Here is a 144,179-nt window from a genome sequence, read left to right as displayed (position 1 = left end):
TTATTACTTTCAATTCCGCCTACTTTTCGCTGATATTGTAACATACTCGAAAATCACAGAGCCTCGGAGGCTGAAACAGAGCTAAACACCACGTTTACTCGCACTGACATGTGCACTAAATGTATAAAAAATTAAAAATAAATTAAAAAATCAAATAAACATCTATGTACTGCCACAGAAATTAACACAACCACAGTTTGAAACTCCGTACTCCCCATAGAGCCCTATGGGAACCCGTCAATCAACGTCCAGGCTGATGAATGGCGCTCGGGCGGGTAGGGTACAAGGGTGTGGACTTCCATAATCCAGCCGCAGTGAGTTGCTCCTCTAAAACCAGGGATCAGACATACTACGTTACCTGCCGTTGCTAGTACTGTGGTATAGCAGATAGGAGTTTGTAACGGAGGCTTGTCTCCTCTGATGAAAAAAAAAACTCTCTGGGCTACTCCAATTAAAACCTGTGCTCAGATCACGTGATCTGCTATTGCTTGTACTGTAGTCTTCGGCTGAAGCCCGCGGCAGACAGGCTTGGCGCGGCACGCGAGGCATTTTGCCGCCTTTATCGCTGGAATTGCTTTCATATGGTTCTGGACAGATTAGCGCGGGACGGTACCGCTAGTCTCAACTTTGAAAAACAAACCAGTGTTTTTATTTAGTGGATTATATGGGGGGCATTTCAGCTATGGCCAAAAGTTTGGCATCACACCCTATAGAATTAATAATGTTACGTTATCATATATAAATTACATATTTCCAAAAATTGAAAAATGTGACATTTCAAAATCTATCAGGAAATACTGTACTACTATTGTAGACTTTTGAGATACCATTTTGTAGTTTCTTAGATTGCACGATGTTAAATAAAACATCAAAATTATGTTCATATATATTTTTTATATTATGTCTGCATCCTAATATTTTACTAGGTGATGCAAAACTTTTGGCCATATATGTAAATTATATTCGAATACATAGCCTACGGTGTGGTACTGACCACTCCTGTGTCCGGGTGCAGACTAGCGGTACTGCACTGTGAAAATGCCCAGTGGTGCCACACCACGCCTGTCTGTCTCGGGTTTAAGAGAACGCCCCTCGGGAAGCAAGCAAAGTGTTCTTATAGCTGAAGTGTTCTGTAAGATGGAGTTAGCCACCAGACACAATATGAATCAATAAATAAATAAATACATATGTATTACTTATCATGACACACGTGCATCAACATATGAAATGAACTGAATAAGTAAAAAAAAAAAAAAAGCAAGTCTATGTTAATAAACTATAATAATAATAAAGTAACAAACAAACTAACGTTAATAAACTAACTGTCAAACTAAATTAACACACTAGAGCGCTCTGCAGTGTGGAGAGTGGAGTTCTCTTTCCTATACTACTAGAGCGCTCTGCAGTGTTGAGAGTGGAGTTCTCTTTCCTATACTACTAGAGCGCTCTGCAATGTTGAGAGTGGAGTTCTCTTTCCTATACTACTAGAGCGCTCTGCAGTGTGGAGTGGAGTTCTCTTTCCTATACTACTAGAGCGCTCTGCAGTGTGGAGTGGAGTTCTCTTTCCTATACTACTAGAGTGCTCTGCAGTGTGGAGAGTGGAGTTCTCTTTCCTATACTACTAGAGTGCTCTGCAGTGTGGAGAGTGGAGTTCTCTTTCCTATACTACTAGAGCGCTCTGCAGTGTGGAGAGTGGAGTTCTCTTTCCTATACTACTAGAGCGCTCTGCAGTGTGGAGAGTGGAGTTCTCTTTCCTATACTACTAGAGCGCTCTGCAGTGTGGAGAGTGGAGTTCTCTTTCCTATACTACTAGAGCGCTCTGCAGTGTGGAGAGTGGAGTTCTCTTTCCTATACTACTAGAGTGCTCTGCAGTGTGAGAGTGGAGTTCTCTTTCCTAGACTACTAGAGCGCAGTGTGTAGTAATTAACTGGCTCTCAGATCCCCAGTACAGTAAGTAATTAAATGAATGCACACAAAGTGCCCAATATTATTTTTTTTTATCAGATAAACTTTTATCTAGGGATGGCTGAATTCATGCATGTACAAGGTCTATGCTGGTTCAATACAATCACCATCAACATAGTTTCCCTTTTCATCTATGGACCAATGCAAAAATTCACTGTTAAAGTTGATCGTAAAATCGTGATACAATAATTTTTGGTTGTATTAAAACCAAAGTTACTCTGTATAGCCATTAAGTATAAAAACATAATTTCTACTATTTAATTACATAGATTTCTGCATTAAAGACACAGGGGTCTATTTTAATGATGTAAAAAGCTGCAGATCTCTTTAACTCTGTATTAATCTCACTGTGTTTCCCCCCAGTGAGGATTTATAGACCCACTTAAAAATATACCATAAAAATACAGTTTGACATCAGCTGTATTAAAACCTGTTTAGATCGTTACAATAGACAGGTTTATTTATTTTTTTTTTTTTTTTTTTTTTTGGGACAATTGAAATATTGTTTGGTTTGTGCAGTACTGGAGAAATGAAAAGGAGAAGCACTCTTAACGTTGATACTATTTATTGGATTGATTTAAAAGTAAAATAATTGCACGCTTTCTTTCCATACTCGGAGGGGGTTTCACTAAAAAGCGCTCTACAAGTCCATTTGGTATTGTATTGTTGAACAGCTATGCTCCAGTCAATAAGCTCTGAATAATGACCACAAGCAACCGTGTAATAAATGGCCCTGCAAGACAATTATACTGGTGCTCAGAGACACACAGTATCCTTCACACTGTCAATATGCTGCTCCGCACCAAGTGAAATGAATGAAGAAATAAATGAATGGCTGGATTGCAGGCTACACTGTACATTAATAGAGATGGATGTGCAAAATGCTTTGGAGATAATTGCCCGGGTGCAGGTAATGTATTCCACACAGGCAGTTTTATGAGGTGAGGGGGTTTTCTTTATTGCATCTGGAATTTGCAATGGTATAAGAGGGTCAGGGAGCGAGCAAGGCAATTTGGGGTTTAAAATGAGGAATGTCTCTTTTCATTTGGGACAACGGCGAGACACGTTTTCAAAAGTCAACTTCTTTTAAATATTATTGCGTGTGCCGTACATGTTATTCATTTTTTGTTTTTTCTTACCGCGGTGTTAAGGAAAGCATGCATCAGCGTAGGTTAATGCACTTGCCTTTACTAACAGAGGCCCGGGTTTGAATACGGCTCAGGTCACAAGCGGAATGCATTTAGGGGTTCTAGGTTAGCCCTCAGCAGACTTTAGTGGTCTCATTAAACACATTCCTGTCCACTCTGCAGACATTAGAAATCCCATTGACAAGAAGACCAGAATTGTTAACCCAGTTAATTCCACAGGCCTAGGAAACAGAATCCTGATTAATATTAATCAACGTTATCCTGATTAATATTAATCTGTCCCTTCACACAGCTCTCTTAATAAATCAACATGCTTTCCTTATTGAGTTAATAAAGGTCCTGAACATGTGGTAATTTGTCTGTTTATACACCTACCTTCTTATATAATGTAGCCTTAGCAGGCCTTGTTGACAGACCAGTTTAAATGCATTTCCCAGTCAAAACCTGCCTGCCACAACGTCACTGCTGTTGATCAAACAGAGTCAGATGAAGTCTGTTTGCTGCCTCACTATAATCTCACTTCCTGTGTTACAGGTAATAGGGCCCGCCTACTTTGAGCAGCTTAGAATGTCAGGCAAACAAGCCTTCTGTCACTCATCTGGTCTGACCTGTCTTAATGCAGTCCTCTATTACAAAGCATTGTGCCCTCCAGTGAGGTGTACTGTAGAAGTCATCATCTGCTAACCAGTGATAAGGTTAAAAAGGCATTTTCTATCAGCCATAAATTGAATGTCTTCAATGAGGAATGGAAACCAGTTTCTGCAACGGCGAGACATGGAGTTTCAGGTACTTTCGACCCCTGCTTTTCATGAACGCTGTTTCTGTTGTTTTTTAATTTCAGCTGTGCGTTGCAGCCCCTTCTCCCCCAGGGGAACGGCTCGCTTCGTGTTCTAGTGATCAGTGAGCAGCGGCCCCGGACCCACAGCACTAGAAGTGATTTATCGACCCCTTTCACTCAAGCTGCGGATTAAAGAATAAAGGGCCGGTCAATAAACTATTCATCCAGGGTGAAGTAAAACAGTTCCCTCAAGGGGCTGGGAGATTTCACCATCTGCAAGAGGAGGGGAAAACATGCAGCTGTTAAAGTGTTACATGTGCTGGCTGTCACATCGCCAATACAGCACTGGATTCTCTATACTAGACTGTATTGAGTTAGCTGGCTCTCACATCCCCAGTACAGCACTGAGTTCTCTATACTAGTCTGTATTGAAGCTGGCTCTCAGATCCCCAGTACAGCACTGCGTTCTCTATAATAGACTGTATTGAATTAGCTGGCTCTCAGATCCCCAGCACTGAGCTGCATTCTCTATACTAGACTGTATTGAATTAGCTGGCTCTCACATCCCCAGTACAGCACTGGGTTCTCTATACTAGACTATTGAATTAGCTGGCTGTCACATCTCCAGTACAGCACTGCATTCTTTATACTAGACTGTATTGAATTAGCTGGCTCTCAGGTCCCCAGTACAGTACTGTTTTTTTTTTTTTTTTTATACTAGACTGTATTGAATTAGCTGGCTCTCAGATCCCCAGTACAGCACTGAGTTCTCTATACTAGACTGTATTGAATTAGCTGGCTCTCAGATCCCCAGTACAGCACTGAGTTCTCTATACTAGACTGTATTGAATTAGCTGGCTCTCAGATCCCCAGTACAGCACTGAGTTCTCTATACTAGACTGTATTGAATTAGCTGGCTCTCAGATCCCCAGTACAGCACTGAGTTCTCTATACTAGACTGTATTGAATTAGCTGGCTCTCAGATCCCCAGTACCCATATGGCCTAATTTACTAAAGGAAACTCAATTTAGAGTTAGCCAGCAGTCCAGGCGTATCTTTTGGTCAGTAGCTTATTGTGAAGATGGAGGTGGCTTACACTGACTGAAAATGAGCGCTCAACAGACAGTCGTAAATTGCAGGTTATTAAATAGGTTGCAGTTAAAGCTGAATGACATAGTTTAAATAAACAGTGAATACTCTAAAGCAGGGGTGTCAAACATACAATTTTTGGCGGCCTGCCCATTAGTTTCTAAAATTGTACAGTATCGTTTTGGAATTCTTCTTTAAGACAACCCGCCTCTTAATATAACACGTGTATTCAACATGTGCAGTCTGCATTGTATGAGTGACATTCCCATAAGCCAATCACAGCTCACAGTTTAAGTTTAAGCATGAACATCACAACCACAGGAAAGTGCAGAATTACCTTAGAAGAAACTAACTGGGATTACAACAGATGGTGCCCCATTTAAATACATTATCATGCATTACCATACAAATCACATATTAATTCTGATTACCATCGTGTGGCACAATAAAATTAGTGTGCGCCATAATATGCCCACTATTTTGCACGATAATGAATAAAATTGCAATATTAAATACGTAAATCATTAACGTGCACAGAAATCATTAACATAACGTTTAGTGGCCTTTCGTAAATGAGGTCCATAGAACCATGTGACAGTGTGACCTTTCAAATCTGCCTAGCCTCAGCTACCCCACATATACTTAGATAGAGTTGAAAGGTAACATTGTAACATGATTTGAAACATTTATAATATTATAGTTACAGCCACAGAATGGATTTAACGCACTTGCAAGCCAATGTAGTTATTGCTAAATTTAAAATGAACCCCCTTATATATTTTTAATTTTCAAATAAACACTCTTTGTTCTTCCCGTTGCAATTTAAATATGGATCCTTCATGTTTACCTGTTCAGGGTCTTTTAGTATTCATGAAGAAAGTTTATTTAGGGTACATTTCTTTTAAAAAAATTAAAAAAAAAAAAAAAAACACATCATTTTCTCCTGTGCTGAACAGTCCACAAAAGTGTATTTTTATTATTTAAAATCAAAATTGAAAATGCAGTAAAAAGGAAAGCTATTTAATATTTTTTTTCACATTACACAGTAGAAACCACCCTTAATTAGTTCATTAGTAATTGACTGAATACTCTAGAGTGCTGTCTATGATTTATTTCATTTTGTTGATTAGTGTAACAGGTCATTGTTTCCTATAGTTAGGGCTGTATTTTCTTCACAGTAAACAATTGCTTATTTCACAGTCTAGGTATTTCAAGATATTTCACGATTAAACGTAATATTCAAAGTAGATCATTTTCTCTAGAGTTATTATGAATTATTATTATTATTATTATTATTATTTATTTCTTAGCAGACGCCCTTATCCAGGGCGACTTACAATTGTTACAAGATATCACATTATTTCACATTATACAGATATCACATTATTTTACATACAATTACCCATTTATACAGTTGGGTTTTTACTAGAGCAATCTAGGTAAAGTACCTTGCTCAAGGGTACAACAGCAGTGTCCCCCACTGGGGATTGAACCCACAACCCTCCGGTCAAGAGTCCAGAACCCTAACCACTACTCCACACTGCTGTTTTACTCCACAATTATTATAACAAATGTTCCTAAATATTAAATGCTTATCAGAAAAACAGTACATGTTACATTGCAGAATATTGAGGGTTTTTTTTTTAAGCAAATGATCTAACAAAATAAATACATAAATAAATGTAAAAATAAAAATGTGACACGTGAAATGTCCCCCTCTTGTACTGGACAGATGGATCTTTAGCAGAAATATTTCCGATCTTTGATGCAGCTGGTGTCTTTTTCGTTGAAGACATTTTAAAGAAACTCTATGCAGTGTGTGTTCAAACTAAACTAAACTGACTGCCAGGTTCCTAAATGCAGTGCACCACGTAATGCATCAGTAAGGCAAACATTTGCTGTATTTATTGTTAAGTGATAAAAATATTTATACTACTCTTTCACAAATGGGAATTTTGTCAGGGAAATGCATATTACACGACAATTGGTACATTTGAAAAACAGTGTGGTGTGTCAATGGGGTAGATCTGCACAGATGGGCAGTGTGGCATGTCAATGGAGTAGATCTTCACAGATGGGCAATGTGGTGTGTCAATGGAGTAGATCTGCACAGATGGGCAGTGTGGCATGTCAATGCTAGTTTTAGTGGTCAGGGGAAGTCCAAGTTCTCATACAGTTTTTTTTTATTATTATTATTTACTATGTTACATTTGATGAATTCTGATCTACATTTCTTAAAAACGACACCATTTGACAAACACCTGTGAGCTATTTTCTCTATTTACTCCAAACTGTAATGTATTGAATTCTTGTCTGACAAGTTCCAATTGCAAAATGAATGTAAAAGAAACAACTTGACTGCTCACAAGCCCATGCTCGAGTTGTTTAAGTCTGGTATGGTAACTGTTTCTGGGTGGGGTTTTGCTATCTGGACAAAACATGCCAATGACGGTTTGGAGTAAATACAGTAGCTCTGAAAATGTAGCCCACGCAGTCTTGGCAACATTATTAGAGAACCTGTCGAAATGGAGCTCTGCCCCTAACCTGGCACATGGTCATCTCAGTCTACACAGGACATGCTGTGTGGCTGGGCTGGGGTCTGTCTGGATAATCTACACAGGACATGCTGTGCGGCTTAATGGAAGCCTGGTCCGTTAACAAAAAATCTAGTAGAGGAAATGAAACCTCTGGGAATCCGTGGCTAAACGGACTGCCCTTCCTCCAGACGGCTAGCTAAAGGTCTTATTATGGTCACAGAGAGGGTTATAGGCATCCAGTCTATTCTTGAAGTCCCTGCTTCAACAACTCTGCCTGTTCTAATGGTTCACCACCCTTTCTGTGAAAAAGCTCTTTCTCCCCTCGGTTCTGAATATGCCCTTCTTCAGCTTCCACCTGTGGCCCCTGGTTCTGTTCTCTGTGACCTGTGAAAAATAATTCTCAGCAGTTACTGTGTTAAATCCCTTAATAATTTTAAATACCTCTATTAAGTCGCCTCTGGCTGTCCTTCTTTCTAGGCTCTACAGATTCAGCTCTTTCAGTCTATTTTCATGTGACATACTCTTCAATGCTGGAATTAATCGTGTTGCTCTCCTCTGTACTCTCTCCAATGCCTCAATGTCTTTCTTATGATATGGGGGACCAGAACTGGACTCAATATTCTAGGCATGGTCGTACCAGTGCATTGGATAATTTTAATATAACTTCTCTTGATTTGAATTCAACTGTCTTGGCTATAGAGTCTAACTTCATTATAACGAACCCCCCTGGGACCTGGAGAAATGTTTGTTATATCAGGGTGTTCACTATAATAGGGTTTGGCAATTTGCTGAGTCAGAATAATGAAGAAACGCCCCAAATTTAATTGAACATCTTTTATACAATATACGGTAGTTCTTTCAAGACAAGTTCACATGATCATCATTTAAACAGTATATATAAAAGAAAACAGTAAAGAAATGAAAAAAATAAAAAAGTACACTTACATGCTGAACACAGTAATTACGTGCCCAGCATAGATTGCTTCATATATTTCGTGCTTTTCTCAATGCACGCTGTTTCAATCTTGTTACCTCCTCACGCCTGTTGCCATGGTTGCAGTTTGTGTGAAGATGGCAATGGTTGCATACGTCACACATGGTTCGCACTACAATAGGTTATCAATGAATCAGCCTTATCTTCGAATTAGCCTACCAAGGTCTTTGTTTTCACTGAGAGAACAACACATTCACACTGGAGAAAGTTCAGTGTCAGCACTACTGAGATCTGTAAAAGTGATCGTTCTAATAGGGCTAATTTCCATTGAAAAACAGTTCTTGCTGCTTGGATCATTAAAAAAGGGGGTTCATTATAAGAAGGTAGTGAAGTTAGACAGTATAACCTAACATTCTAGTTGCCTTTTTTTTTCAGCTTCTCTGCACTACTACCCTTAAATCACTTTCATACATAGCCTCCTCTATTTAGTTACTGTTCATGCTGTACCCTTTTGGATTAAGTTGACTATCTGCTGCTACTTGTCTCTCTAATTCCCTTTTCACTCTCCTAGTCTGCTTTTTTAAGGCCTCTACAGGCCTCTCTGTATTCCATTTGTGAGGCTGCTCCCTTTGATTTAGTAGAAAGATATCATTTTTCTTTCATTTTTAATACCCGGCTTAATTGATCAATTTACCCATCGTGGCTTCTTTTTCTTGAGTTTACCTTTTCTCATTTTTTGGGATAAATTTATCCTGCATTTCTAACATTATATCCCTAAATTTAATCCAATTGTTTTCAACTTCATTATCTATTACTATTCATCCCAGTCTATGTTTATAAGCTCCTGCTGCATTCTGACATGATGGAGAAAAACACTTTGTGCACATGTCTGTAGAGATTAGATCTATTATAGGTGTTACTAGAAGTCAAATTCGTATAATAATTCTTGTTTAAGAAACTCAATATTTTAGTGGCGTTCCGGTACCTTCAGATTCAGGACTACACCCCTGCCCATACTTCATTATGGTTAACCATGTTTTTAAATGTGCTTTACCATACCTCTCTGTGCTTTACTATGCTTTCACTAGGCTTTATTACGCTTTGCTATGCCTTTACTTTAGTAAGGTGGCAATATAGCCCTATAGCTATGGGAGCAAATAACTGTGATGAGCTGCTTCTGAGATTGTCCTTCCTGCGCAGTGTCTTCTACAGGGGGTGTTTCCTGGTGCAGTATCACTTGCACTCAGATCTGCATCAGTGCTGCTTCAGTGTAAAGAAAATGTGAGCATATTACCTCAGACATTACTAAAGAAAAGTAACTCTCCCAGATAGAGCAGACTTTTCTGAAGGAAGGTAGAATTGGAAAGCAAGCAGATTAACTCAATTCCAGTCTGGAATCAGTGGTGTTGGTTTCATCGTACTGCAACCTGACTACACTGCAGTATTTGGCTGTCCTAGCTGATGGTTATGTCAAACTTTTCATATCAACATGCAATTGTGCATTTTTTTTTATCGACAATCATTAATTTATAAAAGGAGTTAATTATCTAAAAAATAATTTAACCCTTGAACGTGACCCATTCAAACTTGGGATGCACAGCACAGAATAACACTTTGGCATGCTCCTGCACACCAGGACAAAATTAAAAGAAAAAAGAACAAAAATGCGAAACAACAATCTTCAGGGAAATGAAAAAAAAAGTTAGCTTTAAGTACATCATCCGTAACGTTCAAACACTCAATGAAAAACCTGAAAAACTAATCAAGTGGACAAATGTTTTGACTGTCGTAGCTTGAAACTAGCCCTGCACCCAGTCTTGGGTTTCAATCAAATATATTATTTATCGGATTCTGCTGAGTCAATGCCCAGGAGGCGTAAAGTTGTCATTAAGGCAAAAGTGTGTGTGTGTGTGTGTGTGGGGGGGGGGGGGGGGTGTTGACTCAGCAGGGGCGGAATTACAGGCATTATTGCAGAGGGAGTATTTTTAACATTAGGAAGATAGTTTATGTTTAAAATTAAACATGCTTAAAATTCAAAATGTAGAGCACAGTCACGCTAAAGTATCAAGATGTGCAGTTAACATATTTAATGACTGGTGAAATACAATTCAAAGCTACTGCAGTATGGCAACTGTTTTGTCATTTCAAATATTTTCACAAAACACACATTAACTCTTAAAGCTACAGTGTGCAGTGCAAAAGCACATCATGAAAAGCATTAGGTTATTATCATAACCCTGGTTCATTGAAATAGAAATGTAACAGTTACTGAATGGGTATTTACCTCTTAAAGACCCAAATCCTGAATACTTTATCCCAGCCCCCAAGGGATCAAAAGTACTGCAGTCAAAGACGTGTCATTTTTCCTTTAAGCCTGCTGCGAATAATGGATGCAGTGACCTTGAAGGTTAATGGTTACATTTCTATTTCAGGGAACCAGGGTTATGATAATAACCTAACGTTCCCTTTCAAGTACAAAATGTAACCATTACTGAATGGGTGAGTATACCTAAGCCGTCACAAGGGCATGATTGTAGAAAGACCAGAATGCTACATGGCTAAGCCGAGAGGCTGCCTTGTGTATCTCCATTTGGTACCCCATGGTTGACATGGAAAGCCGAGATAGTCTTCGGCAAGAAGGCAAGATTGGTACCAAGCGTGACCTTTGTCCTTGCCATGTAAAAAACAAGCAGTGCTTTCGCGACAGAGAATGCCTGCATCTCACTCACCCGCTTTGCGGAGGTGATAGCAAGCAAGAAAGCCACTTTAAACGATAGTAATTCCAGCTCAGCTGAATGCATGGGTTCAAATGGAGGTTCCATGAGTCTAGTAAGCACCATGTTTAGCCTCCAGGGATGAACAATATACTTTGTAGGCGGACTAAGACGTCAAGCCCCTTTCAAAAATTGCCCCGCCAGGAAGTGAGCTCCTGGGGAGACCGAGTCAATCTTAACATGATTAGCTGAAACAGCTGCCAGATAGACCTTTAACACAGAGGGGGATTTCTCCTCATCAAAAAGGTCCTGCAAAAATTGCAGTATTACTGACACGGGACAAGTCGTGGGGTCGAACCCACGAGGCAGTCTGGAAGACGCCCCACTTGTACCCATACTAGAAATACGTGTACACTGCCCTGGAATTCTGTATTATGTCAGTAACCCTGTTGGAAAGTCCCAGCTGGCTCAAATGCAGCCGTTCAGGTGCTAGACCCAGAGCTGCGGGATGCCATACAGTCCCCCGTCCCTGACTGAGCAGGTCAGAGCGCATCGGTAGTCTCCACGGCTGGCCGCTCAGGAGCTGCAGGGTTAAAAACCAGATCCTCCTGGGCCAATATGGGACTACTAGGCGCACCTTGGCCCGGTCCTGCCTGATTTTCTCCAGGCACAGCGGGAGCAGGGCGAGCAGTGGGAAGGCGTATAACAGATGCCTCGGTCACTGGTGTGCCAAGGCATTTATTCCCAGCGGTTCCCTGCCTCCTATTATGGAGAACCAGAGGGAACAGTGGGTTGAATCCTGGGAGGCAAAGCGGTATATCTCTGCTCTCCTGAACCTCTCCCAGATGAGGCTTACCAACTCGGGGTGAAGCCTCCACTACGAGCTGCTGGGGACTCCTCTTGAGAGGAGCACTGCTGCCCAGTTTGACACCCCGGGCAGATGAACTGCTGGCAGTGAGAGGAGGTTCTCGTGTGCCCACAGCAAAACCTTGCAGCCACCCGATAAAGACCGGACGACCGCCGGCTGCCTGGTGGTTGATGTAGGCCACCACTATTGTGTTGAATGTGCGTATAAGCACATGTCTCCCTTGAACCAGGATGGTCCCACATCAATCACAATGATCAAACCAACTAAAGCCAGCGGTCCACGAGTGGCTCACCTGGTAAAAGATCAGCCGCATGGTGTGCAGGGTGAGTCATGCTGTCCAGGAGCGCAGGTCAAACTGTGCCAAGTTGCAGTTCTTTGGTCAGGATTCCAGAGGGAAAATCGCAGTCTCAGTTGCCTTGGTTGTGGGATTGGAGGATGCCCGCTGAGCTTCCGTTCACCTGAGCTGTTGTGGGTAACTACTGCGATGAGGGAACATATTAGGGAGAAAAAATCGGGGGTAAATAAAAAAAAAAAAAAAAGATTTTCACTTAAGCCCCTTTCACACTGGCACTCCTACCCCGATCCTGGCTACCCAGATCACCACATAATGTGGAACCACGTACATGGGTCTGACCCGGGTCCCAGTGACCCACCTCAGGATGTGGGTTGACACGCTTTGACCCGGGTTGCTTGATGGCTGTTCGTGAGCCGACGCAATAACAAACAGCCAATTCTGCGTGAAGGTTTCACTTCCGCAACAAACGTTTCTCTTTATTCTGTTAATCACATTTTTGTTGATTGAGACACAGCATGAGCCAGATGAAGAAACATTTGCTCTGATCAACATTTGGGCCGATGGTTCAATCCAGAGAAGCTTGGATGGAAGCGTCCATAACAAGCTGCTTCCGGGACATTGATCCGCGCATTGTGTACTTGAGTCTGTCACCCAGGTCAACCCTGCTTTATCAAAAGCAGTGTGAAATCGCGTACCCGACCCACATGACACCCGGTCCTGCCTGGGTAGGTTCTGACCCAGGTAGATCATACCAGTGTGAAAGGGGCTTTAGATTGTTAGAAATGTGTCACTCTCCCAATGTACGCAACATCTCTGCAGTGAATTGTGGGATTGTAGTCCTGGGCAAAATGTAACCTCTGATTAAACAAATACATCTCCCAGTTTACAACAACTGATTTGACAAACCATTCCACCTTGAATCACTCAGTGCTGAAGATTGCCATTGATTGGACCACAATGGTATAAATGAGGGAAAATTAGGGGAAGGCAGCTTTTCTTGTTGTGAAATGAACACATTTTAACAGGTTCGGTTTCATTCAATACCTGCTAAAAAAAAGAAAAACAAAAAACATGTTTAAGGGAATTACTTGGAGAATCTGAGTATCTGCACACCCTTATTGTCGATATGACCTGCTCTGTGTATTTTAAACATTATCAACAGACCCTTATTAGTACTAATCTTGGACTACCTAACCACCAGTGCTCCGGCTTGGTATTAGTTCAGTGTAAGGGGCCATGCTCAAGTAGCTGTGTCCCCTTTGTACTACTAGAACTCCCTGCGATCAGCCCGTCGCCATGGTTGGTCCAATCGGTGTCTGCCTCGCAGCTGATCACAATGGAGTCACTCAGTAAGATGGCCGTTTCCACCTACCGTCGAGTTAGCCCGTCTAGGGGAAAACTTACCACCAACCTTACACAGCGCCCTTTCTGGTCGGGAGGGAGATTTACAGTTCATATTCCTTCTCTCTCTGTCACAAATATAGATTTATTCAGGGGGGAAAAACATGATAATTTTGTCAGTTTCTAGAAAGCACAGGCCAACTAATGAGCTCCCAGTAGGGGATTGTCTGTTGACCTCCCGATACAAGGACACCCACAGCTACCACTTGACCATCTGTCTGGTCCAGTCGGTTTTTCCATTAATGCCATTAGTGATCTGCTGAACTAGCCATATTTAATTCAAGGAGTGTGGCTATTGTGGTAGCTCAGGCTCGCAGGGAGCACAGAAGACTTGTAACCTGCTGACTGTACCGTCTGCTGCAGAGATTTGATTCTGAGCTCGCCAGACAGGGGGAAAGAAAGAGTGCTACCTCTGAACACAAACAAACTTTCTCAAACTTCTTCAGTTTTATTGAATGCAGAAAACAGCCATGTACCCCTCAGCTCCTGAAATGAATGGATACTGAAAACCCCATTGGGATCCCATTATATTCCCTGAAGAAACCCTTAAAGTGGTAGCTACTAAAAAAAAATAATACATACACCTGTTGCTTTCAGCTAGGAACATTTCCTGAGAGCAAGGCATGGAAATTGAGAAATTTCTTTAACCCTTGTAGTCAGATGTTTTATATGTGCTTCTTTCAAAACTGCACATTTTAGTTATACTAAAAGAAACTCAATAAATGCAATGGCAAAAGCTTCGACTAGAAGTCATTTTCAATGTCTATTGAGAGAAATACCTTGGTTACTAAGCAATATCTATTAATATGATGAGTATTTAGTACTATTGAAATCTAAAAAAACAAAATCCCCATTCCAATGAAATTTAAAACAATTCAATTTTGCGCACAACCTCTATGGACAAAAGAGATTGCAACCGTCTGAGGGATTTGAGTTTAGTTTAGTGAGACAAGCTTGCAGCAAGGATTCTACAGTGCTACTGCAGTCTACAAGATCCCTCCTCTGTACAACAGAGAGGGTGTATGTGTCTGTGTGTGTGTGTGATCACATGCTCGTAATATCTCCTTTTAAGCCCTGGTAGTTAAAGCAGGCAGCTGTTAAAAATCGAGAAAACTGTTTCATAATTAGCTGCTTTATAGTTGCTTGTTGTAGGAAAACAGATGGCTCTCTAATTCAATTAGTGTCTCAGATTACTGACCAGTAAAACGCTCGCTGAAAAACACGACCTTCACGGCTCTATTGTCACATACACACTTTCTTCTGTCTGTTTTTTCCCCTTTTTCCAAGAGTAGACAAAGTAGCCAGTGAAAGGCTAATTGGAACATCACACAATCATCAAGGGCTGAAGCAGAGGAATTGTGCTTAATACTGCAAAGGACAAGGATGGGGATTTGGTCTACAAGCAATGGCCAAAAATGTAATATTTACTATGGAAGTTGTTTCACCTTTAATGGAATTTCCATAGGTTATGTTATGTTGTGTAGCACTATGAGATATGCATGCATTGATAATATTGTTCAAATTATAAAAATGACCTTGACATGAGCACAATTCCGCAAGTGGACCTACTCAAAATTCATATTTCTGCAAATCTGCTCCATCATAATTCCATTAAAGGTAAAATAACTTGCTAATATTTCATTTTCAGTTGTCACTGATTGACCAATTCCCATCTTATAGACCCTTGATCATTGCACTCACTGCCCATTGAAGGCATTTGTTGCTGATCAAGTTCATCTCACAATGCTGTGCTGATACTGTCTGTGATTGGCCTGGATGAGACAGACTTCAGTCATCTTCCTTGGCCAGCTCAGTCCCCTGCTCTCAACCCAGAAAAGCATCTGTGAGATAAACTTGAATGTTGAATTCTGGCCGCAGTCAGACTTGGGTTTCGTATTGTCTTATAAAACAATAGAATACAACACCTCTTCATACTTCACCAACATGGCTAAAAAACTACAAAACACCCTAGGTCTAACACCACCCAAGTACCTAAAATATTGCAAACACACACACTGTTTGCAGTCTGTCGTCCAAGTTTCTTTATACCTCAATTCCTTGGATTGACAGCTTTGATTTGTGAGAGGGACAGGGAAGGAAAGAGATGTTTTGAATCAATATGAGTAGTCATCTCCAGTCCACATCGTCACTGTACTGCAGTGATCACACTTCCAGGAATAGGGCTGCTCCAATCCTCTGGTCAGATGGAAAGGGGCATGCTCAATTACTCCAGTTCAATTTACCAACGACAGAGAACAAAACAGCAGTGATTTTACCTGTGTCAGTAAACACCTCCCTAATGCCCCATTCCCTTCTGCTTCCTCCAATATTTTCATAAATCTGACCTGTTTTGCACTTTCGTTAGCTAAACAGGTCTCAAATGCGCAGTTTGTTTTAAGAAACACCTAACAGCAAACATTTTATCTGGTACATTAGGTTTTCCATGCCTTCCTCTCAGGAAATCGGTTACCCTTGCACTGTACACCTCTTCAGGGTCAAAGGATTATCTTGTTCCACCAAAACTATTGAAACATCCTGTTACAACCTACAGAATGATAAAAAAAAAGTATAAGCGCTTTTAACCCTGCTGAGAAAGCATTCGCCATTGCCCTCCTCTTCGTAAATAATTTCTCTCAGACTGGAGGAGTGTAAAGACAAAAACAGCCCTGCAAGCGGTTTAAACATGCGTGATCACTCAGCTCATTAGCTATCGAGTGCGAGCTGTGACTGAGTCTCTGCCTTCGGGAGCTCAGAGGCTCACACGGTGCTGTGAAGTGCATTTAAGAATCACAGGGGTTTTAATCTCATTAGAAAGCAATGTACATTATTCTATATCTGCACAGTATGGGGTCTTTTCATGGGATTCAAGTTCAAAGCAGCTTGACAGCAGAGCAGAATGATGGCTTTAGATTGAGGCCTGGGGGTCCAACAACACAGAAAGAGCAGAACTGAAATTAATCAATTAAGCAAAAGCAGTGGTTCAGGCAGGGAACTCACTTTAACCTCAGATCAAATCACTTAAATATCGCTGGGGACTCCACAGGGAGCGTCGCATTGGCTGTGCCACTCCCGTGGGTTAGGGTGGCAAAACGACTGGGACGGTTTCTCCTCATCGCGCTACAGCGAACCTAGCTGGCCAGGCACCCAGTGAACTCAAAGGGCAGGGGCTGGCCTGCCCATGGCTTCCCTATGGTCAGGCCAAAGAATGTAGTGTACAATGTTTATAATGTAGTAGTGTAGTCCAGTCTATGTTTGAATAAATAATCTATCACAAGTTTCCTGACTCAACGTTTGTTCACCCTACACTCAAAAGCTGTATACTGAAATAGTCAATTTTTTTCATCAGCGTTTATAAAATCATTTAATATGTGTTTTCCCCTGTTTTATCTACCCAAAAGATACATATAAACACCTACAGTAATACTGTCACCAAGGAGAAGGCAGGTGTGACATCCATCATGCTCTTTTGTGTATTAGAATTCACGCATGAGAAATCAAGCCCTTACTGTTGGGGGTTTGTCAAAACTCCAGCACAGCCTATCCTGTGCCTAGAACACCCAATTCTAAAGTTAAGAAACACTCTTTTCTGTTAAGTAGCAGCACAGTCTTTGTGTTGTGATTTATAAAAAATTGCATTATGATTTCTGTGACTGTGTTATCATGTATCGTATTATACCAGCTACGGTGATGCAAAACGTTTGGCCATATCTGTAGAGGTCTCTGTAGTGCATTCTGGTTAACAGACTTTCCTGCAGATGTCCAACCGTAATACAAACCCCCCAGCAGGAATTCGAGGAGCGATCATTGAAGAATGGTCACGATCCCCTCCATAATAATCCTAGCATGGCCTCAGTCCCAGTTTATGCTCTCTGGAGTTGTCCTAGTGCAGCTGTGCATTCAGGATTGTGGTTTGGCTTTTATGAATCCCACACTAACAGTGCATCAGCCTTTGAGAACAGGTTTACTATTAGGTACATGTCTGTGTCTTATCTAACACCTAATCTGGGTTTGAAATACTAAAACAAAAGCAGTACAGACTACTGGCTTCAAACGGCTTATTTTAAAAGCCATGTTTGTCAATACGTTCTGATTTCTTGCTTTTGAACGGATGGTGTAAATATAAACGGGCATATAAATGTTCTTTGTGCCTTTGGGGTAGGTTTAACATTTAATTTCAAGGTGACTAAAATAAATATACGGCATTTCTAACCAGGAAGGTCAGTGAGGGACATTTGGCTCCATTTAGTGGGAATAAAAAGGACAAAGTGTAAAAGCTGAAACCCCTGCATAAGCCCCACGGCATGCTAACCAGATACAGCAACATGCCGGTATGTCTATTGTCAGATGTTCAGCCAAGGAGTCAAAGATGTTTAGTAGAAATAACATATACCATACAGTGGCACCACAAATGCTATATTTTTCTTTGATCGAAGGGTATTAAATATTTCATATAATATCTGGATTTACCAGGTTTTGTTTGGTATTTTTCACTCTTCAGACTGAAGTGAGGTTCCTCAAACACAGAATATCCCACCTTCTGACCTTAAATCAATGCAATAATAGTATTGCCTCCTATTGGAGCCAAGAATTGCACTGCTATGAGACTGAAAATCATTTTACACATTACTTTTTGTTTGTTTGTTTGTTTCTGAGTTCACAATTGGATAAGTGGTTGTCAGGACAAATGTGACACATGGCCAGATTCCACATAGCAACAGACTTTAACACTAACTATGTCCTTAGTGTCCCAGATATATGCTTGACAAACTCATCTGTAACATACATATACTGTATAGGTACAGGCATAGAGGTATAGGATAACATTCACTTTACATATCCTGCAATTCACAGATCTCTTTCCACTATCCCTCAAAAAATGTGACTTCGGTCCCTTAACAATTACATTTCTTCTCCTAGGCTTCCTAGGTCGCTCTATCTGAAGACACCAAATCAAAAAACACAAAGACACAAAGACGATTTGTTTGGGGATTTCAACCAGCAACATAAAGAGTGTTTGTCAATTCCAAGCAAAGCTGAGGTTTGCATTTTAATCAGCCGGGCACACATTGAGCCGTGCATCATGTTCAACGAGACGGAAAGGGAATGTTTTCATTTTGTTACCTGCGAATCGCAAGTGGACCAGCGCATCTCCAATGAGGACCTGCTTCATGTGTTAAGAGTGCAAAGAATTCAATCTGATCATTTGATACCATTAAAGCATTCATTGGGGGATAGGGGGGAGTGTGACTTGGTTCTCCCAGCTAGATTATTAGAACATTGTTACCGACTCTCATTTCCCATATAAACTGAGAGTGGTGTCTTCAAATGCCCGTTACAGGCTTGAGAACACTGCCTTGAAATGTTTACGCTTTCACATAACAGAAGCAGCAGTGTGGAGTAGTGGTTAGGACTCTGGACTCTTGACCGGAGGATCATGGGTTCAGTCCCAGGTGGGGAACACAGCTGCTATACCCTTGAGTAAGGTACTTTACCTAGATTGCTCCAGTAAAAACCCAACTGTATAAATGGGTAATTGTATGTAAAAATAATGTGATATCCTGTAACAATTGTAAGTCACTCTGGATAAGGGTGTCTGCTAAGAAATAAATATTAATAACAATATTAATAGGACTGCTTAGAGCTGCAGCCCCTTCTCAGTCATGATCACTTTGAATATAAGACACGGTACCTTGGTGTCTGTTTACTGTCGTTTTGTGAAAGTTCAGTTTCTCTGGACTCTACTTCGTTAAGAAAGCACACCTTATTGATTGTGAGTTTTTAGCTTAAGGGAAAAAAAGCTTCCGCTGTTTCTCAGACAGCAGAGTAGGGAATGGCCTTTTCCACATGCTGTTTTCTTTATTATGAATTAATAACAAAGTTTTACAGGGAAATGCCAATGGATCTTACACGTTCATCTGGGGGATCATAAAGAGACATCATCCTTAAAGATGTAAATAGATATTGTTAAGATAGCAGTTTTTTGTTAATCCTAAAGTACCCACTATTGATAACTGCGCTTGTAGAACTTGATTAAGACGACCCAGTATTTCACACAAGTGTGATTCATTGTGTAGTGATGAATCTGAATACTTTGCTACATGAAATGAGTAGCGATACATGACCAAAAAAACTACATAGCTATTCCCAATAGCTATGTGGGCAAGCCCAAGACTTTTTGATGATCAACCTTCTGTTTATTAGGATAGAACCATTAGCTCAGGTAGCCATTAATCTGAAATCAGTGACTTATCAATGTAAAAAGAGACTATTTTCATGGAATGGCACATGAAATAATAATACCCCAATTTAAGTTTTGTCTTTTAAAATAAGATAAATGTGATTTTACCGTATTACACTGCATGCAGCCCCCAAAACATACTAGGGTGAAACTAGGGTACTGAAACTCTAAACCCCAAAAGCACATCATCGAACACTGCCACCTCGGACCTAAGCCGACTCAGGTCAACTGATCGCAGAGATTCTTATCATTTTTCACGTAGCGTTTACGGTTCAGCCCTGAGCCGGCTTAGGTCCGAATGCGCATGCACACCAAAATTACAACACGTGCTCGGTGACATCATAATGACCACTGAAGGGATGATGAGTTTTCCCCTCCCCAAATCACAAAGGCGGAAAGGCAGAGTGGTATTACAAACAAACAATACAGTGTCGTGTTCATATTGCGGGGACTCATCTTAAAAAATATATACTTGCAGTCTAAGAGAAAAATTGTTCTTCATTTAGACAGTGTTTGACACAACATAGCGGTTCCTGATAAATTTGTTATGTGAAGGATTTCACCTTGAGTAAGATAAGTAAATGTGCTGTTTATTACTGTAATATTATTATTATTTATTTCTTAATAATACCCTTTTGTTTTCAAAATAACTGTATTGTTTCTTCACCAAAATTATCTCACCTTATATATATACATAACTGTATGATGCATAAGGCCTGATAGCATTTTTTAAAAATAATTCTCACCGATATACTCAAATATTACACTTTTGTTTCTTTGATGTCCAACGGCGTCTGCACCTGTTTAACAAAGCAAAGAAGTTTGGGGTATTTGGGGTATGTACACTTTTGACGACAACTTAATAATAAAACGTAGATATTTACAAATACTCCCCAATATAAAGAGTTAATAAATTCAAATATTCAGGACGCTTATGTCTCAAGTCGTTCTTCTCTTTTTGTGACGCTGCAAGGGCACTGCAGCTTCTTCCTGTTTAGATTACGTGGGGGAGGAGCTGAGCGGAACTCACATCATGCGTGAACCGTCCTGAAGTCGGGTGAGTTTACACTGCCTTTCCGACTGACCCATGCTGGCACTGAGCCACGGGTTGGCCGTTTTTAAGACAGCTGAGAGTAGGCCTGTGCGTTTACACTGCAGAAAAAAGACCTGAGACTGCCCAAAGCCACCCTAAAAACAACCAGTGTAAACGCACCATTAGTGACTCTAAAACTGAGGATTGCAAAGCTTGGTGGTTTATTTTTATTTTGTTAGAACCTGCTCAGTTGCTTGCTGTGAATATTTTGTAACAAGGTGTTATAGTCTGTAGGATTGTTTCCGCAGTGTTTAAAATCTACATATAGATGTATTTCTGTAATGTACTCATCAGAGAGACCCAACTTACTGCAAGAGCGCCCCAGTTAGAAGAAATTTGAGAATCACTGGACTAGATTTTAGAAGGCAAGTATGGCTTACCCTGGTCAGTAATTGAGACGGGTGACCTCCAAATGCTTCTACAACCAGAACACAAGCAGTACCCCAGTAAGGTGTTAGTGCAGAGGGCACTTTGCTATCGGCTTCTCTCTACTCTGTGCACATAAAGGACCCCACAACATATTTTGAAGAGAACTATCATATCACAGCTGAGTTCCAACACACATGATACTGGCCAGTTCTCAAACAATTCTTCATGTCCTTTGTTAAGTACATCTGGATCTTTCCTGCCCTAACATCTTTGAATTGATAAACCAGATATACTGGTGCACTCCACTTATAACCTATGCTGTTAGAACACTATTCTGTTACAATGTATTCAAGAGGAATTCCCCTGCTAAAGAACATATGGTTCAATGGGATCTTCTGATTAAAAAAGGCTCTGTTATAAAGTAAACACTTTCCTGGTCCATAGACAGATTAGTTCTGCAAAAAACATACTGTACCTTAAATTCAGGGCAGCAAACAAAAGAAAACCATACATGCACATCTAACATGCAAATCTAGTTTCTCGTATCTCTGTTTCCAGGTTCACTGCACTGGCCATTATAGACTAGTTCAAAAAGCATGGGTTTCACAGATTTCATACAAGCAATGCAAAAGGATAACAAAAAGAAAGTAGAGCAGATATAATAACGTCATTAACTCCAGACCGTAGCAGAGAGTAAACTCTCACAAAGTTTATTTCGAAGTGTTCAAAAAAAACAAAAAACAGCTGTAATGAAAACAAGGACCACTTCACCAGTAAGACTATGAGAACAGTTTGGAAAGGTGAAAAGGCCATTCAGCCCATCAAGACCCCTCCCTTGTTAGCACACCAATCGCTCCTACTAGAGATAATTTAACAGAACAGAAAAAAAGCTTCCTAACTTCTGCTGACTTTTACTCAGCTTCCATGTATACCCTCTTGTTCTTCTCTCTGTGCTAAATTTGAAGTTGTGTCTGGGTTAACTTTATCTAGACCATTTAGTAATTTACAGACTTCAATCAAGTCTACTTTCCCATCTTTTTCTAGGCTGAAGAGATTTAATTATTTTAACCTTTCCTCACAGCTCAGAGTCTTGGGATCAGCCTAGCTGCCCTTCTCTGTACCTTCTCAAGTGCAATGATGTATTTTTTGTAGTGAGGTAACCAAACCTGCACATAATATTCTCAGTGGGGTCTAACTAGGGCATTGTATAATCACCTCTCTAGATTTGTATTCCACACTTTTTGAAATATAGATTAACATTCGATTGTCCTTATTGCCTCACAACATTGGCCACCACTTGTATTAAGTCCACTACAAGCCCTTTTCAAAGTCTTTGTTCTGTTTCCATCCCATTCATTTAATACTTATTTATAACCTGGATTTTTACACCCAATATGCAATACTTTACATTTCTTAACATTAACATTCATTTGCCACAAGTATGCCTATCTACAGAGAAATCCCTTTGAATTAACTGGGCTGCGGATTCAGAGTCCACTACTCCTCCAAGATTGGTATCATCTGCAAATGTAACAATCCTGCAGTGTGCCTCTTGGTCCAAGTCATTTATATAAATGGGAACAGTAAAGGTTGAAGTGCAAGCTCTTGCTGTACTTCGCAATTGTTCTATGTGCTTGTGTGTGCTCAGCCAGTGATGATGCATATAAAACATATCATTTAAAAATAAACACACAGATCTTCAGGCTTCAAGACATCACAAATAGTTTGGCAGGTTTCTGGAGCGAAAGCCCCATGGTCTGTCCGGACACTCGATACACAGCTATGGTCCTATATAATTAACTAATTTTACTACTTAAAGTCAAATGAAACCTGCTGAATAATGTTATGTTAATATGTTGAATTACAGTACATATCGCTTTGTAGCTTTTGTAGTACAAATTGAAAAATGTGACATTTCAAAATCTAACATGGAATACTATACTGCTAGTATGGCTTCCGGTAGACTTTTGCGATATCATTTTGTAGTTTCTTTGACTACATGATGTTAAATAAAAGATCAAAATTATGTTCATATACATATATATATGTAAACATAATTTTTAGAGATATAATATATATATATATATATATATATATATATATATATATATATATATATATATATATATATATATATATATATATATATATATATATATGTGTCTCAATCCTAAAATTCTAGGTGATGCAAAACCAATTTCCTAGTGCGCGCGTCACACAATTTAGCAACAGCAATTCAGATGTACATTTTTTGTTGTGAACTAGAATTTTTTGTTGAGAATTTTCAATCTGTTCGCTATTATTTTTACCATGCATACTGTGTTGTACCTTGACAATCATTATTTACAAAGCACTTATTTCATACAGTGCTGATTTACACCATTATAAGTGGAGTCCTCCTGCACCAGCAATAGCCCTGCCAAGGTTTTACACACAAGAACAGCACAAATCACAGGTGTTACAGTGAGCTACATTTTCCATATTCCTCTTGTAACAAACTGATTACTGCTGCAGTATGTTCCAAATACTGGTACCCGACTCATCCAAAGCTACACCTTACTAGCGTCATCAAAATACAATGTTTAGTAGTGCTGGGACGAACACAGGACTTTCATGTTTGGATATTCGCTCATAACTTAAATATTCCTTAGGATATTTGTTTGTTTTTCAAAAAGTAATAAAAACCATTATATTGCTCTGAACACAGGCAGAGACAGCATAGCAGCAGGGGGCGTAGCTGTAGCCCCTGTGTGTGTGCCTTTATTTTACAGCACGTTAAAATAGAAAAATATCCCAGGAGTAAAGAATACGTTGTGTAGGACTTGCTTTACCCCAGTGAATTAACTACAAAACAAAGGATGCCAAACAGTAGTTCAAATTAAACGTTGTTTTGTTTATTCCCAAAATAAATAGTACATAAAGTTGACACCGCATTTACATGAGGTTTACTTGTGCCTTTTTGTAGCTGAACAAGCAAACGAAAACTGAAATTGAACTTTAAACACTTCAAATAAAACAAACGTGGAAATGGCGTTGTAAAGTGAAGGGGTGAAAAACTCACCGTTTTGATTCTCATTTATTACTTTCCACATGACAGAAAGTCGCAACAAAAAATATATAATATATACAGTCTGTATAATAATCACTACACATTTTCTGGAAGCTGGGTACTGTTTAAGCAAAGCATTTCAGGATGACGTGCTTGCCTTTTTTCTGTCCCATGAGATTCTGACTTGGTCTAAAGCAGCACAACGCTTTTTTGATCCAGATGGCCTTCCATAGAGATCACTATGCGTGTGCGCATAATCTGGTTTGTTTACTTTTTGCTGTCTAAAACTTTTAAATAGAGGCTCGAGAGCTGCTGTGTTGATTCTTTTTATATATATATATATATATATATATATATATATATATATATATTAATCTCACATATCACACAGAGCTCTTTTTCATTTGCCATTTTTTTAAAACTTATCGCGTTCTAGCGAATACGAACATCAGATTTTTGTATTCGAATACACGTCAAAAAATATTCGTTCGAATATTTGTCCCAGCACTAATGTTTAGGGTTACGTTTAGGGGCATTATAGGGTTACACATTGTGGCATTCTGAAGATACAGCCTTCATTAACTCAACGTATAGGCCAGTACACCTGTAAGAATTCTGCAACGATTGCCCATACCAAGATTGTGCAAGACTGAATGCACAGTTCTCAAGATAGTAGAGTAAGTGTACCACACCTATCTTCACTATATGCCACCACAGGGCTACTCGTCACTTAAAATGAATACACACACCAAGAAGGTCTTATAGATCAGGTCAGGACTTTCTAAAAAAACAACTTCCACCTTCATAGTTACCCCATGACACTGTGTGAAGCAGATTCATTTGTTTAAAAATAAAAAAATAAATAACGCACAAAAGGACACAAATGCTATACAATACAAAATAGTTGTAATTTATATCTTCAAAAACAAACAAAAATGTTACAACTATTTAAATGTATTCCACTTTTGAACAGCAACTAATATGCATGTAGAAACAGCTTGTAAGTGTTTTTTTTCTTACCGAAATAGCTTGCACATCCTGAACAATAAAACGTGTTCATTCTTTTTTTTCTTTAAATAAAAAAAAGAAATCTTTTTAATGGAGATAAAAGTAAAATACTTTTTTTTGCTCAAAATCTGTACAAATTGCTGGGGAAAAACTTCATTCTGTGAGTGTGTTTTTTTTTAAAACAATAAAAAATGTAGTTGAAAAGTCTGGGCCGAGCTGTTCTGATTGTTGCTTTTCAATTTTTAAGCTTTTGTTTTCATTGCCATTTAATACACAAGTACTACTTGAGGAAAATCGCAATACAAAGATATCACAAAATGAATTTACACTATTTTTTTTTTTTTTTAGTTTTTCTGTTTTTTCAAAGGAAACAAAACTAAAAACAAATCGAGATACATTTTGGAATCGTTGTGTCAGCATCCTGGCTTATCCATTTTTCTTTTTTTTTGCAATCGACAAAAAGGGACAAGTTCAGAAAAAGGGAAAAGTAGTGCAAAGTTTAAAACAGCGCAACGCTTTTGTTTTTGCTTCAAAGCCTCTGGTTGATTTGTATTATTATACTTCTTGTTATTTTTAAATGCTTTTCTCCTTGTTAAAAACAGTCTTTATCCTTAATCGTCATCCTCTGCCACTCTAGTTTAAGAAACAAACAGCAGGGTGTTCCATACAGCTGACGTCTAAAAGGAAACACACTATGGGAAGCAGCGGGTCACTATGAGAATCCAGGTCCAGTCCCCCTCTCCCGTCTCCGTGTGGATTTCTAAACTCAGCAAAGTCTTTTTCTCCACACTGCAAAGGCACCTTGTACAGACCCAGCACTTTTGTTTCTGATCAAATTCACAAGAATCAAATCACGATAGTTCTCACACGGAAAAGGGGTTCAGGTGGGTGAGGGGGGTTCGGAGGATCTGGTAGACGGGGTGCAGGAGGAGGGAGAGGATTGATGGGGGGTGGAGGGGGTGGTAGGCATTAGGACTGCTTCAGGCGCTTGCGGGGAGGGCCCAGGAAGGGACACTGTGCGGACGCCAGGGAGCGGTAAGCCTCTGCCACCAGGTGAGGGTGAGACACCACCATGGACTTCCAGCCAGATGTCTCCATCACGTCCGCCGCGTGGCTGAGAGAGAGAGAGAGAGAGAGAGAGAGAGAGAGAGAGAGAGAGAGCTTATTAATCAATAGATTTGTGCAAATCATTATAGTTCAATTGAGTACAAAAGTAAAGTAGGCTTTCTTGTTGTATTCTGCAGAACAGGGCTGTCCAGCAGGTGGCCACTGAACCACATGTTACTCGCTGAGCACTCCAAAAGGACTATGCCATTCAAGGCTCTTAGGGTTTGAAAAGACTACAAGGACTATCAGTAGTCTTTAGCAGAAGCAAGTTCAATAAGCACAAACATACTGAAATTAAAAATGTTGTTGCTAATATTCAGTCATCTATTTAGTTATAGTTACATTGGTATAAACCATGACGGGCCGTGTGGTTCCCATGAAATACGCGCACACCTGGGTGGTGATATATATATAATCCTGGCCTGTGATTGAGCAAAAATAGATTGAACTATTGCTCTAACATCCATAAACCACTGGGCAATGGTCTCCCTCTCTTGTGATTGGCTCACTTCACTGTCGGTCCAACCCCTTTTCAAAGGAATGCCCTTCTCCCCTGCACTCCTCACAACAAGAGAAAATGGCTGAATGTGAAAAAACTGCTGAAAAGCGATTCTGTGAGTTAACAGAAAATTAATTACAAAACATACTACAAAAGAAAGATGCTCCAAACACTAAAATGGTGATTAAAACATCTTACTTCATTAATGAATTAACTTATTGTAAAAACTTGCCATGTCGAGGTAACGAGCATTACCAGCAGCACTTCAGTACGTAGTCTCAGATGCTGACTGTACAACAAATACGGTGTGCAGCGGTGTGAACATATTATTTTGGGGGTTGTCTACATGCTCATTGGTTCTTAATTTTTGCATGTTGTTTTACCAACTTGGAGCAAAGCCTTTTACTTTCTTATCCCAAGTTCGATCGGGATAGGACACACATTCTGCAAGGTGTGCAGAATTGATTTCAGTGTAGAGCATGGTGGCCGGGGCAATGTAGTCTAACATGAGAAACCCCAGAAGCACAAAAAGGCAATTGAGGTGCAGAAAACAAGTGGAACCATCACAACTGGCAGCTCTTGATGTATTGCTCCGGTTTTTAATACAGCATGTTTTAGATTCTTACATATTGCTGTGGAAGAAAGCACTGGGGAGCACTTTGCTAATTTAATGAATACATTTCTTGAATGCCTACAGTAGGAGAATGCAGTTTACACAATTCTGCATGGTTCTCCTAATGTTGGCATTTAACAAAGTAATTTGAGAAGATTGAATATGTTTTACTATTTTGTGAGTTTTGTCGAGTTCGGCAAGATTTTGGTGTCTGACCAAAATTACTACCAGAACTTCAGTTTCTCACACTGTCCATGTAGTTAAGGATTACTGGATTCACAAGGAAAATGTATTTGAATTTATTGCAGATGACACCTCATAAATTTTATTGTTATATCCAGTCAAACCATGTTAAATACACAAAAAGCCAGATTTAACAAATAGATAAGCTATTACCATTTAAACATATGGTATACACATAATCAGAATGGTTAAACAAATAATCCATAAGATTGTTTGTTTTATTTTTGAATGCCGCTAACACACAACCTAATACATCACTCTGCTATTAACTTGCCGAGTACGGTGATAACAGTTTTGTACTACTTATTGGGCCAGTTAAAATTGTATCCGGGCCAGTAAAAACACTACCTCAGTGGCCCAAGGGGCCAGTAGTAAAAAATCTAAATGTAGAGCCCTGGAGGGCAACATGCAGTCCTGCTGAAACCCTGTCCCGCAGAAGGGGTGGAGAGCCAGTGTTACGATGTGCAAAGCTGAGGCTTGACAATTGGGTTGGACATTCATTTCGAAATATCTCTATTGATTTTTTTATTACTTTATAGAAAGAGAATGCTAGAGGAAGCATAACATATTGGAATTCAGGTAGCCTGATCTTATTGCTGCTTTAATCCTCTAATAGATGTATTTTTATTTTAACCATGTGCAACACAGTATTGCCCTAAGGCATTAAACCTGTTTTAAATGCATTACAACAAATAAATTACTTTTTTTCCCTCTAAAAATAGGCATGCAGTGTAAGCTTAACCTTTATCCTCGTGCATCTCAATATAGTTTCATGCACAGCCAGTAATAATAGATATTGATGGGGTGTGTGGTATGCTGAAAAGCATGTTTTACTTACTTAAAGGGATGTATAAACTGTTTAATATCCTGTTTTATACAACAAGCATTGAGATATCTAGCATCAAAAAACTTCTTCATATTCGGTGGTCCTGAGTGAATAATTTCATCTTGCATTCATTCAAATCCAATGACGAATCGCACTGTTCCAAATTAAAGGACGTTGCTAAGCAGATGCAGAGCTTGATTTAATTAACTTGTTTAAAAGGTTTTAAAAAATACTTTCTATTCTATAATTATCCTTCTTATACAGTATAAATAGAATACTCAATTAATGTTCAGAAAGTGCTGTGGTTATTTCACTTATGAGGATAGCTGTAAACAATTTATTCAGCTATCCTCATTGGTGGAATAACCTTGCTACTGCATGAACATGCATGATGTACCCACTGTATCACCTGATCAATATTAGGAGCATACAACAGTGTTGATGCTCCAGTTGAAGTCCTTTAGGGAGCTGGTTTTAGAAATTATCCTTCGGGTTGTGCAGCTGTAATTTCTGTCCCTTCCGCAACTGTGATTTTACAGGATTTTGCTACAGTTGCAGAGGTGGGAAACATTACAGTTACACATCTCTGCTGGTAAATTCAAAGACCCCTTCTCTCAGATTTAAACCCTAGACACATAAAGCAGGTGAACTAAGAAAATAAAACAACTCAGTTATAATGATGGAAAGCATTGGCAGTAACAGTATGATGGAAAGCACTGGCAGTAACTACAATTGTAATTATTTATTGCATTCAGGGTAAAACGAAGAGAAAATGTGATACCCAGCCATTCAGCATTGGTAGTAAGTGGATCATATTTGGGGGACAACAGCACTTGTGGGAGAAACTGTTCATTAACATTAAGTAGCGCATTTTTAAATGGAGACGATTATCTATTCAGGGATACCAACATATTTAGTAAGTAAAGGGTCTACGTGAGGAAAAATGGACATTACAATCCCCAACCCTAGTTTTGCTGTAAATCTTGTCGTTTCCATAATTTGTGCCGGTACTGTATATCTGTATAACGTCCTTAAATAGATAATGTTGCAATCATTAAAACCTTACATAGAAGTTATATTTACTAAAAAGCTGAATAAATAGTAGCAACTACACTAAGAAACACTTCAGTAGTTTTCTGCTCATTAAACACTAATATTGCTTTTGTTGACGTACTTGACTCGACCTAAGGCTATAGACTGCCCTTTACAGTCTTTCCCAACTAAAAACCTTAAAACAGGAAACTTCACATAAGAGATCATGTTGATATCAATAAGCCACATATGACTTAAGAGCCATCTGCTGGTCTTGTTAAAAACAAAAACAACAAACAGGTAAACAGGTTATCCAGTGACACATCTGGGTTCAAAAGCTGCAACGCCAACATCCCTGCTCCAGCCATCATCTAAGCAGACACAGGGGCATTCACACTACTGCCTTGTCTTTCTGCGAGCTGCAATTATAAAATACATCATAATGAAGGAACAGTAGACTTAATTGGCTACCGAGACCCTGCCTGGTAATAGCATCTGCGTTTAGTTGCATCATGCGAGTGATCTGGTAAGCTCTCCCCTCAGGCAAACAAACAAATTTCCAGGGTGCACAGGAGCCGAACTTCGGAAGGCAGAACGGGTCTCCATTCCACCCACTTGATGAAGCGGCTGCTTATCACATCTCGGCACACAGGAGGAGACAGGCAATACAGGCACATGCAGAATAACATGGCTGCCACATTGTCAGGCGAAATTATTATTTTTAAGCCGCCTCGGGCCGGGTTTCAGTGCAGTGCCACATTCTGTATCAGCCTGGGGTTTGGAGAATATTGAAAGATCAATATCCATTATTTTTTCTTTAGCACCCGTTAGGTGCTTCTATATTTGAGAGAAACTGAAATGCTTGGAACAAGCAGGCCCCAGGGGTTTTGTCACATCATCAGAATGCCAGGACTAATGACTGCGGATCCTACAGCTGACACAAAGGGGACAAAGGGTACTGATCCATCTTCCCTCTTACCCCAGACCTTTCACTTAATCAGGATGCAATCATTACTTCTGGCGTTTGACAGCACCCAGCTGGACACAATGTATCTGACTTTTATTCACAACACTTCTATAGCTCTCAAAGATCAGAGCTATTAGAGTTTTTCAAGGAGGGGAAAGAGGGGTTCTTTTTTGAAAAGTTTCTTTTTATAATTTTCTTTATTGATTTTAAATACACACACACAAAATAAAATAAAATAAAATAAAAACTATGTGAGGTCTGAGTAGACTGATGCACTAGCCTTCCCCATCTCTAGAGGCCAATTCAACAAAGCCACGATATAGCACTGAATTAAACTGTCATAACGTAATTTACAATTATTGAGCTGAAGCTAACAAAATAATTGAATTCTAAAAGTGCCGGTATTTTTCATTTACTTTTCACAGAGGTTTCCAAACATCAAAGGAACACAGCAGATTTGTTTTCCCCTTGTAAAAATGAATTAATTAAGTTTTCAGATCATATTACAGAAAAAACTATTTCCCCTTGACCTCCTCTAAGAGGCAGTTATAAGAGGCATATCAGCATGGTTCTGTTCAATTCGGTATCAGGTCTAGACTGCTAATGATATTCAGGGGACTGTTCGAGCAAGGGAGACTTACTGCTGCTAAAACTGCCATTTTCTAAAGCTAGGATTTTTCTTTTAATGCAGACTTCTGTCCACTGATGATTAAGACGATGCCACCAGATTCGTGTGATCTTCTTTTTCTCCAGACTTTATATCAACTCTGATTCAGGTCAAACCAATACTAATGGTAACATTTCTCAGGACTGCAAATGCCAGTCATTCTCTTATCCACATGGCCTTCACATTATTGTTTTTTTTTTTTTAACATAGCAAGGGCACCTACATCACCAGTACAACCCTAACTGCTGACACACGGTTCGAGTGAATTGTTTTTATTAGTATTATTACTGAAAAGCCATAACTGTTAGGTTTTTCTCTTTATTATTACGTATTTAGTGCAGTGTGCTGGTACTGCATCACAAAGGATGCTCTTGAAAATCGGTTTTGTTTTAACGTGGCTGGTTAAATATTTACACAAAATAAATAATATTGTTACTCAACAGCTATATATATATATATATAACAAAAAAACAAAACAAAAAAGAAACACAGCAAAAAGAAATATCTAAATTCCAGAAATGAATTGTTATCAAACTGAATAGTTTATCGATCCACACTCACTAGTTAATGAAGTCCACGGCTTGGTTCTTCAGCTGGTCTGCACTGTGAAGATCTGCCAGGATTAAAATCTCTGCGGCATTATCCACCGACAGGTTACTGCAGAGTGCATCCTCACACATCACTTTCAAACGCTCCAGAGCGTACTGGGACAGGGGACACAAGAGAGAGCAAGTCAGACTTGGGGCTCCCCAAATCAAGAGCAAGAGCAGAAAAACAGAGCAGCTCACAGTCAGGGGTACAACGATTCACCATATCTCAGTTAAACAGAGGTACAATCAGCTTTAGCCAATATCAGACAGGTAATAACCCAAGGTTAATATCATAACCCTGGTTCCCTGAAATAGAAATGTAAACATTACCGAATGGGTATTTACCTCCTAAAGACACGAATCCTGCAAATTGTATACAAAAGCTGCTCTTTGAGCCTGTGACATGCTGAACCAGTCAGAGTTGGGGTCAATTCCATTTTTTCAATTCCAATTCCTGTTCCGTTTTAAGGAATAGTCTTTACTGAGGTTTATGCCACAGGCTTTTTCAGGTTGTCTGACAAGTTCATTAAGTTGTTTGCTCAATAAAGCCTTTGTTGTAAAATGATTGGAGTAGGACTTTGAATTGATTAAAAGGGAATTGGGATTAGAAATGGAATTGGAATGGAAAAATGTAATTGACCCCAACTCTGGAACCAGTCGCCTGGCCTGATTTACTGCAACAGCTGTTGCATTGTCAATATTTTGAACATCCTTCGGCTTTGGTACCAGGACGTACCTGGAGCAGAACCCTTCCTCCAACTGGTGGGGGGTCTATCATGCGAATAGCCCATTTTTGCAGCAGAGCTGCTACCTCCGGAGACACCACAGCAGCGTCCAGTGGGTCAGTGACTGATGTTGTAGTCACGCCCCGAAAGGGAGAGGCACCGTGCTTGAACTGCAGTGAGTAGCCGGGCTGAACGGTAGTAAGCACTGATGCCAATAGTCCAGATGGCTCCCTGACAAGGGGCCCTGGGCCTGTGGCAGCAAATTCCTAGGGCTGCTGCTCAGCCCATGGCTTGTCCCGAACATCACCTCTGGCAGCGGGCGCAGCCGGTTGTGCCGGTCTTTGAGGCTGCTGGGGCCTAGGCGCCACTCTGCAGTTGGTTTACTTACTGGAGGTGGTCGCTTGGGAAGCAAGCGAACCAGCTCCTTAGTGGATTCCCGTGAACAGTGAGAGCGCTCCAGCATCTCGTCCACCGCGGGACCGAACGCATGCCCTGGAGTGATCAGGGTGGCCAACGGCAGTGGCCCTCTTTATTAGCGATATAAGCTCTGCCGACAGGGAGCGCTTAACCGCAGAGGACGTGCTGTCGGACTCCACGTCCTCAGGCAGGAATGCCAGTTCCTCCTAAGAGGCGGTGATGGACAGTATGTCCTCCTGTGGCCAATCTGCGCTCGCAGCCCCAAGGGAAGTAATTCAGCGAGAACAGTTCCTTGGTTGGAAACAGCTGACCAGATCTTTTCCATCTGCTTCGAGTCTGCCGATCACCGACTCTTCTTCCTCTTCCGGGGGGAGGGGAAGGATAGGCAGAGCTCAAGGAGGATGAGGAAGACCACGAAGACCGTTTCCTTTCTGGGCAGAGCCATGGGGTGAAGACGCAGCCACCTCTCTAAGAAAGGGTGATGGGGTAGAGCGCTGAGCAGGAGTAAGGGATGCAAAGCGCCCCTTAGAGCTGCAGAATTACTGTTTATCAAGCTTGCGCTTGGAGAAAGGGGCACAACACTTGCAGAAGCTACGATTAGCCAGTGCCTCCTTGGCGTGCTCTGGCCCCAGGCAGGAAGAGCATCTGCCGTGCTTGTCCTCAATAGGCAGATTTGCCTTGCATGTCTCACAGGGAAAGAACCCAGGCATGATGCAAGGAGCAAGCAACACAGTGTACAGTATACAGATGTACAGTTGCTGCTTCAATTTTCTTATAGATATTGACCGGGCAGTCAAGACCTGAGAGGGACCAGTGATCTTGGCACCGGTCGGTAGCAGGCTGGAACCAGGTCAGTACCGGTTTGATGTATTTAACACCGGGTCGGTACTGGTTCAGGACCGGTTCAGAACCTGGTCAGCACCAGGCCAGTCCACTGGCTTTGGCACCATGTAGGACCGGGTTGATACCTGTTGGTGACTTTAGCACCAGGTAAGTACCGGGTCTGCACTTAGTCGGTTCAGTGACACTTAGCACCAGTTTGGTACAGGTACGGTAATGGGTCAGTACCAGGATGGTTCGGTGACTTTAGCACCGGGTTGGTACAGGGATAGCACCAGGTCGGTACTGGTACTGGTGTGGTACCCTTGGTACCGGGTCGGGAGCGGAGCGGGTCACCGCAGGTGGTAACGTACAGGGATGCCCACCTGTAAAAGCCACTGGCGAAACCACTCAGTCAGTACCCACACAAGACTGAGAGAAGCCTGCTTGGTATAATGTACTAATAGCCGTCGTAATGGTGATGCTAAAAAGCTGTCACCAAAACAGCATCAAGATAGGGATGTGGTAGGGATTGCAAGCAACAACAACCGAAGCAAGTATCTCGGTCCTGCGCAGTGCTGCTGAGCCCAGCAGCTGCTCTTACTGTACGTGTGCCAAGCACTACGCTGCAGACAGGCCTGCGTGTAGTATCTGTAAAAAATACTTTCTCAACAAAAAACAGTAATTAAACAATTACATAAATAATAGAAAATGTCTCGTATGCTGCTAAACAGAAAAAAACGAGAAATAAAATAAGCTCCAGCCGGAGCTATGCAGCCTGGGGGGGGGGGGGGGGAGCACAAAGTCAGCCAGCTTATGTTGCTGGATCCCTGGAAAGGAGCGACTGGAGCCACTGGCTTCACGCAAGACTGCAGCGGGACATACCAAGCAACAGGCACACAAATACGTGTAATTAGTTAAAAACGATTACAGCGGTTAGTTTAAATATCACATAAAAAATTGTGATAAACAAAAAATGCAAATACAGATAGAAGCAACAATGTACTTCTCTGAACAAGGCTCTCTGATCAGGTCAGTCTTGAAAGGAAAAATGGCGCTGAGATCTGTGAGCGCAGTCTTTTTGATCCCTCGGGGGTGGGGTCACGACTGTGTCACAGGCTCAAAGAGCAGCTTTGATATACAATTTTCAGGATTCAGGTCTTTAGGAGGTAAATACTTTTTCGGTAATGGTTACATTTCGTACTTGAAAGTGAACCAACAATAATGCATTCAAAACAGTCATTTAAAACACTTATTTAAAAAATAAATAAATAAATAAAAAATCACAAGCCCTAACACAACTGAAAATATGCATTAAACAAAGTAATATAATATAGCCATTGATGAAACCGTTATTTTTTTTTATTCAGTAGGTTCTGCCATTTCTCATCATGAAACAGAAGTGCTTTAATCTGGCAAGCAAAGCAAATGTTTTTAAGAAGCCAGCTATGTGAGTCTCCAAATAGGGCACCAATCAATTAACACATTTTAAATTGAGACTCCCTAAATTAAAGCCACGCCAATCAATTCATTATGGTATGTCTACGTGTACGTGTGGCTCACCATTGCTAATGCTGCGGTACTGGTGACTCAGAAGGACACGCAGAGCAGCCTCAGTTTCACGACTCACCTTGTCCGCAGCCGCCAGCAGGTCGTCTGCCATCTTGTCAAGGTTGGGGGCCTTGCCCGTATATATAAAACACATCATCTCCTTAAAAACCTCGGGCTCCACGTCGTTTATTTCAACACGGTTCTGGAAAGAGGAAAAAGACGGTTAAACATTGCAATTTTAATAGTCGGGTTCTCTTTTTGAAATTATCAAAAGCAGCTCTTAGACACACCTAATGGGTGTCAAGGGATTGATATTGATCTTTTCACATATACTGTTTCTTTTTCAAATTGGTAGGATATCAGATTTTGGTTTATTTATTATGCAAAGTGTGGGTTTTGGTGTATTTGTATAATGCTGATGAAATGCTAAATAGATGTGGACATTTGTGCTGCTTAGGTAAAGCAAAATGTGTGCGATGACCTGTTTTGTTCTAGCGAATTAAAATTACATTGTATGTAGGGCCCATTGGTAATAGTAGAAAACAGAGGTCATTAGACATTGTACTGTAGGCTGTCATACTGAAATATTTGGTTCATTTGCACGAGAACTAAAGCACGACCAGTTTACAAAATGTACTGAGATTTTTTGCAAACATTTTGATTGGTTTTGAGCAGATCAGGAAAGTTATAAAAATGTCACAGGCGCATGCAAATGAATGTATTTCAAACCGCACCAAATATGGAAACAAACTATAAGTGAAAGCATTCAATAGCATAGCCTACAGTTCAATAACACAGACAAAAAAATACTCTACACAACCGAGACCCTTGTGTAAGATAAATAATTAAGTGCTGGTTATTTGGAGGGAGAAATAGGGCATTTTACAGCCTTTGAAATAAAAGAAAACCTTGTATATTGAGACACTGAGCCTGCTGTCCTGGTTGACATATTGTTTGACCGGCACAACAGACCGTGGCTTTATATATAAAAGAATTGTAAAGGATTAAAGACAAAGGTCTGTTGTGAGAATTTTAATTTGACTAGGCTCCCCTGAAGCAGTAAACACAGACACAGAGCATTAATGTACAAAGCACAGAACAGAACAATAACACCTCACTAGCCAGTAACTCAACAAACCAGAGATATGCTCACCTTTTTACTCTCCTCCATTTCATGTTCAAACATCGCACTGAAAACTGGTGAACGAGCTGGAAAACAAGAGTACAAACTTAGAATTCACGTGACAAATTGCCCTCTAGAGACTTTGCACCTGCTTAAGTTTTCAAATTAGTCTTCCATTCAAGATCATATTTGTCCCATACTTTTCTGGCATTGATCTGCTAGTCAGTCCCTCTGTGTGAGAGGAGCTCAGGCCTGAATGGCAGGGGGTGTCCAGGTCTCATGATGCCTGCTGGCAGTACCATTGTCCTTCACCTTTTATGAGCAATAAAGTCACCAAAGTGGAAGTGGACGTAACTTCAAATGACTTTTTATTTGTTTCAATCATTCCGAGTGCTTCTGTGTTCTGATTCCATCTGGAATTATTTTAACCTGCAGAATCTTGGTTGCCACCTTCTTTTAAGTTCATTCAGGACTCGCATGGTGCGCTGACCTGATGCTGACCCCAATGTCTAAATCTTGAAAAGAGGCTCATCTTTCTGATATCCTGTATAATTTTAATGCTGCACACTGCAAAAACCATATCAGCAAAATAAAAGACCTGGTGAGACAGTCAAAACCACAACAAATGGAAAACACCCTCTTGAACCCAATACAGGATTGCAATGTACTGTGAAATGTGAGGGTATGGTAATAGACGAGGTTAAGAAATAAGAAGTGAGTGTGTTGCGTGCTGCAGCCAGGGTTAATCACTGCGCACAGGGTTCCTGCAGTAAAGCTGTACGCTCAATACATACCGGGGGAACCGGCTGCTTCAGATCCCTGCTAGTAGATGCTAGAACTGTCAGCCTGTGCAGAATGTTCTTTGTTTTTTTTCTCTCCCCTGATTCAATTCAATTTCTTTATATACAATTAAATCAGGACCCGTCCTGTGATTAAACATTACTTAACCACTGGATCATTTTATAATCCCAGTATGAGTTACAAAACAATGACCGGATTATTTTTAGGTAGTTCTGCTACTAATCTGTATTCCACACTTTTTACAATTTTACTCTTTATTATTATTATATTTTTATTTATTTATTAATGAATTAATTTTTTTACACAGTGCCTACACAATTTGGTGATAACATCAATTCTGTGTTTACCAAGACAAACCTGGTTTTGTTACTTTATTATTTTGTCAATGATGCCAGGAATCAAAAGGCCAATGCTCCACTTATTAGATGGATGCACTCCAGGTTTCACTAGGATGCCTTTGCATGTGAGCGCCACAGTTTACCTATTAGAGCTCAGGTGTGACTAATCAAGCTCAAAGTACAAAATCTGGAATGGTTCAATCTGCAGTACGATGTGAGGCTTTATTTAAAATTACATCCCCGGATCGTTTCTCTCCTACACTGGAGCCAAACACAACACCTAAAAAAAAAAAAACTGACTATTTGTGTATTTGTTAAACTGGTAGAGGAGAATCCCAAAAAAAAACAGGACTACCTAAATATTTCCTCCTCCAGGATTAAAAGCATATTTTCAAAGTGTTTTCTCCAGTTTTTTAAAATGTTCTGAGAGCAGAACATTCCACAGTAATGTTACTAAATGATTAGTGCTTCGGGGACTTTGAATGATATTACTGGTTCTAGATTGAAGATATTAGAAAGTGGTCTCTGTTCAAAAAACAGAAGTTTAAATGAAAGGAAAGGAGTAATCTCTTTGTGCCCAACTATTACACAGTAATCTGGCAGAAAGCAACGACATACAGGGTGCTTATGAAGTGCCATAGGGCTCATAGTTTGCCTCAAAATTAAAGAACTGCTTAGTTAACCGACAGGTCCATTCTGCCTCGGAAAATTCAACGGCATCCTTAAGCATTTAGTGCAACCCTATTGGTAAATATTTCAGTTTCGCCTATGTAAACACAGAATTCCTGAAAGTTAATGTATTGAATCAGAACACATCCCAGATCTGTTGGCCCTGTTCAGTTCATCCAGACATGTTCCTGTTTTGCTGGATTGTGTGCAATGATTAAAGATTTACAGTTTAACTGGGACTGTCGTGCTCCTGGAAGCCCAGTCTAGTCCTCACACCCTCACCTGCGAGTATGGCTTTGTGTGCCTGGAACTCCTGTCCTGCCACGCACAGGGAGCAGTCTGTGAAGCGAGAGTTCTCCCACAACCCCCCCAGCTCATCTGCCAGCCGGCACTCCGGCACCTTCACCATGTTCATGGTGTTCTGTCCCGAGATGTTGACTGAGTCCTGCACCACGCTCACCTGCAACACACAGGGAGGAGAGACAGCACGGGCATGACTGCTGTGACTCTACACACAGGATCTCAAAACATGGAGGGGAACGGCAAGCTAAAGAGCAAGTAGCTTCAAATGACATTCTGCATTGCTATGATGTTTGAAATCAGTCCCAGGGCTATTATTGCTATTTCTCAAATAATGCATCTTCCTAGAAGTCAGAGCCGGCGTCATCTTTTAATTTACTTACCTGTATGAGTTTACTTTGGCTGATCTACAATACACAGCAGTATACGAGATAGTGCTGGTTCTTAATTCTATAAAGAGACTATGGCAGGCGACTGTAACCGAACAGCAGCTCCAAAACTCGGAGGAAAGCACCTTTACACAGACACAGGTATATATAAAAATAAACAGTATTTGAGTAACTGCACATGCTCAGAATGACTGCAATCATTGTAAAAAGGTAAGGAGACAGAAAAAAAAAAGTAATTTTAAACTGCTTACTAAATGGGGGGCGCTGTTTTATACCACACCTTAACTGAGGTAAACTATTTTTTGCAGCCATCTTAGTTGTATAGGTGATCATTGTATTCTTAATTTTAGTGCATTTGAAATGCGTTATTGTTTTTAGTTGAATCCTCTACTCTGACCATCACAGGTCACGTAGTTTAGTAAAGAGCTGTTCCCAATATCCTCAGATTGAAAGAGTTTGACAGACAGTGGTCTGAGTGATAAGCTAGTCTTCATATCAACCTGGTCACACTGCAATCACCTGCCTACCTCTCTGCACCAATTCCCTAAAATATGAATTACTGAATCGATTAACATCCCTCCAGTCACCTTTCAGTACCCTCTGAAGTCTATGTCAGGTCTAGTTAAAGCTGTGATCAGGGCAACCGGCACCCCAACCCAATACAGACCACCCAAGTGACCTTCATTTCACGGGTCATTGTACAAACTAGCCCTATCCAATACAGACCACTCAAGTGACCTGCATTTCACGGGTCACTCCACAAACCACAAAATAAAACTTACATACAAAGTTTGTCATTATCAACATATGCTTGTATGTACTCCAGATGGGTTCTTAATTCAAGTTGCAAATTATATCATTTTAAATTAACCAATGATGTTGTTTTCTTTTTTTTTCATTCATTCGAAATGTCACTTTAATAATTTAGGTCCGATTAATCATTGTCCATTTTTTTCTTTATAAAACATGACCTACCGAAGTGTAGCTCAAGTGATTTTTTATGACTGGGCTTGGAACTAAAACAGATGCTATATTTACTAATAAGACAGATTTCACAGGAGAAAAAAAGCTGGCATCAAAAACAAAGACAGACGCAGAAACACACTGCCAGAGCCAAGGTTCCAAACTCCTGACTTGCATCTGTACTTGTAAATGTTCTGTCCGTCTTTCTGTATTTTTGTGTGTACATAATTGACTTAAATTAAGTGTAATCTGAATAGCAGTTGTTTACCTGCTGCTGCACAATCTCCCTCCAGACTCGACAGAATATGAGATGAGCTGCTTTCAGGAAGCCTGTCCTGATTAAAGTTTTTCAATTAAAAACATAATAAATGCAAGTGTGTTTGCAGCCGAATGCACGCCTGCCTGTCTGCAAACATTTACAGATTCAGATACGCATGTCTTGTGAATAAGCCAGGTCAGCATTTGCTGTTCCATCTGAAAATGTGCACGCATTTGTCAGTAAATAAATCTAGCCAGTTCATTACTTGTAATGGCAAGCTGTTTTTAACAATGAAGAGCTGGGTGACCTTCTCAAAATGTCACCCCATGCCCACAATGAGGAGGAAGGGATGTCTCTCTCCGCGTATGGACGACTTTGTCAAATGTGATGCCCATTTATCTGTGTGTGTACATGAACATAATATAAGACACTTAATTAGTTTTTTTTTTCGTTTTTTTTTGTGAGCCTAATTAGGTCTTATATACAGACCACTTACAATTCACAGAAAAACCTGGACCAGCTAAAACCTGTATGCAACTGGATGTGAGAAGGACAGGGGAGCCTTTATTTGATGTAAGGCAAAAAAACCCCACACATTGTACCTATGTAGCAAGACACTACTTCTAATGGCCACTGTATTTAAGTGACAATGTTCCTTTAAAGAAGGAGCGAGCGTTGTAGCTCTGATGATGTACAGGTTGCCATATATACTAGAAGGATGCAGATTCTCACAGTTACCAGTGCAGTACAGTCCAGTAGCTTGTGTGCTTCTAGTTACCCTGGAGCAGTGTCATGTTTACTTGCTCCAGACCAAAGTAGTGACAAGTGGAAAGAGCTGTAACCTGCAAGCGAATTAACCTACTTGCAATCCGTGTGCCTCTGCCAGCTCCATCTCAAATTCCTGAATCAAGATGTTCGCATACAACAATATTACAATACCTCACATTACCCTAATCAGTGGTGCTCGAGATCAATTCCAGTCTGCGCTTGTGATCCAATCAGGTCCTAAATGAGTTAACCCTCATCAGGTTCAATGAGCTCATTTAGGACCTGCTTGGATTATGACCTGGACTGGAATGGATTTCAGGGGCCAGTTTTACACCTATCATTCAGGGCAGTGGTTTTCAAACCAAATGTTTTTGTAGCCTCAAGTGCGGCCACCAACGTTGACTGGTAGCCACTGCTAATGTTTCCTAAAAATATAGTATATGGTATGAAAAATAAAGAAAACATTGACATAGGCACTTCAATATTTTTTCATTTATTTCTGTAATAAAATTATATGTAAAATTCCATTAACAAGTCGGTCAATTTGACCATCTGGAGTTTTAAAATTTAAATTACTCTGCGTTCCAGAATGTAATGCGCATGCCCTTTCGTGACTTTTCCTAAATATATGTATTAGATATACTGACGGCGTTTGAGACGAATATTCGCAAGACATTGATAATTATAAGCATGTTTATCTAAAAGTGCCAAAGCCGGTCATTTTGACATGTTATTTAACTAAGTTTAATTAATCATTTTTGTAATCTACCAGCGGCTTCTGTTGCATACACATCACTGATAATAGTGCAGACTGTGGGTCAAACCAATGTTTGTGTTTATTTTTTTATTTATTTATTTATTTTTTAATCAATTTCGTCTTTCTGGAGTCCTCTGAATGCCTTTTATTTTGTTTGTTTTTTAAACCATTTAAATGTAAAACATGTATACAGGCTTTTTATTTATTATTTGTCCTGCGGTTGCCTTTAATTAATTTCTCTGCACATACAGTGGCAATCAATTATTTTCTGTTTTGTATTTGTAATTAATTTAGAACAATTTGTAGATTTTATTTTTCACTTTGACATTATGGACTTTTTTTGTGTTCAGTGGCAAAAACTCCTAATTAAATCCATTTTGATTCCATGTTGTAACACAATAAAATGTGGAAAAGTCCATGGGGGTGAATACTTTTGAGAGCCACAGTACTACTACTTTGTATATGATGTAGAATACGTGAATGTAAACATCTAACACCAGTACGTACAATACTCTTTCAAATAAACGTGTTATGATTTTGAATGTGCGTTTCTTACGGCGGTATTATTGTCATTGCTTGCGCCCTGGCACCTCTTTCTTTACAAATAAAGCACTGGCTAGCGGTAAACTGTGTACGTTTCAAACTAAAATCTTATTCAGGGATATATTTCCATTCAGTAATAAAAAATACTATGAACTAAAAGGCTCAAAACTATAGACTCTGCACGTCCCTTGTTAGTAGCTGTCAGTCTGTTTTTCATTCAACAGTTTCCTTCAGATTTCTTGACAATTTTTGTAGGATTTGGTATTCGGTTCGGTATTCAGCCAAATCTTTTGAGATGGATTCAGTATTCGACCGAATCCCAAAAACTTGGATTCAGTGCATCCCTAGTTATTTCAGTACATATTTATTTACCAAACATAAATCTATAATCCTGCCTGTCCTTTTCAATACAAAAGCCTGAGACAGTGGTGTGGGAACATATTATTTAGATATAAATGAATTATTGGTCTGATTAAATTCCTAGTTAGACAGTAAGTTGATCTTTCTGGTCACTTTTGTCCATGCTAGGACAAGGCTCCAAGACAATCTGAAATAGGTGTTGGCCTCTCCTTTGATGCCCAGTTCTAACAAGAAAGACATTTGCCATTTAGGGTGGATCACTGTTTTTGTGTTAGAGGTACCATTGTTAAACATATTTAAAGACTAGATATAAAACAGGTTTTCTTAGGAGAGTTATAAAAACTAGCTACTTCAAAGAGAAACTGGATTGAACCAGATGCTTGGAAGCTAGGGTTAGGACAATGGACAATTAACCAAGTGATGAGAGATTTGTGTCTTTGTCTGACTGGTTTAAAGAAAAACCACGATGTCACTGAAAGACTGCATTTAAACTGAGAATACGGAAATGTTCTTTGTATTGCTCTGATCTGTGCTTGGTATATAACTGGAAACTGTTGTCACCATGCAACCTTTAACCCTTAGCGGTCCTATGTCGGACCTGGTCCGACATTGCAATTATTCCTATCCGGTCCAATGTCGGACCCTGTCCGACATCATCAAAAAGACGCAAAAAACAGGTCTCTAGTCGTTTTTTCTCCGGAAAAAGACGAAATAACCATTCCATGGCCGAGTGGTAGCGACAGGAGCCGAGAACAGCCGGAAAAAAAAGGGTGTATCATGAATAGTCATACTTGCCCCTGGCATCAGATAACGGCGGCCATAAGGAAACAAGCTGACTGTTGCTGCATCAGCGCTCAGAGAATATCACTGACATTTGCAGAGCTTTTTTGAGATGCTATAGTAATAAAATAATGACCTGGATCGCATTATTGAGGCGTTTGGTGATAAAACGAGTGATCAGGAGATGATTGATCGGTATGTACGACTATTATTATTATTATTATTATTATTATTATATTTATTATTTATTTATTAGCATATGTGAAAGCTATAGCGAACGAAAGGGTGGGGCGGGGCTGGAGATGCCTAGTGAGTGCTTTGTTGATATGCAGGGCCTTTTAAACCCGTTTGACTGTGGAAAAAAAGTACTTTTAAACAGCGCGTCTAAAATTAACTGCGTGTGTGAAAATAAATTGGACCTGACGTGCCTGACACGTACTTAATAAATGGACTGCAAAGGGTTAAGATGTCTGGTTGTAACTTTGCAACTCAGAACTTTTATCTTCAATAAACTACACTTATCTGGACTTGGAAAGAAGCCTGCAACTTCTCTTTCGCTGCTTCTTTTATTGCTGATTCACAACAAGTGGAACACTACAATGCCACATGTTGGGTGTGGATGTGCTGGACCAGATGGCACGACAGCATTCAGTCAAAGGCGGATCTCATCGGTGGCCTGTGGCTGTATACTCGAGTACTCTAACCCACCCCTAATACATAGAATGATCATTTTGACTGAAACTCCTAGCGCAAAAACTCAAATCAGATATTGTAAATACAGGTTTGACATCATTTTCTATGTTGATAACTAATAACCAACTGTAAAAAATAAAGTTTTTGCATTAACAGTTTATTTAACTGTTTAATAATAAAGGGAGGGTTAGGTCGGCCAGGGTGTCCTCGGCTCACCGTGCACCAGCGACCCCTGTAGTCTGGCCGGGCGCCTGCGGGCTTGCCTGTAAGCTGCCTGAGAGCTGCGTTGTCCTCTGACGCTGTAGCTCTTGGGTGGCTGCATGGTGAGCCTGCAGTATGAAAAAAAGCGGTGGGCTGACGGCACACGCTTCGGAGGACAGTGTGTGTTCGTCTTCGCCCTCCCGAGTCAGCACAGGGGTGGTAGTTGTGAGCTGAGCTTAAAAAATAATTGGCCATTCCAAATTGGGAGAAAATAATAAAAATAATTGGCAACGACTAAATTTATAAAAAATAAATAAATAAATAAATAATAACACAAGTCAGTTTTGGTATCTATAGGTGAGTTTCATTCTAAAAGCTGCACAACAATTCAGTGTTTTAATCAATGTCAGAAGCAATGGTCAAAGAATTTTGTGTCAATCATAGGCGCCTAACTTTGTTAAACAGTAGGGGGTAAAACTGAAGGACTAACTGCTGAGCGTAGAGAAGCAAATGTTTATTTGTTTTACTTAATTTTTTACAATTAAGAAGCTCTAAGAAACCAAGCAAACCTTGCTGTTGTGAAGTTAAGGTTTCAGTAATTGCAAACCTACAAAATTGGGCAGATGTTTCAGCATAAAATGTACAGTATTTACTTACTGAGCACGCATTAAATGCAAGTCTCTGTACAGTGCTACACCTAATTCCCACATGTAGTTTATTAAAGGAAAGTGTTAAACAAAGAAAAGCAAGTACTGTTCTTTAGAAGGTAATTATTCCCCAAGTAACGCAGTTCAAAATACTTGACATGTCAAAAGCACTGTTTTACTATATATAAAAAAAGACTTCACTCTGAAGCAAATGCAAAGGCTTTTTTTTTTTTTTTTTTTGCTGAATAAAACAATTTCAACAGTATGAACTTAGTTGCAGGAAGGACCAGTCAAGAGTTGTTTCTTGTTTTATACCATTAAAATGGTCTTATTGCTCTAAGAAATTGTGTCTTTGCCTTTGTGCTTGCTTCTAAATATGGTCCATAGGGCAAAACAATAACGTAACTGCTGCTAGTGCAACAAGTCATTTCTTGCTAGTTTTAAAATATTCATATTTTTTTTACTTTAATATTTAGGCAAGTTTTACACTTGCTTCGGATCGGGTACATTATTTATATCTTTAAATAGGGCTGACAGTGCGCAGGACGGCAGGGACAGTATAAGCAAACAGTTTAATTACCTTACGATTCAGGTGCGTGCCTTTAAAGTAAGATTCAACTATTGTAATACACAAATAAGCTTACTTGACTTGAAAAACGTCTCAAGCAAATTCCTACTTTGGTTTATTTGAATGAGTTGTACACAACAAGCTTCAATATGAAAGCTGAAAATTAATTAATAAAGAATGACAAGTTTAATGAAAAAAAAAAAAAAAACATTTCTAAAGTAAAAATTGGATTCTGTTATTTTGCAATACCACTGCTTCAGATTATTACCAGTGCTTAACAGCAGTAACATTTTATTTAGAGTTGCTGTTGAACTTAAACTCGTTCATGGCCCAGCAGCAACACGAACCTACTAACATCCTTGTTTAAAAAACATACATAAACAACCGTCTGAATAGAATTTAATCAATAGAGAATAAAACAAACTAAACTAACAATTACCTATTTAATTAATCATTTTTTGTACTATCCAAACTGCCAAGCATCTTCTGTTGCAGCCACACCGCTGCTAATGTTAGCTGTTGTAAATAGTGCAGAGCGGACTATGGTGGGTCAAACCAATGTTCGTGTAGGGGCTATTTTATTGTGGGTTTTTATTTATTTCTTTTTAATTTTGGACTTATGGCGTCTTATGAATTTTTACATTTTAAACATTTTATAGGCAAAATCATAAAACACAGAATAATAGCAAAAGATATAGGGTTCGGTGCCTATGGTCTCAATCAAGTTACAGTTCAACAGGAGAAAAATATACCAAAAGGTCACAAGTCATCAAGTAAGTGTGAAAACATTACAGTTTTCCTCCACCCTCCCAGATGTTTTTGGCATTTCTACAAAAAACAGAGGAATGGACCTGGGAGGAAATGACAACATAATGACAGAAATGATAGAGGCAACTGGGGAGTTTGGAATTGAGAAAGTCACACAATTAGCAAACAAGATATACAACACAGGGTATATACCGGAAGAAATGTGCAAGTCAACATTCATAGCCATTCCAAAGAAGCCTGGGACAGCAGAATGCAGTCAACATAGAACAATTAGTTTAATGAGCGAAGAATAATCATGGCTAGGGTAAGAGGTAAAATAAGAGAAGAAGTTTCAGAAGAACAGTATGGCTTTGTGGAAGGAAAGGGGACAAGAAATGCAATTTTCATTACAAGAATGCTGACAGAAAGAGCTATAGAAGCTCAAAAAGATTTATTTCTAGGTTTCATAGCCTATGAAAAAGCGTTTGATAAAGTACGACATACAAATACATTTCTGGTTGTAAACTGAGAATTACAAAATGTACATTAAAATATTAGAAGGATCGTTCTGCATCAACACTGTTGACCGGTTGAACACCTCAGGGGAACGGCTGCAAGAGCTGCAATTCAGGGGTTCATGCTTCTCCAGAACTGCAAACCATCCTCAAATTAGGTTTTGCATTATCAAGTGTATGCAGAGGTATATTTCCTGAACAAAAGGCTTCGGTTAATTTGAAGTTTGTTTCTCATTAAAGCTGCTCCCCTTGCTTTCATGAAATTGTTTGGGATAGCTAAAGTATTCACCTTTACTTGAAGTTTGCTAACCGCTTTAACTTTGCACTGAAACCAATTCAAAAGACAGAAGTGCTCCTTTCCTATTTTCATGGAAACAATTGTAAAAATTCACGGGTTCCGTGACCGCCGTGAGAAAAATCACATCCCTAACTATAAGTAACATTTACCTTGCAAGTTGGGCAGTGTTTGGAAAGTGTGAAGCATTTTCAAGTGACATACCTGCATCTGTATCCCTCGATTCTGACTTGCTTACCAAATCTGAAGCTGCACTTTGTTGATCCTGTTTTTATATATGTATGTTAATCCCACACATCAGGCAGAGAGTTTTTTTGTACTCGTCATTACAGAATTGTCTGCAAATTCTGACTAGGTGGTAAATCGGTGCAAGGCAAAACATTCTGGGATATGTATTTCTCATTTCTATCAAATATATAATTTATGGCGGACATGTCTTCGACACATGTCTTCGATGCTCATTTGAATATTCAGATATTTTTTTCCCAGCGCTAAAGAGCATAATATTATTCCATACACCTACTTTCACGTTGCACTGTCTCTGGTTGATTAACCTATGAGCACCGACACAAACTGAAATGGGAGATTTGTGACAAATGACAAAGTGAACAGAAAAAACCTAATCAACATGCAGCGATTATATTGACGTTAATGCTGGCCAACTGCAGTGAACAGCTACAGAAGCAGTATGAGGAATGTGAATGCAAACAGCATGAACTGAGTTGAATGAAAGCTGTATAGCGTCACCGATTACGATAAAGGGTGATTAACACAGGAGTTGCTGGGGGGCTGCTGTGGTTGCACAAAATCCTGCTGGTGGCCACATTTGTGAAACACTGATCTAGGGTAACGTGGGGTATTATATTATTGATGTATGCTAACTTCATGATCCAGGAGTGCACCACTATCCTAAACAGAAGCAGCTAAACTAAAGGAAGTCTTACATACTCAAAGATCAATAAGGCAACTGCAACTATGCGGTTTATTGCTAGTTTTGGACTGTTGCAACTGCTTTATTCCTCTGTGAAAACTTGCCTTTGCCTCCAAGTAGAGTCTGGGGTGTGTTCAAAGCAGTACCGTGTTGATCTGGCCTTTTAGTCTGCAGTACCATTTGATGGCTAATTGACAGCTAGCCACAAAAGTCTACCATTTAAAGCTCAGAAATCAGCCCCAAAACACAAACTCTCAACTCCAGCAGCATACATCACAGCCTGGGAAGTGCGGAACTGGTGCAGTGGCTGGGCCATCAGTCTTCTTTCCTGACAGGAATTAATCACTCACTCATTAGCAGCTGTGATAACCACTCCATCAGCACTGACATAAAGGGGGGAGAGCCAGTGGGCTGGGATCTCTGCTGAGAATTATTAGCAACACTGACAAGAGTGGGGAAAAAAAAAAAAATTCACAGCAGGTAAAGGTTGGACTAAAGGAAAAAGACTGACGGGCAGGTAAAGCACTGGACTAAAGGTCTGCTGAAGCAGGTTGTCTGGGCCGATTGACTGATTGATTGATTGATTGATTGATTGATTGACAGACAGATTTTTTGGCAATGGAGAAATGCATTAGGCATTCAGCTCCACACACAGTTCAAACCCCTGCCGCTACCCCCAGAAACACAATTAAAAAGATCACTGAGAGGGTGATAGTTAGGATTCTTAGGCCACGCAGAGAATGCAGAGTCCATATTCTCCAAGGGGAGTTCTGAGCAAAAGAACACATCTTTAACTAATATTACACACAGGTATTTGTGTGTATTTTACATTTATTTCAAAGTGGTTTCGTCAGCAACAGACCCTGGAGATCTACTGATGTCTTTCAAAGCAATGCAATGCTAGTTCCATGTTATCCATGACTGAAACCACACTCACAAGAATTCCTGATTCACCAATACGGTGGTTTTACCAATGGTATTCTTCATTTCTCACCTTTCTGGTAGGTGGATTTAATTCCTCTTAGTTGCATATTTATTTTGAACACAAAATAGTACATTTCACATTTCAGTGCACCACAAGTTTTTGATTTTTTGTTTTTCAAAAACAAAGCATCCCCCGGAGCCTAACGGGGAAAGTCGTCTCTGATTACATACATGCTTTGTTAAAGTCAATTTGATGTGGAAAACATCTGTAATATGGCCAAAGGTTCATATTTACTAGACAACACCCTTAGAATTGTATTAAGAGAATCGTAGAATACAGCTTTACATCATTTGTAAAGACACTGCTTCAAAGAGTGATCTTTGATGTGGACTACAGGGTTAAATACCTGCAACGGTACATTATTTAGAGAACCATACAAACAAAGAAATTTAAAAAAATCAATCCTTATGATAAATAAATGACACAAAGTGAATTTAAAGTATCATTGGGGCTTTGTAAGATGAATTATAAATGTACAACACATGTGTTTGCAATTGCAAATAAAACCTCTGAAACGTGTGCTTGCCTATGCTCGTTCTAGCTGTCCGTATGCTGTCAGTGCTGCAGGACTCCGACATGTTGGGCAGCTGGGCTTCCACGCTGCATGCAGAATGATGTTGCAGTGCGACTGAAACCTGGAAGGCTTCACTGAAAAGTCAGCATCAAGATTTTTCTTTTGTTCCTAAAACCTGTGTGGTTGAACTGTGATCAAAACATCTCGTTTTATCTAACTGAGGACACTTCTTATGAAATCAGCCAGTGTCAAGCCCCGAATCTGATTCTTTTAAATGTTTGCGTTGCAACTAGGTAGAGATCGAATGCTTTCCAATGGGCCACTTCAGCTTTTGGGATGTGATGCTGTTTTCACATCTAAAGCTCTGAAATGGAGATCAATCTGACTTGTTTCATCTAGTTTAACATCCCTCACTCCAATTCAGCTCGTGGTCAGTTGAGGTTTGGGTAACAGATTGTATTATGCACATGTTCAGGAGGTGAACTCTGCGTCATTTTCCAGTAGGACTCTTGGAAGGAGAACTGCAAGCTCATGCACATGGCTCATTACGGCTGTACAGACCAGGTGAAAAGGCAAGGGCAAAAGATAGAGAAAATGTGCCTTGTCAAACAGGGGAGCAGCATTCAGGTAATAAAAACACAATTTGAAAGTGACTTCCCCTTTAAGATAACTGATATTTCACGTCTGTAAGTTTTTCGTTAACGCATCCAGTTTCATACGGAGACCTGCAGCTCAAAACCTGACGATCTCACCCCGAAAACTGTGAATGCATCGATGAAACTCCAGTTGCTGCTTTTGCTATCTGAATGCCAATTAAACTGTACATTCTAACATGGTTTCATTCGCAAGAGTGGTGTGCAAATCAGTGGTATTGTGCTGAATTGATTTTCAAATGTCACTGATGCAACACATGTCAATGTGTCCTTTGCTAAATTCCCCCTATCAGTTTAGTGCATCGGCCAAGGCTCTGAATACACAAATCCCAAAATAAAGAAACTCTCTGCCAAGGCATTCCCTTGCTCTAAGTGTTCTAGAAGCCAATAGAAAGGCGTATTTCATGTAGCCTTACTTGAAAAAAAAAAAAAAAAAAAAAACCCTTCAACTGTCAGCCCAAGGGACATTTTACTACTGCACCGTAATCAGCAAAATACTTTAACTAAAGTAATAAACAGCTACTTCCACAAGATAAAGAGAACAGAGTCATGAAATCAAGAGAATAACAGACACCAGGCATTCTGGTAATAAGGAAGACAAATCCTGTATAAAAAAAAAAAAATAGCAACTTCCTCAAATTAAATGGCAACTCTTTTCTAAATGAGCTCCGAGACAAATAAACCTATCCCTGAAGATCATTAACAATGTGACCAGTGGTGCTTACTCTGCTACCAGCCCTATTAAAAACATTAGTCACTGAAAAGTTGCAACACATAATTGTTGAAGTTGGTGTTATTTCACAGAAGTGCACACTACAAATAAAACTAAATAAAAACATTGACGTGTCTCATTACCTAAAACAACATGATAAATATTAATATCAAGTGTTTGCATCTTTAATACAGGAAACTGTGAGACCTAAGAAATAATGCCAGTATATATAATATATATATATATATATATATATATATATATATATATATATATATATATATATATATATATAGCTGAGGGAATTAAAATGTTTGAGATATTGTAGATGCAGTGCTTTCTACCTTAGCCACCTCAACTAGACAGTGCAAATTCCACCCAAACGCTTTCAAATGTCAATATCCCTATTATTAATCATTGGCAGGCTGGCCCTTAGTTGTAAAGAGCAGCCATTGGGGATCGCAATTAGTCTCCAAAATCCATCGATTAAGCAGGACAGGAAATGGGCACCCTGAGCAGAGTAAAAGCCATTGTGAACCCAGGGTTTGTTCACTGGCGTGATGCCAGTGTGAAGCTAGCACCAGCTGTGCCTGCCATCGAGATACTTGCTTGGCATATGGTAGCCACGCATAAAGGATGTGCGCTGTCATGAGCAAAGTGTTTTAAAAGAAGAGAAAAGAAAAAAAATCTCAAACATCAGCAAAGAAAATAGAAAGCAGGAAGCTTTTTTATCCCACAAGATCCGTTTCCCCGCTGGGTAAGAGAAGGAGAGAAGGAAGTGAGGAGTTATTTTATAATACGAAACCAGGGTAAACTGTGTCACAACTTTAATAAGCAAAATCCCCAACAAAACAAGCTGTTTCATGCGTTATTTTCTAACAGGAGTGGTCTGGGATTTCAACATCAATCTCCTGAGCATAAAAGGACAATAAAAGAATACAAATAAAAACACACTCAATATCTTTAAGGCAATCAATCTCTTCCCTAAATGTCTATGTACCCCAGACAGCAGACGTTCTCCCTGGGTTACCATGTCCAATTTGTATGGCAACTCATCATAACATATCATACGGCATGCTGAAGCATCAGACAACTTTGTCAGCAAAAATGATGGCTTACTCAATTACGTGTTGGAGATGAGAGTCATAGACAGAGCAATACCTGTTTAGAAGATGATAGAATATCCCCTTTGATCCCTGCATGAATTTTTGTACCATGATAAGGTTACTGTTATGTATCATGATTCATATATACTTTTTCAAAATCTTGGCAGCTCAACTTCTCGTACCCCACAGAGTTCACAAAAACGTGACAAAAAAAAAGAAAATCATGTGCCATTTGATTTCATTCCGCAGCAGTGCCCATTTGTTTAAAGTTTTAGTTTATTTTTGTTTCACCTGATAGTTACAGAGAACACTTTATTTTAGTGTCATGTGTTTCTGAATAGCTGAGCATGTCATTTGGACTGTTCTAATTGATGGACTTGATAGATAGTTTAGTTATCGAAATTTGGAGATCTAGGGGTTCGCGTTATTCACATATCTTCAGTAGGTAGAGTAGCGCGTAGATGTAATAGAACACCCCACTGCTTCTGACCTTGAGCAACTCATGCTTGCATATAGTATTCGTCTGTGACAGTGTAATTCAAGTTAGGACTGCAGGACACCTCAATATCTGAATACACTGAGTGTCAATACAGACAATAGTGTGCATGTACTGGCTGGAGCTGAGGCTTGCGGTGCAGAACTGTAGCCCTTAGGGTTGAAAGAGGGACCGATAGAGTGCAATGATGCCCAAAGCTGAAGGCTTTATTGATTACTAGATTTCACTATTTCAATCCAATGGGAACAGTTTTAAAAAAAAATAGTGATTATGTATACCGTACTGTACTCTCTATACTAAGAGGATTCAAATATTAAAGGAGTCTTGTACTAGCCCAGTGTTTAGCCACCAGACACAATATGAATCAATAAATACATAAAGTGCCTATAGAAAGTCTACACCCCCTTGAACTTTTTTCACATTTTGTTGTGTCAGTGCCTCAGAGTTTCATGCATTTAAATGAAGATTTTTTTCCACTTATCTACACACCATACTCCACACTGTTAAGGGGAAAAAAGTTTTTATTGAGAAAAAAATTATATATTAAAAATACAAAAAACTGAAATATCATAATTGGATAAGTCTCCACCCTCCTGAGTTAATACTTGGTGGAAGCACCTTTGGCAGCAATTACAGCTGTGAGATTGTTAGGATAGGGCTCTACCAACTTTGCACACCTAGATTTGGCAATATTTGACCATTCTTCTTTACAAAACTGTTCAAGCTCTGTCAAGTTCATTGGGGAGCGTTGATGGACAGCAATCTTCAAGTCATGCCACCAATTTTCGATTGGATTTAGGTCGGGGCTCTGACTGGGCCAGTCAAGGACATTTACCTTTTTGTTCCTTAGCCACTCTAGTGTAGATTTGGCTGTGTGCTTTGGGTCATTGTCATGCTGAAAGGTGAACTTCCGTCCCAGTTTCATCTTTCTTGCAGAGGGCAGCAGGTTTTCCTCAAGGACTTCTCTGTACTTTGCTCCATTCATTTTCCCTTCTATCCTGACAAGTGCCCCACTCCCTGCCGATGAGAAACATCCCCATAAAATGATGCTACCACCACCTATGCTTCACAGTAGGGATGGTGTTCTTTGGGTGATGCGCTGTGTTGGGTTTGCGCCAAACATAACGCTTTGCATTTAGGCCAAAAAGTTCAATTTTAGTTTTGTCAGACCACAAAACTTTTTGCCACATGGCTACAGAATCTCCTGAGTGTTTTTCTGCATACTTCAAACGGGATTCAAGATGGTCTTTCTTGAGAAATGGCTTCCTTCTTGCCACTCTACCATACAGGCCAGATCTGTGGAGTGCTTGGGATATTGTTGTCACATGCACACTTTGACCAGTCTTGGCCATAAAAGCCTGTAGCTCTTGCAAAGTTGCCATTGGCCTCTTGGTAGCCTCTCTGATCAGTCTCCTTCTTGCTCGGTCATCCAGTTTGGAGGGACGGCCTGATCTAGGCAGGGTCTTGGTGGTGCCATACACCTTCCACTTCTTAATAATCATCTTGACCGTGCTTCAAGGGATATTCAAGTCCTTTGATATTTTTGTATACCCATCCACTGATCTGTGCCTTTCAACAACTTTGTCCCGGAGTTCTTTTGAAAGCGCCTTGGTGCTCATGGTTGAGTCTTTGCTTTGAAATGCACTACCCAGCAGAGGGAACCTACGGGAACGGCTGAATTTATCCTGAAATCATGTGAATCACGACAATTTAACACAGATGGAGGCCACTTAACTTGGTGTGTGATTTTGAAGGCGATTGGTTACACCTGAGCTAATTTAGGATTGCTATTACAAGGGGGGTGGACACTTATCCAACCAAGCTATTTCAGATTTTATTTTTAATTAATTTTCTGCAGATTTCTAGAATATTTTTTTCACTTGGAAGTTGTGGGGTAGATGTGTAGATAAATGAAAAAATATATATATTTTAATGCATTTAAATTTCAGGCTATAAGGCAACAAAAGGTGAACATTTTGAAAGGGGGTATAGACTTTCTATAGGCACTGTATATCAAATGTATATCACATAATTTCCTTTCATACTATGTAAGTTGCAACAGGATCAGGCATACTATATGTGGTAGAGATGAGAATATATGTTTAAAAAAAAAAAAAAAACATGTTTGGTCACTGCTATATATATACTGAAGAGAACTATTTACAATTTTACATGCTCAGGCCATGTCCCATTACTTTCTGTGCCACTCTGTAAAGCAGTTCCTGTCTGACACAAGACACAATGGATAAAACTCTCTCTCTCTCGCTCTCACTCTGTCTGTCTCTCTGGTCTGCAGCTTCTCTAGCTCTCTCTCTCTCTCTCTCTCTGAACTACGTATGCGATCGTAGCTCTGGCTAGGAGTACCAATCATTGGAAAGCGCCGGGTTTGTACTTTTGAACCATGCAGGTGTCTTTAACGGTGCCTGAGTAATATGCATGTAAAGTTTGGTGCGCCGCCGCACCGAAAGGAATGGGGCTGAGTGTAAAGAGCATAAAGTTCCTGTTCCTTTAGCCGGAGCATTTACAATGGGAAAAATCCGTTTCACCACAAGGGTGTTCCCTTAGGCGAAGTGTTCTCTTAGGAGGTGGTCCTATACATGGAGACTACTGTAATATACATTGCATTATTCCTTACTTCAGAAACAGCAGGCCAAATGTTTTTTTTAAATACATTAGCTTTACTTCCCCATTGAAACTTTCAGAGGTGCAGTATGTATGTATTTTGAATAAAGGACTATCGAATGTTAACAGTAGGCTTGAGCATTTGTTAACACAATGGTGGAGGACTGACTGAATTCCAAAGCAGTGCTGTATTATTATTTCCAATAATTTAGCAAACTTGTATATCCTTTTATCCTTTGCCGTGACTGGCAGGTTGCAGTAAGAAAGTCAGCACTTTTTTTTTTTTTTTTTTTAATTAAAAAAAAATAATTCACACATTTGAGTTATTCTTCACCCATTCGACAACTTGGAATAATTTTCAAGAAGCTTTCCCAAGCCTTCAACTATCCACCAATTTCAAGAGACCTGCTTGTGGTACCCTCAGGGTTCATTAGAACGGTTTTAAATAGCAACTACATTTTTATAGATTTATGCATGTATTCATTAATATATGCAGATTATTAAAATGCAATTACTCATGGTAGCAGCAGGTCTGAAAATCAGCGCATAAATAGTACAGAGCCTTGTGAATTCACAGGTTAAATAACCAAAATAACTACACAGTACTTGTATATTTTTTTACAAAGATGGAACCTCTGTTCACCTGGGATGTCATTCTTATGGGAGGGTTAACCAGGATAGACAGGGCTTAATCAGGCCAGAATTCTGACCCATGTTAGAATTCCTTTTCAAAATGATCTTTGTTTGAACATGCCTTAATCCTGGAGAAACTCCTCCATTGTCTCCGACTGTAAGCTCGACTACAGGCTTTGTTTTAACAACATAAAAACATCAGCAAATATATAGAGAATATAACATAAGCGTTCATGTAGTGCTGTAGTTACTCCATGAATGAGGAGGGATATATAACACTATGTAACACAATTTTTGTTCCTGGGTAGTAAGTGTTATTTCCTAATTGCTTATGCCTCAAAAGTATAGAAAATGGCTATTATTCCCCACAAACTTTGCTTTTGTGACCAGGAGTGATATTTTGAAATTTACCTATTTCCAATGAGAAAACGGGCGGATTTGTGTCTTTTCGTTCACATAAAGTCAGAAAAAAACAACATATGAATCCAAATTAACACGTATTTATACTAAAGTAATACAAAAATGACTACAAAAGATTTAGAAGTGAGTAGTTTTTTGAGATTTACGATTATACTGTAAATCACTTTCACGAATCAGCCCCCAAATGTAGTCTCCCATCATGTTCTCGTTATACTTTCCTTCATTGACAGCTCATCCAGGAGCCTCAAAGTCGTGCTGCTCCATAATGGTAACAAGTACCCGTCTCTTCCCCTGGCTCACTCGGTGCACCTCAAAGAGGATTACAACAGCATCAAGACCTTGCTGGACGCCTTGAAGTATGATGAGTACGGCTGGGACCCCCGGAAGGTGCTGATGCCACCACTGCACATCAAATTGGGCCTTATGAAACAATTTGTCAGAGCTCTAGATAAGGAGTCGGGAGCCTTCAAGTACCTTCAAGACTTCTTCCCTAAGCTGTCTGAGGCAAAGGTCAAAGCCGGTGTCTTCGTCGGACCACAGATAAAGATGATCCTGGAGTGCAATGAATTCCCCAAGAAGCTCACTAGTAAGGAGAAAGCGGCTTGGAACAGCTTTGTCGCAGTGGTTCGGGGCTTCCTGGGCAATCACAAGGCCGAAAACTATGTGGAGCTGGTTGAGACTCTGGTGAAGAACTACGGCACAATGGGCTGTAGGATGTCCCTCAAAGTCCATATCCTTGATGCTCATCTTGATAAATTCAAGGAGAACATGGGAGCGTACTCGGAGGAGCAAGGCGAGCGCTTCCACCAGGATATACTGGACTTTGAACGCCGCTACCAAGGACAGTATAACGAGAACATGATGGGAGACTACATTTGGGGGCTGATTCGTGAAAGTGATTTACAGTATAATCGTAAATCTCAAAAAACTACTCACTTCTAAATCTTTTGTAGTCATTTTTGTATTACTTTAGTATAAATACATGTTAATTTGGATTCATATGTTGTTTTTTTCTGACTTTATGTGAACGAAAAGACACAAATTCGCCCGTTTTCTCATTGGAAATAGGTACATTTCAAAATATCACTGTCCTGGTCACAAAAGCAAAGTTTGTGGGGAATAATAGCCATTTTCTATACTTCTGAGCCATAAGCAATTAGGAAATAACACTTACTACCCAGGAACCAAAAAAAAAAAATAATTTGTTACACAGTGTAATCCAAGAGGTAAAGCAATGCAGCAGTGAAAGGGTTAATTTGTTATGGAACCTGTATATAAATTCAAACAGCACAGCTCTGTACCAAGTACAGACAATAGCTCATAGTGTACAGTCTCTATACTTCAAGTCACATGACCTCAGAGGTTAGAAACACATTTGGCATGCAGGGTTTCTATTACCCTGGAAAAATGAACGGATACATTTTGTGAACAAATTCTGCATCATAGAATACAGCCGTGTACAGAGTATTTTGCCAATATCTCAAACGGTTAGCATGTGTAAAGCAAAAGGTCACAATATGGCAGGCATCTTAGGTCACAGGTCAAAGTGAAGAGTGCTGTTAAGATGTTGATTGAGAAGTTTCCACAGTAGTAGGTAGGTGTGATGGTGGATTTGCAAACCCATACAAGCTGCCTTCACAGGGATGCTTAATTAACTAGTAACAGTACATTCAGACAGCTTTATGATCGAGCATCTGAAACCGAAGGGTGCTGACTTTTATGGATACCACTGTTAGTATAGCCTCCATGTATATAATTCAAATACAGGTTATACACACCAAGATAAAAATCCACAAGTAAGTGAGAGAGAGAGAGAGAGAGAGAGAGAGAGAGAGAGAGAGAAAGACTACAGGGTTTCATAACCGTGAAACATCAAATTAATGATTTAAAACGATGACCTTATTTGGATCCGGCACCGTTTATGAGATTACTAAAATAAAGTTGTTTGAATGAGCTGCTGCTTCTTTACCCCAAAACAGGAGTAGGAACTGCAGGGCTCGAGAGTCTCAATTTAGTGCCATCTGCTCAGCGATAGACTTCAAAAGACTGCCAGACTCATTTGCCCTTGAGCAGGCCAGCGCAAACCCAAGTCTGATTTTACTAAAGCTGGATGATATTCAAGTTGCTTGTTTAGCAACTTGACTACTATTACCCTGTTACGTCCTCCAAAACGCTTGCTCAGGGCTGCCGGACGAACCAGGTACTTCCTAATCAAAAAAGTGTTTTTTAAAAAAGCTGGATTGTCATTATTTCACTCACGATCGAGAATTTCTTACAAATCATATTTGGTCAGTGGTTACAATTTCAATATGTTCGTGTGATAAAAACAACTTTGATGTGACACAGTTGTGAAACGTAATTTCAGCCTGTTCCAATGCCAGCACTGGCTACGGCTGTGTGATACACCGAGAGTGAATTTAAAGCAATCTGCGTGTCACTTTTGTTTCTCTGCAATAAGGATCGATAATAAAAAAAAAAAAATAGTCCTTTGATTAGAAGGTGTATTACCATCTCGCATTTCATGAAAGTAGCTTTGAAGTGACACATCTGATCATTTTCTGCGTTTAGTTTTGTTGATGTTACAGTACGAGAAACTTGCCTCCTACTTCTGAGGCTATCATGTCGACACATGTCTTATTTCTTTCTCTCTTCAGTGCTGTGTGAGTCAGCAATCAGAGGCTAAAATAAACATTTGGAACCAGATGACTTTGTTTTATTCCAGTTGCTGTACTTGAACCCTCCTATCTCAGACCGTGTTGTGTCTGGTTGAATTGGTGTTGGAGAGAAAGTTAGGTAGCAGTCTTCAGAAAAATATATTTTTTCTATTATCTTTTTTTGTTATCCCTGTATTACATTATTTTTCTTGCTTTATAATTTTATATAGATCTCATTTCATTTGTTTACAGTCCCCAATTTAAAATAATTGAGAAACATATTCATAATTATATATTTCATCTGATTGTTTCCAAAAAGAATTTGATTAATACTTATTGATTTATCCCCCCCCCACCCCTGCAACTTTTCAGGCTATATTTCTTTTCTCTATCTAATAAATAATTGTAATTATTGATTTCAATTTTGTTGTTTTGTTTCCTGTTGTGCTTGGTTAAAAAAAAGAAAAAACGCACACACAACATGACTGATTTATACTATATTGATTTGTTTTTTTCTCTCCTTTCCCCATATCCCCTTGACTGTAATTATTGGTTTGATTTTTTCTTCAACACAACATTGTATAGGATCTAATTGTATTATAGCATTTTATTTATTTTTTTAAATAAATGCAATTGTACTGGTCACTGGATGTTATTTAGGGGAGAAAATGGTTAGGTAGCAACTGTTGCTAACCTCTAATGGAGTCTGGCTCAGAGAGTGATATTGTGGCAGTGAATGAGCCAAGTGACACTTTTATTTATTTTTGTATTATTTGTTTATTACCAGACACCTTTATCCAAGGTGACTTACAGAGACTATGGTGTGTGAACTATGCATCAGCTGCAGAATCACTTACAACTACGTCTCACCCGAAAGACGGAGCACAAGGAGGTAAGTCACTTGTTCAGAATCACACGAGTCAGTGGCTGAGCCAGGATTTGAACCGGGGACCTCCTGGTTACAGGCCCCAAGGAAGACCACGGCATAGCATAAGAAGCTTGCCATGTACATGGTCGAGATTTATTTGCACAACGCCTATGTTGTGTACCTAAGTATGACACCAGAAAATTGTCTCAGATTTCTGGAAATTCAGACCTCTGTGATCTCCAGCCTTATGTTTGGTACACAAAAATACCAGAGATGGAAAGAGTATGTTCCCGCAAGGGCATACGGAGAGATACAGGGTACTACTGTCCACGTTGTCCCTCTCAGCCAGGTCTCTGTTTGGAGGAATGTTTTGAAAAGGTACCACAAAGTAAATGAGTACTGGAAGGACTAAATAAACCCCAGAAAAAACTACCATGCCACATGTTGTACCAGTACCTGAGGTAACCAAAGGCCATAAAAATCACTTGCTTTTAGACAGCATTACCTGGGGCTCCTTATGGGTACCAAAGCACTGCAGATTTGTGCCGATTAAAAAAAAAAGTATACTTATGCCGGGGTATCTCATTCTTTGGTGGCGTACTGGGCACATGAAATTGGGGTGGTGGCAGACAAAACACAAAGATCATTTAGAAAAATAAGGGTTAGGGGGCTCCCGAGTGGCACATGCAGTAAAGGCGCTCCGCGTGGAGTACAGAATGCGCCCTATAGCCTTGAGATTGCAGGTTCAAATACAGGCTATATCACTGCCGACCATGACCGGGAGCTCCTAGGGGGCGGTGCGCAATTGGCCGAGCACCATCCGGGTACGGAGGGCTTAGGTCGATAGGGGAATCCAGGGTTCACCTGGTCGATAGGATGCCTGCGGTTCTGCAGTAGAGCCATCAGATCTGTGTGGTCCTCCGGCACTGGTGGCCTCGCTGTGGATCCGCAGTGCGAAAAATGACGGATTGGCAGGAACACGTTTGGGGTAAAAATTTGTGGTTGATGAAAGGGAAGGGTAAGGATTTTTTCCTCCTTTTGAGAAATGTTTAGCAAAAAAAAAAGAAAAAGTTATCTTCAGATTAGCTGAAATGTAAGTATGAATTGTGCTGTCCCAGATTCTGGTTTCAGATGATTGCGCCGAGCCCCCGGGCCCAAACCAACCCCCCTACAAAGAACAGGATTAATTTCTATTGACTTTCCTTCTCTCTCTTTGTTTTATTACATTGTATTTCTTCTTCTTATTTTTTTTAAATCAGGTTTATACATGGTCTCTTAGGATTGACTGGTCAGTAGAGTAGGTTTTTGCAGACATAAATAAATACTGTCCCATGCCTTTTTTCCATTACCCTGAGCTCAAGCATGCATTCCTGCAGACAGGGAGTGACGCTGGTATATAGGGAAGAGGAGAAAGAAATATTGCACCCAAAATGTTCTGTTTGATTGATGTAGAGGGTTTGGGAGGCTGTCTGGACAATAAAAGCTCCAATCACTAACTATTGTTGAACTTTTTAAGTTTGATAAGTGCAATTATTTTTTTGCCATCTTGATCACTTTGTGACTGTGCCTGCTTGAAGTACATGTTCTTGATTTGAATGTGTTGACCAACTGGGAGGCATCTGAGATTGTGGCTACACAGCGTGGGCAGTTTGACACTGCACAGGATAATTTACACCTCACAGCTGTTGAAAAAGAAACCCACAGAATAGCTTCACACTCAAGTTACATTAAATTCTCTCACGTAGTTCTTAAGATAGCCTTCAACAGTTCAGACATCAGAACTGTGATCTGCATTTACTGCATGTGCACTAACCACAGCAACAAAATGCCCATGCAGTTACATGATGTTGGTGAGCAGCTCACTTCAATAGTTCAGGAGGACTGCACTCATGCACAAGTACGTTCCCAAGGAGTTGATGCATTTTTGACGCAGTAACCCAAACCTTCATTGCTGAAGATATTTTCTACACATACTCGTCATACAAAAGTATGAAAAGTTACTGCAATGTGCCCTGAATCATGATACATTCTTTACATGACATATGCTGGATTTGTGGGGGGTCTCGAGGGAAGTGTTATATTGGAAACACTTGAGCAGTGGTGCTAATCCAAGCATATGAAAACACAAGTGTGAAACTAATACCTCACAGAACAGGGTGAGCTTATCGTCTGGCAGGAGTCCATTGGCCTCGTCCAAAAGGAAATCCCTTCGAATGAACTTCTTGAAGCCCCAGTCCTTCCCTTGCACAAACCGGTATGCCCGCTGGCTCTCTGAAGAACAAAAAAAGAAGAAAAAGTCAGCAACGATTCTTTTTAAAGAATTAAATTATATTTTTTAGAGCAGAGGTGCGAACACATTTTTGTTTGGTGGTCCTCCTTTTAAAAACCGGGACTGAGAAATAAGCAAACCATGAACAAGAAAGAAACTGCAGTGAATGTAGATGTTTTATGTATATTATTTGAAGACTTCTCTCTCACAAGAACAGCAAAAGTATACACTGTAATGTTCAAAAGTTTGGAAACAACAAATGATTTAAAAGCAAGACCAGGGGTGGGGACTCTATTTTCCCCTCACTCTGACCCCTTACTAAATAGCCATTCAACATTGTTAGTAAATTAATCATATTATAGTACCACTGAACTTGTGAGACGAATTGCTCATTAAAATCCCTAGCATATTTTTAAAGAGGAGACAATGATCTATTCAGAGATACCAAGATATTTAGTGAGCAAGTAGTCTGTTGAATAAACTCTGCATCCCCAGTTGTACTGCTTTATTAGAAAAAGGAGAATATTTCGGGGTGCCATTGTACCTGCGAGATGTCTTGCTCATTAAAATATTGAGGGATACTAATATATTTAGTAAGTAAAGGGTCTGAGAGGAAACATGGGCAATACAATCCCCATCCCTAGGCTTGCTGTAAATCATTTGTTGTTTCCAAACTTCTTTTTTGTTGTTATTATTATTATTATTTTAAAAAAGAGGAGTACATGTGAAGGATCCACCACCCCATATAACACGTTTAAACAATAACTACAGGAAGAACAATTTCAATGGGAATAACACATTTTCTATTTTTGTGTCACTCATAAGCAAGCTTGGAAACACAGTAATGCAAATTTCCTATTTGGTCATTTCTGCATGAATGGTCAATGTTGGATTCATCACTCTAGTCACTCACTCTAGTTTTTTGATGCCAACAAATATTTAGTCCATGGAGGACCATCTGCATCTGCCAGTGCCGGGCTTGTGCAGCGTTCCCCCAGCGGAGCAGAACGTCCTCCCTGTCAGGCAAAACAAATGCTGAAAATGCAACTGTCTCCAAATGAAACATGTACTGCACAGACCAGCCTGCTTTCCTTAATTATAATAAATGATGCAGTAATTGTTTTAATATTGCTTAAACCAGACATCTCTTGCATACTGTTGTCAGTTATTGTTGTCGGTCTGGAACCACTTGCTTGATGAAAGCATTTGTTTATTGTTATTTAATTACTTTCATTCATAGCTCATTGCGATAGGTTGATTATAAAAAGAAATGTCTGCCCTCCAAACACAATGACAATCAATGATTTTAATAGGCTAATATGGTGGAGGCATAATGATGTTTGGGTTTCTTTTCTAACACAGAGCTGGCTTATTGAGCTCCACAATATGGATCTTTTCATTGAAAGGTGAAGGACGGTGTAAGGATATTAATCGGATTGAATAAACTGCACTTTCTCTTTGGTGGCGGTCAAAATGCAACAGAACTGTGTTTAAACATGTTTAATGAGCAGAATAATTATCTTTATTTTTCATTCAATTATTTAAGGGCTATTCACATTATATAGTGTTTATTTGCTGTTAAAAAAAAACAAAAAAAACGAACCTATGGACTTAAATAGTACCTTTCACACTTGAGCGTAAATCGCTGCAAAAAAAAATGCAAAATTCACTGCAAAAACAAAAATCAAAACAGGGGTGCCAATAAAAAAGGAGCATGAGTGAGTGACTGGGAGACTGTCGGAGTGTCAGATCAGCCGCTGTATTGGTAACAAATAATCTCAAACAATGTTACTGGCAACAAAACAAAATTTGACGTACAGACAGGGATTACCAAACGCAATCATTTTTTTAAATTTGTTTTATTTCTCACAGATACCTTGTTACCGGCGACTCCTTCACAACCACAGAATACAGCTATAGGATGGGTATCTCAACTGTGCGTGGAATATATATAATGGCCCACGGTATCTCATGGCACTTTCTAGAAGCTACACCCAGACATTTAACGAAAACCTGTAGTCAAAACAGTATGTTTATTTTAACATACCAATAGTGCTTACTTTTCGATTTCCTCATATTTTCCCATCATTTCTGTTTGTATTCTTTATCGAGATATTTCTTGTGCTTCTTATCATAAAGAACAGGATATTCTGCACTGCTATAATCAGCCGTTCCCCCATCTTGCCTGTGATATTTGACACGCAAGTCTGAATACAAATATAGCAGCAAAACATTGGGCCACTATGGTATTCTGCTCTGTGGAGTTCTCGGCGGACCGTTTTTGATGAAACTGGCTGCTCGCGCCCCAGGTTGAAATTTGCAGTCAATTGATCTGCAGTTGCTCGCCTCTTTTGCCTTGCACTTCGAATTAATACACAGATATCACAATCCTGGAGTATGCGCTTCTGACCACTGTTGCCCTTTGCTGATGATGTCTTTCCCTCGGAGTTCCATGCCGACATCACCTTAGACACCATTGCGCGTGAAACATCAGCAAGTTTAGCTGTCTTGGTCACGGAAGTTCCTGCCAAACGCGCCCCAACAATCACCCCTCTTTCAAAGTCACGGAGGTCTCCTCTTGCAGCCATGCTAGCCATAATTATAGGCAACCGGGCCTGTCCAGCACTTTTATACATGACCCTAAGCATGCTGGGATGTTATTTGCTTAATTAACGTATGAGCCACACCTGTGTGGAAGCCCTTGCTTTCAATATACTTGGTGTCCCTCATTTACCCACTACCTGTGTATATTTTACAGATAGATAGATAGATACATAGATACATAGATAGATTTTTTTTTTTTGAATGGCTATTTCAGCCAAACAAGCTGGACAGCTGTAGTCTAATACACAGGTCAGAAAATACTACTGAGCTGTGCCACAAATCACACCATTGCAATTCACTGTGGGTATTTATTAGCTTGGTTTGCCATGGGGTCTGCTTGTAGAGTAAGAGAGAGCAGCCTGTTACAATACTTCTTGCACATCTTGTCTTCTATTTCAACAGGGAGCTTAATCATTGCCTGGCAAGCATTTCCACTGACTGGGATAAGCAAGAGAAAAAAAGCAACTTGTCTACTTCTTGCAGCAGTCAGCGGGTCAAGCGACCAGCTGAAAAGGACCCAAATGAAGTTTGCTTTCCTCTCTGGTAGGGTTGGACAATAAGGACATTTTCAATTACAGATTATTGGATACAAATTATCAAGACAATCATGATGATCTTAAATCATGTTTCAACTCCCACTAGGTCGCTCTGACATTTTTTTTTTTTCTTGGTCTGCTTTTTGCTTCTTGGCTTTTTAAAATAAATAATAATAATAAAAAAACCCTGTTCTTTCCCCCAAAAGTGTTTGGAATGTACTAGTCATTTTCTGATGCCGTTTCGTGGCAGTGATGATGAACACAACATCTCGGTGGCAGTGGCATTGCTCCTTTGTAGCTTTAGAGGACTGTCAGGAGTGTGATTATTGCAGATAATACGATTAGAGTAAAATCTTTTCAGAACAACAAAATTAAATTCATAATATCACAATAATCTATTACTGTGACAACCCTAGGCTGATCTACTTGGATCAGCATTTCATAACTTTTTACTGGCCAAAGGAAAACATACCAGCAATGTTACATTTATGATACAAATCTAGTGGAATTCAATTACAGTCCTAAAATTAACCTTATAAGTTGTTTTTTAAGTCACATTGGCAGTTTTATTTTCCATCCACAAAAGAAAATGGTGTAAATTGCATTCTGGAGGAGTAAACAGCTTTGATAGATAGGCACCGCGGTCTCAATGCTGCTATACTTTTAATCAATTTCAATAAATCCTGTAAATCAATATTCTTGTTCTCCAAGCTGTCAGATAGTTCTCCCAGGACTGATTCTTCCAGTCTGCTGGGAAATAGGATGACAAAGACCCAAGGGATGCTGCTAAAATACCCTGGAAGAAAAATGTGTTGAACTGAACACTAGAATAAGGTTCAGTCTGCAATGTCTGTCTCATTCTGTCAGTATATCTGTCTCCATTATAGGAGACAAATGGCCTCTAGTCTATCAACTGGGTCGGAAAACTCTGCATCAGCGTTTCACTCTTCAACAATTCAGATACCGTAGCAGTTTATAGAAGTCAGTGAAGAGGCATGGGGCACAGTGGTTAGAGATCAGAACTGGGAGCCAGGAGAAAAATAGTAGTTATTAACGCTGAAATGGGAGCCAGATGATGTGCTTTGGGTCTAATGATACTCAACACGATATGTATCACAATATGCAGGTCGCGATACAATATGCACCACAATACAAGCGATGGTCCTGATGGTATACTTGTACGATGCAGAATAAGATCAAGTGATTATTTAATGGTGGACTATTTTGTTAAAAGACAAAGATTAATTCCAGAGGGAGCATTGCATTGGCTCTGGCGCTCCTGCAGGTTAGGGGGGCAAAACCATTCTCCTCATCGTGCTACAGCAGACCCTATTAACCAGAAGCCTGGTGAGCTCAGGGGGACACCGGCAGGACTGAACTTTCTCCTCCAGAGGCCAAAGCATAAAAAAAAAATGATTAAATGAGATAGTATTCATACCGTCTAAAAAGCACATGTATTCTTCATTCAAGAACCATTTGATAAACTACAATACAAACAATACATACCTCTATTATAATACAATATATCATGCAGTATCATGATTCATCAATACACAATGAAGAGTCACACCCCTAGTGCACATTACTGTCTCAACTTCCATCGAGGCTAATAGGAGACACTAAACTCCCCTTATTTCATAAAGTTGAGGTAATTTTCATCTTCGCTGTATAAAAGGAAGCTCTTAGATTCCAACACAGACCATTTTTGCTAGCCATCAAACCGCACATAAACCTTGTACAGCTTATTTATGCAAACAAGAGAAATGCAGCTTTAAAAGCGTATTGCCAGGAATGGAGTCTGTCATTGAAGCAAATGGAAATCCAATTGAAGAGCAATTGGAAAACCGCACAGTGATGGAAAACAGTTGTCTCTATGGTGTTTGGAACCCAGGCTGGAAAACTGGGATTGACTTGAAATCAATTTGAAACCAGGCTTGTTCACTTCCATCAGCACCAGACTGAGATCAAATGTATTTCAATTAGGATTCGGACTGACAGAACTCAACCTCTTCAACTGACGCTGATGGGGGAAGCTAACGTCCATTGCACTGGAGTGTTATGGGTAAGGGTTTAATTCCCTGACTGCAGAAAATAAACACGTAGGGGGCTGTGAATATATTATACTGTCAAACATTGGAGGTTGGCAATTTATAAATAGTAGAAATACAAAAACGTGAAACATAAAGGTGATCTTTGACTTGTGTGTAATGTCAGGTTGCAGATGGAACCCCAGTTTGATAGTGGAACGAGTTGATATTTCACAGCATAGGTTTCATAGTGATGATGGGAACGTGGCATAGGACAGAGGAACTAGGTTAGAGGGATCCAAGATTTCTTACGTCCTTACCTTTAGGAAACTATGTTAAAACAACATCAACTGCAAATCATGTTGCAATGTTGTGTACACATTTGACTACAGTAGCTTAGGCCAGCAATTTAAATAATTATGCACAATTATTACAGACATCCTAACAAACCCTTACCCATTCCTCCTGATCCGATCCAGGCATGAATCTGTGCAGAAGCAGCACCCCCTTCATTTGGAAAGCAGTGGCGTCTTCCCTGCTGAGCTTTCTCCAGGAAACAGGGCTCAGATATCAGAGCAGACACGTTTACTGCATTTCAATGTTACCATCAGATTGGTATTGCAAATTGATACTTGCATGTAATATTCCTTTTTCATTTTTATTGCTGCTTTTAAATTGGTGTTTGTAGATATCATTTTTCACATTTTAGCTTTATAATGCTGTGAAGGCCATATTGAAACAGTTATTCCAGTATGTACCATATAACTGTCTTCGCAATGAAGAGTTAGGACTAAATTCAGGCAGGCGCTATGCAAGCGAGCTTCCCTACAAAAAAAACTTGACAACCTGCCACTCACAGCCTCTCCCGAGAAGAGATTTAAACATAATTTTGGTGACGGCTGTGAAATATGAACGGCTGTAGTCCTTAAAATAAAATAAAAAATCACTTTCTCCATCCACTGCAGCACTGTTCAGTTAAACTTTTCATTTCTAACACGCACTTTTCTAGATTTAAGTAAAAATTTACGAGACACACGCAAACACTGACAGAGCCTCTATTTAGATCCACATCCATCCTTAGCAGGATTTATTACACTAGGACAAATGTTACATTCTTATTCAACTAGTCTTACTCATTGTCTTCAGTTGAAAATTATTTTTTCAAAACATGTGTCAAAGCATTTCAGAAGTTTAACCATAACTTGCCGACCAACATAGAAGAGAGCTAAACTATTGTGATGTTTTAAAGAGAGGAGAATGAATAATTAATGAACAGATTAACCAAACTAAATGGGACCAGGGGGTGTTTGGATAGCTAAATTACAACTGGGAAATTGTTTATATGAGTTTCCACAAATCTAGAAACCTCAAAAATACAATCCAACCCCTTTACACTTAAGAATGTATACAGTAAGGCACTGTATTGTAAATAACAAAGATTGAGAGAGTTTCCATTGCAACAGAGCACAAGAGTACTACACACAACCGGCCAGTTTACCAGAGAATCAACGTTTTAGTGTATGTTATACAGTGCACAACATTTGCAGCTGTCTCTATGTTTTTATTTTATTCACGTTTCGGAGGACGCGTGTTTCAGCCTCCGCTTCCCGGGGGGTTGCAGCGATGAACTGGGATAAAAATAATAATTGGACATTCCAGATTGGGGAGTAAACCGGGGTAAAAACCATTGGCGATGACTATATATATATATATATATATATATATATACACACAGTACTGTGCAAAAGTTTTAGGCTGGTGTGAAAAAATGCTGTAAAAATGCTGTAAAGTAAGAATGCTTTCAAAAATAGAAAATAGTTTATATTTATCAATTAACAAAATGCAAAGTGAGTGAACAGAAGAAAAATCTACATCAAATCAATATTTGGTGTGACCACCCTTTGCCTTCAAAACAGCATCAATTCTTCTAGGTACACTTGCACACAGTTTTTGAAGGAACTCGGCAGGTAGGTTGGCCCAAACATCTTGGAGAACTAACCACAGTTCTTCTGTGGATTTAGGCAGCCTCAGTTGCTTCTCTCTCTTCATGTAATCCCAGTCAGACTCAATGATGTTGAGATCAGGGCTCTGTGGGGGCCATACCATCACTTCCAGGACTCCTTGTTCTTCTTTACGCTGAAGATAGTTCTTAATGACTTTCGCTGTATGTTTGGGGTCGTTGTCATGCTGCAGAATAAATTTGGGGCCAATCACATGCCTCCCTGATGGTATGGCATGAGGGATAAGTATCTGCCTGTACTTCTCAGCATTGAGGAGACCATTAATTCTGACCAAATCCCCAACTCCATTTGCAGAAATGCAGCCCCAAACTTGCAAGGAACCTCCACCATGCTTCACTGTTGCCTGCAGACACTCATTCGTGTACCGCTCTCCAGCCCTTCGGCGAACAAACTGCCTTCTGCTACAGCCAAATATTTCAAATTTTGACTCATCAGTCCAGAGCACCTGCTGCCATTTTTCTGCACCCCAGTTCCTGTGTTTTCGTGCATAGTTGAGTGGCTTGGCCTTGTTTCCACATCGGAGGTATGGCTTTTTGGCCGCAAGTCTTCCATGAAGGCCACTTCTGACCAGACTTCTCCGGACAGTAGATGGGTGTACCAGGGTCCCACTGTTTTCTGCCAATTCTGAGCTGATGGCACTGCTGGACATCTTCCGATTGCGAAGGGAACTAAGCATGATGTGTCTTTCATCTGCTGCAGTAAGTTTCCTTGGCCGACCACTGAGTCTACGGTCCTCAACGTTGCCTGTTTCTTTGTGCTTCTTCAAAAGAGCTTGGACAGCACATCTGGAAACCCCTGTCTGCCTTGAAATTTCTGCCTGGGAGAGACCTTGCTGATGCAGTACAACTACCTTGTGTCTTGTTGCTGTGCTCAATCTTGCCATGGTATATGACTTTTGACAGTAAACTGTCTTCAGCAACCTCACCTTGTTAGCTGAGTTTGGCTGTTCCTCACCCAGTTTTATTCCTCCTACACAGCTGTTTCTGCTTCAGTTAATGATTGTGTTTCAACCTACATATTGAATTGATGATCATTAGCACCTGTTTGGTATAATTGTTTAATCATACACCTGACTATATGCCTACAAAATCCCTGACTTTGTGCAAGTGTACCTAGAAGAATTGATGCTGTTTTGAAGGCAAAGGGTGGTCACACCAAATATGGATTTGATTTAGATTTTTCTTCTGTTCACTCACTTTGCATTTAGTTAATTGATAAATATAATCTATTAACATGTCTATTTTTGAAAGCATTCTTACTTTACAGCATTTTTTCACACCTGCCTAAAACTTTTGCACAGTACTGTATATATATAAAATAAAAACCTATCAGGACTAAAATAAGACCTAAACCTCTGCATTAATCCACCATGCTCCCCAGCCCCTCTATCATTTCTGCGTTGAAGCTGATGCCAATACAAGTCCTTGAAACACTCAATTCTTTTGCTTTTATGGCAATTCATTTGCTACTTGAGGTGCCATAAAACATAGGTAATGGAATGTAATCTGACAGCATGGAGAATAAAAAGGTCACAGGAATCCGGTTTACTTGCTGCTTCTAGACAACAAATGAACAAACTAGTCATACAGCATTCAACTACAATCCATCAAAGCTACCTCAAATCATCTGACAGCAACCCATACATTACACGCCCAACAAACATTCAGATACTAGTGCTGGGATACACATGCATTTTCCTCAAATACTATTTAATTTCTAATTAGCTGGAAAACAAAAGTATTATGTATACTGTATTACAGTAAAATAAAAAAAATAATAAAAAAAATCTCAGGTAAAACCAGGTACCCCATCAAATGCCCTGCTAAAGAAAAGAAAGAAACACTCTTCTGTGCAATGGAAGGTGGTATTTTTTTTACACGTCATTTAGGCGTTGCTTTCCTTTGCATGGCATCTTTTTGAAAATCATTTATAAATTCTGTTGTGTGAACGATGACGCACATGGTCATTTTGGCCACCGAAAGCATTTGCTTGTTGAATATTCGTCGCTGCATTATACAAACCCCACTGAGGCTTGAGCTAACATATCTCTTCTTGTGATCAGACTGCCACTCTCAGCTCAACAGAGAATGACATCATTCTTTCAAACATGGCCCTGGTAAACAATACAAAATGAAAGCCACCTTTTGAGACAGGCCACTGAATGATACAAGTTCATTCACTCACCAAAACAAAACATCAGCATTTTACTGTTAACAAAACTCATCTTTGTTTTTTCATCGGATTGATTTAATTAATTGTCACTTCACTCAATGAACCACTGTATGTGATCAAAATAAATGAGTACACAAGAACTAAACAGGACAAATAAGACAAAGACTATAAAATTATTATTTTTTAAAATATTTTATATTTTATATACAGTGCCTTGCGAAAGTATTCGGCCCCCTTGAACTTTGCGACCTTTTGCCACATTTCAGGCTTCAAACATAAAGATATGAAACTGTAATTTTTTGTGAAGAATCAACAACAAGTGGGACACAATCATGAAGTGGAACGAAATTTATTGGATATTTCAAACTTTTTTAACAAATAAAAAACTGAAAAATTGGGCGTGCAAAATTATTCAGCCCCCTTAAGTTAATACTTTGTAGCGCCACCTTTTGCTGCGATTACAGCTGTAAGTCGCTTGGGGTATGTCTCTATCAGTTTTGCACATCGAGAGACTGAAATTTTTGCCCATTCCTCCTTGCAAAACAGCTCGAGCTCAGTGAGGTTGGATGGAGAGCATTTGTAAACAGCAGTTTTCAGTTCTTTCCACAGATTCTCGATTGGATTCAGGTCTGGACTTTGACTTGGCCATTCTAACACCTGGATATGTTTATTTGTGAACCATTCCATTGTAGATTTTGCTTTATGTTTTGGATCATTGTCTTGTTGGAAGACAAATCTCCGTCCCAGTCTCAGGTCTTTTGCAGACTCCATCAGGTTTTCTTCCAGAATGGTCCTGTATTTGGCTCCATCCATCTTCCCATCAATTTTAACCATCTTCCCTGTCCCTGCTGAAGAAAAGCAGGCCCAAACCATGATGCTGCCACCACCATGTTTGACAGTGGGGATGGTGTGTTCAGGGTGATGAGCTGTGTTGCTTTTACGCCAAACATAACGTTTTGCATTGTTGCCAAAAAGTTCGATTTTGGTTTCATCTGACCAGAGCACCTTCTTCCACATGTTTGGTGTGTCTCCCAGGTGGCTTGTGGCAAACTGTAAACGACACTTTTTATGGATATCTTTAAGAAATGGCTTTCTTCTTGCCACTCTTCCATAAAGGCCAGATTTGTGCAGTATACGACTGATTGTTGTCCTATGGACAGAGTCTCCCACCTCAGCTGTAGATCTCTGCAGTTCATCCAGAGTGATCATGGGCCTCTTGGCTGCATCTCTGATCAGTCTTCTCCTTGTATGAGCTGAAAGTTTAGAGGGACGGCCAGGTCTTGGTAGATTTGCAGTGGTCTGATACTCCTTCCATTTCAATATTATCGCTTGCACAGTGCTCCTTGGGATGTTTAAAGCTTGGGAAATCTTTTTGTATCCAAATCCGGCTTTAAACTTCTCCACAACAGTATCTCGGACCTGCCTGGTGTGTTCCTTGTTCTTCATGATGCTCTCTGCGCTTTAAACGGACCTCTGAGACTATCACAGTGCAGGTGCATTTATACGGAGACTTGATTACACACAGGTGGATTCTATTTATCATCATTAGTCATTTAGGTCAACATTGGATCATTCAGAGATCCTCACTGAACTTCTGGAGAGAGTTTGCTGCACTGAAAGTAAAGGGGCTGAATAATTTTGCACGCCCAATTTTTCAGTTTTTTATTTGTTAAAAAAGTTTGAAATATCCAATAAATTTCGTTCCACTTCATCATTGTGTCCCACTTGTTGTTGATTCTTCACAAAAAATTACAGTTTCATATCTTTATGTTTGAAGCCTGAAATGTGGCAAAAGGTCGCAAAGTTCAAGGGGGCTGAATACTTTCGCAAGGCACTGTATACACACAGTGATCCCTCGCTACAAGACTCTCGATTATAACATGTGCCTTGGATACAACGCTCCTACAGCATGTTCCCCAATTCCCTATACTAGTGATTCATGCAATATCTCTACAGTAAATACAGTACCTGTGTTGTTCAAACTGTAAACAACTTCTCAGTCTAACTTCTGTTTCTGTCTCTATTTTGATAACTTAATAAATATTAGGCCTATTACGTGGTTATCTTTCCTAATGTATTTATTTTTTTGCTACAAGAGGAGCTGTAGCTTTCTCCGGGAGACGAGACGCTTCAGCTTCGCTTCAGCCCTGCTCTGGTAGCCAAACCTGGGGTGATCCCATGGCTTCTTCCCCTCTCCCAACCTGTACTTGGTTTGCTAGTCTGTCGCTTCGAACTGAACTCGCGACTGCCTCTTAGCCAGGCTACTTATAGTTTAAAAACTGCTAATTAAAATGATCCACAAGTGGGAGTGCTACCTTTTTTTTTTTTTGTAAAAAATATAGCGTCGCTTACTGGTACTTTATGCATGCTTAATTCACGGAAAGTTAAATTTTTGCTTCACTATATATGTGCATTATAGAGAGGGTGTTACCGTATTTTGTATTTTAGTCAGATGTGTATTGTTGTGTGTCCCGTGGCACCCCCCACCCCCTCCCCCTGTTTATAACGCTCTTCGGTTAGAACGCTAATATCGTGTGTCCCCCCCAAGACCTGCGTTATAGCGAGGGAGCACTGTAGATATATTATTGTGTGGTCCAGTGGTTAAAGAAATGGGCTTGTAACCAGGAGGTCCCCGGTTCAAATCCCACCTCAGCCACTGACTCATGGTGTGACCCTGAGCAAGTCACTTCACCCCCTTGTGCTCCGTCTTTTGGGTGAGACGTAGTTGTAAGTGACTCTGCAGTTGATGCACAGTTCACACACCCTAGTCTCTAAGTCGCCTTGGATAAAGGCGTCTGCTAAATAAACAAATAATAATAATAATACACACACACAGTAATCAGTTGCGTATCTGACTGCGGTGGGACCAAAGAAAGGGCAGATATGTAAAAAGTCAGAAAATGAATCCTGTTTTAAATGCCTTTATACACAGCTGTAACAATTACTATATTCACACAATTATTGTTTTGAGATTCAGCTTCTATTAGCTCCTCTAAATCCCTTGTTTAAAAAGATACAGGGTATTAATGCTTGTGACAGAGTAGCCGATATCGTTCTCTTTGATTACGTGATGTTAAATAAAACATCTAAATTACGTTAATTTAGTTTAGTTATTTTTATTTTTTTTATTGTCTCAATCCAAAATGTAGGTGATGCAAATGTTGTGGCCATAGCTGTACCATCTCTCACAGCAAAATGTAATAGCTGATAGTTTTAAAGAGAGGACGTTTAATTTTAGTACAGCCATTACAATATTGAATATATAAAATGTAACACACTGTTAGCATTTTGGATGTTCGCACTCATGAGCACAAAACTATTAAATTATGTTAGTATAAAAGTATAATTAATATTAAAAAAATAAATAAATAAATTCAATCTACCTATCATTGACGTGCAAGCCAAACGCCCTAACCACTACACTATAGTGACGTAATCACCTCACACACAGAACTGACAGACAGGGAAGCGGACCGTCATCATTCAATTGAATTCAATTAAACTGAGTACAGTATAGTTCAAGCCAACGGGCAGTGCTGTATTGTAGTTCCTGAAACCAGTGACACCTAAGCGAGCAGAAAGCAGACTTAGCCTGGCAGTCTTAATATGAAGAGCAGTTACGACATTTAAAGACAGAGCAAGACCAGTGACTTTTTTAAACCAGCTCTCTCTGCCTCTGAACAACGCTGATTATGTACAGTACATATTTTGACCATTGTTGGGACATTGTATTCTGTTTGTATCATTGAATTTTTCGAGTTTTCAATTAATAGCCCAGGGATTTCCCAAACAGTAAACTCAATTTCAGCTAATGTTTTTCAGTAATTCAAGATCAAATCAGTCCCAATCTGCACAGATTAACAGGGGTCTACTGTATATACAGTATGATTTCAGTTATGGATTGCTGCTTTTTAATTATTTTTGAAATACTGTAATACAGCACTTTACTTTTAGAGTAACATATTTATTCATTGAAATTGGTCATTGCGCAACAGTGAAGGCGAAGGTTTTGCTGCTCCATGCAATAATATGAAATGTAGTTGTTGTCTTTAACCAGTTGAAACACACAGAGTGTAGCATAGTACTGATCATGTCTAACACCAGCGCTCGACTAATTAGCTTTCCTGTTTACCATTGCTTCTGTTTTGATTTGCTGTGCATATGAAATCAAACCACTGCAACGGTGTTATCGAAACAGGCAAATTAATGATCGACTTATTTAATTCATGGCTTTAATAGACCACGCATGCAATTAATTTAAAATAGTACGAGAAAAGGAACACAGCCAAAATTGTTAAATGCATGAGACTTTTTAGATGCCTAATTAAAGATGCCTAATTAAAACACAACGTGGTCTAACATTTTCACACATGAGTTGTCTTTTGTTTCTATATCACTGATTACTGACCGGAAATTGAAATTCTCACAACCAGAGTTTTTCATGCAAGTAGGTATATAAAGAATATCAATTACAAATCTTGGTGTTCTAATAAATGTGCACACCACTGTATGCCTGTTACCGCATTAAGTGGCAAAACCTGACAATAAAAAAAAACAATGAAAACAAAGAACCTCAGCAATTAAATCACTTAATAATACCACTCTGAATATATGAGCTGAGGCTTCAAAACATACAGCTTTATCGCTGCTCATCTTAATATATAAAGAAGAAAGTTTGTCTGTCTGTCTGTTGCTTTAAGCATTCGGACCCCGCAGGAGCCAGTGCAACCAAACTTTGCATGACCTCCTCTTTCATCCAGGGGGAGGTCAAAGGCTATGTTTGCATTCCAAATTTTGACCCACGGGGTACTTTACTTAGTAACCCCATTGCTGGATCACTACAGTAGCCATGTATCTCAAATTAAAGAAACACACAAAACCAAAAAAATTATAATAAAAAGAACACATTAAAAACAAATTAAAAATGGCAAAAACCAAAAAAAAATAGTTAAGAAAAGGAAAGGGGTCCGAGCGCATTGTGCGACACCCAAGATTTGTAACTTATAGCAAACCATAAGGCTACCGTTCCCCAGTTTGTCACGCATGAAATATTAAAATATTGAATTTCCCCGGGCAACGCTGGGTACTTCAGCCAGTAGTTAATAAACCAAGTGATGAGCACATATGGGCTTCAACAACACCCCATATTGGCATTATTTTCTTTAAAGCATAAATGTTTTCCTATGGCCTCTTGTGTGCCAGTACTAAAAATCAGCACTCCACATCAGCATGTGTGGATATCCCCTAAGCTAAGTGACACTAAAAAAAATGGCAAGAATCGAGGGCGCTATCTCACTGGCTAACAAGTGTTTCAATCTGCTTCACCGTACCAGCACAGCTTGGAACTTTTAGAACCATTCTGCCCGATTCACTTGACAACCCATTCACTTTGGTAGGGCTGGGGCAGGGAGAGGGGGCAAGCATGGAAACACGCTCCGCAGGCCTAGGCTGCTTACAGATACTCTGCTTCTTCTCGTGATGAACTGCACCCTTAGGCGTGCGGATATTGGACCATATCTGAACACCCTGTTACTGCTTTCATACTCCAGGGCAACTTACCCATGGCTTTGGTCTCCTCCCCTTTGGCGTTGAGAATGGAGAACTTGAACTTGGCTCGCACTTCGCTCTTGGGACAGCTGACGAGCAGCAGGTACAGAGACAGGTAGTCTTTACTCTCCTCGTCCAGCCCTTTGGGGTTCACTCGCAGACACCTGTTGGCAGAGCATCGAGTCAGCAAGTCTGAAAGCTTCACAGCAGATGGCTTGTAAAACAGCCTTCATCAACAAAAGAGACGTCTTCAAACCGCTCAACATTAAATGAACAAAAGACAGATTGGCTTCCCTGCTGTACGTTTTCAGAAGGTTCTGGGATTCTCGTGCAATGAAAGTATTTTCTTTTTAAACCAAATCTAATTTTGTAATCTACCTTGCATATATTTAAATCCAATGACAGAACCACTGAGTTGTTCTAAAAAGTGTTTCTCCTTTTCTGTGGTTTTTGTTATCTGTACTAAACAGGTTGAGTCTTAGACTATTTCCCTTTTTTTTTTTTTTATGTAAGCCAAGTGTGTGCGTGCACATTTCATTTCATGTATGACATGTACCTGCAACCTTTATAGTTAAAATAGTTATAGGCACAGATCTAACAGTAAAAAAAAAATAATAATAAATAAATAACAGGCAAAAATAGCTAAAGAGTTAATTTAGGATTAAACATTTTTCTACACACTGTACTTGTTTTATAAAACAGAAGACTCCATGAACGTAGACTAGGAGTAACTTCCTATGCCTGGCAAGCGCAAACAGTCATTGTCCCCATTACTGATACTAATACTGGAGGTTAAACGAACAACATGGCAAATGCGCGCTCATGCCTTCAGCCCCTTCCTAAAGCACAAGCCCCTTCACGTACCATTTCAACTTGTCGTTAGCTCCAGAGGAGAATGTTGAACTCTTGATGACCTCCCCCATCTCCTCCCTGCAGAAGCTGAAGTTGTTGATGGTCCACATGTAGGAAAACTTTACCACTTTAATCTGTGCAGGCAGACAGGGAACAAGGCACTGAGTAACATCAAAATAGCATTAATCTCTTCAGAAGCCAACCACAGACAACACGTTTTTACAAAAAACAAACACAAAAGTAACATTTTATTATTATAAATGCGATTTCCTTCCTCAATTTCCTTGTTATTTTTTTAATTCATGGCTAATATCTACATTGTTCTGATGTCAGAATTGCTTCTAATTAACTGTCTGTGAACTGTGGCCACCAAACCCACCTTTTGCATTTGGTTTTGTCAATTTAAGCAAAAACAAGAAATGGAAGCTTTAGTGAACAAAGCATCCCGGTAGCATAAAGCGGTATATCATATCAGATCAAATATTAATATATTAATATGTGAAAAAATATATTTTTCATTCATATGTCCTGTGATTAAAAGTAGTGAAAAGATACACTTCTACTGGACATCTATACATTTATAGACAATCACAGAATACAGCTTGTAAAGACGAGTGGTGCGTTTCAATGTTAATGTCAACAGGTAATATCTGATACAAGCCATCTGATTCAAAGACATTTTAGATGACTGCATCACATCACACACACACACACATATATATGTCTACAACTAGAACTGAAGAAATGCTTCTGAACTCTGGGCAAAAACACAACCCAGATGGTCCTTATAATCACAGAATAGGTCGTACTAAATACAAAAGGTTGAGAAAATGAAGAGTTTCTCGGATTATAGCCAACTGCAATCCGAAACGTCTACAGGAGACTAGAAGTGTATGATAAAAGCTCGGTGAAGACTTATGAAAGAGGTGCAAAATTGGGAAATACAAACATGAAAGGTATTTTGAACTATCCCTAATAATAAAAGCCTTGCTGCTCTGTGCAGGCAGAGACACAGAGCCGCAGTTACCTGCGTGTAACACCAGCTCTCCGCCACAGGCCCGCTTGACATTTCCGCGGGAGGAGGGGGACTCGACACTCTTGACATCGCCAGCTTGGAGTGTGAATGGGAGCTTCCGAATCACCAAAATAAAAAAACACAAAACACAAAACTGAAAAACACATGCAGCAGTCTTCCCTCTGTGGATGGAAAAAAAAACATTTAATTAGATTCACACAACATGCTTATTTAAGAGTCTAAACACACACACACACACACTGCGGCTTTGAAGGAAGATCAGCTCCTTCTTTTCTCATGTGCCGAGTCTCATTTAATGCGGCATTCATTTTGAAAGGGCGCATAGGACAATAGTTCAATTTTTTAATGAGCTGCTTTTAGCGTGATCCTTTCAGAATTAAAACACAACCTTTTCTGGAGCCTAAGCTAGCAGCTGCAGCAGGTGAGAATGTATTTTGCTTGACATGGATACACATACATGCGGGGCTGCCAGCCTTCCAAACGGGAAATTAGTAGATAAACCTCCAGATTGTGTTTGTATAGACAAGCCCCACTGTGTCCCTGCTACCATTTCCATCTTTATTATATAATAAAGAATAGATGAGGTACTCCACGAGCAGTCATCCAGTTTGTTGTTTATAGAACAAAAGACTGTACATCACGGCAATACAACATTTTCATTTAAACTGTTCAATATGGATTATTAAGTCGGATCGTAATCTTTCCGTATTTATTTTATTTATTTATTTTTTTAATAATTCAAATTCTGCAGGAAAATATTCAGTTGATTCATCTTTATTTATATTAAGTTGCGTCAGCACAGTATAATGTCGAACCCTTTTGTCAAATGGAATACTTGTAGTCCCGAAACACAAAAAAAGAAATGTAGTAAATTCAAAAACAAACTCCTCAACTGGAAGTCTTTCTTGATGTCTTCGATGTTATCACTGTTTCGGTTTCTGTTGGTATTTTTAAATTCAGCACTACCGAGGGTTAAATAAAGCATGGATTTTGTCTGTCTGTATATTGCAGTTACAGTAACTCCAGCATGTTGCACAAGAACAGGAAACAAGCGATGCTTAGGCTAGATTCCCTTCCATTGTTCTTCAAAAACACTCATCATAAATATAAGGAAATTCAAGTAGACAAACTTTCGCCTAGTGCCTGCAACTTCCCAACAATTGTAAGCGTGGCATGTGTTCCTATACCTATCCCGCCCTTCATCATGCTAATGTTCTTTCTGGCTGACCAGTCCTCTGTATTAGAGATGAACACCAAGGTATACATGTATTCAGGTAATTGATTACAAATCTTATAGAACATTCAGAAAATTAGGACTTGCATGCTTGGTAGAAAATGAAATACAGTACCCTGATGTTGCTACAGTAATAAAGAAATCGGATAGGTGACCTGAATAAACAGGGGACTCTAGGGCCACTCTCTCTTCCCTCCAAACCAGAGCTCAACCAAAGCATGGTGTTAGAGCTACAGCAATAGAAATCATTTAATTGGTTATTGATTGCCATGGTTTTATTCTGCCAGCCTCAAATTAACCTTTGCTAATCGACTAATTATCCTGGTGCCCTATTTGGAGCCTCACGTAGCTAGCTACCCAGAAGCACGTGCTTTCCTTGACATTTCTACACACGTTCTTATTTTGTACTTTTTTTTTTTATTTGTGATGAGAAATGTTAGGAAAGAATAAAAAATAATAAAATGTTTAACAACAACATTTTCTGTTGTATTCGTGTCAACACATTTTTGCTTCTTTCTTTTGAATGCTAGTGTTCTCACACTGCATTGTTTATTGTCCATTACTAACGGTCGGATATTGGATTAGGAAATGTGTTTCTGCTTGCACCTCGAGTGGTGGTATGGTGGACACTATAAGAGGTGTGGTCCCTTGTACAAGACTGCATCACAGTCAGGTCCAACTATCAGGCAATGAAGATCTTAATGATATCTTCGTAGAGCACACGTGAATTTCAAATTTGAAGTATCCCATGCGATCCCAAAGAAAAGTTATTGCAGAAAATAAAGTTTCAAACTCGTCGCCACATAGAGTTGCCATTGGCAATCCGACAGTCCCGACCCCTATTGACAGTGTTGTGGCAGGTATTTGAAAGTGTTTTGTATGACCCCAGAGGATTACCTGTACAGTTCCAGAGTAGGGAATGCAAAAATATACATTTCTCATGGCACTGCCGACTCAAGAGTTTCTTCAGCATTTCCCCTCACATAACCCTCACTTTGTCTGTTTATCCAACTCGAAAATCAATTCCTGTGTTTTTCAAAATAGTCTTTTCTGCTTAAATGTCACAGGTTAGGCCTACAACAAAAACACTGGCCGGTGGACTGGGAACGTTTCGATTTCCCATTTAAACTCCACTCATCCAGTGATTTTCTTAAGAGCTGACCATCGATTTTTGGAAAATACATTTTCTCAGAAACACCCAGATGCAATAACAGACATTAATAAACACAAACATGAAACAAAAAATAATAATTTTATTGTTTGCTTCTGTCTAAATAGATGTGCTGCCTTCTCCAAAAGGCATTACCTATCTATCTATCTCTGTATCTATGTAAATGAAGGGTCTACTATATAAACTATATATATACTATTTTCCCATTTAACTCAGTACCAAGTAACTTTACCCCAAGCTATTAAACAGTTTAGCATCTTAAGTTTTCTTTCCTAGACCTTTATAGGGCTCTAGTGTGGAGTTAAACTAATATGTTAAGTATTTTGCCATTTTTCTTTTGTATTATTTTTTTCAAAATTCCACAAAATTTATAATACAGTAGTCTCCGCATATAGGAACACCTCCTAAGAGAACACTTCGGCTAAGAGAACACCCTTGTGGTGAAACTGATTTTCCCCATTGTAAATGCTCTGCCTAAAGGGACAGGAACTTCACTTAAAAGAACACCTTCTTGGCACAACAGCGATTCATTCACAACTGATACAGTACTGCTGTGAAACCTGATAACTCATCATCATCAGACTTAAAATAGTTTAGTCAATCTTTTCAAAACTGACTTGTCATTGCAAGTGTTTGAGGAACTCTTGTAACTTTTTTTCATCATCCACAAAAGCTTTTTCCTATAATTATTTGTTTTTGAGAAATTTGTAGAAATTATAAATTTCCACTGGGGTATGTAAACTTTTGACTACAACTATATATATATATATATATATATATATATATATATATATATATATATATATATATATATATATATATATATTTAAACACAATAACACACTTTCAGGAAAACATGCTGTTTTTGATTTTCAATTACCATTAAATATTTAAATTTAGGCTTACTTTAAACTTAAATAAATGTATCATATTCATACACAAATTCAGAGGGATCTGGTTAAATGTATTCTTTGTATATAATATCAACTGGAAAGGAGTCCTTTTTTAAGAAACAGTTATTGAGGTTAAAACAAAAATTGCTCTTGGAACTCTACAGACAATTTCAAAAACAAAATCTCTCCTAGATGAACTGTAAACAAACACATTTGCCTTCCTTTCCAGCACGATGAATTCTCATGTACATTTCAGAACCTGTCCCCATGAAGTGACATCACCAGATTCGGATTGTCAAACCCTCAAAATGAAGACAAGGTTCTGGTAACCATGACAACAGAGCGCTGATGACACCACTGAAGCCACTGACCTCATAAGGAAAGCCAGCTTTCGTTCATTAGAGAGTTTTAGCAGGGTGTTTTCAATATAGAGAGAAGACACAATAAGCAGGAATGGAGTGTAGGATACAGAGGGGTGACAGGAAAACATCAAACCAAATTAATACTCAGTGCTGGAAGGGGAGTTGTTTTAAATATGAAACACACACAACATTAGAAGTTAGTATTCCAAGACAGGAAGCACAGAACAAAACTGATGGATTTTAAAAAGGCAGAAACGGTTAAATTGTGTATCTATGTAATTATCTTCAAGTCTGAAGAGATGGTTCTTTAAAAGACATCACTTCCTATCCCGTTCTAATAAACTGCAATATTATTGGCTGAAGCAGTTTTGAGTGAGGCTGGATTTTCATTGGTTAAAATATTAGTGTGTGCTCCCATTGGCTAGAAAGGTTGCAGTGTTTTCGGCACAGTGCGAGATTGACAGTTGGAAGTTTGTCTGTTTGTTGGGAAGTTTGCAGAGAAGTTTGTCTGGTTGATTGGAAACTTGCAGGTCCGTACAGCCTTTCATATTAATGAATTGACAAATTAATTAATTAATTATTAGATCAATTAACAAATACGTTTATGAATTACAGTATGAATTGACGAATTTATGCACGAATTGCTGGACAAATTGACCAATTCATGAATTGACAAATTAATGGCTGGATAGTTTTGGCACAAATGGCGCTCCATATTTTAAAAAAAGAAATCTTGCAACCACGACAGTTGTGTTACGTCTTGACGCAACATTTAATCATTCAGAGAGTTCAAAGGTCGGGTTTTCTGTGTTAAGCACTTCGGGAGGCTAAAACGTTACAAATGTTTGCTAAAAAAATAACCAATTATTTTCAAAGCAAAAATACTGACAATGAATGCAGGGGGTCAAAATAAGCCGGTGATCGACGCAATCCACCGCCTAATACTTCAGTATTCAGTATTTTTTGTCGTATTATTGTGCTGTAAGGTGATATATAGTACATAATAGCTATACATGTGCACCAAAAAAAAAAAAAAACGTATTCCTTTTGTTGTGATATCGTAAGATTATGTAGCCAGGTGCTTGTAAGTGATATTGGAGGTTCATTTATAGAGGCTGTATGCCTTTAAGAAGAAATGCGTGGTGGGATATCACCTGTTGTCAGCTGACATACAAATGCTTAAGTGCAGAGGTGCTGGATTATTACACTGCGGTTTCATGCAACAGTTATGATGGTGACCAAACGTGTGTGAGTACTGTTGTGTAAAAAAAAAAAAAAAAAATGGTTAAAATGAACAGTTGCATTAAAAAAATGTAGAACAGCGAAAAACAAAAACAGACGTGCATTAACAAAATGCCCTGGCAACTTAATATAAAGAAAACCATTTTAAATGAAGCTCAATAATTAAGCTAAAAAGGAAGTGAAAAGATACTGTTTTTTGTGTGAACTCCAATAACCCTACGTTATCTTTCCCCAGCCAAATCGCAGTGTCTAAACAAGCACGGTAATTTACCATAATAAAAAACAGTAATGAAAAAGAAAATGTATAACATTGAAAAGTGCAACCAGATATAGTCAACAAAAGACAACACCTTATTCAAATTCTTCGTCGTAATATATATTTAAGGTAAGGCAAGTTTATTTTTCCGTTAAAAGTGCTCCAGGCTATAATGTTCTGCCGCCCAGCTGTACAGAATTCCTGGGGAGAACCCTGTACTGTTACCACATACACACGCATTGCATAATGATACAAAGCAAATTAAATATCTGCTTGCTGAAGCGGTTTTTATTTTAGCTGACGAGTTATTCAATAGCAGCCAGGTAGCAATGTTGTAAACGGCACAGGGCAGTGAAGTCACCTCCCTAGCAACAAGCCTGACTCCTATGTTGGGAATGGGTTCTTTCAATGCAGCGGGTTTGTGCATTTGAGAAAGGAGAGGAAGACTCATGAAATTAGTTGTAGACTTAAGCTGATGAGAAGTAATTACACTCTGCTGTACGACTTAAAACGGTGTGCTGCTTTTTATGTGAAAAATGAGAAAAAGCAAGTTAACGAAGTTACAAAAAATATTTACGATATATTCATAAGTGAAATGGAATAAATCCATCGGGCCGCAGTCAGACAATAAACGGGCCGTGGGTTGCATGTCCCTGATATACAAAGATTACACAACTCATATTCAGAATCTGTAAACCGCACAGAATTTCTTTTTTTAAATTCCCTAAATGTTTTTTCTTCATTTACTTCTGCAGCATGAACCATTGATCTGGCTATTGGTGTCTGGGTTGGCATACTCTTTGCAATAACGTAGTCCCTAGCACTTCTGTGTTTTCTGCTTTCACCGCGCTTCTTCACAGACTCTTTCTTAAAATGGTTAGTTCCAGAAATAAAATCAGTTTTCCCTGCAACAACTGGCCCTGCTTTGGTGCAAAACTCACAATACATGTTGTAATGTAACCAGGGAAATTCTTGAAGCACTTGCTTCTTTTTTTCTTGCCGCGAAGGGGCACTTTCTGTCGGTTCACCGACTGAATCCGTCCATAAGCTGCCGCGCAACAGCATCAACAACAACAAATTCTCGTCTCTCACACATGCAAAGACGTTAAAAGTGTTGGTGTGTTTACATATTATGGATGAGCGTAATGGCTGAAAAAAAAAACAAAAAAAAACACAGGTCTGCTTGTTGGTGTTTTAAAGTTTTTTTTTTTTTTTAAAGGAGACGGTCAATGCTGGTTTTAAGTTGCATTGGCGACTATTTCAGTCGTAGTCTGGAGCCCTGACATGTACTCATTTCTGCATGTTTATAGTAGTATGCAATAATAGGTGAACTTCATACAATGCATGGAAACCAATGCAACTGAGCCATAGGTGTTGCACAGGGGGGGCGAATTCAGTGACTGAAAATATACAGTATATGAAACATGCTAAACAAGACACTTTAATATGAATATTTAAATCTTAAAATAATGTTTATCTCTGTACAACTTTCCCAAAAGAATAGATATCATTATTGATTGTATTAATATTACATAGTTGCAGCCCTAATCCAAATAATCTGACAAATTTCAGAATACAAAAAGGTTGTAGTAGATTTGCATACAGTACTAAACCAGTAGCACAAACAATCACTCACACAACCTGGTCTCATATTTCTAAAGAGCGAACTATTAAAGAAAACAAAGCATGTTCATGTTTTCAATGCAAGTAGCTTTATTCTCCAAGCTCCCCCACAATCCCCAAGCAATGGCACTGCAGTTATTTGTATGAAATACAAAAAATTCCTCAGCATTATTACACAAACAGCTCGTCATCAGAAAACCACTAACCCTCAGACATGTAAATACGTGCATCAAGATCATAACTGAATATAAATCAATTCATTTTCCCTTGAACACAAGTCTGAAATTTGTGCTCCTCCAAAAGAGTCAGTTCCATTTGGGAGGGAGGCGGGAAGGGGGGGGGAGGGGCCCTCGCATGTAATCATGCCTTTTGCCATTTAAAATGCAAATGCACTCTTCAAAAGGACCGCGTGGAAAGATTTAGCATTTTTACAAAGCTGACTGGCCCGCAGGGAAATGCTCCACTGTTTGCTGTTAGCGATTCACATAACTACAGCTTTCCACAAGGTGTGTCATTTAACTGCCTCAGCTACAGAATGGGTATGTACAATGCTGGGTATCCAGTTTTGTGAAGTCTGGAGTAGCATTGTTTTGGAATGCTGTTTATCACTATCAGTTACGGTATTTGAAAGGGCTAACAAGTGTACCAATCGATTACAAGTTCAGACAATCAGATATTGAGGAATTATTGTAACGCAACTAGACTTCCAGCTCTTTATATTAAAGATAAATAAATACACAAATACTGTACATATTTTCACAACCAGTTTCATACACTAATACACACATGATTAAAGCGCCTACATTATTATTTTTAATACTATGCGTAACACTCCCCCTTTTCATATATTGAATGGTTTGGTCCAGAATCAGCTCGTCTCACTGTCCTATTGGAGTAGCAACAGAAGTGCATCCGTTTGCAAAAAAAGATGTGCAAGGCCACAGATACCCTTCATTTGCTTGTTCCGATTGAGTTTTATCTTTTAAGTAAATGTTTAGCTTATTTTATCTACGTTATTTCTTATATATGGGTCTAAAAATAAGAACTGTTCCAATTATTACATCTAACTGTAAAACGCTGACACCTCAGCACAGCGTTGATACAGGTCCCCTTCACCTCTCTACATTATTCACACCTGTCGTTCCAGACCAGGCACGCTATATTCAAACATTTTTCATTATTTATCTCTCAAAGGCTTCTTACGGTTATTGTATTCTTTGCTTATTTGTATGGGTTATACACATGTATATCTATCTCCATATATTAATAGGAGCAAAACAGTTCAGTATTCTACACGTGAAGTACGAAAGCGGTGCTCTCCCTGCCCAGGAAGTGGGGGGGGGGGGGCGACCCCCCATCACTACACCCCTGGCCACACAGAAACCAGGACTTGAGTACAGTTACAAATGAAAATGCGACTTAGGATAGAGGGTGAAAGACACTACTTTAAACAGAGCATGGTGAAGGTATGGAATGGGTAGCCTAGCCATGCTCTTTAAGAAGCGACTTTGAGATCAACCAGCTACTAGGAACCAGACGAGCACTGAAGGTTGAACGGCCTCGTCTCTTTCGTGAATTGTTTTTTCCATTCTTAAGTAATCTGTATTGCAGTAAATTAAAACTTGGGATCCACACTAAGCAGACAAGGTACTGGGTGAAAATATACTATATACCACATTCATTACCCTCCAGCTAAGATAGTACTTCCTATCATTCAAATTCATTGTCACAAATATGTGGTATGTGGATAATCCATGTTACTGACTGTGCATGAATAAAAAATAAAAAAAAAAACACCACATCGTACAAGGGATTTAAAAAGGGACCCAGAGCAAATGATGAACCCGCTGTAGCTACTGAGGATTGTAAGGCAAGGAGACGCTGTTTAATTCCAGTCAGAAAATAAAGTAATCCCTCAGGAAATGGGGAATTTGAGATACAGTAAGAGCACGCAGCTTGTATGCTGCTGCCCTCATTGCTAAGCAGCTAATCAGCAGAATCGGCAGTTTGCACAGTCCACTACTGGGTGCCTAATGAGGAGAAGCAGCAGCACTTGGGTGAAATATCTAGCACAGACACAATATCCTAACAGTGTTGCACAAGGAAGACGGAATAAATCTGAAATATCTAGCAGAGACACAATATCCCGACAGTGTAACACAAGGAGGATGGAATAAATCTGAAATATCTAGCAGAGACACAATATCCCGACAGTGTAACACAAGGAGGATGGAATAAATCTGAAATATCTAGCAGAGACACAATATCCCGACAGTGTAACACAAGGAGGATGGAATAAATCTGAAATATCTAGCACAGACACAATATCCCGATAGTGTAACACAAGGAGGATGGAATAAATCTGAAATATCTAGCACAGACACAATATCCTAACAGTGTAACACAAGGAGGATGGAATAAATCTGAAATATCTAGCACAGACGCAATATCCCGACAGTGTAACACAAGGAGGATGGAATAAATCTGAAATATCTAGCAGAGACACAATATCCCGATAGTGTAACACAAGGAGGATGGAATAAATCTGAAATATCTAGCACAGACGCAATATCCTAACAGTGTAACACAAGGAGGATGGAATAAATCTGAAATATCTAGCAGAGACACAATATCCTGACAGTGTAACACAAGGAGGATGGAATAAATCTGAAATATCTAGCAGAGACACAATATCCCGACAGTGTAACACAAGGAGGATGGAATAAATCTGAAATATCTAGCAGAGACGCAGATAATCCTGACAGTGTAACACAAGGAAGATGGAATAAATCTGTCTCAAGTAATTTGTTTCATATTGTTAAACACAGGTAGTTTAGATATTAGAGTGGTAGCAGTTTTTGTTAGTCCGTTTACATTTATTTCCCTGCACACCGAGATAAGAATTTTCGATTTCCAATTCTATCTTGTTAAATTTACAAAATAAGCTGGAGAAAATGTGCAGACATCCGTTTATATTGCAGATAACACGCTGACTTATTTTTATTTTTTTATTGCTTCATGCTTTTTTCATCTCAATGAAGAAAACAATGACAGGCCAATCAAATACCTTAACACCTCGATAAGTATTTAAATTGCAACAAATTCACTTTAAGATTATAAACAAACAGAAACGTAATAAAGGGGACATGTACAAGGGAACCAAATGTTCTGCTGCAGAGTTGCCATGACAACAGAAATTAGAACGTTACATAAAACTATGGTAACCACACAACCGTTAAGATTATTATTATTATTATTATTATTATTATTTGCTTATTTAGCAGACACCTTTATCCAAGGCGACTTACAGAGACTAGGGTGTGTGAACTATGCATCAGCTGCAGAGTCACTTACAACTACGTCTCACCCGAAAGACGGAGCACAAGGAGGTTCAGTGACTTGCTCAGGGTCACACAATGAGTCAGTGGTTGAGGTGGGATTTGAACCGGGGTCCTCCTGGTTATATACATATTTTTGGTGGTTCGTTCCATGGTTTTGCTGCAATTTAAAATGGCTAGCAAGTATCTGAGGTAAATGAACACTGTTAGCTACTTCATTCAAATCATGCCACTGGAGACCAAGAATAGCTTGCAACCCCAGATATTACCCTAAAGTAATTAGGGTGAAACAAGCCAGCTTCAACTTTCACAGTTTCTACAGATTTAAGGAGTTGCTAAGCAACCTGTGACAGTGCGGAAAGTTTAATCCAATCTCAAAGAGCTGTTTTTCTTTCAACTTGTCTGTTTGCCATCCAGTCTACCCTCGGTGACAGGTCTTTTCAGATGATCTCTAATTAACTCGTTTTTATTATTAAAAGCTTTTATAGTGACATTGGAAGGTAGTTCTTGGTATTAAACTATCCCCCCACCCCACCCCACCCCACCCCACCCAAAGCCTGACAAGCACTGGCACCCACATAACAGATATTATGTGAACTACACAGGGTGTGGCCACTTGATAGAGCTCCAGCCGGAGGCAGGCACAGCACCCAGTTCAACTGGCTTCCTCTGTCTTCATTCTAAGTTTGGGTTATTGTTTCCACAGAAATGTACCCACTTGTGAAATGGTGATGAACCCAAAACAACTCATTTTCACTTGAACCAAGGTCTCCAGAGGTGAAGAAAGTAAATTACAGACCTGCCAACCTTGACATTTTTTTTAGCACTCTTTCTCGCGGACATCTCGGAGAGGGGGGGGTCCGGGGGTTATTTTAAGGTATAAAACAGCTAAATGCTACACTGAGTTTTGAGTGAATTTTTCAGTAAAAAGAATAATGAGATTAGCTATGATTGATTCAATGTAAATTTAATTTTGTTTACCTTAGTATAGATGAAACCTTTTTAATTTATACCAATTGAAAATTATTTCAAGTACAGAATATAGCCACTTCTGTAGTATGTTTGTATTTTATTTACTGTCAAAACATAACAAATTGAAATGTATAAGCTTCTAAAACAGAGAAACAAAGCACTTTCAAAAAAGGAAAAAAAAAACTTGGAACAGAAAGGAATCCAACAGGTTAAACTGCACTTTCAGATGTTGAATGTTTAGCTTCATAGGTGGCTGACTATATATATATATATATATATATTAGCTCAAAGAGCCAGCTGCCCAACGTTTCAATATGCTGTACATATCTTTCTCAATATTCAATGGCAAAAACTTTGTTAAAGTAACGTTAAGGTTTGGTTGCAAAACTCCAAAAGGTTAGGAAATTGCAAGTTAAGGTAGCCACGCAACCTTAACTCTCCACCTTTATGTGTATGTTTCCCATCACACTTGACATCACATATGACATCAGCAATGACATCACTAAACACATGACAAATTCTCCCCGAAGACTGGCCATATAGACTGGGAAATCATAGTTCTTGTGATTGGTAATATGTTCAGTAACTGCATTAGCATTCCCACAATGTTTGCTGTCAAGCTAATTATTCCACCAGTGTTCTAAGTAAAACCAATAAACTCAGAATACAACAGTGCTATAAAATTAATTAGGGACCTTCCATGTATTACTGGAACTAATGTTAAACAAGCCATATTTCTCCAAACGCTATCAGCAATATTCATACAAACAATATTTTCTGTATCTGGAATCTGCAACATTGGCTTTCTTGTATTAACTGCAGTGTTTCCCGTGGCAAAAGGAGTCACTGCATTTCCTGCAGTGTGTGTGTGTGTTTGCACTGTGATTAACCATTCTTCTTTCAAACTTCACAGTTGACTATGAATGCTTGCTAACATACTGTTATGCTGGAAGCCAATTATGACATTAAAATGTTTAGGTACAATTGCAGATTTCTGCAGTTCACAAGAGGTGGATTGTAATGCGTGGATGTTATGCTTACAAGAGACATAAAACACTGCTTTGTGTACCACAGCATACATGTATCAACAGTACACCATACAGTGCTAACTGTAATGGAAAGTGTTAACATACATGTAGGGTTTGACATATTGCATGTCTCATTCATTTTCAGGTACTGCTTTCTACAAGTCTAATACTCATCTCTACATACCTCAACATGAATTACATATTTCTGAGTACAATGAATTCTGTTGTTCATTAAAGCACACATTGAGAGCAAACATTGTGGGAATGCTAATGCAGTTACTGAACATGTTACCAATCACAAGGACTTTGATTTCCCAGTGCTATGTCCGTGTGGCCAGTCTTCATGAAGAATTTGCGTGGCTACCTTAACTTGCAATTTCCTAACCTTTTGGACTTTTGCAACCAAACCTTAACAAGACACTAAATAGAACATAAGAAAGAGACAAGCACCAAGTATGTAAAGTTTTTTTAAAAGCCAGATTTATTCAAATGTGAAAAACGTTAATCCCTGCCCCTGAGGCTGGAGGTGTGAGGAAAAATTTGAACAGTAGTGCTGATGGCAGTTATTCTTCATGTTGTATGGCTTTGTCCACTCTCTCTAGAAAGATCATGTAAGAATCATGCAGGTTTTTAGGCCGTCTGATGCGTTGTGTACAATGCGTATCATTACATTGAAACCATTGCTCATCTTTTTGCATCCAGGCAACATCATTTTATAATTGCCAGAGTTTAAAATGTTTTCCTATCAATTACAACTGTGTCATGCTTGAAATTGGCACGTGCTGTATTAATTGCAATATCATATCATTTTAATAAACTAATAAACAATATGGGGATAATTAATTCCGTGTCTGAATTTTAAAATGGCGCTATATAAATCTGGTGATACAGAGCAGTATGCTTTTTTTTTTTCTAACTAGGCACAAGTGACATTCCAAATAAGTAATTTTTGATAGGAATAAACGTATAAAATGCATTCATGTCTTTACAAAATCATTTTCATTTTGGAATATTCTTTTAAAAACTGTAAACAGGAGCATGTTATCATTTATGTCTTGTTGTCAACCCACATTTTGTTATTGTCAAACGTCGCTAAATGTGGACATCAGTACGTAGCTCTCTCTGAACGAAAGAAATCTGTATTGTAACAGTGTCGTTGCTTGCAATTGCTGTACTAGCTACATGCTAGAGGTTGCGTCCTCAGCAGTTTAATTTTATCTTAATTGTATAATAAGTAACACTATACACAGGGTCACTTTCATTTTTCACTTTTTATTATTTAAAAGAAGTTAACAGTTTTAATACCGACAGCAACATAGATTTGTTTGTGGAATGGAACGTTATCATCGAACTCCCGACCGTACCATAACAACAAAAGTGTGAGGGGGGAGATGAAAATCGTATTTCCTAAATTAGAAAAATGATTATTAGTTTCCCCAATGTTGAAGGCACAAACACAAAAAAAAATTATCATGAATTACCAATTTTAATCCAGACAGAAACACAAATGTGGCCCACGTGTGCTTAACTATATATTCCATGTCTGCCTATTCAGTGCAATGGAACGGTCGCAAGTCACTCTGCCTAGCAACGATGTCAAACAGCAGTGACATCAGACCGTTATCTTTGGGGTTCAATTTCTGTAAAACTAGGACCCCCCCAAAAAATTATGAATACCCCGTTGCACATCTGCACCCCCGGGACTATGTATATGCCGAGCGTGGTTCCTTAAATCTGCAATACTTTTTAAGATACAGGTGTATAAAAAAGCATCTTAATCATTTCTATAAAAAAATAATAAAAAACAGCTGTTTTTTACGCCACTCTATCTCAAAAAGTATTCAACCAAATGCTACCCCATTCACAGTGTTTTTTGAGCCTGCCTATCCGACCACACATAAAAATGTTATGCATATTAATGGGGTTTTACCCCCTTTTTGAGCTGGTTGTAAAATCAACTTTAAACAGTAAGTTTGTTCAAAACTGCGGTCGCGCAGACAGAATATCTCTTCGAAGATATTTATCGTTTCATTGCTCATAATGGTTAATTAGACGTGGCCTAATTAGCACAAATCTGGGACTACATAACGTTACTTTAGGCAAGGTCGTCCAAGATTAGTGATTTTGGGGTCTGTGTGAAAAACCAAAAAATGGTACGGTTCAGTTTGTAAATACTATACACTGATATGTGTAATTAGACAGTGGGATCTCGTATTTGGATCTTTGTTTATGATACAGCTATGCAACAACCACAAACCACCACCCTGAATATGTGATGTCAATCAAAATCTTAAGGCAAGCACTGCAGATGATGCATTCATTAACCGTAAAGATGCAACAATTTAATAATTACTCAATTATTGATCGTTGTGGCTTTTATTTTGCAATCCTCTTTATAACATTAATCACTCTGGTGCCCTATTTGGATCCTCTATTATGGTACCAGCATGTTTTCAGTTGTATTCCAATGATTTTGTGAAGAGTCTACACATTTGTTTTTGGATTATAAAGTGTTCTCAATGCATTGGTTATTGTTGATTACCAGGGAAGTTAAGAACCCTTCCTTACTGTAGATCTTGGTTTCCCAGAAACACGTAGCCCCTCTTTGCCCTCTCCTTACCCTGATCAAAGCTCTTCGGACATCTGTGCGTGGAAATCCAGCCACTGCTGGCCAAGTTCTTCCACCTGGCCACCAATCTGCAACAGGAAACAGCAAAATACAAGTTACACCTCCTTCACATGTCCATCTCCACCACGAAACAAGTCTGCAAAGTCAATCTCATCTCATTCCACTATCAAACTAGGACTGCAGCCAGTTCCATCGGCAGTCTACAATCCAATCTGCAACCGGACACTGCACAAAAGTCCAAGATTGCCCCTATGTATAAGGTTTTTGTAAACGTGCTATTTATAAATTAATCCACCAGCTTTCGTGTTCTGCTTAAATAAGTCAAAGATTTAAAAGCGACAGGACATTCATTCAGTAACTCACCAAGAGTCCTCATTGAAACTGATCGAAAAGAGCATGAGTGATCTCAGATAGTTTGCAAGTCAATCCCAGCAGCAGAAGGAAACGCAGTGTTGAGTGCTTGTCAAAAAATAACAGTATAATGTGTCTACATGCAAGAGAAAGCTTATATGGTCATCAAATGGTCATTATATTGGAATAACAGAATACTGTACATCTGTGTGTCAAATCTGAAAGTGTTTGATCTCTATGATTTGGAAACTACAATAAATAAATAAATAGATAGATAAATAAAAATCACATTACCACTGTGAAGTGCTGCACAGTCGATTGTTATTTGTCACTGATATGGCGAGATATTAAAACAATGTGGCTGGACAACAACTGCAATACATCACGTTCCGCATTTCCGGTTTATATCGAATTTTACCGAAAAATTTCAGGATTTTTTATTAAATATTCAGTATTTTCCTGGTACAATTTTTTTTAGGAAATACACAATATTTTGATTAAAATGCTGTTTTATTTTGACTCAGACATTGTAATAAGCAGCTCTAAACTGTATCCTAGGATACAGCACGCGAATGGTTCTCTGTTGTTTCACAAACACATTATCACCCGATTCTGTTGGCCAACGGCCAATCAAAGTCTGATTTGCTGGGCGTAGTCACTAGCTTGATCAAAAACGAAATTGAAATACTTACACAGAAATATAGTATTTTGTGTGGATGAGAAATGGGGAGGAAACATAAATCAGTTTATGAATATTCAAAAGAAAACAAAAAATATCCAAAAAGCCAAAATAGCAGAAGAGGGCCAGATAAGGCAGAGGATGCATAGTGTTGCAAATACTGCTGCATTGAGGTACATGTTTGTACTGACAGAATAAAAGAACAGTCTGAAAGCAAGCGACACATTAAACTAAAACAAGAATGCGTCTCCCGATGCTGTGGACCATCCAGTTCTGTCAATTTTCTTGTTTTGTGCTGATGTCACATTCATACCTTCAGCAGATACTAGCTGTCAGCACAGCAATTACCCAAACGTTACTAAAGTACCAGGTAACTTAGGAAATATGGCCTTGATTTGCACAGATTATTATTATTATTATTATTATTATTTATTTCTTAGCAGACGCCCTTTTCCAGGGCGACTTACAGTTGTTACAAGATATCACATTATTTTTACATACAATTACCCATTTATACAGTTGGGTTTTTTACTGGAGCAATCTAGGTAAAGTACCTTGCTCAAGGGTACAGCAGCAGTGTCCCCAACTGGGGATTGAACCCACGACCCTCCGGACAAGAGTCCAGAGCCCCTAACCACTACTCCACACTGCCGCCCAGATTCTGCCTAATCATACACCCAAGAGATAATAAACTTAAAACAGAAACCAGAACTGCTACATATCATATTCCACATATAAAGTGTATATACTGAGATATTTATTCCCGATTTTTCCTGATGTTTAAATTAAAAACACATTTTTACCGATTGTATCCCTATTTTAATATATGTAAAATAAAACTCTGGAAAAATTCCCGGGAAAAATGTATCAAGATAAAAAACGGAACACTATATATGCCGTATAAGCTGTTAAAAACAAAAACTCTGAATGTGTCAGTCACATTAGAACAAAGATCAAGATGCAGGTCACCATTTAATGTTCCCCATAGGGGTTTACATATATAAACCTGCAAATGTTTTTCCCTATTGTATCTCAAACAGTTTCTAATCTCTGAAGCGATTGATTCGCCTAAAACACATAAAGTACTCCTTAATAAAACCCATCACAAGTTTTATTTCTGTTCTGACACACGCTGACACCAAACATGTACAGTATCAAGATGTCAGAGAGATCATTGCCTGCTTCTTTAGAGCAAAAATACAATTCATTTCCTTGGGGATCATATTTCAGCTGCTTGCTTGTGTGGATTCTACTGGAGAGGAAGCACCACCACTGATTTAGCACAGGCATTGCTGCTGATGAGACACAGCAAACCAGAGAATGCAAGTAACAACATGCAGCACTGCCCAGATCAAAATGAGAGAATCTAAACCAAGTGCACTCAATAACTTCAGTAAAAAGTGACCACATTCAGACTAGTTACAAGATACAGTATGTGTTTAATTGCCACGCTAGATTATGATCTTCTCACAAGAACTAGAGATGTTCTAAAAGACTACAGTAGCAGCATGTGCACAGTTGGAGTGTCACGATACAACACTTCTCGCGATATGATACGCATCACGATACGTGCGATAGTCCCGATAGGCTACCAGTATGATGTAAAATACAGGAATGCCAAATGGTCATTTAATGATGGACCATTTTGCTAACAGACAAAAATGAAATGGGACAGGGAGAGTATGTATTTATACCAACTATAAAACAGACTTACTCTTCATTCAAGAACCATTTGGTGAACTACATCGAGCTGAAATGTTGTGCTTTTGGTGTTGCATCTCGATGCAAATGATAAATACTAATGTAACACTACGCTGTGTCATTTTAAGAACGTGTCACAATTCCTAGATACACAGGTAATCATTACACCTCTCTTATTTGGTATCATCAGCATTCACGTGCGTCTGTGTTTAGATCCCACTTGGTAATAGCTTGCGCTGAACACTCGGGAGAATAAAAGGTTTCCAGTACATATAGCATTTTTGCATTTCATAGGGGCATTAATTTTTTCCCTTCACAAACCAGATAATTCTATATCAACACGACCAGATGCCATACTATAATCAGTCTCCTTCTTATTCATCATCATTATTATTATCATCATTAATATCATCATCATCATTATTATTATTATTATTATTATTATTATTATTATTATTATTATTATTATTATTATTATTAATAATAATAATAAAGCACCTATGGCTTAAGAAGCAGGGAATTTACAGCGCTCACCTACAGAACAAGATTACTCTCACGATTGCAGTTATTGTGGAAAATAACTTAAATGAAAGCTATGCTTGGAATACTTAAATAAGGAGCACAAGAGTACTCTTAATAGCTAACTTCCAGTACATCGAGTGGATTAAAGAACAGAGCTGAGGATTTATTTAAAGTGTCCTCCAGGTATTCTGTGACATTCTTTTAAGACGCTGGGTTTAAGCCAGTTATGTGCTGCTGTGATACAGTAACTCTGTTGAAGGGCTTTTCATGAATACTTTGAAGTTTAAATGTTGCATAGGTTAAGAGGAATCAAGCGCCCTAAAAATTATTTAGATACCAAGTTCACCAAATGTAAATGTAAACCAAATGTAAACTTTTTTTTTTTTTTTTTTTGTAAATGTAAACTATAAAAAACTGTTAATGTTGCCAAACTACAGTATAATGAAACAGTTTCTTTTGAGGACACCAAAGTGTGCCTAAGCTGTTTCTGATTGGCTTAGCAATATTAAAAAGAATGGTGCAAATTGCCTTTTAATGTAAACTCATGAGAAATCTTGCCCCGTGTGACAAAAACTCCAGGGGAAAGAGACAAGGATTCTCACAAAAAGCAAGCATGAACAGTCTTTTACAGATAGACTTTCCAATTTACTACTCAAGAACATTCATTAATTAACAACTTTTGACAGTCACAAGATTTGTAACTGAATTAAAAGGATACTGCCAACATATCCAGTTATCGAAATTCAATGCAGATCAGTTTATATTTATTACGTGCGTAATATAAAAACATAATTCTAATTAATCTGTAATAGTTTCCAATTCATTCAGTTATTTGGCTGTTACTTTATCGATTTAAAAAGATAAAACTAGAAATAAAAAAATCAATGAAGAAACTAGAACAGCTGCACAGCATAAGCTGTGCAGTCTGACATTGTAAGGATGGATCGATTCTGCACAGTCGGGGAATCTACATGTAAATGTGTTAATTCCCCCCAATAATCAGATCTATAATTGCAAATACCACATTCTCAATATAGCATGTGAAACGCATCTTTTTAAACTTTATTAAATCAAGAAGATACTGTATAAATAAAAAACAGGCAGTTAAAATGAATAACCACCACCCTTACATTTTCACTGTCAAAATCTTTGGGGTCTTTTTTTTAATGGATCTAAAAAGCAGCAGATGTTAATAACGCACAATGAGTTAATCTGCTCTTTGAATCATCACTGAATATATTTGTATTGTCTTTAGTATGTCAGTAACATACATCCTGTGCCGCGGCTGTAAATTCAAAATCCCAGCCATCAGTATGACAATAAGAGAGGATGTCCATGACGTATATCAACAGTATGTACAGAATAGTATAGAAAAGAAATGAAAAAGGTTTCATGACAATTGGATTAGAGGTATTTCAGACGTAGCTGCCATTTGGGGAATGCGGGGTTAGCATCATGGTAAAGTAGATTAAAATGATTGATTTGCAGTATGTGGATTAACTTCTTGTGTTCTCAAGATTGACCCCACACACACCAAAATCAGTTATTTACACAGAGAGGAACAAGCGGCACTCATGCTTTTAGCTGAATGATAAATAAATCAAGACAAACAAATGGACCTATAACACCACAATCGAATACTGTTCCAACCCTAGATCAGACACGGCAAGGTATCCAAGCTGTGGTGTTGCAGTAAATGGTACTCGCAGTATGGAGAAACTTGTTACCTCAGACACCACTCATTTTCAACGTTTAGTGGTTCTGTGTTTGTACTTGAATGCTTTTCTTCCAAATGCTACTAGAGTCCCTGGTTGTTTTCCTCCCAGGCCTCAACAGATTTCATCAAATGGATTTAAAACTGTGGTTTCCACTTGTTTAACACAAGTGCCTTAACCTTTTCCAGAATAGTGTGGAATCCCTCTGACATGCATGCCTCACAGTATATGAGTCTGAACCTGGAACACTGTGGAATCCCATTGACATGCATGCCTCACAGTATAGGAGTCTGAACCTGGAACATTGTGGAATCCCACTGACTGATGCATGCCTCACAGTATATGAGTCTGAACCTAGAACATTGTGGAATCCCACTGACTGATGCATGCCTCACAGTATATGAGTCTGAACCTGGAACACTGTGGAATCCCTCTGAATGATGCATGCCTCACAGTATATGAGTCTGAACCTGGAACACTGTGGAATCCCACTGACTGATGCATGCCTCACAGTATAGGAGTCTGAACCTGGAACACTGTGGAATCCCACTGACTGATGCATGCCTCACAGTATAGGAGTCTGAACCTGGAACACTGTGGAATCCCACTGACTGATGCATGCCTCACAGTATAGGAGTCTGAACCTAGAACATTGTGGAATCCCTCTGAATGATGCATGCCTCACAGTATATGAGTCTGAACCTGGAACATTGTGGAATCCCATTGACTGATGCATGCCTCACAGTATATGAGTCTGAAGCTGGAACACTGTGGAATCCCACTGACTGATGCATGCCTCACAGTATAGGAGTCTGAACCTGGAACACTGTGGAATCCCACTGACTGATGCATGCCTCACAGTATATGAGTCTGAACCTGGAACACTGTGGAATCCCACTGACTGATGCATGCCTCACAGTACCTCAGTCAGACCTCCAGTGGAACATGTCTTGCTGTTTTAATCAGCATCTGCCTGATGACTCATTTGAATGCAATGGACCATTCAGCATTGATAAGCATTTAAAGATTATTTCACCTCAACAGCGCAAAGCCTTTTTTCTTTTAAATAAATCAATTTCTTCTGCCCTTTAAATGTGGGAGTGGGGCTGGACGTTCTTTAAATAGCCATTAAACACTCTTGTATGTCTGGGGCCTGCTTGTGTACAAGTAAAGGTTTACATTACAATAAAACTGATGAACAGGGATGCAAAGCAAGCTCACCATGGTTACATCAACCTGCGCAGATCTACTAAATGGTCATGATTGAAGCTTACGTTTCTCAAATCTCATGGGTGGAACTCAAAGGTCCTGCAACCACTTACAAAATCGTGGGAAGATTCTGTCATGGAATCAGATTTAATGGGAAATTTAAATCCAAACACGATGGCTCTTCATCCCTCAGCGGTTATCTTCTTTCACTCATGCTGGTTTTGTTTTTTTAATTACTCACTTCTGACTATGATGTGTCCTCATATCTCCCCTTCAGGCACGACTTTTTAATGTAATTTTTGGAAATTTTACAGACAGTTTGTGTGAACTCTATGGAGTTTGAGAAGCTGCCCTGCCAAAAAGTAAACTTTAAAAAAATATATATTTATACATTGTAAAATAGATACATAGATAGGAAACTTAACATGGTACAAATTATACATGCTGTGACTGAAGGGGATATACAGGGCAATTAGAAAGTAAGTTTACCACATCATAAAACCATATCATTGACGTGGTAACCTTACTTTCTAATCACCCTGTATATTGAACAACAATATTCAACATAGTGTTTTGCAATATTTCAGTTATGGAGCATTGATACGATACCATGCACAGTATCACGATATTTGATACTATCATGATACTTTGGATCTTATGTCCATTACATGTTAAATGGCTGCCAAATTCCTTTTTTTGCAAGTACAACGTGCAGAAGAGGCTAATACAGTTAATAATTCTACAGCATGGTGGAATTCTTGCTGTTTAAATAACATGCAGGCAAAACATGCAGATACTGTGCTTTGACTTAAAACGCTGTGAATGTAGAATCCTTTAGGCGACTTTCACGCGATTTGATTGGCTCTTGTAATGCTAAAATTTGCATATTTCCCTTTTACCCACTGTTCTCTATTCATTGCTTTCATTCACCTTAACTCAAAAGCTACTTATTTTTACTTACTGTTCTGAGCTTTTCAAAAGCTAATGTACAGTTCCGCTGCACTGATGAGCCTCAAATAGGGCGAAACATGTCTGCAGATACTGTGCTTTGACGTTTAAAAAGCTGTGAATGTAGAAGCAGTTACGTGATTTTTACGTGAATTGATTGGCTCTTGTAATGCTGAAATTTGCATATTTCCCTATTACCCATTGTTCTCTATTCATCGCTTTCATTCACTTTAACTCGAAAGCTACTTGTTTATATATATATATATATATATATATATATACACACACATACACACATACACATATATATATATATACAGTGCCTTGCAAAAGTATTCAGAGCCCTGACCAATTCTCTCATATTACTGAATTACAAATGGTACATTGAAATTTCGTTCTGTTTGATATTTTATTTTAAAACACTGAAACTCAAAATCAATTATTGTAAAGTGACATTGATTTTACGTTGGGAAATACTTTTAAGAAAAATAAAAAACTGAAAAATCTTGCTTGCATAAGTATTCAACCCCCACACATTAATATTTGGTAGAGCCACCTTTCGCTGCAATAACAGCTTTAACCCTTTGCAGTCAATTTATTAAGTACGTGTCAGGCGCGTCAGGTCCAATTTATTTTCACACGCGCAGTTAATTTTAGACGCACTGTTTAAAAGTATTTTTTTTTCCAGTCAAACAGGTTTGAAAGGCCCTGCATATCAACAAAGCACTCACTAGGCATCTCCAGCCCCGCCCCACCCTTTCGTTCACTATAGCTTTCACATATGCTAAGAAATAAATAATAATAATAATAATAATAGTCGTACATACCGATCAATCATCTCCTGATCACTCGTTTTATCACCAAACGCCTCAATAATGCGATCCAAGTCATTATTTTATTACTATAACATCTCAAAAAAGCTCTGCAAATGTCTGTGATATTCTCTGAGCGCTGTTGCAGTACCATCCAGCTTGTTTCCTTATGACCGCCCCTATCTGATGCCAGGGGCAAGTATGACTATTCGTGAGAGATGCCCTTTTTTTTTTTCGGCTTGTCTCAGCTCCTGTCACTCCCACTCGGCCATTGAATGGTTTTCTCGGCTTTTTCCGTAGAAAAAACGACTAAAAACCATTTTTTTGCGTCTTTTTGATGATGTCGGACAGGGTCCGACATTGGACCTTATAGGAATAATTGCAATGTCGGACCAGGTTCGACATAGGACCGCAAAGGGTTAAGTCTTTTGGGGTAAGTATGTACCAGTTTTGCACACAGTGTCAGAGTGATTTTTGCCCAATCTTCTTGGCAGATTTGCTCCAGGTTGTTCAGATTGGTTGGACGACACTTGTGGACCGCAATTTTCAAATAGTGCCACAGATTCTCAACGGGATTGAGATCAGGACTTTGACTGGGCCACTGTAGGACATTCACCTTTTTGTTCTTGAGCCACTCCAATGTTGCTTTGGCCTTGTGCTTGGGATCATTGTCCTGCTGAAAGGTGAATTTCCTCCCAAGCTTCAGTTTTTTAGCGGACTGAAGCAGGTTCTCTTGCAGTATTTCCCTGTATTTTGCTCCATCCATTCTTCCTTCAATTTTAACAAGATGCCCAGTCCCTGCTGATGAGAAGCATCCCCACAGCATGATGCTGCCACCACCATACTTCACTGTAGGGATGGTGTGTCTTGAGGCATGGGCAGTGTTAGGTTTGCGCCACACATAGCACTTTGAGTTTTGGCCAAAAAGCTCTATCTTGGTCTCATCTGACCACAAAACCTTTTCCCACATTGCAGCTGGGTCACTCTCATGCTTTCTGGCAAACTCCAGACGTGCTTTCAGATGGTACTTTTTGAGTAACGGCTTCTTTCTTGCCACCCTCCCATACAGGCCAGTGTTATGCAGAGCTCTTGATATGGTTGACTGGTGCACCATTACTCCACTCCCAGCCACTGAACTCTATAGCTCCTTCAAAGTGATTGTTGGCCTCTCTGTGGCTTCTCTCACAAGTCTCCTTCTTGTTTGAGCGTTGAGTTTTGAGGGACGGTCTTTTCTTGGCAGTGCCTGGGTGGTGTGATGCAGCATCCACGTCCTGATTATTGATCCAACTGCGCTCACTGGGATATCCAAACACTTGGATATTATTTTGTACCCTTTCCCTAATCTATGCATTTGTATTACTATATCTCTAACTTCTGCAGAATGCTCTTTGGTCTTCATTTTCCTTCAGATTCACAGCCTGACCAATGATCCTTCAACAGTGGGGTTTTTATCCAGAAAATGTGACAGCAACTTTAATGGTTCATAGATGGAGGCCAATGGTAAGGTAATTGTGTCCTCGTTAGGGCAATTTCTTTCATCGGTGTAAACTGGGAGCTTCCACAGCATAAGGGTTGAATACTTATGCAAGCAAGATATTTCAGTTTTTTATTTTTCTTAAAAATACTTCCCAACATAAAACCAATGTCACCTTACAATAATTGATTTTGAGTTTCAGTGTTTTAAAATAAAATATCAAACAGAACGAAATTTCAATGTACCATTTGTAATTCAGTAATATGAGAGCATTGGTCAGGGGTCTGAATACTTTCGTAAGGCACTGTGTGTGTGTGTGTATGTATGTGTATATATATATATATATATATATATATATATATATATATATATATATATATATATATATATATATATAGATATAGATATATATATATTTCCTGCTGAAAACAAGTGCATTCAAAGGTCATTGCCACTGACTATATAATTCAAATAAAACTGTTATGAAAGCTCAACACCATTTTCTTTATTTCTACATATAAAAAAAGAACTCTGACATTTGACAGCTTCAAATACTCAAATTACAAGGAATCTCTTAATTCTTATATATAACAGTTTTCTTTGACAGTGGGCTTGTTGTTGCTGTGTGTGGCATACAGCCATATCAATTTGAGCCGTATGAAAGCGAAAGCAATGCATCTGACGAAAGTGAGTCGGACATCGATGAAGGCGATCGCCTACATAACACAGATTGGTAAGTTTTTATTTTATTTGTATTAATACTACAAAGTGTATAAACTAACTGCATACCAATTGATCTGAAGTAATCGGTTTTTATTAAATGTGATTAGATGTTATTAAAAAAACAACTACGGTACATTCAATCCCAGGTATAAATTGGTACAAGTCTAAGTCGCTTTGTATAAAACCCTTCCTATTACGATGGATTACAAAACAAATTATTATTATTTAGTTTCATTGTTATTTGTGTTCGTTAAATGTCGTTCTTTTAAATGCTCTTGTTATAGGCTTGGTACTTTTATACGTTTATTTCTGCTCCCTCTACCTCCCTTTAAAACTGTAACTAGCATTGTTAATCCACGTCCGTTTCCTAATTAAAATCAAGGATATCTGGTGATGTCGAAACAAATTTCAGTTTTTCTAGCTATATAAAGATGATTGATCGCTTTACTCGCATGGTGAAAAGGATGCCGTCACTGCACTGCACTCTGCACTGAATTATCACATATTTTGAGAGAAACACAAACACTTACTTAGTAAAACACGTTCTGTCTGGAGACAAACCTCTTTTTAAACTTAGCAAATAACACAAATGCAGAAATAGAAAGAATGGTGTAATGAATGATGCGTTTCCATTAAAATGGTACATTTTACATTGCAATCAGGTGATACAGTGCGCTGTAACCTGTTACTTTAGAGAGATTAGCCGTGCCACTTTGTAATTCTTGGAGTGTAAATAACTTCTCACTCAATGCAATCCGTTCAGGTTAAAAAGTAACCCTAAAATCGGATTGTAAGTTACAGGAGGCAACCATGAAAAACGAAAATGTTTGTTTACTTTAAAAAGTAGTATACTAAAAGTATGCTTTGGTCAAATTAGTACAGCCTAATATACTACTAGTATACTAACAGTATACTAAAACCATAATATTTTGACCCAGTATACTTGCAGTATACTACTTTTTTATAAGGGTGTGCTACATTGAAGCTCCTTCTGAATATTATGTTACACACTTACGAAAGATACATTATTTAGAGTCCAACTGTTTTTATTACAACTGCGATTGTCTTCCTGCAGAGAGAGACAAGGAAAGTTATCAGCAAATGTGATACTTATTTATTTCTTTTTTTCAGGTGCTCCTGTGGTAACTGCCAGCCAATGGCCAAAACAAGAGCAAGTGTTTGCTACCAGGAACTTGAGAGAACACGTGAAAAATGTGAAGAACTAGACTTTCCCCAGAAATGTACAACCCAACACCCAGACTCCAACCCAGTGTGCCTTAACCATGGTGCACTGGATACTGCATACTACCAATACAGGCAACAATACATCACTGATGATTCAGAATAGACAGGACGAGTATGTGTTTTAAAAAAAATATGCATTACAAATAGTATATTTCATACAATAATAATTTCTGCTGTGCCATACAATTTCTATGGTGCCATATCATTAAGTAAACTGCATATAGATATAGAACATACACAAAGTAAAATAAAAACATCCACCTCTCACTTTTATTTATTAAACTAATTATACTCCATTTGCTGTTGCAGGAAATACCGCCATGTGGCATATTGTCAACTTTGCCGCTGGTGTTGGAGATTTCTTGGCAGAGATGTCCGCAGAGTTATGCCTACATGTGCGGTCTTAAAAATCAGGGAGACGTTTCCTAGCCTGAATGGCACATATAGAGGATTTCAGTTGTCGTTGGAACAAATATAATTACCTTTTACAAAATAAACAATTTAAAAATAAAACAAATTGTTCAGTTCAGTTTCTCCAGAAATGTCCAAAACAAGCGTCGGCTCTTGTGGTTAAGGATGGCTTGTTCCTTTGATGGTTTTTCGTGCTTATGGCACGTTGAAGGTGGCCTCCAGAAGCCTTGATTTTTCTCTTTTACCGAAGTCTGCTCCTCTTTCCATAAGGACTCTATTGCAGGATGTAGATAGAAGTTTGATACGATTTCAGCTTTAAATACAAATTCGTACTTCTGCTTGTTTGTTTTCTAACGTTTTGAATACCGTATACTTATCTAATAATATTAATATATTATACACAACAGGTCTGCTGACAAATATTGTAAATAAACACATATTTTAAAAAAAAACAAAATAAAAATGAAAGTACGGATTACACAAATATACATATAAAGCAAGGTTACTCAAACTTTTATTCTCTCTCTTTCGAAACGCTGATCTTCCATCTGTTAACCGTTTCTTTAATTTGGGGGTTGAAGTGAATACTGTGGAAAAAATGGGGTCCAGGTTCTTACTGTTCATCTTTGTCAGTCAAAGAAACCGCAGCTGAGGCCAGTAAATCTAACGGTGACATATAAGCAGGCATACCCGCAGACAAGCCCTCACTGGTACTGAAATCAGACCCGCTCAGCCCACAGTGTTTTGTCGAGAGGCTCACACATTTATTGCAAGATGGTCTTGATTTCGCTGCCATTGATGCATTCGTTGGTCCAACTGTGGGATACGCATCGACTCTCAGTGGAGGCTGGATACTACAGGACCTAGCAATCACTGTTGCTTCGTAGCACTGCTCCTCAAAATGGGCAGAGCACAAGTGCGACCATTTTGTTGGCTTCCTCCAGAAGGCTCTCGTTTTCTGGACAAATGCTGTCCAAACCCTGGCAACCATTGGGTCCTTTGGCCACTTGTGCAGTTTAAATCTGCCTTTGTTTGTGTTGCTACAACCACCTGTGACACATCGACGGGGCATAATGATAAATTTAATTGGCTGTCTCTCACACGCTCTACACCGTGAAAACCAATGGGAACAGTCAAAAGTACGAAAATCAGTTCACTCTATAACGTCATCAAGCCAATTGGTCACGAAAATACCAGAGTGTGAAAAATGTACTTTTAACCTCAAAATAAACAATTTCTTAATCCTAAATTTGAAAACTACTTATCAGTTCTGTTTTTAGATATATAAAAGAGTAGCTTGGCGTAAAATTAGGTAGAGATGTTTGGGTTCCCCTTTGGGTTTCGTTTTGAGTCTACTGTTGTCATTATAGCAGCTAGACTGAAAGGGGCTGTATCGTTGGAAAGCTCAGAAGCTTAGATTTTGGAATCCCCCTGTGACAGGATGACGTTGTGGTGACGTCAGGCCAGATGCAGGAACAGAAAAAACAAATCCAGTACTGCAGGGCAAAAAGACGCTGCGGCGCTGTTTATTTAAGTACACAAAAATAAATAAAATATTTAAACAAAAACACTTGCTCACCGAGCGAAACAAAAGATATTCAAACAAAAAGAAATCACAAACAAAACAGATCCTTAAAGACCCAGCTTGGCAGTAGCCTTCATGGTTCCTTTAAGTTTCGTGTTTTTTTCTTTTTCTTTTTACTCTCCTCTCCCACTCTCTTTCACTCCTCCGAACACCCACTCCGAGTGCTGAGAGCTGCAGGTTTATATGCAGGTGACCATCTCCCGATTTAGCAACAAATTAATCATTTAATTCGGGAGATGGCCACCTTCTGCACAAGGTTTTTAATTTAATGACACATGTCTGCAAAGTATATTTTTGCAGATTAGAGCAAAATTGCTGTAATGATAAAATAAACAAGCATCAATCAACTCCCTTTTGATCAGCTTCTAGCGCGTTCCTGTTTTATTTGTTATCTTTGCTGTGCCTTTTTTTCATAATTAATAAGCACTGGGTAGTCACGTACTTAAAATAAAAGAACTGAAGGAACTACAGTTAAAGAAAAAAGTTAACTTCTGCAAAGAGATCAGGGTAACGGTCTGAAAGGTGTTTCAATAAATTGGTGGCGTTCCCTCCCTTGTTTATCACTTCTTTTAAACGCTTTCGCATTTGGGCTGTTGGCCTTCAACCAGATTGCTGTGGTCATCTGGCTGAAATCCAAAACAGTTTCACACCATGCTTCTTTCTCTGGGATTCGCCATGACTGCAGCAGTAATTACATTTTCACAGAGCGTGCAGGGTAGTTGGTCACTCACGCTAAGCAGAAACGAGTGAGCTTGGGTTCAAATTGTTTTGAAAGCACACAGTTAGAGTTTTGTTTAAAAGCTTAAAAAAAAATGGTATTGTAAAATCTCGATATATCTATATTTTTATTTTACCCTGATATTAGCTATCATAGGATTTTGATATCATGATATACCGTACGTACCAATATAACACTAATTCAACATACAAACGCTCAAGATCGTTTCAGCCATTATTACGCAGAAACAACCCAAACCATGTGAATATACCCTCAAACATGCAGTTATAATGCTAAACATATTATTAGGTGTTAAAACCAATCCTCGCCCAGGACAACTGGAAGCTGCTAGAGACTGGAAAATGCTGGCAGATGTTGGTCAACGGCTTATTTTTCCACCTGAGATTGCCACCACTAACCTTCGACCAGATATTGTCTTGTGGTCTGGATCACCATGCCTTGTTCACCTGGTAGAGTTAACAGTGCCATGGGAGGATGCTGTAGATGAGGCGTATGAGAGGAAGAAACTGCGGTAGCCACTAGCCACTGAAGCGGAACAGCGAGGATGGAGAGTTCAGGTTTACCCAGCGGAGGTGGGTTGTCGAGGATTTGTGGCACACTCTACAACCCGGTTTCTCAGAGACGTCGGATTCAGTGGCCAAGAGTTGCGTCACACAGTGAAGAACTTATCTGAAGCAGCAGAGAGGAGCAGCAACTGGCTGTGGTTGAGACGGAAAGATTCTGGCTGGGGATCTCAAGCACAATAAAAAGTAAGAAACGCTGATGTACAAGTAAGTAAGCTGGGCTGAGTTGAGTGGAGGACGGAGGGAGGGGGGTGATGCTGGGACGCCAGAATCACCGTTGAGCCCTCTTGAGGTGTCGTGGGCTAGTCGACGAAACACCGAGGATGGAAGGTGCCTACTTGAAGACCCCAGAGATGTACCCTACTTAGCTCAATCCAGACGGCTGTCATGCTGATGCGCTGGGGAGACCGCACTATGGTTGATCCCCAGAGCCAGCATCGCAGCCGTTGTGTGTGCTGATGTGCCAGGGAGGCAAAATAAGCTGATCCCTGGAGCCAGCATTACACTTCAGCCATTAACACCAGACAGAAGGATATCTACATCATCATATGGAAGGAAATGTAAATGGATGGAGACACATATGGATCACATTAGTTTACTGTAAAGCTATGTCTTAGTTGGTGCTTATCTTGGCGAAAGCCGGGTTCAAATCAGCATGAAGTTTTAATCAGTCTGGGATGAAACCTGCATCATAATAAGTATTTTATGGAATGTATATGCCATAGTTCAGTTTCATTACTAAAATTCCATAGTGCCACAGTGCAGAATCCTGACAACATTTGTCCTTTCTAAAAAAAATTGCAATTTAAGCCTTGCATAAATGAAATAATCAAACCTTACTTAACCATGGGAATTGCACCAGAGCAGGGTAAAGAGCCTTCAGCTTGTGTGTAAGAATGCTGGCTGCGTGTAAATACTCCCTCAGTAACCAGGCACCACTACTTCTATTTAATACTGTACAAAGTGACAGTACAGATACCTTAAGAACTTGCACTTACAGAAGATTCATACCAAGTTCATAATAATTTCGTTAACAGTTCTCAATACTGTAGGTGAAAATGTAAGTGTGACATAACCCCAGATTCTGATACCCAATATTAGGGCTGCTTCACAGTCTGCTGAGCAATGCAGAAACATGTTGGCAGCTGGAAGGTAAAGTTCAATGGAACTCTGGGAGACAGATACCAACGAAGCCGTGTGTAGCCCTTCTGACACACAAGGGACCGTGAACCAGCCTTAAAAACTCAGATTTACTAGTACATTTGGAAACCCGTCTTGCTAGAAGCATCCAAAACAAAGTCGAGCTCATGAATGCCAAGTTCTGTCAATGATGTTTTCAGAAGTTTACATGTCTAGGCTTCAGGGTTTATTTTCTCAAAAGAATACACGTATTCTAGACCAGTTGGTGGATATTATTCTCAATGAACAGGATTATACTGAAGGTAAAGTCTTGTTTATATTGCAAAAAGGTATTAGAAAAAAAAATCAATAAATAAAATAACTAAAAAAACATTAAATCACTGGTGTGTAAGACTGTATTTCTAACCACAAGGCCACACTGCCTTTCATCTTTACCTCCATTATTTATTTTCAACAGGAATGTATTTGTCTTTTCTCCATTTAGAGCAACTGCTCGAGAAAATGCCATCCTACAGCCGATTATTATCATTCTTTCAGGGACCAAGTGTTCTGTTTTCTGAGTTCAAAGGTGTGACACAAATCTAACACAACTCTACAGTGCAGGACTCTCCTGAAACACATTCACTTCCTAACCTACAGTTGTTCTTTTGCAGTTTAATCAGGAGCCAAATTCAGACAAATACAAAACACTGGCTACTGCCGTCTCTAAGCCAGGCCACTTACATGTACAAACCTGCAGTTATGAAAATGGCATCTAATCTTATCGTTATGGAAAATATTTTTTAAATCAAGCACAACATATTTACAGAGCTGAGTGTACAGACTTGAAACCAGTTTTAGAGCTCCGTATCTGAAGAGATGTTGGAGTAATAGCCATTAATTTCCACTGGCTTTTTTATCCATTTGATTTTGTTTTAAAACTAGAAGCAACTTTTTGGCCAACTTTTCGTAATGTATACTAAACATTCTGCTATTGCAGTTACTGCTAATTACTACTAGCACCATGTATGTTATTTCACTATTTACAGAACTCTGACACAGTAAAGTGTTCCAGAAGACCTTGCAACGTTCACAAGAGATGCATGACTTCATCTTCTCTGTATCCCATGGTGCAGCAATATATTTAGCAACATAATCCTGATTGATATGTGTATTCACACATGCTGTAATGAGTCATAAATCATCTGGAAACTTCTGGTCATAGCTGTAATGCCCCCCATATAATCTACTAAATAAAAACATTGGTTTGTTTTTCAAAGTTGTTTTTCTGTCATCTATATGCAGGTGTATGAAATGAGCGATCTGAGTTTAGCAAAGAAACATACGTTTCGGAAAGCACGTAGCCACCTTACTAAAGTGTTAGAAAATATATCTTTTTACAGCCAATTATTTAGTAAAAATGGCAGTCAACTACAGAAATAATTTTTATAAAAAGCAGGAAGGATGCTTATCAGGGGCGATGTATAAAATACTGACTTGCCTGTCCTTGTAGGAAATATGGGAGGGATCAATCACTTCAGGGTGCTTGGACACTACTGTTTCTTGGCAAGCACATGTTGTCAGCACTTGGCTCTGATTGGTTAATCCACCGACAGTACCGTGCGGCAGCCAGAAAAAAATCGCTCTGGATTAGATTTGAGTGGCACCGCTCATCTTCACCACAGGACTAGCAGTATCGTTCCACGTTGATCTGTCCAACACCATATGAAAGCAATGGCAGCGATACAGGTGGCAAAATGCTTCCCGCCCCATGAACATTCTTCTAATAAAATACAGATGCATGCAGGCAATGTTGCACACTCACAGCTTCTAATGCTGACAAAGGCAAGTGTTGAGCAAACTGTTTAAGAACCTTTTTTTTTCTGGCTGGGAAGAATATAAAAGATCATTACTTTTCCACCAATTAAGCTTCAATCTCCAAAGGTCTACTCCAGGTCAGGTAATTCCAGGCACGGCATGCTTCCTTGCTTCAGCTGCCAGCGACATGCAGCCCTGCCTTCATCTGCGTTACGCTCAGGGAAGTAAATGAAGAGGTAGACTGCATGGAGGGACAAAGATCAGGAGCAACTAGCAACAATATGCAAGAAAGAATTCTGAATGTATCCGAGAACCTACCCAAGCAGAAATGTGCAGAAAGGTTTATGAAGTGCTGGATTAAATCGTGCATAACAACTTTATTAAAATGCAGGTTCGTAAAAATACATCCCCCCCACCACGATAAATGCAAAATTCGATCATGCAAACATGAATGACCACAACCTATCCACTGTATCTACATGAAGCCTAAATTGTTATTCTCTCATTAACTTGTACAAATGAATGAATTGTGACATTAGTATTGTTACTGTTGTGCGAGTTCGTTTTTAAACTTCTAGATTCAGTGAAAACCTAATGTGATCGTGTTAACCTTAATTTTGATCTCATAAAGCAGCTGATGCGATCAAATACCAGTTTTAATTTAAATCAAAATGGGAATGCAATTTAGGATTGAAATATGCACACAGTAAATTATCTACTTAGAACCAAATTATCACCATCTTCAATAGCATTCCTCACCTGTTTACCCTGAAAGCACTGCCAGGGTTAGACACTAACAATATTATGCTACTTGTCCAAAGGACTTGTACCTTTTGAAACTTGCTAGTCCTGATGTAAACTTGCTAGTCCTTATGTGAAGTGCCTAAGCTGCAATCAACAACAGTTGGGGTCCCTAAAAATAGGCTTAGATTTTATTTTGCTAAAAAAAATAAACACCTTTATAAATTTAGATTTACATTTTCTTTAACAAAGCACCTTCATAAAACGCTCATACTGTTCGATCAATCACTTGTTTGCACCTCGTTACTGAGTGACTAACTGTACTGTGTGCTGAGAAACTGACACTGACCGCACCTGACGAGATGACAGAGGAAACAATTCTCTCAGCTGGGTCACCTTGCCGACCATGAAGCACCGCCTGGAATTGACACTGATAAAACTAAATGTTTATTATATTGTACATTACGTGTTGCTATTTACAAAAATGCTGGCTGGCTATGAATTACTATCTACAATAACTAATGTACTCACTTACACACGCAGTCTTCACTGAAGTGCCATTTTAAAGACATTACGTTTCACTGTAGCCCTCGAGATGAAATCAGCAGGGGGAGAAAACTGCTTCAGCAAGTACGGTAGAATCTGCCAGAACTGACAGACGCTAAATCTACTCGGTTCAGATACTAATCAGAGCATAAAAAATACAAAAGAAAAACGAGGGAAAGGCAGATATTTTCAAGCTGGGAGACTTTGTATAAATTTATTTTACATTTTTAAAAGCTGCAATAACAGTTCTGCTTGTGAAGCAGCCACAGTATAATTTGACAGAACAGATGATTTATTTGCACTCTGTGGGACCTTATTTTCCCCCATTGGTGCTTGAGCCCCGGAACGCTCACGGAATCACCGCCTGTGCACCTATTATCAGTGATTAAAGCCTCGTTTTCAAAAAAATTGATTACCGCTCAGCAGTACTGTATTGGTATAAGAAAAGTCTGTTTTAAAGTAATTTCAGCTTTCAATCACTTAAAATATGCTGACGATAATGTAAACAACACCAAGCTACAGACAGCGAGTCCCAAGCTTTAAACGTGTTACTGTTTATAGATAAAAACTCAGCTTTATTATGAATATTGTGTTATGTCTTAAGCAACATACTACGATACTGTTCATTATGGTAATTGTTTGTTTATTAGTTTTAAAATGTTTAGTAAAATGTGGCCTATTGTTTGATCTTGTTAGTACAAACGGCCCCCTTTGCTAATGACATCTTCAGTCAGGGTCTAACCCAGTATAAATCTCCACATTTTTGTAAAATGACTTTACACTTATTTCAAAAGATGAAACGTGTTTCAGTAAATTCAAACGATAAACTTCGCATCCCGCACAGAGTAAAACGTCATGAAGTGGGGTTGGCATTGCAGGGGTGATGAAGGGTGGTTTCAGTTCCGAATGACTGTTTTCCAAGCATTATTTGTGAATGTATATACACCCTGATAGAAAATAGACTTCCCTGCATTTTTTTAATGCAAGACTGAAGATGAGAGTATATGTGTACATGTGTTTTAAGTACTCGCCCAGAAGACTACTGAGACACAGACATCAACTCGTCCTCATCAGATTTAATTCGCCTTGGGCGAGAGGGAGTTTCTAACCCTGGTATACATTTATAAAAAAAAAATTAAAAAATAAAACTTCCTGTTCATGGTGACTCATCTTATTCAACACGTCCAATGAATGGCCTAAGGGAAAGCAAACAAAAAGCTTCAAAAATGCTGTGTAGATAGTATGACAATTACTAAATGTAAGCCAGAAAAGAGCCTTATTGAGATGCAGTTAATCCACAGGGCCCCATAGCACTTGACAACGCTGGCATGCTAAATGCCAAGGACACAGAGAAACCCTACTTTTATCCTCTGTTATTTTTTTAGAGTTTTATTTATTTATTTATTTATTTTTACCATTCAAAGCACCTCCTTGATCTAATTTTACTGGAATTGAGAAATTCCGCTTAGAGAGAGTCTCCCTAGATGACAACAGTAAATTAATTGAAAAATGTAAAAAGGAAAATGTAGGAAGTTTATATTGAACAACAGCTTGTTAGGCTACAACATCTTTCTGTAAACACAAACAAAAAAAGCAGTGTTGAATTGAGCTGTGCTTGCTACACTAGACCAAGGATCTCCCCAGGCCTTTTCAGCCAGACGGGCTGCCCGGCACACTGGCTGTCGCCGCCCGGCTGAAAAAACCCGATCCGCCCGTCCTGCAGATGCTACTGTGCCTTTAACAATAAGGATTGATTGTGCGTTCTAGCAGACGAGATCATGTGCGCGTTGCTGGGTGAAAAAAAAATCTTGAGAACCACGTGACAGCTGTGTTACATCTTGACACAACATTTAACCAATCAGAGAGTGGAAGGGGCGGGTTTTCTGTGTTAAGCACTTCGAGAGGCTAAAACGTTAAAAATGACTGCTAAAAAAATAAACAATTATTTTCAAAGAAAAAACAGTGACAATGAACGCAGGGGGTCAAAATAAACCGGTGATCGGCGCAATCCACCGCCTAATACTATATTTGCGCCGCTACTTTATTGAAAAATATTAAGATTATTCGAGTATTATCATTGTCCATTTTTTGTCATATTATTGTACTGTAAGGTTATATATAGTACATAATAGCACATATGCACCCAAAAGAAGAAAAAAAAAAAAAAAAAAAAAAAAAAAAGCATATTCCTTTTGTTGTGATATCGTAACAATATGTACCCAGGTGCTTGTGAGAGATATTGGGGGTTCATATACAGAGGCTGTATGGCTTTAAGAAGAAAGGTGTGATGGGATATCACTTGTCAACTGACATACAAATGTTTAAGTGCAGAGGACCTGGATTATTACACTGCGGTTTCATGCAACAGTTATGATGGTGACCAAACGTGTGTGAGTACTGCTGTGTTAAAAAAATGGTTAAAATGAACAGTTGCATTCAAAAAGTGTAGAACAGCGAAAAACAAAAATAGACGTGCATTAACAAAATGCCCTGAAAACTTAACATAAAGAAAACAATTGAAATGAAACAATAAGCTCAATAATTAAGCTAAAAAGTGAAAAGGTTACTTTTTTTTTTTTTTGTTAAATCCAATAACCCTACGTTATCTTTCCCCAGTCAGAGTGCCTGAATAAGCAGGTAATTTACCATAATAGAAAACAGTAATGAAAAAGAAAATGTATAACATATACTGTCGAGCTACTACATATTGTGACAGATAAAAAAAATGGCAAAGAATTTTGTAAACTAACCGAAAACAATAATTTCATACGGTATATAAAAAGCGAAAGCCCTGAAAAAAACAGTAACATTTACATAAAACTTGAAAACAATCTAAAAATAAGCACCAAAAAATATAATTAATAAAAACCAAAACACAGAAGCCCCAAGTATAATTAAACAACTCATTCATATTAATCCTTTGTACAAATGAGTAATTGCAATGATCTACAACAAAGACAGCATGCATCTATTGGCTATCATATTCTCTTTTGCCTATGAAATCAGCTTTTTATTTAGTATCTTCTTAATCCTAACATGTTTTTCTGCCAACTTACTACTGCATGTCCTCCAGCAGAAAATAAAACAAGAGAAACCAATCCTACTGGCCCGATCCAGTCAATGTGAGCGAGTCTCAGACACAGAATTATAGCCAACGGCAACAGCTATTTATAATGCATGAAAGATTAACATGGTTTAGTCTTATTTCCCATGACAAAATGTTCTCATCTCCTGTGTAAACTTCACTCTCTTCCTTCCTAAAGAATGATAACCAAATATTTAATCACAGTGTAACAAGGGAGACCTGTGCTGACTATCGGGCGCATGCATGATCCTGGGGGGGGGGGGGGTCGGAAACCCTGTAGGATCCGCCTGCCAATCATGGTGCTGACACAGAGAGATTGGGTAAGGGTGTTTGTTTCTCTCTCTCTCTCTCTCATTAATTCCTTATCACGTACCCCTATTGGGACATTATTATAGTTTAGCTCAGGGAAGCTAGTGAGGATAGGAGAGCATCACTGAAACCCAAGCCTCTCCGAATAGCGGAGGTTGCAGAACACTGCGTGTAGCAGCATCTTTTTTTTTTGTTTTATTACCAGTGTTTATTTTCTTATTTTTATTTCCAGTGCGTGTGTAACAAACTGTCCAAGCACCACCAAGTTACCACTGCTGGTATTCTCCACGTGAAATCCAGCCTGGCGTGGCTCAGGAGGAGCCTGGTTGCGTTTCCACTGCAGAACGGAGCCATGCAATTGACGTCACATGCAATGAACATGTCAAGTCGCATGTAGAGGATGCGGTATTAAGTGTTTGAGTTCAGAATGGCAGATCCAGAGGTTATGGTTGTGTTTTTCTTCATTTTCGTTTATATATTTCGTTTAGGCCTGTCACTCGATTAAAATTTTTGATCGGTTAACTTATGGGCATTCGTTGATTAATCAGTAGATTCATCCCTGCACATTTTAAAGGCAACAATCTTATAGTGGCTGTCCTGCACAGTAAAACAAAATAAAAAAATAAACAGAATCTAAAAATAAAAAAATAAGCCCAATTGGGAATTAGTTTGTTTTAAAAGCATTTCCATTTTGGTAAATGTAACACATTTTCACAGAACAACATCAATCCACGAAAGAGTTTAATGGGTCAGTCTCCAATACTTGGTACCAAAAGTGGGAACACAAGGTCAACATTTTAAAATGACATAATAGCATTTATTTCTTTAGTTTAATGTGCAATGTATGAATTTATATAACAAGTATATCTTAAGATTGAAAAAAATGTAATTTTCAATTGACACAGTTTTTTTCAATAACCACCCTACTATTAGTATATAATATTGACACCAAAAAGTGATGCTTTTTATATTTAGCATGGCACTTAGAATTATAACACACAGCACAATATGTCCTGTTGAAGACTTTTATGGATTGCTTACTTACATTTATCAATATAATGTAAATTATGTTTTACATCCTCAAACATCCAATGCATGGAACTGTCTCAATATTGACCTCATTCCACATTATGTTAGTATACAGAAATACAACTGGAATTTACTCATTTTTGGTTCTAAGATATCACAATTACATTTTATTGTTCCAATATGTACCTGAAAGGGATATGTTTATATTAAATATGGGCATAACATGGACACCATGGTGTCCATGTTACATGAAAAACTTCACATGTAACATTGTATTACGAAGGCCATTTCAGATAATAGTACACAAATGTATTTATTGTGACATCGAGAACCAGAAATTCTAAAACTGTACGGTCTCTTTTTAACAGCAAACATGCAGAAAAAAAATGCAATTTAAAAACATGTACAATTAAGTGCGTACATAGCATGCCCTTCTATTCCCTGTGCAGGTCTTGTGTACAGTCTTGAAAGAAGCAGACATTGCTGAAGACACATTTCTTTCTTTCTTTTTTTTTTTAATCCAATACCAGAAAGCTGTTTGCACACATTGCTCAGGTAGTCAGGTGTGGTACTGTGTACTTCCTAGGTCACCACCCGGAGATTGAAAGTCTCTTCACCTGAAGACACTGGTGGCAAAGCATGTCAGGGGAAGCAGCTACTTGGAAATGTCAAACAAGGAACAGAGCGAATTTCAGTCTCCAGGTAAAATGATCTAGGAAGTGCACACAAACTGGGAGGTTTCTGGTACCATTTTTAAAGAAATGAAAAACATGCTTGCCACAACTTCTGTTTCTTTCAAGACTGCACATGTGAGAACTACAAAAGAGAACAGAAATGTGGATATGCATGCACGCATATATACATACCACACGTATGTGTTCAACAGACAGATAGATATTGCACATAAAAGTGTGCAAAACTTTGGGACCAAATTACATTTGGGAGCTTTAAACAAACTCAAATATAAGCAAAGTCTGCATTCTAAAGAAATTGAGTACACAGAAGGCTAAACTATGGAAGAATGCAGTAAACAGTTAATAGTAAATACAAGCTAAATGTAATTTTACGTTGCAGTGTAACAGAAGCGCGCTCTGCTTTTGTCTTGGCTACCCCGCAACCCATTTCATTATAATGTATTTATTATAATGATTTATTTATTACATGTGTGAAAGTGGCCAATGATCATTTTGACAAACTCCTGGGGCAAAACCAATGTCTCACATGAGGCTAGTTAACAAACATGGTTTTTGAAATGTTACTGATCAAACCTTTTACATGTATGCCCAATTCACATATTAATTTTATAAAACTTCAGCTGCAAAAATCATACACAATCTCTGCTTAACTCAATCAGATATTGTAAATACATGGTTCATACAGTTTTTTCTGAGTTTGCCATCATTTTCTATGTTGATAACTAATAACCAACTGTAAAAAAACGTTTTTGCATTAACAGTTTATTTAACTGTGTATTAACAAAAATCGGAATTATCTTCACTTGTATGGATAAGCTCTGGATCAGTAACCTTTCTTATTCAGTAACACAAGTCAGTTTTGGTATCTATAGGTGAGTTTCATTCTAAAAGCAGCACAACAACTCAGTGTTTTAATCAATGTCAGAAGCAATGGTCAATGGAGACGACCCGGGTAGTAGTCGTCCACATCTGTACAAACAACATTGGAAGAGACAGACCAAGATCCCTGCAAAACAAATTCAGAGAGCTAGGAAGGAAATTAAAAGACAAGACCAAAACTGTGGTATTATCTGGGATACTGCCACCACCTTGCAAAGGACCATATGGACAGCTGGAAATACAAAATCAAAATGCATGGCTAAAATCGTGGTGCACACAGGAAGGCTTCATCTTTCTTGAACATTGGAGCACATTCTACAACAAGGACTATCTATATAGGTGGGACGGACTGCACTTAAACAGAAAGGGAACCAATCTACTTGGAGAAAGGATCCTTGAGGAGGTCCAGAAGCATTTAAAACTAGAAAGGAAGGGGGGAGAAAACAAAAAAACAGAAGGCAGACCACATCAAAACAAGGGCAACAACTCAGGTAAGACAACTACTAAATGTATTTATCTTAATGGTAGAAGTCTCAGAAACAAAATGTTAGAACTTGAAGCTACTGCACTAACAAGTAACTACGATGTTCTCTGAGAGTGACACAGACGAATATAATATTAGTGGGTACACACTGTATAGGAAAGACAGGCAGGACAGAAGAGGCGGAGGGGTAGTGCTATACATAAGAAATAGTCTTGAAGCCCAGGTGTTAAATCAGGACAAAGAAAACAATGCAGAATCAATATGGGTCAGAATAATGGACAAAAATTCAAAGGGCATAATAATAGGAGCATGCTATAGACCACCAAATTCAGACGCTGAGCAAAATAATCTGTTATACAAAGACATTCAAAATGCGTGTAGAAAAGGAGAAGCCATACTAATGGGGGATTTCAACTTCCCCCATATAAAATGGGAGAACCCGATGGGGAGCACGACGGACGAAATTGAAATGGTGGAAATGACAAATGACTGCTTCCTAACGCAATTTGTCAAGGCACCGACTAGAGGGGAGGCGTGCCTTGATTTAGTCTTTTCAAATAACGAAGACAGAATAACTAAAACAGAGGTCAGAGAGCCACTGGCAAACTCAGACCACAACATGGTCTCATTTGAAGTATTTTTTAAAACCCCAAAAGTAATGACTAAAGCTAAGGTTTACAATTTTAGAAAAGCAAACTATGAAGGTATGAAACAGAGACTAACAGAAGTAGATTGGAGTAAAATAGAAAAAACATCCACAGAAAAAGGATGGCTGTTTTTTAGAAATGTAGTACGAGATGCGCAAAAAAATTACATCCCAAAAGTAGACAAATCTAAATCTAAAACAAAATGGCCAAAATGGTTTAATAGATCAATTAAAAAAAAATATTCTGCGAAAAAAGGCACTTTACAGAGCGTTTAAAAGGGACCAAAAACAAAGTACACAGAAAGAGTACTTGGAACTGCAAACACAAGTCAAAAAGGAAGTTAGAAAGGCCAAGAGAGAGATAGAAATCAATATTGCTAAGGGGGCTAAAACCAATTCCAAAATGTTTTTCCAATATTATAACAGCAAGAGAACATTCAAAGAGGAGGTTAAATGTCTAATAGACACAAATGGCAAAATCATAGATGAAGAAAAAAAACAGCAAATATATTAAATGATTACTTTTCACAGGTTTTTACAAAGGAGGACACAGACAACATGCCCCACATGTCGACCTGTTCCTATCCAATTTTAAATAACTTTAGCATAACAGAGGCAGAAGTGTTAAAGGGACTAGGAGCTCTTAAAATAAACAAATCCCCTGGGCCGGATGAGATCCTCCCAATAGTACTCAAAGAAATGAAAAAAGTTATTTACAAACCGCTAACCAAGATCATGCAACAGTCTTAGTCTCTTTCCGACAGACTGGAAAATAGCAAATGTAATACCGATTCACAAAAAGGGAGACAAAACCGAACCAGGTAACTGCAGACCAATAAGACTTCTATTATATGTAAACTTATGGAAACTGTAATAAGATCCCAAATGGAAAATTACCTATATGGTAACAATATCCTGGGAGACAATCAGCATGGTTTTAGGAAAGGGAGATCATGTCTAACTAACCTGCTTGACTTTTTTGAGGATGCAACATTGAAAATGGATAATTGCAAAGCATACGACATGGTTTATTTAGATTTCCAGAAAGCTTTTGAGTCCCACATAAAAGATTAATTCTCAAACTGAATACAGTAGGGATTCAAGGAAATGCATGCACATGGATTAGGGACTGGCTAACATGTAAAAAACAGAAAGTACTGATTAGAGGAGAAACCTCAAAATGGAGCGAGGTAACCAGTGGTGTACCACAGGGATCAGTATTAGGTCCTCTGCTATTCCTAATCTACATTAATGATTTAGATTCTGGTATAGTAAGCAAACTTGTTAAATTTGCAGACACACAAAAATAGGAGGAGTGGCAAACACTGTTGCAGCAGCAAAGGTCATTCAAAACTGGGCAGACACATGGAAAATGAAATTTAGTAGAGAAAAATGTAAAGTATTGCATGCAGGCAATAAAAATGTGCTTTATAAATATCATATGGGAGATACTGAAATTGAAGAAGGGAACTATGAAAAAGACCTAGGAGTTTATGTTGACTCAGAAATGTCTTCATTTAGACAATGTGGGGAAGCTATAAAAAAGGCCAACAAAATGCTCTGATATATTGTGAGAAGTGTTGAATTTAAATCAAGGGAAGTAATGTTAAAACTTTACAATGCATTAGTAAGACCTCACCTAGAATACTGTGTTCAGTTCTGCTCACCTCGTTACAAAAAGGATATTGCTGCTCTAGAAAGAGTGCAAAGAAGAGCAACCAGAATTATCCCGGGCTTAAAAGGCATGTCATATGCAGACAGGCTAAAAGAATTGAATCTATTCAGTCTTGAACAAAGAAGACTACGCGGCGATCTGATTCAAACATTCAAAATCCTAAAAGGTATACAGTCTCGACCCAGGGGACTTCTTTGACCTGAAAAAAGAAACAAGGACCAGGGGTCACAAATGGAGATTAGATAAATGGGCATTCAGAACAGAAAATAGGAGGCACTTTTTTACACAGAGAATTGTGAGGGTCTGGAACCAACTCCCCAGTAATGTTGTTGAAGCTGACACCCTGGGATCCTTCAAGAAGCTGCTTGATGCGATTCTGGGATCAATAAGCTACTAACAACCAAACAAGCAAGATGGGCTGAATGGCCTCCTCTCGTTTGTAAACTTTCTTATGTTCTTATGTAATAATTTTGTGTCAATCATAGGCGCCTAACTTTGTTAAACAGTAGGGGGTAAAACTGAAGGACTAACTGCTGAGTGTAGAGAAGCAAATGTTTATTTGTTTTACTTAATTTTTTACAATTAAGAAGCTCTAAGAAACCAAGCAAACCTTGCTGTTGTTGTGAAGTTACGGTTTCAGTAATTGCAAACCTATAAAATTGGGCAGATGTTTCAGCATAAAATGTACAGTATTTACTTACTGAGCACGCATTAAATGCAAGTCTCTGTACAGTGCTACACCTACACCTAATTCCCACATGTAGTTTATTAAAGGAAAGTGTTAAACAAAGAAAAGCAAGTACTGTTCTTTAGAAGGTAATTATTCCCCAAGTAACGCAGTTCAAAATACCTGACATGTCAAAAGCACTGTTTTACTATATATAAAAAAAGACTCTTTTGCAAAGACATTTTGTTTTTTTTTGCTGAATAAACAGTATAAACTCAGTTGCAGGGAGGACCAGTCAAGAGTTGTTTTCCTGTTTTATACCATTAAAATGGCCTTTGCCTTTGTGCTTGCTTCTCAATATGGTCCACTGAGTTAGAGGGCAAAACAATAATGTAAAACAATAACGTAACTGCTGCTAGTGCAACAAGTCATTTCTTGCTAGTTTTAAAATATTCATATTTTTTTTACTTTAATATTTAGGCAAGTTTTACACTTGCTTCGGATCGGGTACATTATTTATATCTTTACATAGGAACGGCAGAACGGCAGGGACAGTATAAGCAAACAGTTTAATTACCTTACGATTCAGGTGCGTGCCTTTAAAGTAAGATTCAACTATTGTAATACACAAATAAGCTTACTTGACTTGAAAAACGTCTCAAGCAAATTCCTACTTGGTTTGCTTGAATGAGTTGTACACAACAAGCTTCAATATGAAAGCTGAAAATTAATTAATAAAGAATGACAAGTTTAATGAAAAAAAAAAAAAACATTTCTAAAGTAAAAATTGGATTCTGTTATTTTGCAATACCACTGCTTCAGATTATTACCAGTGCTTACAGCAGTAACATTATATTTAGAGTCGCTGTTGAACTTAAACCCATTCATGGCCCAGCAGCAACACGAACCTACTAACAACCTTGTTTAAAAAACACATAAATAACCATCTGAATATAATTTAATTAATACAGATAAAACAAACTAAACTAACAAACAATTATCTAGCCTATATTTAATTAATCATTTTCTGTAGTATCCAAACTGCCCAGCATCTTCTGTTGCAGTGACACCGCTGCTAACGTTAGCTGTTGTAAAATAGTGCAGAGCGGACTATGGTGGGTCAAGCCAATGTTCGTGTAGGGGTGTGGCAGAGATCGAATGATGCTTGGTGTTAGATCTCCCTCCTGACCCGTGAGGGCAGTAGGTGAATGGAACAGAGTACCCTGGACTAAAAGGCATGACAATTTATTCCCGTGGGTCGGCCAGCTAGAAAAGGGACGGAGCTACGGTAGCCGAACTCAATGACCTCGACGGGAAACGGCGTGGCATCCGCGGATTGGAGAAGTGGATGCGCTCGTTAACCAAGGGGTCATGAGGGAGGGTATAAAATAGGAAAGTAATCTGTTCCTTGGTAAATGGTTAGATACAACCTACAAGGAGCCTGTGTGTATTGTGCTGAAAAACCGTGAGTTTTGTCCTGTCAGTGTTTCTTAGTGTCTGTTGTGACTGTCTGTTTGTTATTTCAGACTACTAAATACGATCCAGAGCTGTCGCTATTCAGCCAGCATCAAACCCAGACACCAGCACTTCCCTTTGTTCACGGAGAACTGTATTTGCACCAGCACTAATATCACTCACTGTTATCTGTGTTTGTGTTTCGTGTGGGTGTAGTAAACTGGACTTTTGGTTGCGGGTCAAACCCGGTGATTATAAATACCGAGTGATACACACCACTGTATCACTAAATCATTTATTATTTACAGGTGTTTGCCTCAAGGCTCTGGAAATTGTTATAAATTTTCAATCAACACCCTTGCACCTGGAAACCATTCTGTTTCTGTATCCACTCTGCACTGCACGCACCTGTAATCACTCACCACTTTACCACAAGGGGCCAATTTATTGTTTTTGGACTTAAGGCGTCTTATAAATGACTTTCCTTTTTTTTTTTTTTTTTTACATTTTAAACCGTTTGCAGGCAAAACCATAACAAAACACAGAATAATAGTGTGTTTACACAAGCAAAATATATAGAGTGGCAAAATATATCGTTTGCCTCCCCTGTGCTCTATGGGTTAGGTGCCTATAGACTCAATCAAGTTACAGTTCAACAGGAGAAAAATATACCAAAAGGTCACAAGTATGTGTGAAAACATTACAGATTTCCTCCACCCTCCCAGATGTTTTTGGCATTTCTACACGAATCGTAGGAATGGACCTGGGAGAGGCCATTTTGACAGAATTCCATCTGCAGATGGAGCACTTTCACCCATGCCATTATAATGATTTATTTTGTCAATAGATACCCGATTTCTACCCCCGCCTGCCCAAACGTCTTTTTATTTATTTTTTTATTCCACCTACTAAACGGGACTTGCTTAAAAATGCGATGTTGTGTCTGGAAGAGAGGAATACACAGCTGGGAGAGAGCATAGCACAGGGGCAACTGAGAGACAGAGACATGTTACCCCTTTACAATTTTATTCTGCTGAATGGCAGGGTACCACAGTTGTAAAAATAGGCGGAATAATATGATTAACACATGTATGTATTTTTTCGTTTAATTTAATGTAGAATTAGGGGTTCTGATTTTCGAGTAAAATTATTTTTCGAATTCGGGTGATTTATTTATTTTTAAATCAGATATCATTTTTTTTAATGAATACATTGTTTGAAAATCGGGTACATTTTTCTAAATATAAACAAGAAAGAACAAACAAACATTCAGGTAGAAATCAGGTTTTGTTTAGCCGGTGGAGAACCAGTCTTACTGTGAGGGCCTGGGGCCCTCACGGCTCGGATGTGCCAGTGGAAGAGGGGTCACAGATCACCGCTATAAAATGAAGTATGATTATCTTTCATTTGAAAAGGTGACATGATATCCTGGGGACCTTTATAAGCAGGCTGCTTCAATGTGCAGGTTTAAAATGTGGTCTAACTGGTCATCTCCCTTTCAGAAGCTTATTGTCCTTTCTCTTGCCTGCATTATTTCCACTTTTTACTGGACGTTACTTGCCGACATCTTTATCTTATTTTGCAACTTTACAGAATCTCTCTACTCTGCATACATGAGAGTTCCCTGGTGATACTTGACTTGTTCAAACTGACACAGGTAATGTCTGCTCAGTGAAAGACCAGTACATGCTCATTAAGGGACGATTAAGAGATTTTCACACCTTATCATGGGACAAAAAACTCAATTCACCGCATAAGACAGAGTGTAAATTACTCTTTTTCCAAAAGGAGTTTTAAAACTACTGTATAAAACTACTAAGAAGCACAGCAGGGATTTCATTTAAGAAAACACTGTCAGTAATTCATTTAATTTACTGACTATTTTTTTTACCTTTTGAAGAAATAAATTGTCAGTTTCTTTTAGTTTTATCACACTGCAAAATCATTTGTGCCTACTAGCAACAACAACAAAAAAGCATGGTCAATAGGACTGCTATGGTAATTACCCACAGCAAAAAGCAAAACATTAGATCTAGGATTATCAGAGCTTTTCATGCTTGAATATTCTTTCAAAATGTAACCAAATATTTGAATATTCTTTCATTCTGGACTTGCTGTAAAACACAAGTATAATTTATACCATATTACTCTTGGGGAGGAAGACAAACCTGGTACCTCATAAACTCACCTATCGATGAAAGGACAGAAACACACTTCATTTCCGATGTCATTTATGGATTGGTTTCCTTGGCATGGCAGCTTTCTGATGCGGTCGTTTATAATGTTACGTGAACGAAGACGAGCATGTCACTGAATACATTTCAAGCTGTGTTTGTTCCAATATGTTGAAATACTTGTTCCAGCACAACAGTGAACAAAAAGCACTTCATGGTCAACAAATGATTTGCAGGCTCCCTCAAAAGCTGTCCTTAGCAAATTCAAACAAGGCCAGAGTGCCTTTACGGTAAGATTTGAGATGCACCAGGTTCACTGCTGCTGTTACTGTACGGTACCTGTCAAGCACATACACTCTCCCTGGCATATCTGATCAAGAGAACACCACAAATCTTTAAAGTGAAGTGCACCTCGGTTAACACAGAGAAAAATGTATGCCTACTCCAGACACAGACAAGACATTGTCTTTTTTGTAAGCTGGTTCACTTGCAGCCCCTTCAGTGCCAAATTCAAGTGCACTGAATCATCGGAAAACAAACATCACACTGAGTCACTGATACCTATGTGTCATTCTGTGCTTCAGCCTGTCATTAATAAAAAGCAGATACTGCTGGCAGAGTACGGGCTGGGTGCCTCATGAACCACACTTGTAGCGTACAAAGTTGAGCTTAGTTTTAACCCACTTTTACATGACTTTAGGCCTTTTTTCCCCATTGAGGGTCCAGGACTGACTGAAGGTCCCAGAGGAAATTTTGGGGGTCTGTGGCAGGTTGGCTTTGTGGTGTGATGTCACAGACCCGGAAGTATATAGACACAGACACAAACAGCACTGGGGCATGAAAGAGCTAACAGCCAAAACAATTTCCAAAAGAAAACAGCACATTGGCCAAAACAGACAAAACTACACACTAACTAAAACAAGTATTGTGCTGGTATTCAACCAGCATGCGTAGCAATTGTTTTCTTTTAGTGTTGATTCTCAGCTGCGTCTCTCTCCTGTTCTTTCTCCTTGAACACACTCCACCCCGATCAGCCAAAGCTGCTGTTTTTTATATTGATGTGGCAGTCCTCATACTGGCAATCAATAAGCCAGCGTGAAGACAACCACATTCTACACAAGTATTTTCTAGCAGGGAAGGTTTTTAACTCCTTCCCTGCCAAACAAAACATCAATAAATAATAACTAAACAATACGTTTTAAATAATAATACTACAAATACAAAATAATACACACACACACACACACACACACACACACACACACAGGGGCGGGGTGTACCCTGTCACAGGGTCCCAGTGAAAATGTTGGGGGTCCCCAATAAAAAGCTTCTTTGAATTCTTCAAGAAGTTAATGACTCTTCTTTGAAAATGGATGCCTGTATGTCATGGATGATTCGAGATCGGGCAGTAACATCTTTGTTCGTCTTTTCTCAGCAGTAAGTCACGTTGCTGATTGTGTATTCGGGTAGCGACGTCTTTGCTCGTCTTTTCTCGGCAGTCAGTTACGTTGCTGTTTGTGTACTCGGGTAGTCACATCTTTTGTTGCCGATTTTAAAAATCGCATCACCATGCTGTACTCAAATTTAAGACGCAGGCTATTATTGAGAAGCAAAAAATGGTTAAAAAAATATTGAATTTTGCATGCGAGTTACATTGAATGTGTGATTTATACAGCATCTCACTGAAAAACCCTGGTCCTGGGGGAGCACCCCACTAAAAAAACCCTAGTCCTGGTGGAGCATCCCACTGAAACGCTGGGTCCTGGGGGAGCATCCCACTGAAAAACTCCTGGTTCTTAAAGAGTTAATCAATCTGCCCAATTCACCTTAAAATCAGAGCTGGAACGAATATGGGTTTTTCATGTTCAGATATTCCTTCAAAATGTAAATCAATAATTGAATATTCTGTAACGGAGCACTGTGCCCTATTACACTAAAAAAATAAACCAAGTACCCCGTCAAATTATCATACTGAAGAAAGGAGAGAAACACCCTCCTATACAACAGAATGGGTGTGATTTATTCAGATGCAATTGTACATTCCTTTTAGGTCTTCAAGAAAAAGAAAAAGAAAAAGAAAATGCCAAATTATTGGTAAATAAAAAAAAAGAATTCCATGTATAGGGTAGGATTTCAAAATAAGATAAACTACTGTCACGATATACATACACCATAAGGATCACTTCATATGTTCCGGTCCAGATGGGCTAATGAGCATTTAAAGGGCAGCAGTGTGGAGTAGTGGTTAGGGCTCTGGACTCTTGACCAGAGGGTCGTGGGTTCAATCCCAGGAGGGGGACACTGCTGCTGTAACCTTGAGAAAGGTACTTTACCTAGATTGCTCCAGTAAAAACCCAACTGTATAAATGGGTAATTGTATGTCAAAATAATGTGATAACTTGTAACAATTGTAAGTCGCCCTGGATAAGGGCGTCTGCTAAGAAATAAATAATAATAATAATAATATATTTAAATGATGGACAAACATTGTACTCCTACCACCTACAAATCACACACTCTTCATTCAAGAACCATTTGGTGAACTACAATGAGCTGTTTCACACTACATACCTATATCACGATTTGATACACAAAGAATCTTTAAACCCCTAAAAATCTATATATTATTTCAATGATCAGTACCAGGAGTTTGCGCAATCATAAATGGTTCCTCCTCTATAGCTGCATGAACAAGCAAGCCTCCACATGTGAGACTTCTACCCTATTAACACTAGCTGAATAATGTGCAAGCACAATGTTTTGAACATTACAAAACATGCTGCTTGCACTTTATTGAGGCAGTGTGGATCGGGTGGAATTCATTCAAAAGTGTCATCCGTTCAGAGGAGATTAAACAGGGGCCTGATTAGCAGCTGGTCATTACAGTAATACCTAAATATTATTATTATTATTATTTATTTCTTAGCAGACGCCCTTATCCAGGGCGACTTACAATTGTTACAAGATATCACATTATACATTGTTTCACATTATACAGATATCACATTATTTTACATACAATTACCCATTTATACAGTTGGGTTTTTACTGGAGCAATCTAGGTAAAGTACCTTGCTCATGGGTATAACAGCAGTGTCCCCCACTGGGGATTGAACCCACAACCCTCCAGTCAAGAGTCCAGAGCCCTAACCACTACTCCACACTGCTGCCCCGATAAGGACAGTTTTGAAACCCAGTGGACACTGGTTAGTGGACTTGTGAGTTTTCAACCCAGTATGCTGATGGTCAGAGGAAGCCTGAAGATGCAAACAAGACCAGCTTGCGCCAGTTAGTTCAATTAAAAATCTTATTCAGGCGACATCTCATTTCATTTGTGAATTAGAGCAGAGAGAACTATTCTTCTCAATTACGAAAGGCAACTCAGTTAGAAAGCCTTGTAATTTCTGCATCCCCAATAAACAAGCATGTCATTGCAATTTCTTTCTGCTTCAAACTAAGTATTAATAATACAGCGATGTGTCTTGGAAGCACAAATCATAAAACTCTGCTAATGTGTTACAGTTCTGTACATGCACGGAGCACCTAACTAATTCAAAAATAAACAGAGAAAGCAGCTTGGTTATCAAGGCATTCAAAATGGCTCTACTGTTGTTTTAGCTACACAAGATTTTTCATTTTGTGACCCCAAAGTTGCAGCTCATTGAAGTGAGTTACAATAATAAAAGACACATTAAGGATTATATCAGAAGATGTTCTAGCCTAGACGTGTTTATACGGTCATGTCACTTGCTGTATTGGTTGGGAATTAATCTAATGTTTTTGTTAATGCATCAGCCTACCTCCATTTTATTCCCATAATCCTACTTTCTATTTTACTAAAGACTGACTTGTTTTTTTCTTAGTGGCTGTTAGTATTGAAGTCTAGGCCAAATCAATTTGGGGTTCTCAAACTGGGTGTTAGACCGATCAGTTCTTTATTTATTTATTTATTTATTTATTTTTTTAACGCATTCCTGCTTTGTCCCTCTTAGCATAAAGTAATTCATTTCCTGCGTCACCATTTTAGTGCATGCCAGGATTGAATGCGTGTGTTGGATAAACATATACCTTAGAGAAACTGGATAGTTTAAAACTTAGCTAGGTTTCATAGACAGCTAGCATGAAGCAATATTAGTGGAGCAACCAGATAGTAGGAAAGCTTTAGTGCACCATACATTGTATGACAACTTGAAAACCTCTATTCTGTGTTTTTGTGGAGGTGACACCTTTGGCTAAACACTCCTTTCCCACCGTTAAAGGATAGATGAGTTACAATCAGCTGCCTATTGAAGCAGCCAGGAGGGGATGAAGGGGGATGTCTGACTGCTATGTGCAAACTATATAAACGTTGGAGAATTAATCTTTAGAACACACTGACTCATGTGCTTGTGAGAAGTGTCTCCTGCATAATGTAATAAAAACAATGACCATATCAAAGGACTTGAAGTTTCTTTATTTTACCAACTACTTCATTTTTACTCACATTACTTTTCAACATAAGCTTTTTTTAAGCTTTTAATACAATGGCAAGCCAGCAATTCGAGATTGTTTGCTGTTCTTTAAAAAAACAAAACAAACAAACAAACAAAAAAACAACAACTGGGAGGTCGAGACCAGACTGCAATGAAACCTGACCAACGGACCTGAATCCAGTGGACAGACGGAGACTGCCTAACCCATCGCCTATTCGGGACTGAACAGAAAGACTACAGTACAACACAAACCACCTACATTTGTGAGTAAATACTGTTTTGTTTTTATGAATATGCAGTTTTTTGAAATTGTGTAGTGTTATAACGTGACAGTGGGACAGACCTGGGGTGCGGACATCGTTATACTTGTTACACAGACTTTGGGTTCCTACAAGTACCAAGAGAGGGGCCATTGTAGAGACCGCTGAACTCAAAGAGTGAGTTAAGTCTACGTAAGACTGCTGAATTCAGGGAATGAGTTGTCTATGAAGGATCGCTGAACTCGTGTGGCAGGTTCCAAGAACGGGAAAGTAGGCGTAAGGGATAGCAAACGCTTCTATGGCAGAGAGAGCTGACAGCAACCCAGAAAATGGAGCCGAGCAAAGAGAATGCAGCATAATCAAGGCAGCTGCAGGACATGGCTAAATGCACAGCTAGCCTATCAAGAATTATAGGTGGTGTCAGGAGAGAACAGACAGACAGGTAGTGAAAGAACTATGGGGAGTGGAGAAAAATACACAGGGAAAGCAATACTGGTAGAGATAGGGATAAAACTGAGCAAAACAAGAGCTCCCGAGAGGCGCATCTGGTAAAGGCGCTCCCCATGGAGTGCAGGATGTGCCCTATAGCCTGGAGGTCACCGGTTCGAGCTCCCAGGGGGCGGTGCACAATTGGCCGAGTGTCGCCCAGCCTGTAAGCTGCCTAGAACTGCGTTGTCCTCCACCGCTGTAGCTCTGAGGTGGCTGCATGGCCCGAGCAAAGGGAATAGATTATTTAGTGCAGGCTATTAAACACAGTCTCAACCCCTATGTTGATTGTCAAGAGTATGTTGAAAAGATAATTAAAGGGAAAATGTTTATTTGAAAGAGCAAAATGAATGATGCACAGGGAGCCATTAGGGCAGCTGCTTTGTAACTTTCTTTTCTACTGTTATTTTGATATGTGCTCTGGGTGTCTTGTCTCAACCAGGTAACATCATACAGTATGTGGACGACATACTGCTGAAAACGGGAATCGTTGGGAACAACTACCTGTTGCTGGAGGAGGTCTTGGATCTCTAAAGATTTACAGTGACACATTTGAAACTACCAAAACCTCACTTAGGTGCATTTTAAAAACTACAGACTGATAGAAAACACAAAAAATCGATTACCATGCTAAACTTAAGGAACTTAAGACAAGTATATAACTATGCAAAAAGGAAAGGATCTTAAACATTTTAACAGTTGCATGCAGAATGTGGTTGATTAACAACTGCTATAGAAACCACACATCTCAAAGTTCAGTAATCATCAAATTTAAAATGAACTGGAACAGGGAGCGAGATTTTCTTCACAATGTTCTTCTCTTTCCTTGTGTGTTCTCTCCAACAAAAGAAAGCTTTTTTATAGAGTGTGGTGCCTACCTAGGGGGATAATTGACTGACTGGACAACCATTCATGAGAAAGCCATTTGCTGCATTCTCATGCTGGCCAATCAGTCAATTAAGCCTCCTGGGTAGGCACAAAAGTCTTTGGCGTTTAAGTCTTCAGTGGCAGGGAACCTCTACCTTGCCATAATAAGCCAAGTCCTATTTCTTCAGGATGTGCCAGCTGCCAGTATGCATGCGCCAGGACACTGGAGCACCACACGGAGCAGTGTTCAAAACCACATGGCAACCACACTGCATTGTCAAGATGGCGGAAGGCATGCATATGCAAATAGTTGTTTGTTGTTTGTTTTAAACAGTGAATTTTCCATAATTTTCTCAACACCAGACCTCACAGCCAAAGGAAATTTTAAGATTGGAAACCGCATACGGTACGGTAAGAATGTCATAAAGATCATGAAATGCAGTTTCAAATGTGTCACTGTAACAAAGAAATCTAAGTTCCACACGCAAGTTCATAACCCCTCAGCTCCAAGCTAGTGCCACTGGAAGCACTTCCAGTCACTTTTTACTCTAGATCCAACCCCAGACAATGCAACATTGAAGAATAACACCAGCTCGGTTAGGACTATGTGGTACTTTAGCCTCACCAAAGAGGCCAGAAGCAATGCTCCGATGCATTACAAATACAACTTCAAAAATCTGCAGATACCAAAATGTTTTGCTTGATTCTTGTAGATCTCATCAACATCTATCCAAAAATATCTTTGGGTGGTTTTTTGGAGCCCCCCCCCCCCCCAAACATGAGTTATTGTAGCCTAAACTTGGTAGAAATACCAAAAATTCAAATTTCAAAGGGGGTTAATGACCAGTGGTGGGGACTTGAAACCATAAATGTTTCACAATTTGGAAGAGTGGTTCCTAAGGTTCTTGCAACAAAACTAACATTTTAAGTCCCGTATTCCCTACAGGGTAAAGGGTTGGGCTGAAGTTTGAATTAAACTCGTCACTTAACCCTTGTATGGCAACTTGCCAAAAGTGAGTTAGGTGCTCCTGGTATTTTTTTCTCGAAAGCCCTATTCATTATGAGTCGAACGAGGTGCTACACATGATGGTAGCGTCTAAGTTGAGCCCAGGGTAATTTTTCTGGTCACTTTTTCACTTTAGGTTGACCTTTGCCAGGTCACAGCTCGAAGAGGAAATAATTAAAAAAATGATTAGCATTTCTGAACTCAGCGGGCCCAGATTTTTTATGAGACAGTCGGGCAACAAAATGCCCCTTTTCTGATTTAGTTGGCATGGAACGACCCTTACTAACTGTAAACATGTATTTATATTTTATAGTTGTCCAATGAAGACAATCTATTGATTCCTTATAATCTGTGCGTTAGTATGTTGTCTTTAATTGCGGTTTGGAAATTATGCATACATTGGTCTTTATGCACACTGTACTTGTATCACACTTCCTGTTAATAAAAAAATCTGCGTATTGAAGCATTGTCAAATACGGATTTTCTTGTTGTTACTGCATCTTGTGATGCACTTTGTGATGGTGGTCCACTATGAAAGGCGCTATATAAAATAAAGATTGATTGATTGAAACAGTACCACGATTGTTATTTTTTGTTACATATTCCTTCAATTTTGGTATTATGTAAGCGTATATGTACAGTATAATAGTGTAATCGTTTAGTAAATTAAGTTGATTCGATTATTAAATATACAAAAGGGGAATTTTCAAATAACTATGTAACTTGGACTGATAAAAAGTTGATATAAAATCATTGCTGTTATGTGTTTTTTTAAAACATATACTCAATCAGCAATCTTCGAAGTTTTGTTTCCTACTATTGGCACAGTTAATATTTTTCATTTTTTTGTATTTTTTTTCTTAATTTTCTGTCATGAACCCTTCAAAATCTCATAACCGACACCCAATAGAAAACTTGTTAAAACTGAACATTGTTGTTAGATAGGTTTATAAAAGTGGTATTTCTAGAATTGTAATTTTTTTGTTATGTATATTTCACCCAATAATTAAAAACGTATTGTTTTTAATTTAAATTATATACATTTCTACCTCATAACCGACACTCTGTTAAATAACATTTTCATAAAAGTTTTTTTCCTGAAGAAAAAATAAATCCTAAGCAAACAGTACTTAGACAGATGTGGAGTGTTTTGCAAATAGAAAACAACTATAGCATTTGTTTTTTAAACTTATATTTCAGATTTCTTAATTCTAATTTTAATTACAATGTTGGTTATGAGTGTGGGGTGTCGGTTATGAAAGCTCTGTGTTGGTTATGAGTTTCTTTCTCAAACATCAGAAGAAAGGGTTACAGACTGCAGGCCGTCCTTCTATATCATATTCCAGTTGACATGGTACCCTTTGAGCCATTTATTTAAATACATTTAAAAACTATATACAGTGTCGTGAAAAGTATTTGCCCCCTGTCTGATTTCCTGCATTTTTGCACATTTTTCACATTGTATTTGGTCAGATTTTTTTGTGGGTTGTAGTAGTATATAGAGGGAGTCTGAGAGAAAAAATGACCCCAAAGTTTGGTGCTTCTTTCATTTGTTTGGTGTGCAAGGTAATCAAACATGTAATCTTCAGGTGTAAAAAAGTTATTGCCCCCCCTAGTTAACTCAACCCAATTAAAGGGATAATTAGGGTCAGCTGTTTGAGTACTTTTGGTTAACAACCAGGCTTGATTTGGGCCAGCCCTGCCCAATATAAATCTGACTAACTTTGGCCCTTACCATCAGAGTGAAGTTGTCAGCACACAGGTTCTAGAGGCACATCATGCCACGAACAAAAGAAATTCCTGAAGAGCTCTGGAAAAAAGTTGTTGATGCCTATCAGTCTGGAAAGGGTTACAAAGCCATTGCTAAGGCTCTGGGGCTCCACCAAACCACAGTCAGAGCCATATTGTCCAAATGGAGAAAGTTTGGGACAGTAGTGAATCTTCCCAGGAGTGGCTGTCCTGCCAAAATCTCTCCAAGAGCAAGGCATAAAATCATCCAGGAAGTCACATAGAACCCTAGAACAACATCCAGGGATCTGCAGGCCTCTCTCGCCTCGGCTAAGGTCAGTGTTCATTACTCCACCATCAGAAAGACACTGGGCAAAAATGGGATTCATGCAGAGTAGCATGGTCGTCTCAAGTTTGCCAAAAAGCACCTGGATGATCCTCAAGAGTTCTGGAACAATGTTCTATGGACATACGAGTCAAAAGTGGAACTTTTTGGCCGACATGGGCCCCGTTATGTCTGGCGAAAATCAAACACTGCATTCCACAGTAAGAACCTCATACCAACGGTCAAGCATGGTGGTGGTAGTGACATGGTTTGGGGATGCTTGGCTGCATCAGGACCTGGATCCCTTGCCATTATTGAAGGAACCATGAATTCTGCTCTGTATCAGAGGATTCTACAGGAGAATGTCAGGCCATCCGTCCTTGAGCTGAAGCGCAGCTGGGTCATGCAGCAAGACCAATGATCCGAAACACACAAGCAAGTCTACATCAGAATTTGTATTTTTCAGTTTGTCTTTCCAGCTTTCTTATCTTTTCCTCAAGGTACTTTGCTTTTTCTGTGGCCTTTATGGTCTTTCTTCTTTGGAAGTATTCTCTTCTATCTGTCTTCCCTTCCCAAGACTTTCTAGAGGTGCACGGTGATTCAGTGTTTGGACCTGGCCTGCTCCAGATACAGAAGGCCTTTCTGCACTCTTATTACCCTGATTTACAGGATGTGGTGGTGTTGATTGTGGAGTGACAGCGGTCAGTTCTTTTAGTTGTCGGTCTGTCTTCAGTTTTTTATGAAAAGCCTTTTTCCAATTCTTTCTTCTACCTCTCTGTACCGTATCTGACACTTCACTTATTGGTATGTATTTCTTTTTACTTCTTTCCCTTTCCTAGGTACTTATTTTGTCTCTCAATATAATTTTTTATTCTTTCCTGTATCTTCTAAACTTCTCACAAATACACAGCTCAGCCTTGCTATATACAAAGACATCTTATTAATATCTTAACTATCAGCTCTGAGAGAAAATATGGATCCGGAAGAGAATATAAAACTGATTGTAACCTTAACTATATCTATATCATGGGATTTTAGTGTTATTAATGTGCAACATCCAAAAAAATGATTTGAAGTACACAAGTAAATAATATAAAAATCATAACCGACACTAACTTCTCATAACCAACATTTTTCTTGTTTTTGAAAAGTGTCGGTTATGAGAAATTTCACTTCTTTGTCCATTTACAACAAACAGGGCAGCCATTGTTTTCCGATTTCAATGTAATAACAATGAGGATAACGTAAATTTATATTAAATACTTGTAAATTTCATAAATATGTTTGTTTCCATGTTTTGCTAGCGGTGCTGGTTATGAGCTACACAACTGTGCCAGGCTGCACTAGTGAGTTAAAAGGTAATATTTTAAAAATAATGAAGAGCATATTTACCCCAATCTCCAGTCCTTCCCTACAGAAACACTTGACCTTTCACCTTGTTTGAAAGACTTTATTGATATGTTATCATTTCTACACAAAAAGTCAGTGGGTGTCGGTTATGAGATTTTGTGTGCAAAGCTCTGGGACATGCATAGAATGGTGTATAAATAGAAAATGACATAGCTTTTCTCATATTTAACATATGTTTTTTAAACAACTTAAATACTTCTTTCAGATTTTTGTATAAAAACATAACATTATAATAATTAAATGTATAACATTTCACTCTGAAACTTAAAAAATCAAACTCTGGGACAGGGGTCAGTTATGAGATTCAAAATATGAAAGTACAAAAAAAGGCAAACATTTTTTTTAAATGTATTAATAAGTTATTGTGCAGCGTAGATTAAAATGTTACCTTTCTAAAAATATATAATTTTCAAAAGGAAATTAATTTGTTTTGAGAAATATGTCAGCCGGACACCAAGTTACATAGTTATTTGAGAATTCCCCAAAAATGCCCATCCTTAATCTGTACATGGCAGAAACTGGCTGTAGCATACACAGTATGTGGTTTCTTTGATTGGAATAGAGATGTGAAATGAAAAGTATAGTCTAGAGCAGAGATTCTCAATCTTATGTGATCAAATCATAACCTCTGCTAAATAATAGTTTTTCATTTCCCAAACCATTAATCTGCTACTCATCACAGAATACTACCAAACAAAATCTGAGCCTCTTACCACCAGTTTGCTATTTATATCAATTCTGGTTGCCAACACGTAAATCACAAGCTGCCACTTGCAATTGACAATCGGCACTTTATTTCAATAACTAATGCAACAATATTGTTACATTATAGTATAAGTTTTTTTAGTATAGATTCATATTTTAGTCCAAAACTGATTATGGTCTTTGCAAAACTAAACCTTGAAACAGAGAAACTCAAAGCAGTCCAAGTCTCCCCACCAAGAATAGCACAGCTTTCTTCACTTATCTTGGGATTTACTCTTAAATTACTTAGGCCAAAGTGGTAATTATATACATTTCAGTTATTCTCCTGGTGACTAACTTGCTGCATTGTGCTCGAAATGACTTCCTAAGTTAAGCAAATGTTTCAGTAAATCAACAGACAATTCAGCAGCTTCTAAATTAAGTGCTTCAGCAGTATCGTTTTGTTTGGGTTTGTTCTCTTTGCACAAGAATAACGACCACAGAATAACACTGTAGTGCGCTAGTTTTTCTCCACAAATTCTGACTGATTGTAGTTGAGACTTGATTTACTGCCAGACACAAGAATAACTAAGATATTTCACAAACAACCCAGGTGCAGGGGAGTTTGATTATCATTGAATTGCTGTCTGCATCCTCATTTAATAGAGGACTTGTTGTACCTTCCAGCTCCCTTGATAATGTAAATGATGCAGGCTGGAGAGGCAAGTTCATGGAGAAACAATAAACTGCTTTAATCAGCTTCTTTTCACAATACGAACTGATCCCATCTTAACCCGGTCCTGTGGATTAAATCAAACTAACTGTGTGCCTTCACTCGTAGTATACTCTAGTTGTTTTTGTTTTTTGACTATTTTAAATATAAACAAAAAATACAAAAATACCACTAATAAATATAATGATACATTCATAAAATGTGCCGGTCAAAGAACGTGATTAAAATCTGGCATGAATTCACAAACCCTAAATATTGAATATGGGACTTGTCATAATACCACCCCCCCCCCCCCCCCCCCCCATTAGATTCTGTCATCACAAATATGGAACAGCCTACCAAGTAAAGTGGTAGAATCTAAAACACTGGGAACATTTAAAAAAGATGACTTTCTGTGCTTTTAAATGAGTTCCCCCCAGTTGGGGAGAATGGTGTGCTAACAAGGGACGAGCCTTGATGGGCACAATGGCTTTTTCTCATTCCCAAACTTTTCTTATGTTCTGAACTAAAAACGAACAAGCGCTTTTAGTCTGGCAACAAGCAAGGACATATTATTATTATTATTATTAGTTTATTAAAAAAAGACGCCTTATGCAAGGCGACTTACAGAGAGCTGCAGAGTCACTTACAACAACGTCTCACTCGAAAGACGGAGCAAAAGGAGGTTAAGTGACTTGCTCACAATGAGTCAGTGGCTGAGTCGGGATTTGAACCAGGGACCTCCTGGTTTACGAGTCCTTTTATTTAATCACTGGATCACATAACACCATAGGGCACCATAACAAAATAGGGCATCATAACAATTAATCGACACAGGAAAATTTAATTTAGACTCTCCGAAGACATGCCGATCAAGTCCGATAAGACGTTTAACTGAAGCCCCTCCCATGAAAACAAAAAATATACTTCTTCTGATTGTAAAAGGCTTCTTTTGGGGACTCCCGAGTGGCGCATCCAAAAAAGCCACCCCCCCCCCGTGGAGTGCAGGATGCGCCCTATATCCTGGAGATCGCGGGTTCGAATCCAGGCTATGTCATTGGCTATGTTCACCACGCACCAGCGACCCCTGTGGCTGATAGGGCACCTGCGAGTTTGCAGTGGAGCCATTCAGATCTGTGTTGTCCTCCAGAACTATAGGTGTGGCGGCTTCGCTGTGGATCCACAATGCGAGAAATGGCAGGAACACGTTTCGGAGGATGCCTCAGTTTCCCAAGTCTCCGGAGGGTTGCAGCAGTGAACCGGGATAACAACAATAATTGGGCATTCCAAATTAGGAAAAAACCGGGGTAAAAACCATTGGAAACGAATAAATTTATATATATTTTTTTTAAAAAAGCCTTCTTCTAACAGTTAACAGATATAAGCATAGGCGTAGAACATTTGCTGTATTTAAAAGGTGTTTACTTAAGCTGTTCTTTGTCCTTGGTAGACACACCTGTATGATTCCATCCCATGTTCTAGTGTGCTCAAGGATTTGACGTTTCTTTATTTTACCATCTACTTTATTTTTACTCACATTACTTTTCAACATAAGCTTTTTTCTAAGCTTTTAATAACTACAATGGCAAGCCAGTAATTCGGGATTGTTTGCTGTTCTTTAAAAAACAAAACAAAAAAAAAACTGGGAGGTCGAGACCAGACTGCAGTGAAACCTGACCAACGGACCTGAATCCAGTGGAGAGGACCAGGATCCAGTGGACAGATGGAGACTGCTTCTAACCCATCACCTATTCGGGACTGGAAAGGAAGACTACAGTACTACAACACGAACCACCTACATTTGTGCACAGATAGCCTATCAAGAATTATGGAAGGTGTCAGGAGAGAACAGACAGACAGGTAGTGAAAGAACTACGGGGAGTGAAGAAAAATACACAGGGAAAGCAATACTGGTAGAGATAGGGATAAAACTGAGCAAAACAAGGGCTCCCGAGTGGCGCATCTGGTAAAGGCACCCTATAGCCTGGAGGTCGCCGGTTCGAGTCCAGAGTCCAGACTATTTCACTGCCGACAGTGGACGGGAGCTCCCAGGGGGCGGCGCACAATTGGCCGAGCGCCGCCAAGGGGGGGAGGGCTTAGGTCGGCTAGGGTATCCTCGGCTCACCATGCACCAGCGACCCCTGTAGACTGTCCGGGTGCCTGTGGGCTTTCCTGCAAGCTGCCCAGAGCTGCGTTGTCCTCTGGCGCTGTAGCTCTGGGACGGCTGCATGGCGGGCCTGCAAAGTGAAACAAAGCGGTCGGCTGACGACACGCTCTTTGCCGCTCCCGAGTCAGCGCAGGGGTGGTAGCGGTAAGCTGAGCTTAAAATGCATTTGGATATGTCAAATTGGGAGAAAAGCGGGGTAAAATTAATTGGCGACTACTAAATTAAAAAAAATAAATAAAAATGCTGCCCTCCTTACAGTTTCCAGAATAACCTTGGATAATGTAGACTACCTGCTTGTATGAGATGAAGGATTTTTCAAATGTAGGTTAATCAATAAACCTATTAGTCTGTATTGATTAGCAGCACCAACTATATAACAAATGCAGTATAACTCAGTTATTTTCAAAAAAATGCACACATCTATGCCTGCCTGACATTTAAAAGGAATTATGTTTGTCACTGTATTTAAAATACACTATTAGTGATGAGCGATTAATCAAAAATACTGTTAATTTTCCGATTATTAAATTAAACACTGAAACCGACCTCGAACGATTAATAAACTGCACCATTTGATCGATTATTAGACTATAAAACTTAACGTCTTCTTTATGGTCACTCATCATAAAAGTTACTTCCACATCCCAGCGGTTTGCGTCAGGCAGTCACTGAAGCTGCTCTTCCTCTGGGATCTGTAGTCAAGGGAACCTCGAGACCTGCCCTCCTGTTAAAGCTCCCATAATGCATACAAAACAGCGTCACGAACCAAAACATACAGGGAGCATAGTGTAGTGTCAGAACTGTTCGCTATAAATACTTATCAGAGAAAGAAGGTGAGTGAGTGTTTAAATACTGTAAGTTCATAAATGCAAACTTTTTTCTTTACACATTTATCAATCACCTTATAGAAGTGGAGGAATAGCCAGGTACTTTTGGCTGTGACGTCGTAACCAGACGGAGGTGAAAACAATCCTGCCGCTTAGTGATTAGCATAGGAGAAAGACAGCAGAAAACGTGTCAAAATAATGCTGTCTAGTCGGTGGAAAAAAATAAATAAAAAAAAAATCCAGAATTGAGCTTCTATATGCAGGGCCGGATTAACACATAGGCAAACTAGGCACTTTGGAGAGCTCCAAAATGAAATTATATATATATATATATATATATATATATATATATATATATATATATATATATATATATATATATATAAGGAATTGTGCGCAAACTAGATACTATATAACTATAGGGTCAGTCATTGTCAGATCAGATTCATGGATGTTGATATAAATATGTATTCATAAGTGAGCTACCCAAAGTTATTGTATTGTTTTACTGGGACTTTCACTTGTATGTACTGAATCGGTTAATATTAAATAATATCGCCGTTAACAGAGAAGGCCAGGGAAAAATGCTTGATCACACTGAGGATCAAGGGAACATTGGTTGATTTTGCCAGAAAATGCCACGACAAAGGTCCCACGTTGCAAATATATCAGCAAAAGAGAGAGTAAAAGATCTTCATTGCTTTGCTGTGAAGGTGGCACCCGATGCGATCCACAGCGCTCTACCGCCAGGGGAAATTGACATCGACTTGTTTAGGTGAGACAGCTGACTGTCTTCCTAATTTGAAAACATTAGCTTTCAGATACATAAATGCAGTAAATACAGCTGATGCTGAGCGCAGCAACTCGCTGTATAATCTTGTCCTGTTCAATCGGAGGCGTTCTCATTCGGAAGACAAACTGAAAGAGCTGGTGTCCCTTTATTTCAATCTTGGAATTTAGAAAGACTTTATGTTTAAAAAAAAAAAAAAAAAAAAAACTAAGTAGAAAACAATGTTTGTTTTTTTTGTTTTTTTAACTTATGCTAGTATTTTGATATTATTATTAATTTCTTAGCAGATGCCCTTATCCAGGGCGACTTACAATTGTTACAAGATTTACATACAATTACATCTTTTTTTTTTTTTTTTTTTTTAGAGTTGGGTTTTTACTGGAGCCATCTAGGTAAAGTACCTTGCTCAAGGGCACAGCAGCAGTGTCCCCCACCTGGGATTGAACCCACAACCCTCCGGTCAGGAGTCCAGAGCCCTAACCACTACTCCACACTGCTGCCAGTATGAGAGAACCCAATATAACTGCACAATACTTGCACATAATTGGAATTTTCTGTGCATAATTCCCTGGGGTACAAGGGATTCAAAATAGCTTAAGAGAAGATTTCAGGCAGTTGCGAGCATGAGAGTGCTTTGTCAGATTGCGTGTGCTTTTCTTCTTTATTTAAAAATGGTTTCTGTGAAGTGGTATTGTTTATATATTGGTTATGCTGCTTTAGAAGTGACTTCAATGTAATGCATACTGTATGTTTTGTAGATTTGAAAGTGCTGTTGAAAAAAGTTATTTAAGTTTTATTGTAGTTTTTAATTAGAAATAAAAAAATAAAAACAATTTAATCAGGAACCTTTGTGATTTTTTGCCCCTTAGAATGTTATTAGAATAATCGATGATATTAATTATTTTCAAATCGATAATCGAATCGACTTGTAAAAGTGATAATCGCTCATCACTATATAATAAACATATAATAATAATGTCATAGTGATAAACATTTTTGCCAAAGACACAACGCATATTAACTGATTTATTCTAACAGCACACAGATATTACACAAACCAAGAAGAAACGCTACATTTCAAACTCCACCACGTAGATGAACGCACTTAGAGGCGGACCCTGTCCTGCAACATGTCTCTGACTGACCCATTCACTCTCCATTGAGCTCACTATTTCGCAGCCTGGATCCCTGCAGCGCTCAAATGCGCATGCACGTTTTGACGGGGAGCATTATTTGGCAGGATACCCCGCAAACCAACACAACGCAGGCGCTGAGCGATCCCCGGCCTATTCGCTTTCACTGACGGCTCCCTATCTGGCAAGGTAGACCCCTGCACTAACGTACAGGCCAGTACAGTCCAAATAAAACATAAAAATATAATTATTTACAGTTTTCAAAATAAAGATAAAGAATAAACCAATTCACTCCAAGTTTAAATGAGACAGAGGGTGATATTTTACCAAAACAACTAAATGTACGCCTCATATTCAAACAATAGCACTCGTTTTTTTATTTCTAGTTTACAAATCAATCATTTCTGCCGCCTCTCGGTGAAAAAAAATAACTTTTTCAAATGAAAAAAACACGCTTCAGTGTCAAGGCAGCCACGGTAGTTTTGTTTTGGAAGTGAGTCACACAAGGGGTTAAACTCAATAGACTTGTCGAGCTCCACCGATAAAGTGAAAAACAGACACCGTGATACACATGTAATATGCAAACAGCTCTACCCAGCTACATCACATACTGATAAAGTAGATTAAATAACAGAATATGTTCCTGTTATTATAAACTCACCCCTTTTAGGAGCTGCTTCGCCCAGATCGGATTTTCTCACAGCTTCTTCTCAACATCCGGGTTACCAGCGTGACGACTTCGCAGGGCCGCCCCCTGACGTAATCGCTCTACTCGGCTTTGGTGACGTCACCGCGACCCGTTTAAAACAATTGACGCCTAAAAAAGGGATTAATGATTCGTATATAATCTGAGCTAAAATGTTTTATCCAGTTATGAGACAGGTTGTTTATGCCAATAATCACATTTTCTCCTGAGGAATGGTCTGAAAGTTCTGTTTTCATAGATTCCTGTATTTAAAATATATTGTTTAGGTTTTCAATACAGAATGAAAATATATTTTAATATATTGAGAAATATAATGTTATATATTGAATAATATATTGAAGATTACAAAATGTATTATAGAATATATGCCAATATATTTTCATTATCTTGTACAATATATAAAGCATACTCTAATATTAGGGTTTTTTGACATGTGAATACTTTTAAAATAGTAGTTATACATATGCAACAAAAAACAACAAATAAACATTCAAGAATATTAAAAACCTTAAGGTTAAATATGACAATGTATTCTATGTCAATATATTTCCAAAATATATTTTCCTTCTATAAGGGATATGCACTGCTTCAATGTGGTGCTTAATAAAATATACAGATTTTTTTTTTTTTTTTTTTTTTTGGCATGCGTAGTTAAAGCTGTATTCTATTTAGCGTTTATTTTATTCAGATACACATTTGCACCCTAGGAATTCTCTGACACTCACAGGTTTCCTCGCCCTACTGGCCAAGCCTTCCACAACCTCGACCACAGAATCAGACATTGATTTTCACAAGGCCACACTGCCTCCCTGTCTCTCGGCTCTAGCCACTAGACCACACTGCCTGCCTCCTAGTCTATCAACACTAACCACTAGACCACACTGCCTGCCTCCTCGTCTATCAACACTAACCACTAGACCACACTGCCTGCCTCCTAGTCTCT

At 38.9% G+C, this 144,179-nt stretch overlaps 1 protein-coding gene across 1 annotated transcript; it reads right to left on the bottom strand.

The window, feature by feature from the left end:
* Positions 1–24,301: 24,301 nt before the first annotated feature.
* On the bottom strand, positions 24,302–143,327 carry LOC117433211 (speckle-type POZ protein-like). The gene is made up of 11 exons (XM_034055277.3): positions 143,192–143,327; positions 93,656–93,732; positions 78,908–79,077; positions 77,893–78,014; positions 77,041–77,192; positions 61,996–62,123; positions 38,756–38,933; positions 36,696–36,751; positions 35,622–35,744; positions 32,002–32,144; positions 24,302–26,600 (listed from the first exon to the last, which is right to left on the bottom strand). The coding sequence occupies exons 3-11, from the start codon at positions 78,983–78,985 to the stop codon at positions 26,456–26,458; spliced, it is 1,125 nt and encodes a 374-aa protein (XP_033911168.1). The 5' UTR covers positions 78,986–79,077; positions 93,656–93,732; positions 143,192–143,327; the 3' UTR covers positions 24,302–26,455.
* Between the last annotated feature and the right edge of the window lie 852 nt (positions 143,328–144,179).

Source organism: Acipenser ruthenus, chromosome 33, assembly GCF_902713425.1.
Source record: "Acipenser ruthenus chromosome 33, fAciRut3.2 maternal haplotype, whole genome shotgun sequence".
Lineage (NCBI taxonomy): Eukaryota > Metazoa > Chordata > Actinopteri > Acipenseriformes > Acipenseridae > Acipenser > Acipenser ruthenus.
This window is presented reverse-complemented; position numbering and strand designations above follow the sequence as displayed.

Bases quoted from the DNA above. Each gene is read 5' to 3' on its own strand.
- LOC117433211 (XM_034055277.3), bottom strand. From the start codon at position 78,985: ATGTCAAGAGTGTCGAGTCCCCCTCCTCCCGCGGAAATGTCAAGCGGG. The intron at 77,193-77,892 runs GTACGTGAAGGG...CTCTGCCAACAG, and splicing joins GCTAACGACAAGTTGAAATG to GTGTCTGCGAGTGAACCCCA. The intron at 35,745-36,695 runs GTGAGCATATCT...TCCTCTTTCCAG, and splicing joins AAATGGAGGAGAGTAAAAAG to AACCGTGTTGAAATAAACGA.